Source organism: Pungitius pungitius, chromosome 15 (genome assembly GCF_949316345.1).
Source record: "Pungitius pungitius chromosome 15, fPunPun2.1, whole genome shotgun sequence".
NCBI classification, from domain to species: Eukaryota; Metazoa; Chordata; class Actinopteri; order Perciformes; family Gasterosteidae; genus Pungitius; species Pungitius pungitius.
Window position 1 is genome coordinate 3,309,431 of NC_084914.1, and position 116,039 is coordinate 3,425,469.

The following is a 116,039-nucleotide window of genomic DNA, read 5'->3' on the forward strand; positions in this document are numbered from 1 at the left end:
AAAAACCAAAAGAGAAGATAACGCCGCTCTCAATGGCCGCTGGTAGCAAGTCGACGCGTGGATTTCTCCTTAATCCGCGCCATGACATTTCCCTCCTTCTGCGTTGATGGAGCTGAAGTGAGGCGTGTTCTGCGGTACTACTCACTGGCAGTACAAGGGCAGATCCTAGAGGTCCATCGTGCCATTTACTACCAATTCCGCCTTTGTACTCGTTCTTCCGCTTGGTCCTGTCTCCAATACCAGGATTTCCACAGTTGGTTTAAAAACATTCAGAAACCAAAATCCTTCATATTTTACACCTTCCTATTTTATCGTCATTCACAAATAAGCACGCGCCTCTTAACTTCTACGAAAACCAACATGATGGACTTTTTAAAATTTATTAATTTTTTATTAAAGTGACGCAATCGTTGTCGGCGTAGAAAGGGGCACCGCAGCAGGAGACGTGTCGGCAGTGGACATCTTACAGAGAGCGGCGGCAGATGTCGCCCACGCAGGCCCTTGTGCCCCCCCCCCCCCCCCACGGGCCAAAGAAAAACCAACTCTCCTTCAGAAATCGTGAGGTGTTCCAGAGAAACCTCTGGCTTTCTTCCGCGACTCCGTGAGGAGAAAAAAGGAAACACAGAACGGGCCCCAGTTGGACCTCGTCCACGCCTCACAGATGTATTTATGTAAGGCTTTATTTGGGCACACGATCTACAACTAGTAAATACTTACTGAGCTACTCTATAAACACCAGCATTCCGCGTTAACAGCGATTCATATTGACACGCCGCGTAAACGGCACAGCTGGCAGTATTGACTGACATCTCTGACTCCATAACGGTTTCTAATCCATATTCACCGACTGGGCTTTGAAATATAATGAGCACATTGTGGAGTCTGCCACTTGCCAGAAGTAGCCGCGGCATCCCCCCCCCCCCCTCCCCGACACAGATGGCCCACAGTGACAACGGTAAGCCCAGTTCCTCAAATAAAATTTAAAAAAACACACACACACACGCGCCCGCGAGGACACACACACACACACACACTTCCCACCTCTGAACGATTACAGCTCATTAAAAGAAAACTCTTTCGACTCGGCACGTCGCTGCGCGTTTTAATGAATGATTAATCAATCAGGGGTGATATTTTCCATCTTGAGTCATGAATGAATCCCCCCCCCCCCTCCCTCCTCCCCTAACCTCCCCCAAAAATGTATCATACACGACTTGTGCAGTGTCATGACAGCGGCGGGTGTAAAGATGCATCATCATCACTCTGTGCTTGTGACCTCGCTCTCTCCTCGCCGATGAGGGTCCCGTCACTGCGGCCCTTTTTTATGTGTGTGTGTGTGTGTCCGTCTGTGTCGTCCCTGTCGCTATCAGAGACACACAATGTCCCTTTTGTGCGTGGTGAGTTCTTTCCTTTCTTGAAATCCCAAGCACCCCTCTTGAGAAGCAGTGGATTTGGGTGAGTGCCCTTGCTCTCTTGGGAGGATGGAAGTCAGAGTGGCGCCCCCCCCCCACCCCCCCGTCCTAAAAACAAGGTCATTGGACAAGATCAAGATTCCATTACGGCAGGTAAAAAGAAAAAGAAATCTTCTAAAGGGAATAAACACAAAGTTGGAAAATCACAACAACAAAAATGATGACAAGGATAACATGAATGACGTAGACAATCAGAACTGCTTTTGCAAATAAAAGCCAAAGGAAAACTATTCCCGGGACACGGTGTTGTTAATGAAACACTCCTTCACGTTGATAAACAGAACCGGCATCCGAGTACGGATACGTCCGTGCAGCTGTCCCCACACCGCAGTGGACTTTCTTCTATCTACCATGCGCTCAAGTATTCATCCCACTCAAACAAAAACCCGTACACAAAGCCAGCCAAAGCCTCATTAAAACAACACAGTTAATATTTGTTTGTTCTTCTGAATAAATATGAACGTGCACGCTATTTCTAACAATTAATTATGCAGCAAGGACATGATATCCAACGCCCTGCACGAGCCCGTCTCAGGGGTCAGTCATGCACACACAGTGCAGGTAAGAGCAACACTCGATGTGCATTAACAGCTTTTCTTCTTCTTCTTCTTCTTCGTGTCCTTGTTTCCTCCCTCCAGGGCAACGTGTGACTCAGCAGCATGAAGAATGGATGAAGTTTAGCCTGATATGTCAGAGGGTCGCTGCTGTGCTACAATCCTCAATTCATATGGATTAGCTAACGGCTAGAAGAGGAGGAGAAAAAAAATCTGATCTTCAACATCCTTTCTGCTGCATTGTTAATGTCACTGCATGATGAGATGGACAGTTATTTTTTAATGATTAATGAGGGAATATTAAATAGAATAAATCAGGATTTTGTGGCTTAAAAAGGTTTCCACATTCCACAAGGTTATTATATATGGCTGCACCGTACACCGGTGTGAGATCTTCCTACATAGCAGTGTTACGCCATTAAAACTGACTTTGCTCTTTTGGCAGGCGGCAGACGATATTTATGCACGTCATCACAAAGCGACTGGCGGTCGCAGCTGGACTTACGTGTGTTGATATTGAGTCATGGTTTTAACTTCACAATAACAATGAATAACCCACAAAACACTCCCTTTAACAGGGCAATACACCACGACACGACGGTTTGTGACTCATAAACAATTTGTAACACTAATAATTGTACATTTATAAAAATGACCCCGCCGAACTGCATGCTGGGTACAACTCAAAACAAGAAGCAACTACATGAAAACACGAAAAAGAGCGACACAGGAGCATCAACGAGATACCAGAGATGCACCAACACAACTTGCGCCCAAGAGAGGAGCTGTGTCTGTTTGGAGGGTTTTTAGAAAATCCGACGTAAGTTACGTTAGATCAGAAAACAAAAAATGTATTGCAAAGTCTGTCGAACCTCTGGTGGCAACACTAGCAGCCACAACAAGCTAACACGCTAACTAGCTAACAAGCTAACGAGCCCAGCGAGGCGAACAGCTGTTCGGGGAGCCGCGGTCGTTTTTGGGGTCCATAAATGAATGTTTTTACTTGAAAAAGCAATACCGTGTATACCGGGATATACCGGGATACCGTCAGAATGTTTCTTAATACCGTGATATGGATTTTTGGCCATACCGTCCAGCACTAATACACAATATACTGTAAACGTTTTCAACTTTATTCTTTTTATGATGCATACATTAATCAATGATTATTATTTAGAATTATATATTTGCTCCTCCTTGTAGTTAGTGTAAATCAATCTCTTGTTCAGTGGGCCTGACAAGATCCAAAAACGACACAATACGATGCATCACGGGACGCGGCCACATAGAGAGTCCAGTGGCTGGTCGCTCACAAGAAAACAATTAGCATTCTTGGTGAGGAAAAAAACTTGAATCCGAATTGCTGAAACATCTGACGAAATGACTGCTCTGAGCTCTACCAGCGGCTTCCTGCGATTATCCCCGGAATAAAGTCGCTGTCCGAGCGATTTAAGAGCGTTTGATGGATCAGGTTTAAACGGTTGTCCGGTCGGATATTGATGAAGCAACGGTTATTTGCTGCAGCAGCCCCAGCCATCTAATCCCGGTGGATTTCAGAGTCCTTTAAAAAGCGTTATGGCAACGGCGGTTCATCCAGGTCACAGACCATCGACCTTTTTTTTTTGCTGCTGTGATTACGGGTCAAAGCGGGCCGACTGGCCCTCGACCCTCTGACGGTCCCACGCTTCACAGCGGTAGTATTCTATCAGTGGAGTGCTGGTTGTTTTCAGGACCTCCCCGTGCCCAATGTACCAAAGCTGCCATGTTTTCGTGCTTCGTGTGAACTGCACCTGGTGGCAGGTGGGAGCCTAATGGGGGGGCGAAGCAGCATCATTCCCCCCCCTCCCCACTGGGGCCCCTGAAACAGATGCTGCTTGTTCAAGCTACTGGGAATATTAACGAATCCTCTTCAAAAGTGAATCTACTTGTCAACCACTTAGCACTTGTGTTTGTTATTTACATTTCCTGTAATACTTACAGTTTATCATCAAATAAACGCCTGTCTAGTTTAGATCAGCCTCAGTTCTGTATTAACCGGCGTGGTTTTTCTTAATTAAAACCTTTAATACCCATCAGGGGCACATCAAAAGAGTCCGAAGGACTTTGCATCACCATTTAAAGGTCTTATTATTCAACAAAACAACAGGGAAAGCATAGTAATAATGGCTATTCATTTTGTAAAGGGATGTGATTTATATTCACTCTTTCTTCAGCATTTCCAGCTAAATGCATGAGCCACCGGTTCCTTAGCAACAGACTCTGAAATGATGCAAGATTGAGGAGGAACAGCTCTGCAGTTCCACGGTGCAGGTGAACGCAAGTCGGCCTGTTGCAGCTCTTCAAAGCCTCTTGGCGCTACAGCGATTAAGGCGACTGCGGTTCTTTAAGAAGGGGGGGGGGGGCACCAGAGTGTGCATCAAAGCTTATGCAGTGGGGTTATTTCATTTTTTTTTGTGGGGACATCAAAACCTCTTGAGCCCACGGATGTTCTCTTAGAAAAATCAATTTAACAACATTCTCCAGACACTCGTCGTCAAAGGTGACCCCGAGCAGGTTAACAATGGTGCTTAAAAGATTCATCAATGAACGGTAACGGGGACTCTGCCTGATATTTCTGCTGCTGCTGCTTTGTTGCTCAGCACGTTTGCTTTTGGGGTTAAACATTTCCCAGTGTAACACTTCGTATGAGCCTGCGGGTGTGTGCGCAATGCAACCACTACAACACTTCCTGTTGTTTGGTATTCCCAGGAATACCTGGCCAAATACAGACAATACAGATATCTTCCCTCTCACGCATCTCATTCATTATGCAGCGCTCCAGAAGCAGAAAGCTCCCTTGTGACCTTTGTCCTAATGGAACGGTGAGGGAAATGTCCCACAAAGACACCTTTCTGCTCCGAGGGAAGCTGCAGGAGACGTTAATGCAGTCCATATGTCCCGTTTTGAGAACAATCAGGTACAGTGACCTGAAGATACAATCCTGGTTAACTAATACTAACTATATACCTGGGGGAGGGCATTCCGAGAAAGAAAATTCTGTATTAAATTCCTATCCTAACTGTAATCCTAAATAAATGCATTAAAAATAATTTGGGAATAGCACAGGCCATTGACGTTATCTGAAGTGCATCTGTGAGATAAAAGGCTCCAGTGTAAGATGCGGACTACAAACACGCCTTCATTGAAAAGATTACGCAACAATCCCAAAAAGGCACCACAGAGATCTACGGAGATCATTTTCACCGACCCGATCGGTCCCAAAAGTATGGAAAATGCGAGACATTTTCTGGAAATATTAAAAGTCGCAGTAACTCAGCCGCTGAGTGGACACACACATGTGGACACACACATGTGGACACACACAACCACCGTTCTAGGACCTTCACTGCTGATTCTGACAACTGGTTTTAGAGCCACTTTCATCCCTCTGTCATCCCTAGTCAGCTGATAACACCTGGACTCGATTTCCTGGGGGGGGGGGGGGGGGCACGCATGCGCGGGCCGGCGTCCGCCGTGACGTCTGCGTCGCCGATTGTCCATTAGTGTCACGCAACACGTGACTGAGCGGGTGACCTGGATCTGCCACAGGGGGGTTTGTGAAGACAAGTGACCCCTTTTAGGAAATGTCATACAAGCGACAGAAGCAACTGTGGTTACACTACAAAGGCAGGGAGCTGCTTTTATTGACACTGCAGTGTGTGTGTGTGTGGGGGGGGGGGGGGGCGGACTCGACCACGCCCCCAACCCCGACCTCAAAGTGTGATTGTTGACACTGTGCGACTATAACAATGTGTACGTTTATGGAAGGAAAAGGGATACCCCCCCCCTTACATCCCCCAAAATAGACCCCCACACACCCCTCCCCACCCCCCCACCCCTTCAATGAATGGGCAGCAGCAAAGAGCCCAGCGTGAGTCCCTAACCCCTACTCACCTTCAATGGAGATCACGTGCTCTCGGATCTGGTTCTGCAGGGCCAGGTCGTCGATGCGCTCGATCAGGTCGTAGATGGCGTAAATGTTCGGGTGGACGGACTCGAACCGGTGGATCTCCGCCCGGATGGCGGCCGAGTTGGACAAAACAAACTGCGAGCCCGCGGAGCCGGGCTGGGCAGCCTGGCCCGAGACGGTGCCCGAACCGAACTGGCCGGCGCCTGAGCTCGCGGACGATCCGGATCCGAACTGGGACGGGATGGACTGGGGCACCGGGACGGGGACCTGCGCCGGCACCGTGCCTGGGGTGGGCATGGCTGGCTGCGACTGCTGCGAGAGACCGGACCCCGGGACGCTCGACTGGAAATTCATCTCCGTTTCCTTTCTCTCTCTCTCTCCCTTTTTTGGGAGGGGAGCGGGGGAGGGAGGGGGGGGGGGCGACTAAGACTTCTTTTTCTCACAACGGCAAACCAGATAAGCGGGAGTAGAATTCGGGATTCAAAGCGACGCGAACAAAAGAAGTCCGCGCGAACTGATGGTGCTGCAAAAAATTTTTTTTTTAAAAAGCCCACCGATCGGCGCAGACGCGTTTCAGGAGCTGATCGCCGAACGCAACAAAACGAGCCTCTCCCTCACATCCCCGAAACTTGACTCTGATTCATCTTCCGTTATTGGCCAGATCTGTCCGCGGCCCTTCTCTCTCTCTCTCTCTCTCTCTCTCTCTCTCTTTTTCTCTCCCCCCCCCCTGCCCGCCCGCCCGCCCCCTCTGTCTCTCTGGGAGGCTCACGAACCCGCAATGCCGACCGACTTCGGACACTCCTGAATGGGCCGGGCCCGCCGCCGCTGGTCCGAGCCGGGTTTTTTTATTTTTTCGTTCCTCGGCTGCTGCGTGGTAAGGAGACAATGAGGCTTCGCGGCGCGGCGCCCTGGTGCCTCCGATGCGTCCCTTTTTCTCTGCCGGAATGAAACGCGCTCAGTCCTCTCCGGTCCAAGTGGTCCCTGCCCAGCGCCCTCCTCCGCATGCTGAAACGTCACCCTACACGTAATTGTACTTGAGATGGGGGAGGGTGTGATTGGATTGGGCGGAAGGGGGTAGGAGGGGCGGGGGGGGGGGGGGGGGGGGATCGCAACGTGCACATTATTATAATAACCTACCTGACAGTTATGCAACCGCAAAGAAAAATAATATATATTTTTAAAAAAAAGAACAAAAAAAAAAAAACAGGCTATTGCAAGAAACACAAGTAGAAACACGCAGCAGTTTCATTTGGAGCATCACCAGTTGTCTTCGATTAAAAACAAAAGCCACAAGCAGTTCTACCACAATTGGGCCCTTTCTCCTGTACACGCACGCGCGCGTGGATGCGCAGACACGCGCGGCATTGTCTTTTGTGGGATTGCTTTGCAGCAGTGGCACACATACGTTCGAATTTGTGGATGTCGTATTCAAATAAGTGTTATTATATTTTTTCTAGAGCTTCTGCAGGGTCGTCTCTTTAACACACACGCGCACGCACACACACACACGCGCGTCATGATAAACACAGGTTCCCATTCATTAAAGCGTGAAGGCAGTGATCCAGGTACCTGGATGTCACATTCGACGCATCATCAAATATCTCTGCACGTTTATTAAGAAGGCCCCTCATATTAATATACAAATGTGACGACACAGAGCCACCTGCTGGTCTGAATGCGCATTACAACAACAGCTGCTCGGGGAGACTGGCCCAATCAGTCAAAGTTTAGATGCCAGAGCTGGACACAAAACGCCAAAATGTAATCGTGTGTCCGTGATATTGCGTACTCTCAGTTTTGATTCGAAAAAAAGAAAAGAAAAAACTATACCGAGATGCAAAAGTTTTATACGATAAAAGTGTTTTAAATAAAAATCAGCGGATAAAAAAGTATTACAGTCCCTGAGCCCTTCAGGCGTTCTGAGGCTCATTTCTCAAATATTAATATTACAGAGTGCAATAACCAAGTTTTATTCTTCTTCTTTCCAGTATTTGAAAACACAGTTTTAATCTCGAGGTTAAGGTTGTGTTTTTTTATTTTTTTATTCACACATTTTTGTTCCGTATTAAAACGTGTCAGCCGTTTCCAATGCCGGTTCAATGGTTGTCCCGGTATGAAGTCTGTTTTCTTTCCTTTGAACGTTTATCTTCTTGCTTTTTCATCAAATTCATTATGCAACCAATCCGTTGTGAAAGTGGAGACGAGAATACACATCTCTAAACAGCTGGAAAATATTACACAATACACTTTATTCTTTGGTGAAACGGAGCCTCACAAACAATATATTCGCTAACGAGGACAACCATGCTTTGTTAAAGATTGTAAACATTATGTGTGTTTTTCTCAATTTGAATGACCCATGTTATTTTTTTTTTGTGATTCTGTCTATTTCTCTTACCTGTCTCTCTCTCTTTCTCTTACTCTTCCTTAGATTTACATAGTAAAGCGTCTCTGGCTACCCAGAGGAGCGCTGTATTAAACGAGAGCATTAGGTTTTATCGCGCGCCTCTGCATGTGACGTAGGGAGATCCAGTCACATGACCAGAGGTCACCGTCGCGGAGCTGCTCCTCTCTCTGCTTCCCATCAAAAGGAGTCAGCGTCACGTCGATGCTACAGTGAAGCCCCTCTGCAACGTGCTGCACGCCTCTTGCTGCGCGCATCATCTTCAGCCTTCTGCCTCCATCTGTTGACCAAATATGGAACTCCCCCCCCCCCCCCCCCCCCCCCCCACTACCACACTAATCCTGTTGCGCTCCATTGCGCGGCCTGTCGGTGATCCCTAAAGATGAATAGAAAGCAGCGGGAGGCCACCAGTTGAATTTGGTGGATCTCAAAATAACTTGCAAGTACTTGTGGTTTTTCGGATTATCTTGCAGCCTTTTGGCCTTTCCGTCAGAGTTTCATGGATTATGCTGTTAATTCTCAGTGACTATTGGCACATGGTGATGTTGGCAGTGCTCTCGTGCGTTACGTAATGAGGGATGGGACACAAGTCGCGCCTGCGGGGCCTCGCCCTCTTTTGGTGGCGAACGGCGGAGCTAACGTCTTGTGACAGTAACTACCAGTCGGAGAAATGGAGGATATCTGACATTTATTCCGTGAGAGTTGAGCTTCCTGAGCAGCTTCTTCATGTTCAATTCAGAAGCAAAAGCAAAGAATGAAGACTGTGTGTGAAAAATCGTTTTTTTTTTCTTCATGTTTTTTTGTAAAGTCATTATCTGAAATTGGTTACGTTAGAGTTTAAGTCGGTCTCACTGAACTAAAAAATGACCATGGTTATCCGAGCATTATATCTCCCCGCTGACTCATTAAATAAATGATTCCGAATGATCTGCGAGAGCTTCAGCGAGCCGCCCCGGGACACCGGAGTTCTCCTTGAATAACCAAGCAGTCGAGTTTCATCGGCACCCAGTGAGACAAAATGAGGCAGAGCCGGCGTTTATGAAACCTCTGTGAATTATTGATTCTCATTTGAGCTTGCTGAGGATTACATTACACGTCATTCCTCCATTTCCAGCTGCTCGCACCCTCCCCCCTCCCCGCCTTCCCCCCCACACCCAAACCCTTGTGGCCAAAACCCACGTGTGGGTCTGTACAAAGGCCTCACCAAACACCCCACAGAGGAAGACTTCACGGAGCCAGTGTCAAACGGAGAGAAAAAAACCCCTTAAGAAACGTCCCAAGATGCACTGCTGTTTGTCAGAGGGGGGGTGGGGGGGGGGGGGGGAAGCCCTACAGTTGCATAAAATACAGCGATTGCATCAAAGAAGGAGCTACAAAGACGGTCTTAACAAACGCTCGGCAGACTTCCCATACTTCCAACTCCGAGCTTAGTCATCCTTATAATTCAAGTGTTCAATTCAATGCACCTGGGGGAGGGGGGGGGGGGGTGGGGGGGGGGGGGGGATGACACAACTGAGTTTGTTGCACGGGGACAATAGATTATTATTATTGATTGTGAGTCAAACGCCGCTCCCCGTGGGAAACACCACGCGCTGACTTCCTCATCTTTCGTGCCGTGGCTGCGTTGGGTCCCCGTCTTCTCCTGACGGCAAATGTCTCTCGTTCCATTTGAAGTTTTTAAAAAAACTCTCTCACTGCCACGTGCAGTTTCATTTAATGAGAAAATAATTAAACAATTAAGTATGCCGCGGTGAGTTTTTGTAATTGGATGTATGGATGAAACCGGAAGTTTAAACACAGGATTAACAAACTAAAGTGTCACCCCATTTACTTTTGTACTTATTTATACAGCGTAGTACACGCGTGGCTGGATTTCTCTTTATTGAAACTACGTCCTGGGGATGGAAATTCTGTATTTATATTCTTATGTGGTGATTTAAGGCTGGATGAACAAAACCCTAAATATGCTTTGGGTACCTTACTTCCTGTAGGTCTTTCCCACAGTGTTTAAAATAAATATTTAAAAGCAATTACATATTATTAACAGTATGACCCTGTCAAATATTCATTTGCATAATAAGCTACAAGAATGTGTTTATTTCTCAGGGAAAGCTCTAACACGGTCACCCTTCCCATACACTTCCATCTTTATTTTCAGTAAAGACAAAAAGTCCCTTTTTCAGGTCAGTTTGCATCCGTCTTGTGTTTTGAAACTCGACTCTAAAAGATCAACAATGAGCTGAGAGGACATTTCACAGACTGTAGGACTGCGTGACAAAAAGAGTCGCTTATCTAAAACGGCAAATAAAGACAACGCATTCAGTGGCAGCACATTTACAAAAGCACTTTCCGTTCTCCTGCTGTGTCTCGTACAGATGCACAAATCTGCTTGTTGCAATGTCGTTAATGCGTTGTTAACTTACTTCTTTTTGGTGTTTGGGTTTCTGTAAACCCATTTACCGTGTCATACACTTTATTTGGTGTTATAACAATGCCTTATGTTAATTTTGGTGTTTAGTCACCCTCATCACGCACTGTTTGGGAGCCCTAAATCAACCCAGTACAGGACATGATTTCTTAATTTGCTCCTCTCAACTTTCTGTTAAAACAAAAAATGACCATAAACGAAGAGACAAGATTGTGACATAAATGTTTGTGAATTTAGATTTGGGATTTTAGAGTTTGCCAAACACGAACTATGCCCTCTCAATAAAAGGTTGTTCTGCACACAGGTGGTGGAGAGGCATTTGTTTTAATCATCCTCCTCACGTGGAAGAGATTTGTTCTTTTGAACACATTTTATACGTATTTAGAATGTGGAGAGATGATTCCCCACAAGAACACATTAAATTCAGCACTCACGACGTTGGGGATTTATGACATAAATCATTAATTCATTCACGACCCTCGAGACATTTGGAGACTTATTTATCTAATTGGTCTAATTTGGGTCAAAATTTTCTGGTTCTCTAAATGTCTTTTTCTCTACGTTATAGATTAACAAAAGCCACAAAACAAAAAAACTGTTTCTGTAACATAGAATGGATGTCTTTCTTTGAATATTTAATTTATATTTAACAGTTATTCAATTTCTTCCGCTTTTGTGATCTAAATCAACAACCAAAAGGCCCAGTAAAGAATGCACAAGACAATGAAACGCTTTAGTTAAATAAAATACCACCAGAGCGAGAGACAACCCCTAAACTCTCTCATCTCTGCACCATCCACACACTGCAGACTTGCATTAACCACACCCCTTCTCATGTTGCAGCAAAACACCGCACATCATTTTTTCTGTTATTTTCCCAGAATACACCTGGAAAAGTACAGTGACGAACGAATATACGAATGGGAAGTTCAGTACTTTTTTAGGAGCTGAAGCTTTTGAACCTATTAAACGGTTATACAATTTTATTTTGTTAATTAACTTTCAGCGTGTATGCATCATCAACAACTAAAATAATTGAGAAAATAATAATTTATAAATAAAAACACATCACATCTGCAGTATAGATTTTGACCTACACCATCTCTAAATGTAATACTTTACAAAGATTGTTAATGAGGACTTGATTTAAAACTGGAAGTTGCGTTAAGCATCCAAAAGAATAAGTGAATAAATAAAGGAACATCTTTAAAAATAAATGAATATACGCATCAACTAATGTTTACATGTAGCCTTAATGAAGGCAAAGAATAATGTAGGACAGTTAAGTTGAACAATTCCTTTGTGGTTAAATGTGCATTTAAATGAAAATGAAGAAATGAAGAAATGTAGTTGAAAAGACCATTTAGATAAGTTAATCATCCTAGTTTTCCCTTTTGAACATTACCTACTAAACTGTGACATTCTTGAATTAAACATCAGCATATGAATCAAGCTCAAACGCTCGATAATTTAACTTAAACTTGAATAAAAATAGTACTTTATATCAGCCTTGCTTGCAAAACGACTGCTAAATTGGCTCTCACTTGAATCCAGTTGACTGGATCGTTCACGGACCGCACACCAGCAGATGACAACAACAAAACAGACTGAGAGGGTGCTGTTAGCGTAGTTAGCTAACGTTACCTGAGATAAGCAACTAGTTGCTTTGTCCGCGTGTGACACCTTCACGGCTGGTGTTTGCTGAATTCGAAATTCCTGTTTGCAGCAATATGATTGATCAGTGCAACCAGCTAAGGTTCTCTGTTAGTATAGTCTAGACTAACGTTAGCTAAGTCGCTCCCTCAGCTAACGTTAGCTCTATGTATGCCAAGCTAAAACTGGTTAGCTAACGTTAGCTAGCTTGTTTGCTAGCTTGTTAGCTAGCCTAGTCGAGGTGGAGACCCAGAACAGTGAGATGCGAGCCAAGTAAGGTAAGGCCAGCCAAATCGTTTATTGAATTAATTAAACGTGGAACGTCACCCGTATGGCAACACGAGTCCGAACAGGGGCTGTGGGGCTTTTGTTGATAACATAATTACATTTGCCAAATCCATCGACGTTTGGAATATGTGCCCTGCGCTAGCCGGACAGCTGTGTTAGCTAATGGTCAGTTAGCGCAGGCAGCGGGTTGTTGTTGTTGAACAGTTGGCTTGCTCGCAGCCGCTAATGGCCACTGTAACTATGACTAAGTCGAGGCCTCGAGCTTCGTGGCAACGGCTGAGTGTCAGTGTTCCCAGTTCGTTAAGCCTCCACAGTTGAAAGAACCCGAGATGAGTCGAGGCCCGCAAACAGCCACACTGTTATTAATGGCAACGAGCTAGCCACCAACCTCAAAGCCTGTGTTTAGTAAACACCAGCAGTTAGCAGTCAGAGCTACTCGTTTTGTTACTATTAGACCTTTAACTGGCATTTTGTTGGATTAGCATCCCGGTGCGACGTTTTTACGGATCGGCGTCAACAAATGCGAACTGTCCACTTCTTTAGGGAGTTCTGAAAGTCTCCCTTTGTCTTGCATCAGACCGACATTTAAGGTGACTGTGACCAAGACGAGGTGACTCAGTTCGTAGATATTTATACAGTAGACAGAGAATTTGCAGGTGTCTTCCATGATTGCTTACAACATGTTGACCTTTTGTTAAAGCCTACCACAAGACTCTAATAATAATACTCTCAGACAAGATTATACATAGATACATCATAGGTGTTCATCTAGTAGCCTCTTGTGTGTTGTGCTTTGACTAAATTGCTGTTTGCCGTCTCACCAGAACTTAATCCTAGAAAAGGGAACTCAATAACTCAATCAATATATCTCATGTAAATGTTTGTGTTTTTTTTCCCCACAGTGTGGCCTTGCAGACAGGCACACACAAAGAACGCTGGGAGATTCAACATGAAGTTGTATGTGTTCCAGGTCAACAATGGCAGCACATTGACATTTGATACTGATCTTGCTGTCCAGACGTAAGAAGCTGTCATTTTAACAGTATCTTTGAAAAATAGTGGTCAGAATATCTTGGTTCTTGTGATCTAAATACATTCTTCCTTTGTTTCAGTGTACTGGAGCTTAAACATGCCATCCAGGCCAAATATAAGATTGCAATTCAACATCAAGTCCTTGTTGTTAATGGAGGGGAATGTATGGCTGCAGAGAGGCGCGTCTGCAGCTACAGTGCTGGCACTGTAAGTTTTTAATCCATCAATGTGCTTTTCATGTGGCTTCAAAGTATTAGGGGTTGTATTAGTGACAAACATTACTCTTGTTTTACCGTTGACTTCTAGGAAACCAACCCGATATTCCTGTTCAACAAAGAGATGATCCTGTGTGACCGGGATCCAACGATCCCCAAAACCACCTTCTCTATTGAGAGTGAGATTCAGGTTAAAGTAGAGGAGTCTCTACTGATGCCTGCTGTCTTTCACACTGTTGCCTCTCGAACACAACTTGCTCTGGTACTTACTCACTTATCTATGTTTTTATTTTTTAAAGTGACCTCTCGTTGCACCACCTTTTTTTTAGATAAATGCATGGAATCATTGCATCCTAATTTATGTGATTTTTTTTTTTTTTGCCGCTATAGGAAATGTTTGAAGTTGCCACAAAACTTTGCTCTTTCTGTGAACGATTGGTTCATGATGAACACCTGCAACACCAAGGCTGGGCTGCCATAATGGCTAATCTGGACGACTGCACTCTCTCTTATCAAAAATTGCTTATGAAATTTGATTCTTCATATGTAACCTATCAGCACGACTTGGAGGAAATTAAAGTTAAACTCTCAAAGTAAGTTTTTGGACATAGACCAAGCTATATTATGCTTTCCTAATGCTATCCAATAGTTTTTGAACGTTAACTAAAAATGCTGGTTTCTAAGTAATTACTGCATATTGCCTTTGTTGACGTGGTAACTACTGCCACTTATTTAACCAAAGTCTTAGCTCAATAAAATTAATCTCTGTTACGTTGTATTCCTGCTCAACGGAAATGAGCTGAAGGCGGTAATGACGTAATGTCTCATGATTGCAGGCTAGGAACATCGGTTTCTGTAATGGCCAGGATTCCTCTGCTGGAATGTTTGACGAGACACTGTTACAAAGAGAGCATGGAGAAGTCAAGCTCAACCCCAGGAAAGGATTCAGATGAGACGGAAGAAGAAAAGTCCACAGACTCTGTGCTCTGCGCTGCTGATGCACAGAGGCCCTCCAAGTCCTCAGCATCCTTCCCTGCTTCGGGGACGACCACATCTGAACCATCTGGCAACCAGGAAACCAATGAAATGACTGACAGTGGTGGGCTGAGAGCTGCACTACTGGATGATGATGATGATGATAATGATGAGGAGGAGGAGGATGATGCTCCGGAGTTCACCAACCCATCCTGCTTCAATGTCACACTTTTGGACTGGATCAATGTGCAAGACCGGCCCAACGATGTGGAATCGGTTGTGAGGAAATGCTTTGACTCCATCAATAGGGTGAGACACAGATGATGTTTGAATAGACAATGTCAAAATGGTGTTCTGAATGTGCAGTCATAAGATCACACTTCTTCACTGAAATTGTGCTTCTTTCAGCTCGACCCTCGGATCATTCAACCCTTCCTGACAGATTGTCGTGACACAATTGCTAAGCTAGATAATCAAAACATGAAAGCCATCAAGGGACTTGAGGACAGGTTGTATGCTCTAGACCAAATGATTGCCAGCTGTAAGAAGTTGGTGAATGAGCAGAAAGAACTTGCTCAGGTATGTAGGAGTGAGTCTGTAGGAGACGAACACCATAAAATGACCGTCTCTATCTTTAATGACGTGCTCACGTACTGTCTCTTGCAGGGATTTCTGGCCAATCAGAAGCGGGCGGAAAACCTGAAGGATACATCTGTCCTGCCGGATTTGTGTCTGAGTCACACCAACCAGCTGATGATCATGCTGAACAACCACAGGAAGCTGTTGGACATCAAAAAGAAGTGCACCACTGCCAAACAAGAACTTGCAAACAACCTTCAAGTCAGACTTAAGTAAAACTGAAAACCACTTCTTCCTCAATTGTTTTTTTTTTTTTTTTTTTACGACATGTGAAATAGCTCTCTGCTTTCTCGCACATCATTTTGGGATGCTGGTTTTAAACATGGGGGGGGAAAAACTCCCCAAAATCATGCCTGCACCTCCTAACGTTGCTTATGATTCTGCATTAGATGGTGCTGCTACGTGATGCTTCATGCAGACCAGGACGGGGAGAAGCTTCAGGCTCTCCTCAGACTTCTGACGGAGCTAATAGAAAGAGTGAGGGTGGTGGAGGCCCTCAGCAGCGTGCCACGGATGTACTGCTTGGCTGTGGTGGAGGTTGTGAGGCGAAAGATGTTCATGCGCCACTACAGAGAGGTAGGTGCTTCACGCCCTCATTGCACAGGGAGCAGTCTTTCGGACCCAGTGATTCAGAGAGGCGGGCTCTCTGTTTTTCATATGTTTTGTAGTTGCAGTGGTCTTCACTCTGATGACACGGTACACATAAGCAAGAATAAAAGAATATGTGCCCGAGTCGCTGCACTCTGTATTGCACCGTAAGAGTGAACTGATATAAAGCCAATAATAGAATAGATTTTGCTCATATTTGTCGTCTACTATTGGGCCTACTGTTTATTCTCTGTAGTCGAAGCAACAGGAAGACGCCCCCGTTGCATCAAAAGTGGATGGTGATTATTACTCTGGTGTAAAATCTTTCAAATCATTCTTTTCAGTGGGCTTATGCACTTGTGAAGGACGGGAAAGGACTGTACGAGGCGGAGAAGTTCAAAAGGGAATCCTTTGGGAAACTCTTCAGTGAGTATCTTTTCAGCTGATTTGAGCTGTCACTATAGAGCACAAAGTGATGTTGAGATTACACACAGATCCCAGACAGGTTCAGAGTTTTGATCTTTTTTTTTACTCATTTCCTTTCAGGGAAGTCTTTCCTCAGAAATCGTTTGTTCAAAGGACTCGATTCATGGCCTCCAACCTCCTTTTGTGTAAGTCACAATTCAACTGCACCATGACCAAGTTTGCACTAACGTGTATTATATTTCAACTGTATTTTAAGGGGTCTCTTCTTTTGATCTCTCAAATATTATTTGCAGACACGAAAGCCCAGAAGGTTTGATGACGAACTTCCAGACATCTCACTTGATGACCTGCAGTACTTGAAGTCTTGTTGTCCTGTCGAGGTGCAGCCTTTCCTTATGTGAGTCACTCTTCTCAGTTATTGAAATGGTTTTAGATATCACCACCCCAATTGTCGTGACTCTTTCAGATGTCTGGCCTGGATTTTTTTCGGCCCTAAATGTTATTTCTTTTTTTCCCGCAGGGTTCCCACAATGTGCGACTTAACGCCCTTAAATCGCCACGTGGAGACGCTTCACAAGCTGGTCCAAGCTGCACGGAGCGTGGATGAGATGTCTCAAACTATTACCGACCTGCTAAATGAACAAAGGGTATTGAGTCCTCTTTCATTTCATGTTAATAAGTCGGTACAAATGCCAGCAAGCTGATTACTGATGGAACATAAATACAATGAAAGATTCTCTCATGTATTGGTTTGGAAAAGCATTTTCCCTTCTCTGCCCTCATCTGTTCTGTCGTTGCAGACCTCCTTCAGTCAGAGATCAACGGTGTTGACTCCAGAGTCTGAAAGCATAACAGGGACCATGACATCAAGGTCCTCCAAAACCCCGCCTTCTCTTAGCCTGCAGAGCCCCAACACCCAGCCACTACACGTTCCCGTCCCTGCTCCGCTGGAGGACCTGTCCCCGGACAGCATAGACGCACAAACATTTGACTTTGAAACCATTGGCCACCCGAACATGGATCCGGTGCTGCACCAGGGCTCCCTGGACCTGGATTCTCTAGCAGAGAGCCCCGAATCTGACTTCATGTCCGCTGTCAACGAGTTTGTGATCGAGGAGAACTTGGCCTCTCCGAACCCCATCAGCGAACCCATTAGCCCCGAGATGATGGTGGAGTCGCTGTATTCCTCCGTCATCAACGCTATTGACAACAAGCGCATGCAGGACACCACGATACTTGAGAGGGAGAACTCGAGGATCACTGTGCTAAAACAAGTGATTGACAAGTACCAATCCGCCGCGGAGGAGTCCCACTCCAACTTCAGAAGTGTGAAGGATGATCTCCATCACTTGAGGGGGATGGTTTTAAAAGAACAGCATGACTTTGGCTTTGTTTTGAGAAATTTGACCACGGAGGTGAGCAACATTGTGGGCAACATCTGCCAGATGCAGAAATCGGAGCTGACGGCGCAGCATCAGAGTGAGCTTCTCTCCCTTCGGCAACCGCTGGAGAAGCAGGTTCAGACACTAACGGAGGAAAGCCAAGTAAACCAGAACATCGTCAAAGATGTCCAGCACGCAATGCTGGAGCTGGAGGGGCTCATGGAGCGCAAAGAGAAAGAACTTACTCAGCTCGAGAACGAGAAAGAGCGACGGGCCCAAACGGAAAGGGACCAGGTGGAAAGGATCAAAAACCTGGAGCAGGTGATCGACGAACAAACCCACGAGATCAAGGCGCTCTCGCTTTCGAGGGACTCCCTGACCAGCCAGCTGGAGAATCTGCACTTTGAGATTGAATGTGGCCAGCAGAAGATCCGGCAGGAGTTGGAGCTTGTGGAGCAGTCCCACTTGATGGAGATGGAGGAAAAGCTCAAGCAGGAACACGCAGCGACCCTGGAGACCCTCAACCAGGGTAACCAGAGGGCCGTGGAACATCTGGCCGCCGAAAATAGCGCAAAGTTAAGCGAGGCCGCCGAACGCCACGCCACCGCGCTTAAAGCGAAGGAAAGCCAAATCATGGACACGGAGGCTCGTATTGCTGAGCTTGCGGAACTCCGCTGCAAAGTAGAGGTGGAGTTAGCCCTCAAAGAGTCCGAGGTAGAGGAGATGAGGCTCCTGCTTGAGGAGGCCCAGATGCAGCAGGCCGAGGCCGTGGAGTCCCTCAGCCAAGAGCTGGCGGACGTTAAAAAACAGCTCGATGTGAAAAACGAGGAGTGCGAAGTGGACCTGGCAGAGCTGAGGAGTCTCATGAGGATCGAGAAGGACAACTGCATCTCCGAGCTGGTGGACACACACGAGGAGGAGGCCATTTCCCTGCGGAACCAGCTCGCCTCCCTGCAGTGGCTGGCCCAGAATGCCGATAAGAACCACGCCGACCAGCAGCAGAAACTCCAGCGGGCCTTCGACCAGCAAGTGGCTGCTCTAAACGACGAAAAAGAGAAGCAGCTCCGGACCTCCCAGGAGCTGGAGACAGAATTGAGGACTGTTATCAGCCAATTGCAGGCAGACAAAGACCTGCTCTCCCATAAAGTGGAGCAGGACCGACAAGCGGCCGAGAGAGACTCGGAAGACGAAGCGGCCTCTAAGGTTGCGTCGGCAGACGCTTTCAAAGAGTTGGAGCAGCAGAAGGAGGACACGGAGAAGAGGCTGTTGGACAGAATACAGCAACTTGAGGATGAGCTTCATGGGAGACAATCCTCTAAAAGGTGAATGTTTGATCACAATGAAAGGCCCATTACAAATCTAGCTCAGGCTAGTTTTTTGTGTTTAGGGTCCTGATCCCGAATGACAGAAATAGAATCTGTTCACATTCAAACAAAACTAATTGGTTTCCGTCTTGTGGCCTTGTTTTGTCCACGTTGTGCAATACTTTCGATCCGTGTGCCTATCAGTAATGAAGGGCTGCCGCTGCATGCCGAGGGGCGTGCCGACGCCGGGGCACCTCTGTCTCTGGACTCGGCACTGCAGGAGCGGCTGCAGCAGGAGAGGGCCAGCCTGCAGTCCCAGATGGACCTCCTGGAGACAAGGAAGAACGAGGAGATGCAGAACCTCAAGACGTCGCTAATCGCAGAGCAGCAGGTTGGTAGGGTGTTAACAGAAGGTCGCTGGCATAATTACTGACACACCACCGCTAATGATGGCAGTTTAATATGTGGACTGCTTAAAAACGAGTGTGGGTGCTCCACTGAGGACTCACTTTGCAGCTTCCATTCCGTCTCGAGTCAAGCCCGTAGACATCAACAGATCGATCTTTCATTCATTGGACCGGCACTTGATCTTTCCCGAGGGACTGCAGAATTTTTTTATTTTTGAATTGTTCTCCTCCACTTTCAGTCATGTGTTTTCCGCCTGTTGCACAACCCATCATAGTTTAAGCAAACACGACTTGCGTTTTGCACGAAATATTTCGTAATAATAATAATCAAGCTGAACTTACTCTAATTTGAAACATCAGTTAAGCTCACTTAACTGCACTCCCATTGTGTTAGTTTGTCACTCAGCAGAACAAATGATGACGGGATCAGACACGGAACAATACAAAGACAAAGGAAAAATGTAAAATCAACTGAACAATTGCAACTCCCTTGGCTGCAAGCCGATCTGCATTGTTGGACCCTAGTAATTAAAATGCATTCTCTCTCATCATTGGTGATTTGCAAAATGATTCCCAAAATGGTTGTTAACCTTTTTTAAAATGCAAAAGTTTTTTGTTTTGTTTTTCTTCATTCTTTTGTGTGTGTGTGGTCCGTCTAGACTAATTTCAACACGGTTCTGACCCGAGAGAAGCTGAAGAAAGAGCGCATCATCAACGAGCTGACAGAGAAGTGGCGGGAAGTTACCCAGCAGCAGGAGAAGGACAAAGGTGAGGACTGTCCACGAAATATCATAAAGATCTATTTCAAATAAGCCCCGATACACAAGCTAGTTGTTCCCTTAATGTCTTCTGTAGCTGACTTGGAATACAATAGTTCTAACAGCCCCTGTGTTACTCGATAGATCAACATGACTCTCCTTATTTGTCTCAACGCGTTGCAGCTCTGATCGAGACTCTCTCTGAGGACCGAGCCATCGTCATGCAGGAGAAGAAACACTTGGAAGAGGAGCTGAACCGCCTGCGCGGCGCCGCCCTGATCTCGTCCGCCTTCTTCGCTCCGAACCCCTCGGCTCCGGAGGCCCCGGATGCCGGAGCAGCGGCAGCGGCTGCGGCGCTGCCTTTGGCCGGGCCTTTTGCCTCCGATGCCGGGCCTGAAACCGACCGACTGGCCTCCGTGGCGGCCATTCGAGAGGACGAACAGGTGGACTCGGCGGTGGAAGCCAGCCTGGTGCCTGTTCAGTAAGCAGCTTTATGTCCAATGGATATTACGTTTATATATAATGTTATGGTCGTGATCTCTCTTAAACCGGACCTCTTATGTATGAACTAAGGTTGATACAGTCCGAGTTACTGGTCACAAATAATATGTGACAAGAAACTCTTCCCCCAAACCAAAAGAAACAGTTTCAGAGGGGAAATTCTGAGAAACTCACAATCTCCTATTTATTTTAGGTTTGTATATTTATTGTGCGGAATGAATTCTACGAATAATCTTTGGACTTTGGATTTGAGTACACACACACACACACACACACACTCTATGCAAATACACAAAGCTTCAATCTCCATCAAATCGAATCAGTGAACACCACTGAATAAAAACAAAGGGTTCTCGTCTTCAGACCAGTGGTCATTTTGCTCAACATACCAACCGTGAAACCTAATTTGAAAATGTCACCAGAGAAATACTTTGAGGTTAAGAATGTCATTTTCCTGCATCGTAACAATGTGGTTTTTTACAGAAAATGAGTTTATTAAGAGCAAACCGATTCATTGGCAGCTATCACGTTGGACTATTTCCTCCTTAGGATATGAGCTTGCAACTTTCTTTATTACTCTCTTTATCAGCACAATATTATGTTGATTATAACAATGCATTTTTTAAATGCAGTTTATCCAGAGCAAACTTGCAACCGTACCAAGCGTTTTGTTAAGATTAAATTGGTTTGGTTGCCAGCGAACTGACGGAAAGGCACTTGTTGATATTAAAGAAGAATTTAAAAGGACATTGGGTAAAATATCCCTACAACGGATGGACTGAAAGGACATTTGACAAGGAAGGAAGCAAAGAAAGAAAAATGGAGGGAAAGACGCAATGAAGGAAAGAAGGATGGCAGGCAGGCAGGCTATGATCAGACAGTGTAAGTTTTCTACTTATATCTATTCAGATAAATAACTATTAACTAATCTAAAGACTAACAATGAGAATGAATTCATATGTGGATCAATTTTCATTTTTTCCACAATACCTAGTCTTTTTCTCTACATTTGGCCGAGGAAGGCGGTCAACGACTTGATGTTTTCTCTTTCTCTCTCTCTCTCTCGTAGTGAGAACATCCTGATGTCGGAGGAGAAGCAGCGGATACTCCTCCTCGAGAGGGTAAATACAAACACAATCCAAACAAAAGGAAAAAAAGGTGCTGTGTTATGGATGTCGCTGATTTGTTTAATGCACGTTTCAGACTTTACACATGAAGGAAGAAGAAAACAAGCGCCTCAGTCAAAGACTGGTGAGTTATTTAATATTGCTATGTCACACTCGCTCCACTGGGGGGCAGTAGCATCAAAGCGTAAAATCCTGACCCAGGAGGCCAAAGACCTCAGCGAGGGGAAAGGGATTTTTAAGGAAGAGTGACATTAGAATGACAAGAGGGATGGATTTAAACAAAAACAAAAAAACTTGTATTCTAATAAAGTGACAATTATGTTTTTTTTTTTTTTTTTTTTCAGATAAAGCCTGAATTTGCATGAGATCCAATTGAAATGAGTTTAATGCAGTAGTAAATAGGCTAGGGATGCTAATGTTATTCACGAAGCCTGCTCCTTGTAAAAGCCCTGTGAGCACCTCGCTGTTACACGTGTAACGTTCCCCTAATCCTCTTCTTTGCAGATGTCTCAGAGCATGTCGTCCGTGTCGTCACGGCATTCAGACAAAATCGCCATCAGAGAGTAAGTGCATGGTTAAAACAACAACAACAACAACAACAACAGCGCATGTCCACGCTGTATTTGTTACCGGCGATTTTTGTTTTTCGAGATCAAACTCTTACCATCAAGACACGAAGCGCAATCACCCACATTATTGTACCACTACAGTAATTTGTTGTCTTTATACGTTATTACCTGAAAGAAGTCTTTTTGGTTCTCCTAATGCTTTTGTGTCTTTATTTTCCAGTTTCCAGGTAGGCGATTTGGTTCTAATCATCCTGGATGAAAGGCATGACAATTACGTGCTGTTCACAGTCGGTCCCACCCTCTACTTCCTGCACTCAGAGTCTCTCTCTGCACTGGACCTCAAACCAGGTCAGCCACTCCACTTTGGACATCTGTATTTTCTTTATTTACTGATGAAATAATTGTGCACAAGTCAGTTTTTCTTTTATATTTATTTATATGTTTATTTGTGGTCCTCCCAGAGTCGCTTTTGCTTAACAGGTGGCTTTTGTTTTGTTGTTTAGCTTCAGGGACGTCGAGACGGCCGTGGGTACTCGGAAAGGTGATGGAGAAGGAATATTGCCAGGCAAAAAAGGTACTGAATTCAATCCCCAAACATGTACTCTTAATGAATATGTAAGAACCAGTTGGCTTAAATAACAGAAATGTATTTATTTGAAATCTTATTTAGTATTTTGTGACAATTTCTACTGGATGCAATTTTTTTTAATGTGTAGATCGGTGTCAGTGAAGCTGTTTTGAACCATCTTGTCTCACAAAGACTTTGTTTCCTTGTCTCCTTTACTTCCCCAGGCACAGAACAGGTTCAAGGTTCCTTTAGGAACCAAGTTCTACAGAGTGAAAGCTGTTCCATGGAACAGAAAAGTATAATAGCCAAGTAATGAGCTAAAAATGTATATTTATATTGCTTAATTTTTGAACAGGAGCTTCACATAATAACTCATAACTTGAAAATCAAAAGACCTTAAATATTTAAAGAATTTAAGATAGTCATGATGCTATTTTTGGTTTCAGTTCAATAACCCACCTGCTACCACATTTTAGTTTCCTTTTAAACCCATCGATGTTATTGTGGACCAATTGCTATTAACTCTATTAGGGCACTGCTCTAAACAATGCGGCACTATGCCACCTGACCTGTGTGTAAAATTAAACCAAATTTGGATGTTAAATATTGGTTCGCATTATCAGCATTTGTCCTTTTTGTGGAAAATACTGTGTCATTATCAACATAACAACTACAAATATACATTTATTATAAATGTTTATGGAGGAATGTTCACGGCATGCATATTGATATATTTTCTTTGATTTACTTATCCAGATAAATGTTGTAGTTGGAAACGTAGTTAATGCTGTTTGTTACTCACAAAGCAGTGTGGCCCTGCGTCAATACTGAGGTGTACACTATGGCTGACTTCTGGAAACGGTCGTCTTTGCAATCCTTGAAATGCACTTTCAAAAACAATGCTTTTGTCGATTCCAAAAGGGAAGTTTAATCGAGCAAGTATCGGCACAAACTTCTCACTATCATAGATCATTGATATGTAGAAAGAAATACGTTGACTGTTTCATTAATGGACGACATTGTACATTATCCATCAAATCACACATGTAACAAAAAATGACTGTATTGTAAAAGATAGAGTTTTGAAACAATAAAGGATTGATCCCAAACACACTCTGCTGTTTCTTTTTTAGGCCAATTATTGTTGTTCCATATTTGAGAATTAAATATAATGATAAAAAAATATACATGATTCTGTATGAAGGGGTGAAAAATGTCATGGAAAAAAAAAAGCCTTTACTGCTTATTTCACATCCTCCTGACATTTCTGCATTAATTAACGAGGAACCAATTTATCAAAACTTGTTTTTATGAAACAAAACAAACACATTTGTAGCTTTTAGGACGCATACAATAAAAAACATTTTAAAAAAGCGTTTTAATGATGCTTTAAAAATGTTCTTGGGGACTCCCGGAGTCGATGCGGTATTGCACAGTATAGCCTGTTCATTTGATTTAATGTTTTCTGCTTTTGTGGAAACATTAATGTTGGCATGCTGCAGCAGGAAACAGACTTCAAAAAGGCTTCAAATCGGGGCCCAAGAACGATGCGGCCCTCATGGAGAAGGAAGCCCACCAACATCACTTTCCCAGTTCACAGCGGGGAGCATAGCAGCTCTCTGCCGAGCACTCTCTACCATGTGGGTCTAGGGGTGTTTTAACAATGTTTAGCTCTATTTTCTCCATTTAGCATAAGCCCGTTGTCACATTTGGACGCCTCCTTCGTAAATTGATGGTGTGATTCCTACAATTTCGGGGACAGGCCTGAATGACAAAATATGCAACACAACATTCGATACCGAGGTGGCTGGCAAGCACCAACCATGTGCACTGGACAGGCTCTTAGTGTAAATGTTTACAACCCCCCACTGAGCTCAGTGCTGCTGGGAGTCACTCTCATCAGGCTGAATGGGATTTAACACGGCCATGTGTAGCCTGCAGCTAGTTCCACCAAAAAAAAAAAAAACCCCGGCCTTTTACTCGCAAACAAACTTATTTCTGTGGCACTCGACCGCGTTTCTTCAGCAGCAGAAAAGTGGCCGAACTGCATGAGCAGCAACTTGCCATCAGGCCTAAATCTCATTGTTATAATTATTTTTACTAAATATCTTGCCAAAATGTAATGACCTAATTTAACAAGAAAAGTGACAATAATGAAAACCTCCCTAATTTTTCAGTTTGAAGTTGTTGTTTTTTTATGAATTAGATGTAGCACTAAAAGCCAGATGGCAAAGTGTTTTCAAGGAAATACGAAGAATTCCAACAGAAATCAGTAAGCCACAAACATTTAGATTGCTATCAATATACATGTTACACATATATGTCAAACACACATTAATTAAGTTAAACCATCTATGGCGTGCAAATGCACACATGGAAACATGTTTCTTAAATCAGCTTTTGATTAAAGATTTCCGAGTTAATTTAATTGAGTGGACTTGTTCTGTAAGTCTGTAACAGCAGAGTTTTAAAACCTGTTCTAATTTGACTAAACTACATTAAATGACACATTACATAGATGCCCTCCTCATGTAGAGTTGATGGTGCTGCGGACTTTAAGATGACATGCCTTCTTGACACCAAAGTTTTTTTTTTTTTTACTTAATAGTAAAGTCACATGACACAGATACATTCAAATGAATGTCTTCTATCGCTACCATGCAAACAGTTCAAAGGTAACCCGAACTTGCCTATGTAAAAAGAGCATTAATTCATCACAAACGTATTCCAATAATTGTATATTAGGACAGGTATCTCAATGCCGCTTTCAAATGCCATCAGCATGAATTCCAAAGACGCCTTATAATGGCTTTTCTTTGCATGTCAACACAGGCTGGAGGCACCAAATTAAGGTTTAGATGGGTAAATGTGAAATCTCACAACGATGTCAGGGACAACTCACAAAGGCTGTCATACATCCTCAGATCTTGCCCTTTGTCACCGATATCTTCTGTATTTGAAGATAATACACAAGTTCTATTTGATTTTCCAATATCTCTGACACTAGATAGACGGAGCTGCAAATAAACAAGCATTATTTGTCGGGTAAATATATGCATGAACTTCGAATGCTGGATAAATGAAAATAAATGGGAAAAGCCTTAACATAACATTTATATTTTCGAAATCTAAATGGAACGAGTGTGCAGAAGAAGAGCCAAGAGGCATTAAGGCAGAAACTGCAAACCAAGGAGTAAATCGACTTAATGCCATCACATTTCCACCCTATTCATGCCTAAGAAAAGGGTTATGCGAAGAGATTAGGTTATATATCTGCTGTCAGCGACTGAGGAGACCAAGAAGAGAACTTCACCTAAACAGAACGACGATCAAACAGGCGTGCTTTAACAGACATGCTTCATAATCTCATCCGTTATTGTCTCCTCTGTGCCTTGACTACAGGTTCAGAAGGAAAATCTTAGACAGGGGCAGATTAAACGTGTGATGAAATGTCTGAGAAATATGTGCGAACGCGCAATATAAGGATGGTTGATTTTCTACCCACATGACGAGCATAATCACTATTAGTAACACATATCCACATAAATATGATAATTCAAATTTTAAACACATTTATTGGGTTCATATTGGAAATCATCACCATCTGATGGCATAGTTTTATGGATAATTACCGCCAAAGAGATAATGCAGCATATGAAAGGAAGGCTTTGAGGCTTCTCCACTCACTGGGAGGAGAGTGCGTAGGTTTAGTTGTGCATCTGAGCCGTACCCAAAAGGCAAATATGGGCAAAGTTGGGTGACAGGCATCCAGGCGTGGGGTTAACAAGATTGCATCTGCCGAGGCAGGAAGTGGAGGATGTAACTGAACTACGTATTAAAAAAAAAAAAAAGGAAAATTATTTTCACATTAACTTCAATTCCATCCGTAATCCCACTCCAAATATAGATGGAACTATTGCATTTCCAGTGGAATATAATTATTCAAATACCCTATAGTGCAAATCCCATTAATATAGTGCATGACTGTTTTTGATTTTCCACCAGAGAACAAAACGGATAAGAATCCAGTAAACATTCAAAATCTGTTGTCTTGTTTCCGCTAATGCAGCTTACTGACAAGTAAACAATCAATACAAATAGTTCTGAAGTGTCTGAAAATAGACGGGCGATTTAAAACTGTAACTAACAGCCGTGCAGTTTTTCCAGCTGCAGTGCAGTGTTGAGGAAATGACACCAGCTTTGATGGGTTGTATAGCTTTTGAGATGAGCCTCTTTATGCCGCTTGCAGTTCCATTATGGCTTTGTTCGAAAGCTTGTTTACCTGCTGATAACATACACTGGTGGATTCAGGAGCACCGATCCAAAATCTGCTGCCAAAGTCACTCAAGTCTCATTGTGCTGCGGGAGGGAGAAGAATTAAATGTTTATGCGGAGGGGAATGCGAATGCTAAATGTGAAATCAAACTATGGGACCAATAAGGGATCAGGATAACTTTGCCAGGTTTTATTTTTAGCCCCGGTTGCAATGCTAGCTCTGTGAGACATTCTTCATTTTAGCCCCTGTGCATCTGTGTTGCTGAGGTTCTACTGAGTGAGAGAAAAAAAATGTTAGACTGTAGATTATCATTCTTTTTCAAATGGGTCGAGCAGAACCCATCCGATTCAATCGTGCTGCATATTAGTTTAATTAAACTGTGAGGACCTGCCCCGCCTGAGAAAAAAAAAATAATACCTGGTCACGGTGCCGTTTGTATCTGATCGCATTTGATATCAAATAACCAGCAGATCAAAAAAAAAAAAAAAAAAAGCTCATCAAAATGTCACCGCCGTACATCGCTTGGATATTTTTTTTTGGATTCCGCTGTTAGAAAAGCTGCGGCCCCGGGGTCAAAGGAACGGCCCCTTGGTTTGCATATTAAAGCGGATTTGGTGGACCTCCGTTAGCCGCGCATCCCCACGCAGGCAGGTCTCCAGGGGGCCAGCAGGGCCCCACAGACGGGCGGCTATGGGGGCCAGGTGACCCTGTCTCCGAGGTTAGCAGGAAACACTAAAGAGGGATGGGCAGGGAGCTGAGGAGCCACTGAGTGCGAGTGTGCGAGGCTGGTGATGGCAGCTGTCAATGGTTTGGAAGGAGAAGCAGACAGATTGTGCGTTCTGTTGGTGCAGCCAGTTCGCCACCTGGCAGGCTTTTCCTTGTTAGAACTTCTTGCTGTTTCTGTTCTCATCAGAGAAATGTTTTTCCTCTCATCCTCCGTGTTCAGGGGGAAGTTAAATTTGTCAAAATGTTTAAAGATGTTTGGTGAAATGAGTTTAAAGTGAGCGCAGTCCGACGTGATTTTTATTCAATCGAAGTAAAATAATAATTGATTAAAGGCTGTATATATTTGTGAAAACCTTACTTTGGCTGATGGATTACGTGCTAAAAAAAATAATAATACAGAAATAGAAAATTCAGAAGGTCTACATTGTGAGTTCTGACCTTGTGCGACATTATTTAACTCTGTTTGTAAGAAAAAGGGGGATGTTTTAAGGGGTTGGATTTACTTGTGAAAAAATAATCTGTAACTTTCAAATCCCATCATAGCCGTAAATACTGCTCCGTGTTGTTCACTTGTCAAGAAGAAATGCAAACATAAACCATGAACAGCTTAAAAGTACATTTAAAAATCAAATTTGGCAGTCAGTCCTTGTTCCAACAGGATTAAAAAAAAGTCTTTCATTTGATATAAATATATGCAAAGAGAGTGGTGTGGTGATCTGGGTGCCAGAGGTGGTGCTTTACTCGGGATATTCTGGCTTGGCCCTGTAAGGGACATAAATTAACATGAATTAACACATGCATGCAATAAGAAAATAATTAATTCAAGTTATCCGTCACCTCTTCCATTCCAGGAATCTGATTGACAAGATAAAGTAATGTGCAAACTGCTTTTCAAAGCTAACAGCCTGGAGCACCCCTCCTATTAGTTAGTCATTCCCTCAGTATCACACCCGGAATCTGTCATTTCACAATTTTCTCCTATAATGCATATGTGCCGCTCTCACCACTCCACTACAGCAACTGCCATCTAACAAGTTGACACAGAGAACGATACAATTCACGTCCAGTATTCAGTTCCATATACCGCGAGCATCTGAGGCAGACGGGTCAAGAATATGGTACATTCTGTTCTCTCTCAAAATCGCTAGATGATGCTACCATGATATCCTTCAGAACACATAAGATTAGTGGGGTTTTTTGTTGTGATTTGAAAGATTTACCAGGTGTAAAACATCCATGTCTGTATTGATGTAACGGTGCAATATTTCAAACCTGTTTATTTTTTCTAAATCGTCCCGGAATTGAGTGAGTTTTCAGTTTAAACCAGAGAGTGTCTTTGGATGCGTTTTTCTTTCTTACAAAACTTGGCAAAAAACTAGTTGACACGTAGTGACTCAACACTGACGCACTAAATGTGCATTCACATGTAGCATGCACGCAGTATTCACAGCAAGGTTGCGACTCAAGGGCATGAACGAGAACGCTCGACTGTTTAAAACAGTTACATTGCTCAGGAAACATTTAGCAAATGTGGTGCCAATGACTGAAATGGAGACAGCATTTGCCAATAAAATGTATCTCGCAAATTTTGACAAATATGCAGTTTTAATGTATGGGAAACCCGGCAGGGTTTTTTTTTATTCAACATCATGACATTTAAAAAGTGAGTCGTTAGTCATTTGATGAGCCAATCAAGACCACCTGTGCTCTATAACGTTCAAATAAGCAGGTTGAAGCATTGTCTGCTATGTTAGCTTGTATAGCCTGTTTGCAATGAAGGAGAACAGCATATATTTAGTTATTTAATAGCATTCTCAACTAATTAAATATATAACAATGTTCTAGAATAATATGAAATGACGAGACATTTCATTGTATTCTTGAACAGGCTGAGTAGGAAGGAAAGAAGTAGGAATGCTAGCTTAGCCTGGTGCTAAAGTGTATCCTAGCTGGCAGTGTTTCTTTTTGTTACCTGCATTAATTCAACAAAAACACAAAAACCCTACTGCTTAATTTGACAAATGTTGTACTGTTTGGTTAAAACAGTTAACACAGGAGATGACTACGTTTAGTTCAAGTTTAAAATGAAGCTAGTTAGCTAGCTAATGTGTTAAGGAACCTTGACCCTGGAACGTAGGTTCTACGTAGCATCACAATTTATGTTTGTCGAAACATTTTTTAACCAATTCTTTTCCTCAATTGTACTTACGTTTTAATATCTACAAATTGAATGTTTAAAATACCGTATTTTTTTGTTCAAGATTGGTTGGTATTGGCTTATTTACGCACACATCATATTTTGTTTTACAGGAGAAACTTTTGACAATAGAATTTGTGATAACCGCGGATGTCAACCAGAACGCTTTGGAAGCGTATCACCCCGCTCTCGAAATGAAGTTTCCCGGGACGTAACCGGACATCAAATTCACCGACGGGTTTGGGAATCACGGCTAAATTTTTCACAGAGAGAGAAAATAAAAGAGCATCCGACCGGAGGACAGCGCGCACAAAAGTAGTTCTGTTGCCCGTGAGCGCGGTGTCAGCCGGTCCCCGTCCCCGCGGGCCCTCACCAGCGCTGTGTGCAGGCCCGACGGGACACCGACTGCAGCTCGGGGGACATGGCCTCGTTTGTTCACCGTCCCCCCTCTCTGAAAAGAGTTATGCTGTCTGTTTTTGAATGGACAGCGTTTCTCTTTGTGCGCTGGATCAAAACAGAGGGCAAAGTTAGTCAGCAAGTTGCATTGCTTCTGCATTCTGATTCTTCAAGCCTCTTTTGTATGAAGTTTAGCACAATGTTTTACACTGTGACTGACCTGAATGGCACGCTGGAGGTAGGAACGCTTTTCCCAACTACGAAATAGAACAGGGCTAGAATGTAATTCTGCGATCAAACGTTCCTCATTCGTGTTTCTGCCGTACGAGGCCAACTCGTGCGGGGTCAAAAGCTATAATACACAAAATGACCGAGCAAGGGTTGCTGAAATATTTATATGCTTTTATCTGATCTATTTCCTAACCGCAAGCTATTTGCCTGCGAATCCCTGGCACTTTTGATATTACCTGAAGGCAAATGGTATATAGATTTATACAAGTTATTTACAACAACAGCCAAGCCATTCCTCTGGAAACTAGGCTGCAGATCAAAGGATTGTTTTGATCTCTACTTAGCATATTTGTTTAACCTAGCCAGTGATTCTGAAAAGTGCACAAGCTTTTCGGTGATATGCAGAGCACCCTTTATCCGTCTTTTTCTTCTGTTAGCTCTGGATTTAAGTACTTTCTGTATTTAGGAGACAACTGGATTTGCCAGCTTTTGAAATTTAGTTGCCCACTGCTAGCAGTCTTGGCACTCAGAAATAGATAACTAGGTATGTTCCACTGCTAATCCTGATCGGCCTTGTAATAGTATTTGCGGACGGTACAGCACTCAATTAGGGCATAATGTGCTATTTTTATTTCCTTTGAGTTGGATTAAATGTGAAAACGTGTTGTTGTTGTTTTTTTCAGTTGCCGTCAACCGTTTTACTGTGGGGGCACTTTGCAAAGTATTGTTTTATACTGTTTCAATCGGTGCTGCTCTCTGCATGCAGGACTGCAAAATGTCAGGAGGAAAACAATGTCCAAACGCTCTCTAAAAAAGATGCCAGGGCAATCAGGAATTTTTTTTTCTGGAATGCTTAAGAGAATGCATATGCACACAATGCCCTAATTCTCTCTTACTTTGGGTTTGCAAAAGATGAGCCCAGGTTTATTGAGAGCCAAAAAAGGGGGCAGATGGCTCACAAGAGGGATAAACCTGGGAAGTCATGCTGTAAATGTGTTTTACAGAAAACAATGAAAGGAGCGGACAAAGCGATTGTGGCAAAGTCCTTTGGAAAATGGGAAAGCGGCTCTCCAAGGTCCAGGACCGTGGAGAAGCCGGATGAGCCGTCCGAGGAGAGTGAGGAGGAGACCCTGTCCAACTGCACCTGTGCAGCCCCCCGACTCGGCAAGAAACCAGTCGGTAAAAGCACCCTATTTTCTTATTTCATGTCCATCCGCGCCGCCGTGTCTCTCCGCTTGTTTATTTAATTTTTTTCTTGTGGCAATTTTTAATTATTACCGCGGTGACTATCATTCTTTCTTTTTTCTTTTTTTTTCTTCCTCTCTCCTGCGTTTGACTCTCTGGCCCTGCCATATCCGGTGAACAAACAAACCACATTGTTGGGCAGGAGAATTCCTTTTGAGGCAAAGTGTGTCTCCGATGATACGGCGCTGCCAGAAAAAAAGACAAAGCGAAAAAATAGCAAACACAAAAACAGTCACAGGTGCATGGGAAAAAGAGAGAAGCGAGTGAATGGTCACCGCGGTCCCCAGGAGGTCTTTCAGTGTTAGCCAGTGTGGTGGGTGGACTTCTGACAAGGACGTTGGTCAGCAGCCAGGTGGAGTGTGTAACTGAGAATGCCTCTGTTTATTCCTTTCACATGCTAATGCGGCGGCTCCTGTGTGACTTAAATGCGGCAAAACTTTTTCTTGGGAGTTAACATTTTCGTTGTTTCGGTAGCTTTTCTCTTGCAGCGCGGCGGCGGGATCATTCAAAGGCTCCTCGCTCCCTTCGTCGCGCGCTTGGGACCGTGCCCACGGATAGAGATGCGTTAACCCTCGCCGTTTGTAAAGGAAGATTCTACACTGGTGGAATAATTTATTCTTTACAAACAGGCAGGAATCATTTGTGCTGTTGGGTTTATAAATACGAGACGTGTACATTACATTCAAAGCATATACATGGACATCACCTTGGATTCCTGGGGGTGGTGGTTTATGGGCAGTAAAGCGACACGCTACAACAAACATATCTCTCATCTATCATTTAATCTATTCTGCCTATGTTGGCTCTTATCTTATTTGCAGCTCATTACATGTAGTGTCGTGTAAAATGTCGTCTATGGTGTTTCGTAGATTTTTATCTAGGCTTCTGGTAATGGAAGACCACACACGGGCCCAAGTCCTGAGCAAATGCACCCCTATGTGGCCAAAGTAAGAACAGTGGGGTAATCAGATGAAACAAGCCACGCGGTCCTCACAGTGTAATTGCCTCTCTTTTCTACAGCACTATCTGACTTGTTAGTATAATGGGCTATCAATATTGCACCAGGCATGCTCGAAAAACATATCTTTCATTAGTTTGTGAGCCCGTCTAATGTCTAATCCAAGAGCACAACAGAGCAATATGGCCTCACACTATGGGTCTCTCCATACCTTGCAGCGTGCGGTCTGTAAATAGCTTAAAAGGCAGTGCATCTGCCATCTGCACTTCTAGGAACTCTTCTGCATAACCATTAAAACAAGCTGTCTCAGAGGACAGCATTCGTATTTCAGCCTCAACCCTGAATTACTGTGTGTTCATTATAATTATAAGGGAGGAGTGTTGCCAGGCTAGCCCGCAGAATGCCAGGTGCACACTTCCATAATCTACCATTTTAAACAACTCAGAGCATTAGCAGCAGTATCTACATGCTATTCAGCCATTAGTTCACTTTGGCTTTCATGCTCAAACTCACATCAGTCATCCGAGCATTTTGTTTGCTGCAACAGACATGCCGGAAAGAAAGTGCAATACTTTATAGTGTTCCATTTTCCCTAAGCCTGCTTAGGTTATGTGACTGAGCCATGCCGCTGTGTGAAATTTTATCCCGATACTGGCACTGTATCCTTGTGAGGGAGTCTTGTAAAATAGGTTTACTTAGCGCCTTTGCTGCCATTTTCCGAAGATAGCAAATGCACAGACACTGTCCATGATCGGATTAACTGTTGAACAAAATGATGTAACTCTTTGTCTTTCTTGTGTGGCACAGGTTTCTCTGCTTAAGTGTAGTGGTCATCCACAGGAGAATGGAAACACTCGAACATCCAGTCACATCATTATAATCCATATATTATAAATACAGCAGATGACAGCCGTGGTTAGTCATCCTTTGTCACGTGAATGTGACATGTGACTACCCAGAGTGAATTGCTAAATTCACTAGATTTCACAGATCCTGCCTCAAACTGCAACCACCAACCAAGTGCTCATTTGTAAGGCATTTCTTTTTTAACTTTGGCCTGATGTTCGTCTCCACTGTCGCGGCGCAGGATTTAAATTGCATGTGATAAGTGTGAAAGATTCCATTAAGCATCCACATGCGGCATGAAGCACGCCATGCCAAGTGCACAGAGAACAAGAATGTGCACTTAAGGACATATAGCTATACATCCAAAGTCACGAGGTGTGTCAAGACAAAATGTTAATTACACAATTTATGACAGGAATCGGTTGAAATATCTCCGTGGATATTGCTTATTTACATTTTAATTACTACTATTACTTATTCTTATTTTTTGGATGTGACCATAGCAAGCCCATTCCTCCCCTGCACTAGAAAGGAGCAAAATGACTGTTTTCCACTGGAGGTTTAGATGCTTGTTTATCACTTTTAAATACCATCATCTTTGCTGAAATCCCCTCTCAAAAGAACCTTTCACTTGCTGGAATAAATTCAAATTAAAATTTAAATCCCTCTTTGCATTTCTTCAGCCCTTTTTAAAATAGCTGCCTCCTTTTAGAAAGCTGTTTATGTAGTGATCTGTTCATAATCCAGTTTGTTTCTCAACAGCGAAAAACACAGAAATCGTATTATCACTATCTTGGAGAGATGATGCGAGAAATCAGGAAGTGTAAATGTCTGGATCTGTGCAAGTTTTCAAAGTTGTAAAGCTGAAGGATGTGGAAAAAGCCTTTGAATAAAGTAGTCTGTGACACTACAATTTGACTTGCAAATACACAGAAATATAAAGTACATTGTGACAATGACTCAAAAACATCTCACCAACCTTTAGCAAAGCCAGTGTGGGGAAATAAACAAATACACACCATTCTGTCGCGTTGCAGGCGACGTCGCCTGGCCGTAGATGGATGTCTCACCCGGAGGGGGGGGGGGGGGGGGGTATTAACCCTTCGGGACGGCGGCCAACGGGTCGTGCATATCTCACACCAACGTCTCTTTTTAATCGGAGGAGGTGCTCACCTTCTAATATGCTCAGAGAAACAATGTCCAATCAGAAATCTAACAAACGCAAAACAACAACAACAAAAAAACTTACATTTACATGCAATGCCTTTTGATAACAATCCATTTCAGATGTCAAATGACCCAGAAGAGGCCACAGGGAAATTTAATTTGCTCAAGCTAGATTGGATTTATTGTTTGGAAATAAATTATAATTGTGTCTGCGGAAAGTTAACCAAGATCAAAACAAAAGGAAATCAATGACCCACCCCCATTAATCACTCAAAGCCAGCTACTTGTGCTGAAGAAACTAACTTCATAATCAATTTCTTTGTTTTGCTCCGAAGACATTTGCATTTTAGTTCATGTCAGCAAGCTTCTTGTGTCTGGTGCAATCAAACATTGCAAGCCATCCACATTAATGGAGGTTTTTTTCCTATTTATTCAAGTGCATATCTCTGAATACTCAAGATGATTTTAGCGCATTATGCAAACTACCCAACAAATATTTTAAAGCCGGGAGGGTGTGTGTGTGTGTGTGTGTGTGTGTGTGGGGGGGGGGGGGGGGGTGGGGGGGGAGGTCCTGTTGAGTGGCAGACTTAACTTTCCTGTTGCCTCTCACGCGGTGTCATGGAGAAAGAAAAAGAACGAAAGCGTTTGCTACATCATCTCACATAATGCTCTTTTAATGACAAACCAACCAATGTGCACGCCTTCGGGTTCCTGCTCTGCAGCACCCACGGGACCCGTGGGGGCCTAGACAGAGAGGCCTCCCGTCACTTGTGTCTAGACATGCTATTACGGCCACCGAGGTCATTATCAAAGCACGCGTTTTACACACCTGTTACCATTGTTTGGATGCTCGTTTCTGGCTCAACATCCAAGCTCTTATCTGGCCGAGTGTGGGCGTGCCTGCTTTATTGTCCGCCCTGCCTGAGTAGAAAAGATGGGCCGGGGACCCCCCCGGGGACGCGCGGATCTGGACCTAACCTCTCAATGACACGACACAATGAGCCCACGGCGTGTGAACTACAAAAGCCAGAAATCAGCTGACCGGTCATGCGTTGACTTCTTGGGTGCTCTCGTGTGAGGGCCGTAAACGCCAGGAAGCAGCAGTGACCACTAATGGCTTTCAGTTCGGACATGCAGCAACATCAAGAGACTAGATTCAATTCAATCAATATTTGTTTGGATCCCCCTGATGTGCAAGACTGAACCTTTAATTCCATGTGCACAGTTTACAGCTTTCATTAACTGTGATTTATCTTTTAACCACTGAATTTCGGGCAGTTTGCCGAGTTCACGCGGAAGGACCTGGTACTGACCTCTAATGACCGAGGCTTTTCATTGGTGGACCATTTTCACCTGCTTTTGTACCTACAACAATCAAATCTTGTTTAAAATGTGACATTTAATCAAAAGTTTTTCTGGAACCGCTGGAAACTTTTATACCATTCATTCTGTTATACAGAAATCTCCGTGTTTGGTCATCTCTCACATCTCGTTGAACTGTGTCTTTGGCCACTTAAGTAATTCTATTAGTTTTTGAGGACAACCAAAGAATTTTATACCCCATGAGAGAAACATTCAGTGAAATCTGGACTAAAGACTCAAATATAACAGAGCCCGGGCTCCGCAAGGCGTCAGTTCAAGGCAGAGAAAGAAGACATCCTATATTTGTCCATAAAACCTTTTGAAATGTCATTGAAGTGTCTTCAAAGGACACTGAATGAACATATTGTAAGGTTGCCCACAGTCACACACAAATCGCCCCAAAGGGGATTGCTGGGAAGTAATCTAATCATTTCTTTTAACTGAGACACAGTGACATGCAGTGTAGATAATGATCCCCATGAAAAATGTACTGTATTTTCAAAAGAATATTCCCTGTCTGCTGACATTAACATAAAGATAGTTCTACATCCTGGAGCCATATCAACAACATGTACTTATGTTTGGTTCCTCCTATTTGCATATGCAAATGTTATTTTTTTTAAAACATTGTAATTCAGTCCTTTTATGTGACTTTGTGTGATGAACAAGCGGCATCAAGTGGTTGCACAATAAGGGTTCAGTACCACCAAGAAGCGTTGGTGTCGTTTCAGGACCGGGCTTAAAGCGCCAGAGCTGAAATTAACCACAGTTTAATATAGATGTTTTTTTTCTTTTTTACACATGCATCACATTCAATGGCACAGTGTGAACATGCATTGTTTTTTGGGTGTTCGGGCTGCCATCCCAAATTAACCGCTTTGCTTTGTCGAAATCACCGGGGCGGGGTGAGGGAGGAAGAGGGGTTTCGGGGGGGTCTGTTGAAGTTTCGCTGCTGACATTCTGATCTCGCAGTGCATTAGAAGAATTCAGTTAGACGTGTTTGTGTAGGTTTCACAGGAGGAAGGTATAGTGCTCAAAACAACGGGGTGCTGCCACCCTTCACTTTGCTTACGTCATTTGCGGCAGAATGCAAAAAGCTTTTAGACACAGATGTGACCCATTGTAATACCTTTTCTAAATGCAATCAAACACTTTCTACAAATATGAGCAGGACTTTTTAAACGTGAACCCTTGTTTGACATGTAATTTTGTCCAACCCACTCCTCTTTCATTTCTCCATCAGCTCTCTCCAGCTATGCCCACATTTCCAGTTGATGAAATAGCTTGACAAAACACTAGTTTGTGTTTGATGCCGGCTCTGAACGAGGTCTCTCCCCCCCCCCCCACCCCCACCCCTCTCTCTCTCACTAACACTCTTTTTTTTATTTATTTTTTTTAAAACAGATGTTAGGGCCAAAATAAAATGTTGCATTTTGTGACGGCGGTGCAGCGTAGTCCTCCTCAATATGCTGCTGATTGCTTTACACGAGTTTGATTCTTTTCAGTTTTTCCTTCAGGACACGAAAAACAATCGTCCCTCGAAAACAAGCGTGTCGTGTCCTCGCAGGGGCGAGATTTGTCCGCAATACGCGAACAAAGAGCACGTTATTTGATGAGATGCGCAGATAGAGGATTCCTTACGTCCATACGTTTGTGCGATTATCAGCCACAAACGGGGTGGGGGGGGGGGGGGGGGGGGGAGGGGGGGAGAAAAGAGGGGAAAGCGGGGCAGGTCGAGTCTCTTTTGTACGTCTCTCTCACAGTGTACCACGAATTGGCTCTCGAAGACAGTCAGGAATTAGACTTTCAAATGAGGCATTAAACAAGGTGATGATCAACTGCCAAACCTTAAGTAATGATTTTCTCCCTCCTCAAGTCCCCAGCCTTGCATAACCGGGACGCACCAATCGCAGAAAAAAGAGCCGATGATACATTATTATCACATATTGTGTTCACACGTCGGTCCCCGGGGGACGGGGGGGCTACGGAGAGGCATCTTTGGGTGGCCCCCTACCATCAGCTGGGGAAGAGCTACGCTTGGATCTCGAGGGGGCGGGGGGGGCCCCTCTTGGGTATCACTTATTTTAAACCCTGAGCCGCACCATCCCCTCCGCCACCGCCCCCCCCCCCCCCCCTTCTGCCCCCACCACCACCACCACCACTACCACCCCGCCGCCCCCTACCCTCTCGCCCCAGGCTCCACCCAGAAGTGTGGTTGCCTTTGTCATTGTAATCTGGCCCTGTTTGCTAAACGCTTCCACTGTTTACTCTCTGCTGCGGGGGCTTGTATGAACAGGAGTCAGCAGGACGCAGGGGTGACATCACTTTGGCTGGAGGGGGGGGGGGGGGGGGGGGGGTGGAGTGTGGGGGGAGGGGCGGGCGGGGTTGTTTGAAAAGCTGCATGTGAGATTTCTCGGGGCCCCTTTCTTCTTTCATTCTTCCCCCCACCGTCTCTATCCGGGCCTGTCGAACGCATGAGCTAACTCAGGAGGCTAACATGGCCTTCGGGGAGGAATTACACCTAATTACTTGAATAACTGCTAGGCAGCAGCCTTCCGCAGTCACCCCGAATCATTTCCAGGTCTCTGCCTTTCACTGATAGCCAGACGTCTTGTCACAGAGAAGCCCGGACAAAGCTTTTACATTCAAATGGTCCGGGAGAAATGAAACAGACTGACAGGTACGAACATAAAAAAAAAAAAAGAATTAAAAAAAAAAAGAAACAAGGGGGGGGGGGGGGGAGAAATCAAATTAACAGACAAGGATTTCATATCATCTATTTTTGTTGTTGCCGTAGCGATAAAGTCGCAGACATTGAAACTGGTCTGTTGAGCCATTGTTATCATCCCTGGCCATCTGCTGCTGAGGAGTGACATTCCCTCTCATTTGCATGATGAGTGATGTATGAGGAGCTGGGGAGGGCATATGCCCCCCCCCCCCCCCTCCCCCGGTCTTATGACAAAGCAAGAGAAAGTTTTTCTTGTTTTTCTCTGAATGGGGATCGATATTCGAACGAATAAAGCTGGAGGACGCAGCCAAAGGAAAAAAAAGAAAGGAATACATCACCTGTGAGTGCGTGCACGTGTTTTTTTTTTTTTCTCTTTTTCTCCCGCATGTACGTTGCGTCTCCGCTCAGCGCGCACAAATCTGTGTTGTCTGTGCGAAGTGCACGAGCGGAGGCTAGTGCGCGCATCTGCCTTCTTGTGTGCCTGTTTGTGTGTTGTTTTTTTTTTGCGGATGTGGGAGTAGAGCGAGGAGGAGGCGGAGGGAGGGAGGGAGGGAGGAGAGTGAGGAGGGGAGGAGGCGGAGGGAGGGAGGGAGGGAGGAGAGTGAGGAGGGGAGGAGGGGGGGGTTGGTGGCTGTTGATGTGCAAATGTGCATCATGTTGAAGGGCTGTGAATGGGGAGGTGTGACGTAAAAAGGGACCCGAACGCAGGTGCTTATCTCGAGGCTGTCAAAGGCACAGTATGTCATATTCCTGGGGACTACCTTTCAAAGCCACAGCACCGGCTCGGCTATCAAGAGACTGGGAGGAAATCAAACTTTTGGGATCACAGAACTAGGTGGGTGTCAAAGTTCTTTTTCTTTTCTTTTTTTCTTTTTGAATTTAAGATGCTGTCAGTTTTGGTCAGCGTTTTGTCATCCCTGATACTCTGTGTGTGTTTTTTTTTTTTGGCTCGCTGTTAAAACGCTGTAATGTGAACCACTTGCTTTAGATTTAGGCTGAGATTTACTCAGCTTGCTAAAACTTGTGTTCAGTGGGTTTTACGAGATTATGTGAAATAGCACTGTGCTTTCAAAACTGTGTGCAACATATTGCACTGGCGGTGAACATTGTTTGCTGGATACAAATCGGGTGTTCTTAAATTCTTAGCCGGGGGAGCGAAGCGCGGCTTCTGTCCAGGTTTCAGACAGTTTGAGAGGAGATTAAATGGCTCAAAACTGTGTTTTGAGAGGCATGACCTATTTTTGATCAGCCAGATAGCACGAGATACGGTCCACCTAGATTAAAGTCCCAGCGTTTGTGCGGAGAATAAAGCTTGTCTTAGACGAGCACATGTTGGTATTGTGTGCGCAGACAAAGCATCGTCGGGTCGCCTCTGGCTTTGACAGTGACAGCTGTACACACAAGACCGCTGAGCCGAATGCACTTAAACGCCGGCTCCGCGTTCCAATAACGCCGCTGCTGTTTTTTTTACATTTTTTTTTATTGCGACCTGTTCTGGCGGCCGGCTGCGATTTGGAATTGATGTTGTGTGCTCATCCGCTTTTGTGTTGAACTTTGTGGGGTCTTGGATTTGTGCTGATTCGTCGGGAGGACCCCAAAGCAGGTCGTCCTGATCCCCTGTCACTGTTTCCACCGTGGCTTTCGGGGTGGAGGGTAAAAAAAAATAAATCAAAACGCTAATGCTAAATGTGGTCTGAGAGTGAGGCGGTCTACAGGTGAATGATTGGGTTTTAGAGGGTGAACCTTTGAGGGACCCAGAGGGACCGAAGCACTCGACGGTCTCCAGAGCGACTGTTGATTCAGGAGGACGGAGGCTGGTTACAAAAGTTCATCATTTACTAGTAACTAGGCTCAGACTCTGCTTTATGACCTAACTTTATGTTGATGACTGTTAAACAAGGTGTGATTTTGCTTTTCAAGCAGGAGCTGACATTCAGCCAAAGTTTACAGTCCTGATATTATCACAACTTATTATTTTCAACACGTGAAAGTAAATAATATAGAAAGTAAGAGAATATAAATGTTTACGTATATATTCCCCATGTCTTTCACTTTATACTCATTATACACTGTGATAAACGTGTTAAATCTTTTTTTTTTTGTGTGTTTACAATAAATCTAAACGCGGCCTGTCAGACCCCCCCCCCCCCCCTTTTCAAATCACGACTCCATCAGCTCCGTCTCAAGCAGCGACGCGTCACTGTGTCCCATCTCGATGGTCCCTGGGAAAAGTTTGGCGGGTCACAGACGCCGGGAGCTGCGAGCGGGGTTTTTTAATTACCGAGGCCGCACAGGCCACAGCCGGGGGGGGGGGGGGGGGTATAGGGGTGTGTGTGTGTGTTGGAGGGGGGGCGGGGGGGGGAGGGGGGTGCGTGCTCTGGCAGTGATAAGTCCGAGGCGTCGTTCCTCCCTGCCTCAGAGCACCGGGTGACGCCGGGTTGCTACACAACGAAACCTGCGCTCGCCTCCAGGAGCTGTCCATGGTGCCCACCAGAAACTTTCCTCTGAAGGAGGAACGTCCTTCTGTTTTCGTCGATTTAGCAAAGAGACAGAAGTGATTGTGTCTCTGAAGGCTTCTGACCCCCCCAACCCCCATCAGCCCCATCACCCCCCCCCCCCCCCCCCCCCTGTAGCTGGTTTTAATTACGACTAAACTGCCGACGGTGGCTCACGATGTGAAAGACAAACTCGAATGAAAAAGCCCAGGACTCATCAGTATATTGCTTATCGGGTTACCTGTTTTGTTTTTTTATGTTTTTTTTGCCCTACTCAAACTTCAGTTAGTTAATCCAGGGAAATGAATTATGTGGGTTTAATTCAAAAAGGTCTCAGAAACGATCCATCTGCTGTAGAGCAGCTGGTGCAAGGATAAATGTAATTAATTACTTAACTTTTAACAGTATTCCAGAGAAACAGTGCTGTTTTAGTGTCCTCCTGGGAACAAAAATGTAAAGCAATAATGTGATATATATTTCAAATGGATTTCTCTCTTTTTAGGTCTTAGAAACATGTTTTAAATAATCTTCCCATGTAGCCTCTAATTTTGTTTGAATTGTAAAACTATACACACATTTTCCAGAATTTGTTACATTCAAAATATATACTAGAATATTACTAGAAATATTGTATACCTTCAATGTGACTTCTGTTATAACTGAGATATTATAATGTATACTAAGTATGTAGAATTAAATGTCATCCTCCTGGACTGATCATAACCAGTCAATCTATAAATAGACATTTAAATGATTATAATATAAATTGGTTCAATAATTTAATTTATATTTGCTAGCTTGGTTCTACTTTCTACTTTATCATCCAAAAAATATGAACAAGGCTAAAACAGGTGGGATTTTGCTGAAAACAAAATATAACATAACACAAAAAAACAACATTTCAGTGAATATTACATTTCTTTGACTATGAAATGCTCCCGGTTAATATTACATGGGATTTTATTCCGCCTTTTCCTCTGTTAAAAATACATTTTTCAGAATTTACCTTGATTGTAACGTACCTCATTGGCTGTGGTTTTGTTTGTTGGCCTAACTATAAAGGATCTGCTCATACCCTTGTGGGTTGGGAAGAATTAGGATTTATGAATTTATTTCCTCTGTTGTATTGTTTAAACAGCTTTGGTTTAGTTTTGATCCCTTCCTCTTGCCTTTGAGGCTGTTCCACGGTGTCAGCTGTTGACTGATAGTAAGAGAACTGCCTCACAGTGTGAATGAAAGAAAACTAGCGGTTGGTAAACACTGATAAGGGATAAATAGAAAGCGGTCAGGCAGAGATAGTTCTGTGGGAGCCCAGATTGTGTGCGGTCTGTTAAAATGAGATTCTGAGCCTGTCCTTTTTATTCTTCCCCCCCCCCCCCCCCCCCCTCCCCCCTCTCCCCTGTGCGCCGTTTGTCTGGAAAATCTCCAGTGACCCGGCTCGGCAGTCCCAGGCTGCAGTATTCTTTTCTTTTTTTCTTTTTTTTTTGTATTTGTTTTGTTTCCTAACAAGGGTCAAGTTGGCCAATAGACACGTCCCTGATGCTTATAGACAGCTGTCATGACTTCAAGTGCTCACAATAGTTACATTTTTACATGAATTCGGGGGAACTGCAGCGAGAGATGTGTTAGCAAAGGATTCTGAAAGCAGTTTTATTCGCTGTTGTTGTGTAATTTAGCTCCTTTAAGAGGTTGAGTAGGAGCAGCCTTTCTTATATTACCCATTACATATGAGTGTCATCATCAAGTCAAAGTGTATACATCACCATGCTATATTAATTACAGTCACATAATTAGACATTTACACTCTCTTCACTCTGGACCCTGAGGAATATAAATCTCATTTCTCAATTAGAATGACTCTAAATTACTGTTTCATTCAATTGTTTTTCGGAGCAGTCTGTCCCACCCATTGATTTTCTCTTGTGTTTTTTTTTTTTTTTGTTGCTTCTGGGGTGAATCTATCTTTTATGTGATTAAAAAGACCTTCAGAGGTCTTACCTTGAGGATCACCATGTGGTGTATTTACACAGAAAATAATTCAGCCCATTGTAGCCCGGCAGCTAATGAGATTGGTTGTTAAGTGAATGACACAAAGGCAAAAAAAAAAAGAAAAAAAAGAAAAAAGCTTAGCGTTTTTGGATGAATATCATTGTGTCCCTGCACACACACACACACACGCACACACACACACACACACACACACACACATACTCTCTCGGCAGAGGGACTCTGGACTACCCGGTACCCCACCTCGATGTCCTTCTGCTCCGTCTCCTCCCACGGTGTCACCATGAGATGCAAAACAAAGGCGAGAAGGGTCTCGGTAAGTCGAGCCGGCGCTTCTGCCCCGTCGGACATGTTGACACGGGGCGCGTTTGGATGCGGGAGACAAGTGATGCTGTTTGTGTCTGCGCGAGGCTGCGCTGCGCTGTGTGTGAGCCTCGGGGGCTCGGATGAGTAGAGCCATCGAAAAAGGAGGGGGGGGGGGGGGGGGGGTCGCTTCCCCTAGAAAAGACGATCAGCGCTTCTTCACCTTCTCCATCCGCCGCTGAAACTTTTATCTCCATCTCTCTCTCTCTCTCTCTCTCTCTCTCTCTCTCTCCGCGAAGCCACTTGAACTTCTTGATTGTGTGAAAACGGTGTTTTGTGTGCGCCTGCATTTGGTTAATGGTGTAAAAGGGTTACTGTTGTCGATCTTTGGCTAAAACGCTCGACTACGTGTTCTCCAAGGATTTATCTTTAAAGAAAAAGCAATGAAAGGCATAACAGAGAGAGAGAGAGAGAGAGAGAGAGAGAGAGAGAGAGAGGCACGACAGCACAAGAGAGGCTCTTGTTAAGCACATTGAACCGATGCCTGAGCTCCTCGGGATGCTCACTCCGAGAGTCGGTCGCTGTTGTTCCCGACACAAAAACATGCACATTGTGCGCACAGATACGTTGCACCTTCCCCTTTCTTTTTTTTTTTTTTAAATCTCGGCACTGGTAACAGACCTTTAAGTGCATTAGCTTATCATGCTCCGCTGTCGGGGCTGGAAACTGGGTTAAAGTCCATCGCGAATATTAAACCCTGGACTTAAGTCAAATTTACATTTTGTTAAAGATTACTCCTTTTATTGATGCATATAATCATATTCATGGACCATCTGCTGATTTGGCAAGCACGGATCAAACTCACAAAACAGCCCTGCTAACCTTTTAAGTACAAAATAGTCTGGCTTAACTCCGCTAGCCCAGAAGTGTGCAGCTTTCTGTGTGTGTGTGTGTGTGTGAGAGAGGGAGAGTGTGAGAGATATTATGGATATTGGATAATACTTAATTTAGATCCTCCCGGCTGCTCATGCCATATTCTATTTTATCGGGATCACTTTGGTGGCCGATCAGGGCTCGTGTTTGAACAACTGAGCAAATAACCACTCGTCTGACAATGAGCCGGAGCGATGTCTCGGTACCAGGAAAAACCCGATTGAAAGCCTCCAACGCGTCACGCGGCCTTCTGAGTTTTATGCCCGTCGCCCGTGGTTACCTGGATTTCACAGCGCTTCCCACCTGGTCTCGGGAAGAAAAAAAAAAGAGGCTCCGCCAGGGTGGGGCCTCGCAACTCTGAGGGCGCAAAAAAAAAAAAAAACGCCGCGGCGAGGCTCCTGCAGTTCATCCTGACAGCCGATGGCGGCGATGGCGGCGATGGCGGCGATGGTGGCGATGGCGGCGGCGAGGAGGAACATCACCACCGGGCGCCCTTGTCGCGTGGAATACTTATGTTCGACTCATTCCAAACAAAGCTTACGCAGATTGAGAATTCATATGCCAGAGGTAAATCCGAGTTAACACGGATTTATACTGGCACCAGTTAAAGGACTAGAGTTTGTAATCCAGGTGGCCGAGGGATTTCACCATACAGTGGCAAAAAATCACTTAAAACTCTCCCCAACATCCTAAGCCTCCGAGCTCAGTTAAGCAGACAGATTGTTCGGAATTGATGACGGCACAACTATATCAGAGCCGGACTCTCTGTTTGTCTTGCACATGCGTGTGCGTGTGTGTGTGTGTGTGTGTGTGTCTGCGTTTGTGTGCGCATATGTGAACGTGTCTGCTTCCTATATACACTCTCAATTAGCACTAAATGGGCTCTTCAGAACGAGACCTTGACAGATTGGTCCTCTTTTGCTTGCAACATGGTAGGGGAGAGGTGTATTGGGAATTCCGCCTTTCTATCTGCATTAACATCAGTAGCTTGAAGGGAAACGCAAGCAGCCTTCCTCTCAGAGGCCTCTGACTGATACGCAAAGTGATCAAAATGGCTCGAACATCCAAATGAGCTTTTGGAATGATCGCCTTATCCAGTACATCAAAGATAACGGAAGGAAGAACAAAGGTGCGCCTTGCTATATGTGCATGTGTTACAGCGTGTGTGTGTGTGCGTGTGCGCGCGTGGAGGACAGAGGAGCACAGATAGAGTGGACTTGTTTAATGACAGGAACAGCTGACTCATTTAGAGGGAGCAGTGAAAGGTAATTAACCCTGGGAAAACTACAGCTGCCGTGCGAGCTGTTCACTTCAGCGCAATCTGATTAGGAATCACGGCTCGAGTCCCTGACTCCTTTTCAGACGCTGTGTGTTCGAGGTAAACTTTTGCTTCTGGGCCCCCCCGGAGAGCCCCGTGGCACTGGAGTCCTGCCTTTTGTGACGGTGGGGGGGTAGGGGGGGGGGGGGTTGTGGTAAGGGTGGGGGAGGGAGGGAGGGAGGGAGAGAGGGGGGGGGGGGATTAGCTGGAACGGTTACTACGTTTCTCCAAATTGCAGACCACCTGGTAGCATTTATGCAACCTCCTCCATGAAAGGGCCTCCTTGGGCAGGAACAATGAGCAGGGATTACTCCGCTCATTGTTACACCGGGGCTGGAACTTCTTTCTCCCCAAACACCTGTCCCCCCTAAATTAGACAGGTTTGAAAAGAAACACGTTCATGACAGAATTCACAGAGTGGTTTGGCCGACTGGAGAGCTGCCAGCGGACGGGTTTCATTATTTCTATTATTATTATCCCATGCGCACGGTAATAATTCAATTTGCCCGGATATTTTTGGTGATGCCGATTGGATCGAATTCACAAACAAAAGCAGCACATCATCCGGGCGCCTTTCATGCGACTCGCGAACCAAAAAGCACCAGAAATTTGGTCAAAAAAACAGAAATTGGCTCTTTGATGCCCGGAAGAAACAAATCTGGACTCGGGCGCCTTTCTGCGTGTCTACCGTCTCCAGACGAACTCAATTTAGAGGGAGGGCTCCGAGGGTGACTTTGGAAAGCGATTACAAGATTCCTAAATCACCGCGGCGAAGGTGTCACCATCTGACTCTTTTATGGGACTCTTGCTAACTGCGTCCAATAACAAGTTTCCCCTGTAGTTATGCCATCGCAACAAATCATTGAAGCGATAGCGGCTAGCCAGGCTCCTAATTGTCTGTTAAGGATTCTGTGAGCTGTGTTCTTTTATTGAAGCATCTCTGTCTCGGAGAAGTGATAAGATGCCAATACGCTCCTCTATAAAAGTACTCTTTGGCAAAAGGCACAAACACTTTGCTTGGCCGTCGGGGGAGCTGTGAGGCTGTTATATCTGAAATCGCAGTTGACTTCAAGATTTTTGAATCCAGGAACCTCCATCAGACGGAGGATTGCTCCCGAAATTTGCCGGCAGAATCCTTTTTTATTCTACCGATTAAGCATTTTTTTATTCTTTCATTTGAAAGGTCATGTATTTGTAAAAAAAAAAAAAAGAAGAAGATATTTTTCATTTTTATAGAATTTTAGATTCTACTAAACAAACCCATCTTAATATTCAAGTATCAAACAAGGTTCATTTATAAAAGACTGTTCCCTTTATTTAATTGAATAAATATACATTTTTCCAGTAAAGACAGCTCGTTTTCTCTCGTTTCTCAAATTCACTAAGGGCTAATCGATAAATAAACATTGTGAAATGAATAAAAGAAGATTTTATGCCAAGTTTTGGAAATAAATTAGACATCCTAGACCTCTTTTGTCTCCTCCCCCCTCCCGAAATATATCTCAGCCATTATTCTAATGTCCAGCTGGTATTTAGGCGCGGGGCGGCGTCTGATGGCTCCCTGGCCACCTCGCAAAAAAAAAAAAAAGAGACAAAAAAAGGAAAAAGTTGTTTATCTAAATGCCCCCTGAACAGAAGTTGATTTTAATCTCCGAGCGGCGCTTCATTTTCTCACCGCGAGCCCATTTGCATCTCTATGGAAGAAGAATAAGGCCCCAATCCAATCGCTCTCCAATGCGCTCTGTGGTTCTACCTGCTTTCCACAGAAGGGGTGCGAGCAGCTCACCTTTAGTCCCCCCCCCCCCCCCCACAAATGATCCTATATCCTCAGACGTTCATTACAAGCACGTATGAAAGTTTGAAAAAAAAGAAAAAGAAAAGGAAAGGTGCTGCCTCCACGCCGTTTGCTCTTTATTATACACAAACAGAAAACACTTAGCGTGTAAAAATTAATGTGAAAATTATTCCCGGGGTAAACTATAAACACAGAAGTTACCCCGCACATTTACCCTTTTATTTTTTTTCCTCCTTCCCCTAGATCAGAGTGTAATTGCCAGTAATCAGGTCTGTTTGCTGCTGATAAAACCACTCTGAATGCGAGGAACCCTCTTTGTGTGATGACTCAATTATGCCAGAAGTGGCTCATCAAACCTGGCCCATCAGCTGCTTTAATAAATAAGGAGGAAAACTTGCTGCAGGCGCATTATAATTCCATTCATTCCATAATTAAATCCATTCCAGTTTTAACCCCTTCACTCAGTGTGCTTCTGGAAGAGGAAACAAAAACAAGGAGAGGAAGAGGGGGAGGAGGTGGGGGGGGGTGACCTTGCACAGAGCACCCATCCGCTCCCTGTAATTCACAATGATACTGTTGGGTAAAAGGTTAAGAGAAAGGAGGCTGGTGGAGGAAAAGGACGGGAATCAAGGAAGATGCGCCTCCTTTTATTTTTTCTTTATGTATGCATTGTTTGCACAAACCGCCTTGGACAGTAATTACATTAAAAGAGTAATCTAATCATAACAGTTGGTTGGTTGAGTGTGCAGCACTGACATTTTGAAATCTTATTTTGTGTAATCTCATTTCCCTCCATCATCTCGCCTGTACCCCTCTATCTAAAGGAAATGTAAATAATGCAATTAATTTTATGGTCTCCAGAAATCTTGCCCTGCGACTGTGGCCCCCGCATTATTGGTTCCAGGACGCGAGGTATCAGCCCCAGTGAGTTTTTTTTTTTAATTTTTTTTTTTTACTCCATCACAATAATGTCGGCGTTAATTACATGAGAGCGTCCCAAGTGCGCGGATAAGCTGGGAACAAGGGGACACAAAGACTCAAGGTCAGTGATGAATATCCACGGCAGCTGCACGGTATTAATAAGGCATTATATGAAAATAATAATAATAGCATCACTTATAACAACAGCAACAAAAAAAGAAAAAAAGGAAAAGGGTGCTTCGAGTGATGTCAGGAGGCTGTTTCACAGAGACTTCCTCTCAGCTCGCATCCAGCCGCTCTGATAATGGTGCGAGGCGATGGTTATTCATGACTGCCGGACTGGGAAGGTCCCTCTCTTTTCCTACCCCCCCCACCCTCCCCCCTCTGGGGTGGGAACGCCGGCAGATGGGGTTAGGGGGGAACGGGCTGGGCTCAAGGACAGCCAGCAGCCAGATTAACACATACAACATCTCGTGGACCCTCAGCATCAGGCCGCCTCCCTCCGTTCCCCCCTGAGAAATCTGCCCTAGACGCGAAGGACGAGGCTCTCTGGGAAGCTCTATTTGCTGTTGGACTCGTCGGGGCGTGTGTGTGCGTGTGTGTGTGTGTGTGTGTGTGTGTGTGTGATGAGGACGAGGGGAGGAGGGGGATAAATATGATTCAGCAGATGACGAACCAGCTCAAATAGTAGAGAGTCTTTTTTCATATGCTAATGAAGCACGAGTGAATAACCCTCACTCCCCCCCCCCCCCCCTCCTCTTCTTTTTTTTCCTCCCCACTTTTGTTTTTTCCCGGGGAAGCGCTCTGTGAGCTATAATTAAGAAGATGTTGATTTTTTTTCCTTCTTTTTTTTCTGCTCCAAAGCTAAGAGAAATAAATAATTCTATAATAAGATCTGTGAAGTGAAGAGGCTTAATGTACTCATTGTGTTCACCCTTGTTTTCCCTCTTGGATGTTTTGTATTAATTAGAAGCAGGCAATTTGATCTCTGCCAGGCAATCAATTTGCATCGCGTTTTCCTTATTCCATGTAAAGTATTTTACACCCTTTTCACATCCGTGTCTCCGGGTTACAAAAATGTAAACACCTTTTCATCAACTTGTATCCGGCCGGTGGGGTTTTTTTTTTTTTTGTGTGTTGCAGATAATGAATTACATGATCACCTTCTGAGAGACTACGAGTGGGAAAGCATCGACCGGCGGGCACAGTGCGCAGCTGCAATCTCACCCTACGGAGCGCTCGGAAAACTACAATCAAAGGTAAACGATCACATGGGGAAAAGAGGCGAAATGTGACCCACCACGTCAGTGGAGTGTCGCTGCTCCTTCGGACTCGTGTTGCTGACTCGGGTCCGGTTGTGTCATTTTTTTTTTGTTTTTGTACCCGATAAAACCTCCCTTTGAAAGGCGCGCTTTAAAGGTTGGAGGCATCGTCTACGAGGTCTTTAAAAGCACCGATAAGGTCAAATGCAGCAGCAGTTAAACCTTAAACGCACTCGCAGGCCGTATTTCTGTGGTGATCCCAGCGAACGATTGCTTTCTCTACAACGACTTTGTCAACAGTTTGCAACTACAGCAAAGTGTAAAGCCAGAGGAGCCCGAACGATGGCTGAGGAAACAACATTGAGATACAAACACGCATTGTTTTGGGGGGTTTTTTAGGCATGAAAATGAAAAACTGCACAAAAATCATTACTTCTCCGCAAAAAAACCCCCTTTATTCTTCTTTAGATCTGAATTTACACTCAATGAATAGGTCATTATACAAGTTATTGATATTATGATATTTAACAGTAACTGTTTATGATTCTATAGTGTTTCAAAACATTTATAACTTCCACTATAGAAACATATTTTAGTAATATAAGTGAAAATGTTATTCAATTTACACACTGTTTTCCTTTTATTGTCGCGGTAGGCGTTATTTGTTATAAATACAAAGGCTGAAAACAGGAGGCTAAAGTAAATTCTTCATTACGTTAATCTACACCAAATACAACAGTGTGTAAATAAAATCGCTTCGCCCAAAATAACTTTCATACCATGATTATTAAAGGGCCTTTTGTAAAAGGCCTCGTGGGTTATTGTGAGGTGAATATCAAATAGGAGCTCTCATTTGACCCTGAATGCGTCTATTTGTCCCGCTTCTGTAAAGACACAACGTCACGTGTCCGTCCACGCCGTTGCCATGACGGCACTTCCTGTCCCCCGTCTTCCCTTGTTTGTTGTCACTTCTCTCGTCACGGGGGGAGGTTCAAGTGCCGCAGCCCCTGCTTTTGTCAAAACAACGCCGCTGGGTTTACGTCATAATTATATTATTCAATTTGAAAGCAGCTCCAACCAATAACGTGTGTGAGATGAGGGACTGGACACAAAATATGTTGGGCACTGGTCGTAGTAGTTGTGTTTCATTTGGTTTGACCATAACGAGGGGTTTCCTTAAAATATATATGCAAATGTATATAAAAATGAAAGCATATATTACTATCATAAAATATACCTTAATAAATTCAGAGGGATAAAAGAAACACGTTGGTGTTTACTGATGAAATCAGATTAGAACATTTGCAGGAGAAACTTCTAAAATGTCAACAACCCCCCCGCCCCCCTAGCACCTTATTAATGAAGCCGCGTGAGTCAGTGGTGATATTTCGGTTTGCTGATAACATCATTTGAACTTTGATTAATGTCCGTGTCAATCTCAGGTTTCAGGACATAACAGCAACGTTTTGCCTCCAAAACAACAAATTCATAGAAAATGTTGAAAACCCGTCTGTGTGGAAAAAGTGTTGCAAACTAATGAGGCACATTGGGGCTTTTTTTTTTTTTTTACAGAATGTAATCTATAGTGTTTGGGAGTTGTTTGTCTCAATAGGCTGTCGTAATCAAAAGTAATGAACCTATTATGAGCAGGACCTCTGAGGGCCCGGCGTGGCATTAAGAGTGTGGCACATAAAAGGTTTATTAAAGGAAATTAAGGTCCATCACTGCCACACCTGCTCCCCTATTATAAATGTATGACAGGTCAGTGCCTTCAATCACAACAGCAAACGAGAGAGAGGAGTCATGTTTCCCATTACCAGGGAAAAGTAACAGCATATCCTGTGACTCACAGATTTCACTGGCCTGTGACCACTATACGCCACCATCAGCCTGGAATAATTATGTTTAATAGGTTTTATTTGGGACCCACAAGCAACAGCCAGCGAGAGTGGATGGATTTTAGCAACTATATCTGTCCAAACACACACACACACACACACACACGGAGGTGCTGTCTGCACTTTAATGTCATTATTTAGTGTCATTACATTCGTACTCACCTTTGAAACTTTTTTTTTTTTTTTTTTAAAGAGCTGGAGTTAATGTGTTTGCATATTGCTTGTGTTTTTAGGAGCTCTGTGTGATGTTGACTGAAAGCTCAAAAATAAACGAAACTCCATGAAGCCTCTATGAAGTAAATACAAATGAAACCCATTAAAATGTTTAGCGGCTCATGTGTCCGCTGCGTGTTTTCATTTCACAGATGGATTCCGAAGGTGAGGAGCGAACCCTGAGAACGTGTAACGGCAACACAGGTGAGAGCAGCTTTTAACCAAACACACACACACACACACACACACACACGCACGTTCCACTTATCGCCGTGGTTAAGGGGGATCGGTTCAACAATCCAACTTTACAACCATCAATTTCATGCATTATCTTACCGGTCTGAAGAGCTCTGCACCGCAGTTTCATTATTCAGAGGGGAATAACTTCATTAACATTGGAACACTGGCTCAAATTAGTTAAGGAGGGTTTATATATAGACATAGTTATATACACAGGGTGATTGAAAACCTCTGGACTGGATGTGTCACGACGCGAGTGTTCAGGGCCTCTGAGGCCCGCCTGGGGAGGGGGGGGGGGGGGGGGGCCCACTGGAAAAAGAAAAAATAAATAAATAAATGGATCGAGCCTTTTCGGACCACTTCTGTACCCGGCGGGGCATTGTGTAAAGACGACCCGGGGGTTAAAGGCGGCGCAGAGCGGCGCCGGCCCAGGTGGCATCATTCCCTTAAATCATTAGCCACAAAACAAACATTTACAGAGAATTGTAAAACTTTCATTAGCCAAATCGCTCCAAAGTACGGAGAGAGTCGGCCCGGCGCTTTGATGGAGAATCCGTCGACAGATGCTGCGCCGCTGTAGTGGAAGTGTAAACATGGTGTTTTATCTCTTCTTCTCTGGCTTTTGTGTCACAGGGCCGACCGACCGCATCGCCGAGGCTCACAGGTGAAACTTTACCACCAGAATTTTCTCCTCTTCATGCCGAAAAGGAGCCACTTTCTCTCCCAGATGAATAAATGTCACCTATTAAGACGTTTAACGGCCTTCTTTTTCCGTTGACCCCCCTCCCCCTCCTCCAGCCCGTACGGGTCCATGGCGAGGAAGAGGAGCGCCCAGGAAGGGGTGCAGGGCGCCCCCGTCAACAAGAGAAAGTCCCTGCTGATGAAGCCCCGCCACTACAGCCCCAGCGAGGCATGTGAAGAGGAGAGCGAGGACCTGGCACCGCCGCAGGACAAAGAGGAGCCGAGGAACACTGACACTCCAGCAGGTAAACAGATGTCCTGTTGTTTTGTCTGTTTTGATGAACAATTGACGCTGAATTTTAAAATCCCATCTGTTGCATTCATATTTGCCTCCCTCCGCCGCCGCCAGCCAGCCAGCCCGCCAGCAGCCAGCAGCCATTGTGCGGTGGAAGTGAAAGACGGCCCCGCATTAGTTGCGTCTCACGTCCACAAATTGAAGTTTTGACAGCTGATCTGCCGTGATATTTTTTTGGCGTGGCTTCGCCCTCTTTTGATGAGGCCAGATTTCAGAACCCTCTCATCTGTCCTTTTTTTTTTTTTTTTTCAAAAGCCAGTCCAGAAGCCATTGAATCCATAGAATGAACCGGTGAATGGGTGGGGGGGGGGGGTGCACCAGTTCACTTTGATTTAAATTAAACTTCCTCTGTTCGTTTAAACCAAATTAGCGCTGAACTTTCCCATTGTGAAGAGCAAATGAGGCGCCGGCGCCGCTTGGCGTGTGTGTTTTAATGTTTAACCGTTATTCTTTTTACTCAACCACAACAAAAAGAAGAAGAAGAACAACAAAAAAAAAACATTTAATCAACACCAGTTAAAACATTTTTCGTGCCGCTCCGCCTTTCAGCGAGCGAAATGTTTTCTTTTTTCCTAATGAATTGAATTTTGTGCATTTTGGCAACAATGTTTGAGGTGTACGTGTGCATTCTCACCCACTATAATCTGCACTGATTTGGTATATTTTTAACGATGTAACTAAGCAACAAACGTAATTGTCCCTTTCAAAAGCTTTTGTTAGGCCCTCTAACACAGTCTAATACATAATTAGGCATAATGTCTACAGCTCATTATAGTACACATGTGTGTAGTTAAATGGACCAGGAGAGTAGCTCACTGAATTGTGTGGATTCATTGGAAATGGAATGTATTTGTTTCCTCGGTTCATATTACGTTACAATTATCCAAGTCATTCACTGTGCATCATCAGCTTTTCCCTTTGTTGTGGATTCTGGATACCTTTTTTCTTTTCATCATCCCGAGTTGATTGACAGCTGTATATTTCCCTTATTTGAACCCGATATCCAGCATTAAGACAAAATGCCGCCAGAATAAACAGAGAGAGACTAAGAGTGTCAAACAGACACGCGTATTGATAAACAATGTCAGAACATATTTTGCTGTTATTGTCAGATTTGGGGGGCCATTTTCTGCTAAAAAAAAAAAAAAAAAAAAAAAAAGCAAAATTTGGACAAGCGGACTGGAGGCGGGAAGATTTTTCCTTTTTTTTTTTTTTTTTTGCTGCTTTGGGAAGCTGGTCGTATCTGCATTTTAACAAAAAGGGAGAGAAATAAGCCTCTCGTTTGGTCGAGCCACACTGCGTTCAACTCCAGCCAACTGCAGGCCTGCTGCAGAGTGCTGGTAATGGCTGTTCTGGAGTACAAACTGTTCACCTGTTCCAACACACAAACCACCGCGGGGATCCAAGTTTTTTTTTTCCTCCGTCTCTTTCCTTTTTTTTTTTTCACCGCACTTCTGCGTCTCTGCGCTAGTTTGTGTGTGTGTGTGTGTGTGTGTGTGCGTGTCGGGGCGTTGAGTCCATCTGGATGAAAAACAAAACCCTCGTTGCTCGACTCGTAAAATGTAAATACGCGTAACTGGCTTTCATTTTGAACAGGAATTGTCTTTATGTACACCTCTTTTTTTAAATATTCTTTCAACGGGGGGGGGGGGGGGGGGGGGCAACCGATGTCCCAGAAGGCATCGAGTCATCAACTCCCACTGCATTCATGAAAAAAAAGAATAGTTTGTCTTTTTATCACCAGGCCTACACGATTTGTTAAAGCTCTTTTGGAGAGGATTAAGTTGTCGTGCTTCTCCCACTAATAATAATAATAATAATAATGCCTCTGTATCATCTGATTTCCCACAATCCATCAATCCATCCATCTTCCCAATCTATCGAATATCTGCTGTCGGGCCACTTAAGAGGATCTGGATTCACTGTCCTGCACCCAAAGTGAAAAAAAAAACCCAAAGAGCCTTAATCGAGCATAAGTTTCAATGCTTTTGGAGGATCATGGGAGATTTTGTCGAATCAATCCAGATGATAGCTTCCCATTGTTAATCACTGACCGTGACTTAACGTAATCAGTGGTGTTGATAAAGTGTTGTTTCAGATGCACTTAGCGTCCCCCTAAACCCTCTTTGTCCGGTTTTTACATTCGCACAGATTTCTGGATTTATGCTAAAAAGCGAAAGGTCAGAGGCAAATTATATTATTGAGAGCACTCAGTCAAATAAGCTGGAGAGAAGAGATTATATGAAATTACTAATTAGTGAGACATTTAAGAAGAAATGCATTTGTATTTCATTAATCTGCAATAATGCTGCTAAATGTATCGCATGCATGGTTCCTTAAAAGCTCAAAAGTCAGGAATGGAAGGATTTCTCATAGTTCATATTATAAGCTGTAATTTTCTTCAATTCAACTCATGTACTAATTATTTTCTTTATTTTAATGATCTGTCATGGGTTTTAAATCATTGCCAAATCTAACTGAGAAAGATGCCCACTTCCTGTAGCTACTAGTTATATCTGTAGTCTATAAAAATGTTTTTTTTTGCAAACTAAAGTTACATTGACTCTTAAGTACCTTGAAAATCCCGATTTTCATTTCATATTAAAGCTGCAGGTTTTTCAAAGCTTCTCATCACAATTTTCTTAAGTCAAATTAGAGATATTGATTCCGGTGAAATGATCCGATCACGTGTATTTATCCGTGAATTTTGCATCACCCGGCAACGGCGCACTTTGCTGCTGGGCCTCCGTTGTTGAAGCAGAAATCCTTGTCGGCTTCTGAGGTGTAAAGTTGGCTTCTCCTGAACCGAATTCCGCCGCTCAGACAGCAGCCGCTGACAAGAGATTTCTCGATTTTATCTCCCAGTTTCCCGCGTCTGTGTTTTCAGGAATCCTCTTCCTCTTCATCCTCTTCACTTTCCTGCTCCACATCTCTAGAAACAACAATTATGGGTTTTGAGAATCTGTTTTCTCGCGCAGCACTTAAAACTACGCATGCTTAATGAAAATAAACCTGATGTTCCCTGTCCAGTGCCTCCTTAAATCCAAATGTAATCTTGTCCTAAATCTACATTGGGTTGTTGACTCCAAATCGGCGACCCAAGAAACCAATTGTGTTTCTCATCTGCAGGTTTCATGTTCAACTTGCAGACAGAAGGGTCACACGTGTTTTCCTCTAAATATACTTGAGGAATTGCTTGGAAACCTCTTACAACCTTATGATTATTCCACTGCAACATGTGTTCTTTTTTAAATCCTCTCGGTTTATTTAAAACAACATGTTTTTCTCAATGTGACATTTTTCTAGAAAAGTAACACAGGATCTTAAAACCTTCAAAGGATTTAGAGAAGATTATCGTGGAGACACAGTTCTTGTCGAGTGTGAGGCCACAAAACAACACGTTTGGACCCATGAAATGATGAATAAATACAAACCTTGTTGTTTCAGACGGGAGCCTGTGTGCAATCAATGGAGCCGCCTACAGAAACGGCTACAAGTCCAGCGACTCCGTGGGATGGTCGGAGGTCACATCCGACGCGGCCGAGCCTCCGATGGACGACGGCGACGAGGAGGAGGAGGAGCTGCTCAGCGACGAAAGGGAGGAGCAGGGGCCGGACGCGGCGAGCGGCGCCTCGGCGTCGCCGCGCAGCCCGTACCGAGGCGCCGGGGAGGCCGCGTGGGAGCCGCTGCACCTGCCCGCCGACTTGGACGGCTCCCGCTGCAGCCCCGCCCCCCCCGCCGCCGCCGGCGGCGCCTCAGAGGACCTCTCGAGCAGGAGCGGCCGCGTGAAGGCGGAGCCCCGCTCTCACCCGGGCGGCGTCCTCCTGAGGTGCGGGCCGCCGGCCGCGGAGGAGGACAGCGAGGGGGAGGCGGAGGCCGAGGGGCGCCCCCAGCTGGACGGGTGGGCCCTGGGCCTCCACGACAGGGGCCTGGACAGCATGGGCCGGGGGAGGGTGAACTTCAGCCTGCTGGAGCAGGCCATCGCTCTGCAGACGGAGCAGAGGCAGGTGCTGCACCACGCCTACAGGGAGATGGACCGCTTCCTCATGGAGCAGATGAGCAACGAGAGGAGGCACCACAGGATGATGGACATGGACGGCAGACTCAGCTACCACGGAGGGGGAAAAGGTAACGGCGCGGCACGGTGGGGGGGGGGGCGGGGGGGAACCATTCCGGTTCCGGAGGAGTCAGACGGAGCACTTGTGATTTGGATGATTGGGCGCTCAGAAAAACAAAACAAAAAACGCTAAAAGGAATAAAAGAAGCAAATGAAAGGGAGCGGAAATCAGAGGGAGGAAATCCTCTTAAGTACTAAAACATTTTGGCAACAAGTGAAGTAATAAATAAACAGACCAAAATAAAGAAGAATACAATTTTCCGATTGGAATTGCGACTACTTAGAATATTGGATTTTGATAGGAATCAACTGGATATTTAACCATGACCATAAGTCTTAAATCCTCCTAAAGTACCTCTTATGTTTCCCTCTGATTCTTAAAATCACTGCAGCTAAATGTGTAATCCCAGATGTAATCTTTCGATGGATGGGCATTAAGAAGTGAATGTTGAACTGCAGCCTTAACTAAAACGGCAGATTAATAGATGCATTTTGTGAGTGAAAAAAAAAAAAAGTGTGCTTTGCATGATGTTTCAATCTGTTGACATACGAAGTGCATCATGTGTCCCTGTCACTTGTTTCTACAGATCTTGAAAGAACGCACCTAAAAAGACGGGAGTGATTTCGCTACATTTCCACTCATCGTCGAAATCTTTTGTCCGCAGATTCCCCCCGCACAGACAAAAAGGACATAAAGTGTCCGACCCCTGGCTGCGATGGCACCGGTCATGTGACCGGCCTGTACCCGCACCACCGCAGCTTGTCCGGGTGTCCTCACAAAGTCAGAGTCCCCCCGGAGAGTAAGTCCCACAAGTGATGACTCAGTCAATCGGTCCCAGTCATGAAAATCCTCTTCACTGAGAGACCTGCTTGTACATTTAGTTCCATTCAAAAGATGTGAACGAAACTTTTAAAATACATTTAGGATTAAGGATTTCTTTTTTTCCCTCTTACTCTTAATGCGCTGTAATGTGTGAATATTGAATTTTCTTTTGCCTACCCCTCGCATTGCCGATTGTCAAGTCATTTCAATATAACTCAACAAACATTCAACATTAAACAAGCAATGTTACAAAAGGAACAGAAAAAGTAATTAACTTTTCCAAAAAAAAAGCGCGTGCTCTTAAACCGGAGGCCGTATTTGCAAATCAAAGGGCCAACGCGGCATTCAAAAATAAATAGACAACTCCGGCTAACTAATTGGAGAACGTGTGGAGAAAAGAAGTTCCTGAGGATACAGAGCGGACCTTTAACGACGCGTTTGTTTTGAAGAATATAATCGGCCGCCTTGTTGCGCTCCTCTTTGCACTAAGCTATTTACATTTCAGCCACGTTACAGCGTCCCTCACAAAGCCTTTCGTCCCCCCCCCCCCCCCCCCTCCCGTTTCTGTAGGATCTGTACTCCATAGACTCTAATGTACCATCCATTTACATAAATCCTCACTTAAAAGCCCAAATGCTGCGTATATATATTGTATATTTGTATTCAGCATGGCGTAATCTCCCCCCCCCAGCTTGATTATGTCTTCCACCCCAAATGTCTTTTTCTTATCTCTCTGTCCTCGCCCCCCCCCCCCCCACTCCCCCCACCCCCCTTCAGTCCTGGCCATGCACGAGAACGTCCTCAAGTGCCCCACACCCGGCTGCACAGGAAGGGGCCATGTCAACAGCAACCGTAGCACCCACCGGAGGTACGATCCGCAGCGGAAAGCCATTAGAGAACCTGTTCACGGGCGAGTCGCGGTATTAGGCTAATGTGTTTGATTTACCCCCCCCACCCCCCATTACCACAGTCTCTCAGGCTGCCCCATCGCCGCCGCCGTGAAAATCTCCAAGCCCCAGGAGGAGAGCCCGAAATGCAGACAAACGCCTGACTGCTCACCCAGGTACGCCGCCAGGTGGTGATCACGTGCAACGCCGGGTAAAAGCCCAAACTGAGGTTCCGCGAAAAAAAAGTGGATCAACACAATTATTGTTGTGTGTATGTGTGTGTGTGTGTGTGGGGTGTTGGTTTTTTTTTTTCATTCACTGATCCCAGCAGAACGTCTATTTTGAGCTTTCCAAGCAGACATAAGCAACGGTTGCTGGTGCTGTGAGTTCCCCTCTATTAGAGATGATAAAAGAGCAGAACTCTTTGTTCCCTGTGGATATATCATGGGCAGCGTGCCCACTCCTACTATATTAATTAGTCTGGCAACCTGGCCCGTGGATCTACAACACACATCAGATCCCAGACTATGTACAAAAGCACTGGCACCCCCCGATTGGTTCAAAACAACGTCTTTACTCAACTGCTAATACGAGCTTATTGGGCCCACTTGTGATTTCACAACAAAATGAAGTCTCTACCCCCCCCCCCACCCTTCCCTCTCCCAATTTGTCTCCTGGCAGAGCCATCGGCTTGATGAAGAAGTTTGAGATGAACCAGTTGAACTACCGGCTCTCTCATCCAGTAGCGGCCCTGAAGACGAGCCTCACAAAGGACATGGACAAGTACAGCCGGATCCGCTTCGACTACGCCAGCTTCGACGCCCAGGTCTTCGGCAAACAGCCTCTGATGGGCACCAACCAGGACCAGGAGATGACACATTACCCCGACTGTGAGTGAAGATTTGAATAGACGTTTTCTGTCACATGTTTGATGCCTGGAGCCTCCCCCCCCGGGTTTCCACGTTAGCGATCGACCTGCGGCGTGACCTCCTCGCCTGACCATGACACTCATGACTAATCATTCGTCCCCCAGCGCCTCAGCGGTACCACGCCTTTCTCGGCGCCCCAGGCGGCGGCGGCTTGCCCGCCTCGGGTCAGCGCAGCCCGCCGAGTCACTTCAGGAAAGAAGACGGCCTCCAGGCCGCCGCCGCCACCGCCGCCATCCTCAACCTCTCCACCCGCTACCGGAAGAGCATGGAGGCCGTCGCCGGCCGGCCCCTGGCAACCTCCACAAAGGTAGTCCAACGAGTCCGCCGGGGGAAGGCATTTAATGTGGTCATTTTAAAGGAAGTCTGATTTGTGTGTGTGTGTGTGTGTGTGTGTGGGGGGGGGGCCGGGGGGGGGAGGAAGCATCAAAAGGCAGGACTTGGCGCCGGGAGCTCGGGCAGAAGCACAAGGAGTTTTGTCCCTCGTATAAAGCTTCAATGTACACAAGTGAATACTTTTATAATCACATCAAAGAGGGGAAAACCAGTCAGCCGTCTTTACCAATTACGCCGTTTGTCCATTTATAATTTTTTTTGTAATAAAACCCATGTGGTACTGCGTTTAGTTTTGACATCAGCTGGCGCGTGAAAACCCCCGAAACCGTTTGTCTGAAGCGGCCTCTTCGCCCGCTGCAGATGGCGGCGGATATTCCCGCTCGACGCCGTGATCCAGGACAGGCCGCGTGTCTGCACCAGATAGCATTCAAAAGCATTGTTTGGTTTCGGTTTTTTTTTTCCTTAAAAAAAGGCGGATTAAGCGCGAATCAGCCAAAGGAGTCGTCGTGGTCGTCGTCTGAGAAGTTAAAAATCCTCCTGGAAGTGTCCAAAATCTCTTCTGCTGTCGCTAAATCTCCAAAGCGAGCCGTGGCGTTCTCGGTGATTAATACCCCCCCCCCACCACCCTCCCCCCGGCGCCTTCTCGCGGGTTGCATCCATGGATGATTCAAGGTTTCCACACCTACACCAGCACACAGATTCTTGGTCTCCCAGCTTGTTGAGCTGAGAACGTGGCCCGGTACCAGGTACCAGCCCACTGAATGAATAAAACAGCGTTGCTAAGTTAATCATCTGTTCTCATTTGCAGCTTCGTTGTCTTGGAGAGACGCACAAAATAAAGAACAGCTTTCAAGTCTGGAAAAAAAAAGAAAAAAAAAAGAAAAAGAAGAGGGGCCCCCATTTAGAGTCTTATTATGTCGTCGGGTAACTTATCTGCATATGTATGTTATGGGTTGAGATGTAACGCGCACAAAGAGCAGCCTCTGGAGTGTGAACGCAGGCTGGATTTCACTTATTTCAAAAATGCGACGCGCTTCTAAAACCGGCGGAAGAAAAAGAGATGAATCCAGAGTTTACATTTTTAGTTCTTAATAAATCCTGAAGGCTCCGGCACACGCGCGGCGCTTATTTTTTGATGACGTGCACACATCGTCAACTGGACGGATGATTTGAGTGGACAGCAGAGTCCCACGTTCATGCAAATCATCCCCTTTAATTAATTTGAAAAGCTCACCCCACCCCCCCACCCCCCGCCTTTTGTTGCAAAGTAAAATAAATAATGATGTATAGGCTTTAATGGAACATACGCGTTGAATAATTGGTTTTGTTTATGGAAACGGATTTCCACATTTAACGAGGCAAAACTTTTAATACCGCGGAAACGGCCATAAGTCATCGCAGCGCTTCAGCAGGAAAAAGAAAAAAAACACGACAAACACATCTGTCAGGAGGGAAACTTATGCCACATTAAGCCTTTTTAATTTTTGCTGTAATAATGATGACCTAAAACCAACAAACCTCCCCCACCCCCTGTTCCACCCCCCCCCCCCCCCCAGCTGCCATCATGGTTGTGTGTCCTAGAAAACCGATGACACAGCTGTCACAGAAAAAAAAAAAAAACTACACACCAGTGATTATTTTTTTTTTGTGTTCAGCAGAATTAACGCTGGCTTAGTTCGGTACTTTGTCTGGTGTGAGATAACCCCTGTATGTATTATGATGTATTATTTAAACACGCTTGTTTGTCTCGAGTCACTTTTAAATGTTCGCCGTAAATTTACGCTCCCTTTCAGTGTAATTAGAAAAAAATCGCCTCTATCTTTCACACCCTGATTCATTTGTTTTTTTCCCGCCCTGCCCTCTGCCCCCCCGATGGTGTTCATCCCCTGTACAACGTCTGCCCCCCCCCCCCCCCCCTCCCTCAGGACGCCGCGCCCATAGAGGTGGACGAAAACGGCACCCTGGACCTGAGCATGAAGAAGAGCAAGGACAGCGGCAAAGCCCCCCTGGACGACTCGCCGTCCCTCGCCGCCGAGGCCGCCAAGGCAGGCGGCGTGCTCGTGGGCCCCGCCTTCTACCAGCCGCTGTGCGAGAGGGACGGCTGGGACGGCCCCCTCCCTCTCCACTTCAGCAAAGCTCACGCGGCGCCGGACGCAGAGGTACCGACGCACGCTCGACTCAACCACAGAGTTCTTTTGTTTTTTTTTACAGGAATTTACCGTTATTTTTACCATTTACTTTAAAAACAAGAATATCAAAAGCAACAAGAATCTTTTCCCGTCAGATCATTGAATATATAAATCATTTTCGACATTTACACTGGTCTCCACATTCAGGTACCTGAACCAATCTATATTTATTCAACATTTTCTTTACTTCACATCTTTTGGTTATGAAAAGAAATAAGCACATGTGACCTGCTTTTAGACATCATCGCAAACATCTGGTGACTGTGGAGAAAAACTCCAAACGTCAGGTCCATACCTCATAAACACTGGGCGGATTAGGGCGGCCTTTAAATGGATGTATGGTTTACTAGAGTGTAAGCATCCTGAAGCATAATCGCTCCCTTGCCCCCCCCCCCCCTTGGGGCCTTGTGTTCTAAGAGTATTACACACTGCTTTTCATTAATTATTCACTTTTAGGTCATTGTCGATCAGGTCACTTTTAACATCTCAGACACTAAAGGCCGCATTTTCTTTTTCTTTTTCATTTTTTGTCTCCCTTTTTCCTCCCCTTTTTTTTTCCTCTGCCTGGCCAGGAGGATTACGACCACATGTCTGTTCTGGAGGAGCAACACTATCAAGTGGACGGCAGCGTGATGAGCCCCAAAGCCAAGCTGCTGCTACGGGACGCAAAGAAAGAGCTTCTGAGGTGCGTCGCGTCGCACGGCCTGAACCGCTCTGCCCGGCGCCGCTTTTCCTGGCTGGCAGATGGTCGGCCTTTAACGACGCGCCGTAACTCAGCGCCGAGTGGGCCGCCGCCGCGGCGTGTGCAGAAATATGTGTGTTTGAAAGGGGGGGTGTCCTCCCCTGGTGTGACAAAAAAAGAAAAAAAAAGAAAGTAGGATCCTGTAGTTTTCAGTGACGCCGTTAATTCTTCTACTAAACCTCTACTACACTGTTTGAGGCCCTCGAGTAAATAACGTGTGTTTTACACTTTGTGTTCCCCTGCAGCTGTCCCACCCCGGGCTGTGACGGCAGCGGCCACGTGACGGGCAATTATGCATCACATCGGAGGTACCCACCCCCCCCCCCTCCCCCCCCCAAAAAATATAATAATGATGTCCTCGTTAGCAGCTGATTTAAAGACAATGGAAACAAGGCTCATTGTTTGATTACGCCTGCAGAGTTTAGACGCCAAACCGGGTGTCACTTTCTCAAAAACATGCTGACGTGAGAAGAGAGCGGGAGGTGGACTTGTGTTCTCCAAAAAAGCTTTTGCATGAGAATGCTTTGGAGACATTGTATTAAGATGATTTAATTCAGCTGTGATCAAAGAGTGCATTAAAGTTGACTGTTAGCTCTTTATCCTCTGCAGTGTGTCTGGATGTCCCCTGGCTGACAAAACACTCAAATCGCTGATGGCAGCCAACTCTCAGGAACTAAAGTACGTGTTATTGTGACTAAAGGCTTTTGCACGTTAAACCAGGCAGCTTTTTTAAAAATTTTTAGGAGGAGGCAAGAGGGGGGGGGGGTCAGCTTGGGTCAATGCTTTCCTTTTCCTTTACTTTTCCCCCTGCTACTTGCACACTGAGCATAATTTAGATGTACTCCGCATGGAGCGCGCTGGCTGCTCGCTGTTTAAAAAAAAAAAAAAAAAGCAACCTGGTGTCTCTTGCGTCTCTCAACCTTGCAGGTGCCCAACACCTGGCTGTGATGGATCGGGACACGTGACTGGGAACTACGCCTCGCACAGAAGGTAGCCCGAGAAAAGCCCGCCGTCCACCGAGCATGAAACGCATTTAGTCAGATGCATGACATTCAGGCAGATGGTGAAAGTCTCACTTTGTGCCGCGAAACATGCTGCACTTCCCCCCCCCAAAAGTCTTGTTTTGATTGATTGTTTTCTGGCTGCCTGCTTCTCCAGCGTTTAGACGTTTATTTGTGTACAGATTTATACATTTACAGGACCTCGTAGCGGCCTGCAGCTACTTTTTTTTTTTTAAACTCTCAAATAGATTTCCCATGTTAACCCCTACTGTCGCCGATCATTTTTAGCTTGTCAGGATGTCCACGAGCCAGAAAGGGAGGTTTGAAGCTCACACCAGACAAGGATGACAAAGATGAGCAAGAGCTTAAGTAAGAGATTTTTTTTCCCCTCATCCCATGCTGTCATTTTTTTTTTTTTGTTTAAATACATAAATAGATAATAAAAAAAAACATTTGGGAAATGCGTCATGCCTTTGTGCCCGGGGCATTATACCTGGAGGCCATTAAGTTAAACAAAGAAAATAATACTTCTCCTGTCGAAACATTAGTGAATTATTTTCTGAGGATTAACAGCGTGTTTTTGTGGGATTTTTTTTTCAGGGTTTTGTATTTTTCCCATTTTCTGAATAGACTATCTGGCTTATTACTCTGCACTGAGTGCTTTCTTCATAATTATAGAATATTAAGAAAACGTTGAATTGCCTGCTTTGATGGCATTGCACTCGCTCGCAGCTTAATCATTGTCTGTGAAAGTGTTATTAGAAAAAAAAAAAAAATAATGTAATTGATTTGCAGTTTAAATCCAAAGTCAGATATATGAGCTTTTGTTTACTTATACATCTGGACACTGATTTTTTTTTTTTCTTTTTAATTACTAATGCAAGGGCATGAGCTTAGGAATTAGACTGGAATAGATCTCATACACATTAAGAGAGAAAGGGAGAGAAAGGGGGAGGGTTGCAAATGTCCCTAGATTATTGTAAACAGCGGGCCATATGGCACGCCTCCATTGTCCCGATGCCTTGCATCGAGCTGCCTACCTGTAGTAGATGTAAGTAATGGCGCCCGTGTTGTTTTGTCCTCTAAGTGCTGTCGAGTAACGAAATGCTGAAACGGGGCTTTTTGCGGCAGCACTCTAAAGCATGCGTGCCATTTGTATCATCTCAGGTGACCTTTCACCTTTATCAATAAGGGAAAGGGTTCACCACCTCCAAATTACATTCTTTCGCATGAGGGGATACGTGACAATTATCTGTAATTCATGTCACTCCATTACTGACCTGCAGGGAGAAAAAAAAAAAAAAAAAACAGGCCTGGAAATGCAACTGACAAACTCTTAATGATATTCAGCGTGACTCTTGCTTTTGTTTTCGAGTGCAAACATCAGCGACCTCGGAACACAGCGTCCGTTTCCAACTCAAGTTTCAGTGGATTAGCAACTTTAAGCTAATGCGATTATTTTTAGGGACTTTAATCAGCGTTTGACTGGATTAATCAACTTAATGGTTAACAAATCTTCCGGTCTAGTTGTCGAGAAAAAAACAACGGAGGTTTCAGTTTGATCTAATGACGCGTTTGTTTGCCTTTGCTTAGTGAAAACGTTACTGAGTGCAGGTCGGTCACATTTCTTACCCCCCCCCCCTCCCCCCCACCCCCCCACCCCAGAGTCAGCGGCATTTACAACGTGTTCGTGTCTCTCTGCTAGGTGTCCGGTGATGGGATGCGACGGACAGGGCCACACGTCGGGAAAATACACGTCCCATCGCAGCGCCGGCAGCTGCCCGCTGGCGGCCCGGAGGCAGAAGGAGTCGTCCGTCGGCGGGCTGCCCTTCGCCTGGAAGGCCAACAAACAGGAGCTGCCCCACTGCCCCCTCCCCGGCTGCAACGGCCTCGGACACGCCAACAACGTGTTTGCCACTCACAGAAGGTGAGGTCCCTGCCACCTCCTCCTTTTTTTCCCCTGACAATGTAGCGTTCTCGTCCCTCATCATCACCGTCTCCTCTCTTTCTCTCTCTCTCTGTGACCCCCCCACGCAGCCTGTCGGGGTGCCCGCTGAACGCACAGAGCATCAAGAAGAAGCACTCGGAGGAAGAGATGATGACCATCAAGCTGAAGACCAGCAGCGGTGAGCCTGCCTGCTTTGACGCGTTTAGCCGCGTTTAGCCACGTTTAGCCGCCCTTTGCCAGGTTTTGCCACGTTTAGCCGCGTTTAGCCACGTTTTGCCGCCCTTTGCCAGGTTTTGCCACGTTTAGCCACGTTTAGCCACGTTTTGCCGCGTTTAGCCACGTTTTGCCACGCCTTGCCGCGTTTAGTCGCGTTTAGCCACGTTTTGCCGCCCTTTGCCAGGTTTAGCCAGGTTTAGCCACGTTTAGCCACGTTTAGCCACGTTTAGCCGCGTTTAGCCACGTTTTGCCGCGCTTTTCCACGTTTAGCCGCGTTTAGCCACGTTTTGCCGCGCTTTTCCACGTTTAGCCGCGTTTAGCCACGTTTTGCCACGTTTTGCCACGTTTAGCCGCGTTTTGAGCAGGATTCATTGGACGTTATGCTCCCTCCCGCCCAGGTGTCGAAAACAAGGAAGATATTCAACATTTGGACCATGAAATTCAGGAGCTGAATGAATCCAACATGAAAATAGAAGCGGACATGATGCAGCTTCAAACGCAGGTAAATATCTCCTCTGACGAGTTTCACTTTGCAAAAAAAAGACGTCTTCGCTCGCCGCCATGTGAAAGAATGACTTATATCGTCTCCCGGCGGCTTTGGTTTTTTTGTACCCGAAAGCAGATCTCGTCTATGGAATGCAACCTGCGGACGATCGAAGAGGAGAACAAGATGATCGAGCAGCACAACGACAGCCTCCTGAAGGAGCTCGCACGCCTTAGCCAAGCGCTCATCAACAGCCTGACGGACATCCAGCTGCCTCAAATGGTACGTCACCTCTCACCCCGTCCCGGACCAAATATCCCCCTTTTCTGCAAATCGTCCTCCTCTGCTGTGCTGTTTTCACTAATACTCAAACATGTTTTGTTTCTCCCCCCCACACCCCCCCCCCCCTGCAGGGACCCATCAGCGAGCATAATTTTGAAGCCTATGTGAACACGTTAACTGATATGTACAACAACTCGGAGCACGAATACTCTCCGGAGTGCAAGGCCCTCCTGGATAACATCAAGCAGGCCATTAAGGGCATCCATGTTTGAGCTGCGGTTCCTTTGACTCGGGGTAATGGCACTAGATGGCTCTATTTTCCCGGAGTGAGCGTAGGCTCGGCTGCATGTACAAGGCGAGGCTTCTGGAAAATGCGTCTCCCAGTGAGCGCACTGCACTGAGAAGAATGACCAGCCGGATTTGTAATGCTTTCACTGTTTCTGCGTTCACTTGATATGTTTATCTTGGTGAGATTTTTACCCCTCTTGCACTTAATTATTTTGTATGGTTTGCTTGATTTTAATCTGTATCTGTTCATGTCATTCTTATATTATCACTATTTATTATTATTATTATATCTGTTCATCAGTGTATTTATTTCCTTGATTTTATTTATTTCTTGAATTGTAAATGCTTCATAATTAAGGAATCTGTTTGACTTTCTGCACATTGTAAATTTGCATAGAAGCACATTCCAATTTCATGGCATACTTTCGCCATCTAGTGTTGAAAAACGTATATTATTATTATTATTATTAAAGCATAAGTTGGATCTCCCTTCAAAGTAAAAAAAACTACCAAAACGACTAAGAATCAATATTTTTAAGCATTGCTTTTGCTTTCTTTATTGGAAACTGAATGTATGGTGAGACAAAGTGAACACTGAGATGAAAAAAAAAATGCAATGCAACTGTACTGTACCTTTTCCTTCTTAACCCAATAACAACAGAATGCAACCAGGAAGTGACACTGAGCAAAAAAAAGCAACATCATTCGGTGAACTGAATGTCCAGATTCTGCTTTGCGTAGAAGGAGAGTGCGACACAAATCAAAAATCCACTTTGTCGAGATGTCTTTTTTTAAAATATAGATATTAAACTGCCTTCTGTGCACACACTTTGAAGTGTGCATATAGTATGTGCCTAAATGTATATGAATCCATAAAAGTATACGAGTACTATGTTTTGTGGTAGGACAGTATTATGTGGATGGTGTCTAATTTATTATACAGTACAATTATTTTCATAGGAGGAAACGTTCCTGGTGACTGTTTAAACGCCGTCGTCTCAGTAGCCGTAATCTCAGAGGCCGGTTTTGGAAAAATCACAAGTGAGATTGAAAAATCTGGTGTTTATTTGACCTTTTGCTAGCACGGTGAGAGGGGAAATGAAATAAAAGAGTAGAATAGAAATATCAGCAACATCCATTCCCGTTTTATCTTAAACTGCTTACGAGCCTTAAGATCCCAACCCGTCGCACAGTTTGAGTTTTATTGAAACGCTTGGGGCAGATTTGAAGAGTAGCTTTTTAAAAAAAAAAAAAAAAAAGAGCTGTCCGCCACCACAACTTGCATTTTGGTTTCAATCATTTAAAAGAAAAAAGGAAAAAGTAACGACAACGTAGACAAATGGTAGTTGTTGGCATCAATTGCACTTTTGTATCTAATTATTTTGTATTTTTAGTTCAACGTACAGCCGTTAACTGACAAAAGAGGGAAACGTGACGCTGTTGCAGCATCACTGGTCCATACAGTGTGAGTCTCATTAAGTTAATCCCACAGGACAAAACATTTGAGCAATACATTTTTCATTTTTGCAAAAATAAGTCAGACAATTTGTAGAGAAAAAGACGTAACAGCAAAACAGCCAAATTACAGAAAATGAGATCCCGTTTTTAATCCAAAAACTCAATGATTTAAAGAATTTTGAACTTGAAAAAAGATGGAATCAAACTCTTTAAACCTAGCAATCCTTTATTTATTTAATATATTTAATTCGTATACCACACATTGTTTGCTCAGGAAGTTTTGTGAATAATAATTATTTTTCCCGTTAGTATTTGATGTTTTGTAATGTGAAATGCTTTTTTTTGTGGAACAATATTAGTATGATATGAAATTGTATTGTATTTTCTTTTCTTTTAAATTAAATTAAATTAAATTAAATTAAACTAAACGGTAATGCTTTTTTTCAGTTGAAGTAGTTTGTAAATTGAAAACTTCCTATTACTTTTACTATTTCATAATAAACAGATATGCGCTGTGTTGTACAGTTTGTGTATGGTAGAAATAAACTTTTCAAATGGTCGTGTGGTTCCTCAAAGCTCTCCAAGTCCAAAGTGATGTCTGACATTTTCTTATGCATCGGCACCGCCGTGTGGTGATTACTCGATACTACAAATACTACTACTACTACTACTACAACTACAAGATGCAAACAACTACTTTAAAATACAAGGATTAAGATGCTGATGATGTATCCGTAACAACCCCGTGCAGGTCATCCCCCTTCCGCCTCACCTTCCCCTACACCGCGCCAAAAACACCCCAAAAAAATCAAAGCACGCACTACAATCACTAGTTTGTTCAATGTAAAGCTGCAACAAACGATTATTGACGTTATCAATTCATTATCCAATCATTTTTCCAATTAATGAAGTTATTTTTGGTTGATTAAGTGTTAAGTCACCACTTCATGCCGTGTTCTCATTACTCATTGTAGTCCAAATCACAAATACATGTTTTGTTTACTACGAAATATCACAAGAAAATTAGTAAATATTAAACAATTCCAACTAAATGCAATCAGTGATCAGCATCGTTGCATTTCTATCTAAGATACTGTCATTTAAAGGGGAAACGAGTAAGTTTGACAAGTAACAAAATAGACTCAACACATGAAAAGCACCCTGAGACACAAACTCATAAATATCAATAGAGATCTCAGTGTAGCTCCAATGAAAAATATAAATCAACAAATAACAAACTGTCTAGACATGACATCCCTGAAAACTGGACCAATTAAAAGAAACGATGACAATGAAACTACCAGCAGAGTAGCTCGGTAATTCTGAGTGTATCTTCAAATATAATCATGAATGTAATAAAAAGAAAACGAGCGTTTGTGTGTGTGTGTATGTGAGAGAGAGAGAGAGAATAGGCGGTTATGTTTGTAACATTATAGACTGCTAAATTTAATGCATGTCTCAAAACCAACTGCTTGTGTAGGCGGCTCGGAAAATCACTGCAGAGTGACTTAAAGGAGGAAGAGTGCAAGAAAAATGGCTTCCTACTGTGCATCAGCGTGGCAAAACTAACAAAAAAAACTTCTAGAGCAATTAGTTTGAGCCCAAAAAAAAGACCTCAATGTGTTGTGTCAAAAACTATAGTGGGAAAAAAAGTAAAAGAATATTAGGTTCAAATAAAGTTTGGAAAGTAAAGTAAAAAACAGTAGGTCAAAAAATTGTGAAAATATCTTCGGTCGAAATCTTGGAAAAAGTCAAGAAATATGTTGAATAATATTTTGAAAAAAAGTTAAAATATGTTTTGATGCAAAATGTCATGGATAAAAAAAAAAGTTGTAAAAAGTCTTTTAAAAAACAGTTCAAATAAATTAGATCAAATCGATCACGGTAAAAAAGTTTTAAAAAATTGTCAAAAAAAGTTTTGAAAAAAAAAGAAAACAAATATTAGGTTGAAAAAAAGGTCATACAATATGTAAATACTGTCATTGAAAAAAAGTAAAAAAAAATATTTTCAACAAAAAAAAGTATGGAAAACATAATGAGGTACCTGACGATATTGTTACGTCCCTAAACGGTCTAGGGGTGGAGGACGCAAACAATGTAAAATAATAAACCCGGGAGGTCTTAACAGACAAGTATTTAATGGAAAAGACTCGACAAAAAGCAAACGAAAACAATCTTCAAAAGGAAGACGAGCTTGGCTTCTTGGGTCTCCAACGGGTCTGCAACTGGTCACTGACGAATCCACCACCTCTCTGCTCACTCTGGCCACCACTGCCACAACCACACCAAACTCTGGCTTGGCACCGCCATATATCCTTTGATGATCAGCTGATCAGCTGCAGCTGCAGGAGTGAAGTCACCATCGCACCTGAGGAGAATCACACTCACACACACACACCACACAGCTCAAAACAAAACACGGCACGTAACATTGACCATAAACATATTGTCAAATAATATTTTGGAAAAAAAGGTAGTGAGTATATTTTGGAGAAAAAAAGTAAAAAATAAGTTGGTCTAAAAATGTTTTGAAAAAAGTTATACAGTACATAGCTGAAAAAATAAGATCAAGTGAAAACAAATCATCTTAAATTGCACCGCAAACTCACAACTATATGAATATTTGCATAGGTATCATATTTGCTTTATTGCTCCAACTCGACACCACCACAGTAACCACGTTGAGTCGTGCCCCGGGGGGCCCGGCTCCCTGTGATGTGTGCACAGCAGGTGGTGTGAGCAGACTGTGAGAGCGGCGGGTGCACACATCGAGACAAAAAGCTCCACGGCGACACACTCTGACCCCGGGCCAACCCTGCTGGTCAACAACCGCCGGTCTGCATTCGTCTGATCAAACGTGATATTCCACGAAAGCCTTAGCGGTGAGGAAACTGAGGGTGATGTCCTTGTACTGCAATGACTTGGGGAGAAAATTACAATATAACGTGACACAAGCATCACACAATCTTATATCTTTCTTTGTAATATATCTTTGGATGAAAAATGCATACGATTACAACAAAATAAACATCATCTGAAATAATGCTGAAATCATTACACTTAGAGTGGAGAAGCTGATCTGGATCAGTCATTCCGCTCATGGCTCTGAGTGGCCCGACTAGAGATCCTGACATGTGAGCAGGTCCAGGATTCAGTTACTCTGGAAAACAGTCGACCACATCGTTGTCACGCAGCTCAAGACGTCTTTGTGTCACACAGCGAAACCTCCAAAGGGGGGAGTCAACAGACACTGCAACCTCCCAAAAGGATGATCACATTCCTTATGATGAAATAGTGTTAAATACAAACTATTTTATAGTGTATAATAATTTAATAGAATATTTTTTAATATTTTTATTTTTTAATTTAATAGAATAATTTATATATTAAAAAGTCTGGCTTGGAGAGACTTGACTCCTAATTTTCTGTATAAAATAAAATAGTTAATAACAAACTCCATGGGCAGATGTTGAGGCTGCAGCAGTTATTAAACATGATAATTGTGTCTGGGTTTGATGCCAATTTTCCACCCCACATGTACATAACTTTTTTTTAACTGCTCATCTTGCTAATACTTAATGAAAAAAAAGCCATCCATGATGATGATTCCCACAATTCCGAAAAGGGCTCAAATCAGATGCAAGCTAAATTTAAACCTTTCCTCCAGAGATCTGTGAGGTTCAGAGGTGGATAAAACATTCCAGGATCTCTCGGATGTTGAAGGAAAGGATCATGAACAGGCTTGTCGTCGGAATATATGATTCCTGACCTGTACTCTGTGTGCTTTTAGTCAACCGTTGTCTACTGATAAAAAAAGATCTGGTTTTGTACCATTAGCTTGTTGCAGCAGCACAAGGCCAGATTTAATAGAGCAAGTTGCATTTCAAAATAAAATGTAACAAAAGTAAAAAACTAACTTTACAAGACACTTAAAGACTACAGAAAAAAGTGACGGTGTTGAGTAGTTAGTAGCAGAAAAGTCCGAAAGAGGGGAGAAAAGCAACATAAACTGCACACAGTATAGCCAGATGTTTCTTTTACAGTTGCAATTGTAAAGAGACATTGACATTATAAAAAACAAGGTAAACTTTATATCTTATCACATATGTCAAATTATATATATGCCTGACTGATTGATTGACTGATTATTCAAAGTTACGGTTGTCATTTCTCCCTGTATTAAAATCTATCCGACTGGACCCCAACAGAAAATGTAAACAAAGCCCCCCCCCCCCCCCCCGCTGGTTGGATGTGGATCGAGCGTCAGCGGGAGCAACAGTGCCTCCCTCCTTCGGCAACACGCGGGCCACGTGACCCGTGTTTACATCCTCTCCTCGCGCGGAGACTCGGCGGCTCGCCGCGAAACAACTTAGCTCGACCCGAAGTGACGCCAGTTCACCTTGGCGCGGTTCGGCCCGGGTCCAGTCCAGGCTCTTCCTTTGAAACAAACACAACACACACACACACAACAACAAACAAAAAAAACGGGGGTCTGCTAAACGTCTGAGAGTCAGACTGCTCGGAGGATCCACTCAATGCGACACGGCATCGTGAGTATTTCTTTTGAGTTTAGCTGTGTTATTTATATTAACACTAACTGCCGTGTTTGTGTCCGTGTCCGCCGGCCCGTTCGTACCGCTGACGTGTGTGCCATTCGTGTAGGCGTCCATTAAACTTGTGTGTGTGTGTGTGTGTGTTTTGCTGGCCCGGATAAAGACTCGAGCTTACCTAACCCGCTTTGTCTCCGTGGTGGTGATGGCGCACTCGGGCCCACGGGCAGCTAGCGTTAGCCGAGGGCTCCCATCGGCGTGAACTCGCCACCATCTTGGCTTTAAACTCGCGCCTTCACCAACGGTTGTTTTTGTAATGCGTGTCGTCTTTTTGTGTGTGTGTGTGTTTGTGTGTGTCTGTGTGAGACTTCTCGGTCCCAAACGGTCGCTCACACCGAGCGGAACTAAACTCAGAGGAATCAAGGGGTTTGTTTTTGTGTTTGTTTTTTTGTTTGTTTGTGCCACGGCAGTCACTAGAGCACACGGGGGACGTCGCTTTAAACGAACCGGTTTGGCTGTTCGACTGCTTAAAGATTGAGGTCATTCACACCTCCGAGAGGCAGACTGCGGTCTATGGTCGACAAGTGGGAGCAACGGCGGAGTGGGTGCAAGAAATCACACTCCGTGCTTTAGTGTGTGTGGGGGGGGGGGGTCTGTTTGTCTCTGTGTGTGTGTCTGTGTGTGTGTGTCTGCTGGTGCAACGCACGCTGGACTCAGCATTGTCACATTTGTGGGGTTTTGGACACGGATGTTCAAGAAAAGGGTCTCGGTCACTAACGCTCGGCGGGGAGGAAAGCGCTGTTGTTGTTTTGCTTCGTCGTCACACGCAGTGCGAAGAAAGTGTCCCGGCAGCTGATTGGCCGACGGGCCGCCTGTCTGTGTGGCAACTGCGGCACGTGACCAGGCAGCGAGCCGATTGGCTGCATCGGGTGTCAGTCGAGGGGTTCATCGAAGCGTCTGTAAATACCATAATATACAATAACCAATTGTTTTGTGTGTGAAGCAATGTTGCTGCTCCGAGTCCTAAATAATGCACAAAGTACCACAATTCTAATTTAATGAATTACTCCAATATATTTATACATTTTTCCCATCTACTTTACAAAACCTGCAGATTTTCCATTAATTGTTAAATAACGCCGTCTTTATAAAAGGTGGCAAAGGATTTCTCCCCTTCTTACTGCCGATATCTCTTGATAACTTCTAATTGATTTAAAACTAAATGTATGACTTCTGCACATTTCCCATTCATCCCCTACTACTATCTCAACACTAGATGGCACTCATCCAGTGACTTACAATCAAGCAGCTGGCTTGATAACAAGTTGACCTCTGAAATCTTCAAAATTCTTTTAAAAAAGAAAGAAAAACATGACTTAAGAGATTTAACTATTTTTGTCACTTGAGTTATACCACTATTGGCTTAAGCGGCCACAACAGACGCCTCAACCGTCGCGTTCTGCAGCAGTTTGTGACTAATTGACTCGCATGAATAAAGATGGAGGCAAATACACACATTCCCAGTCCGTCTGATCACACCATAACATCTTTACTGCTAACCCAGGGATGGAGTCCGGGGAATAGCCGCATTGATCTTAACTTAATCAAAAGTAATGATTCACTGCTTTTCAGTTTTTCATGGCAGTTTCTCACATTCCAGTCTTCCAAGTACTAGTACTAAAGGAAGAGGTCCCTATGAGGAGTGACTCATTGGACTCTGTGGCATCTTGTGGGGACGACTGTCTTTATCTGATACCAACTAACATTGCCCAAAACGTTCTGACAGGAAAGGAAGACGTACTCCTGGGGGGGGGGGGTTTCAAAGAATTCAAATTTAATATTTAAACAAACTCGACACTGAATTTCTGAATTTAGTCTAAAGAGGTTGGCAGGTTATTCAAATTCAAAAGGATGAGACTTCTGAGGACTGTTAACGTATTCAGCAAACATCACCGTGATCAGGTTTTGAGGTAAATGATGTCAACGTTGGACATTTTCATTGCGAGAAACAAGGTCATTAAGTGACCAACATCGTTATGATTTACCTTCTGCGTGCCCAGCACGGAAGATTTAATGGGATGTGGTTCATTAGTTTTTCAGGTCAGGAAATGAAATATTTGACCTGTTGGCGGCACTAGAATTAGAGTAGCGTCCTCAAAAGGTAATATACATTACATGAGTGATGTTCTGAATTACAACGCCGTGTTTTAAATCAGGTGTTTTTTCTTCTCACTCAGCGGGGGGAGGAACAACACGCTCCTTTGCACCGATGAATACTCCGACTTCAATAACATATTCAACTCGGGTGCCTTTTGTAGCGAAACAAATGAGCACTTTGAAATTAGCATTTTGCAAAGCACATTTGTTCACAGGTTGTATTAATAATACGTTTGACATTGCGGATAAATCTGTTGGTGAATTTATTTTCCACAGAGACATTCTCTTATTAATTACATCGTAATTTGGAGATGCTCGTATCCTTTGCTTCAGTGAATACGCGAGAAAGCGGTGCGGAAAACAACTTTGCGCCCACGCTGTGGCTTCTAATTCGGCCCTCGTCACGTTACCGCCAGTGCAAATTTACTTTGCGTTATTTTCCCCTAATGAGAATAATGCCACTGTGGCCTTCGTTGCTGAGGCGTCTGCACGTCCAGTTCAAAACGCTGGTAGCGAGGATCGCAGCTTGTTCCCTCTCAGCGGTGTGTTCACGCCGCTCTGCAGCCCCCGGGTGCCATTCGGTGGCTCGCTACAGCACCGGCGCTGATCTGGTGTTGCAGGAGGACCCGTTACTGACGCCCCCCCCCACCCCCCCCCCCCCCCCCCCGCGGGGCTCGGCGACTCGTTCCCTGGATCCCAGCAGCCCGACGTGGCGCCACACGGTTCGACCAGTGGTTTCCTGTTTGCACAGATGCTTGTACAATACCTCCCTTGACGCATTTCCTGGATTTTCTTGTGCGGGCTACTCAAAAGGAGAGTGCATTACAGAGTGGGCCGAAGGGTATTAAAAAAAATTTAAAAAATGGTGCAATACACAGCTGTGCAATTGGCTGCTGAACGAATCCGTGGTGATTTTCCCCAACGAGAAAGAGCCAATGTAAAATGACCTTTAGCAGGCCTCTCACTACAAAGTCACCTCTGAATTCATCCTTATTAGCTGAGTCACACGTGGAGATGCTGAGGAGGCTCTTGGCATTTCAATAATTTGTTAAACTAATCATTCCGGCTTTAAATAAACAAAAGAAAAAAAAAAAGCCGTACAGCACATTACACTGTGCACGTAGCATGACTAACAGCTATGTGTCTGCTGCAAAATCACAGGTTACAAATGACATTAATGAGGGCTTTGGTCCATGAAGCCCTGCGAGCCAGCAGAGGAAGAATATATAGTTCATCATGTTGAATGAGAGTAAACAGCTTCTATACGGAGAGTGTGTCTGGAGGTGATCTCAGGAGTTAATGGTGTGAAAATAGTCATTTGAAGGTTCACTTTATAAAGCCACAAATTATATTATCCAATTAAAATACCTCGCTGTATTATTGGATTCTTTTCAAACGTTGACTTTTGCCAGATCTAATTAATATTCAAATAGATGCAGCTTTTATACACACGGTATAATTGTCTTTTTTGGTGAATTAATTTGGATGACCACTGATTTATGTAAATTCCATTCATTCTTCGGGTCTTGTCTCTTTCGGTTGTTTCTCGGCAGAGAAAAAAAAAAAAAAAAAAAAAACCCACTATCGTGAGAGAAGATTGTCAAATCTCTCCTTTCATCTTCATCCGACTCCTGCGCAGAGGCTGCATCCCACTGGCGGCGCGGGCGCCCTGACGTGTTTATGTAATCTCTTCTCAGGTCACTCGCCTGCCTTGACATGACCGGCGTGTGAACCCCCGGCGCCCCGAGGAGCCACCGCGGCAGCCACGTTCAGGTCAGGCGCCCCGTGGCCCCATGCCACGCTGAGGTTCGGGATCGCTCACCCCGGGAAGTGCGAGTTTCGGCCCTTTTGTGTTTCTCTTCCTCTTTTCGCCATGGGGGGAGCCGTGAGCGCCGGGGAGGACAACGACGACCTCATTGACAATCTGAAGGAGGCGCAGTACATCCGGACGGAGAAAGTGGAGCAGGCCTTTCGGGCCATAGACCGCGGTGACTACTACCTGGACGGCTACCGGGACAGTGCCTACAAAGACTTGGCGTGGAAGCACGGCAACATACACCTGTCCGCTCCGTGCATTTACTCCGAGGTGATGGAGGCCCTCAAACTGCAGCCTGGGCTTTCTTTCCTCAACCTGGGCAGCGGGACTGGCTACCTCAGCACAATGGTTGGCCTTATCATAGGTAAGCAGTGCGCTTTCCACGTGTCACCGTAAGTCCAAGTTGAACAAATGTACTACAAAGGTACGCCTGCAAATCAGTGCATCAGCTATAGCAGGACCGTAGAGACCATGGAGATGAAGTCACAGTCATTTGTAATTGATTTTAATGAAAATGTTGTTCCTGTTGTGTGTTCTTTTCTTCTTTTTTTTTTTTTCAAGGGCCCTTTGGTGTGAGCCATGGAGTGGAGCTCCATAAGGACGTGGTTGAATATGCCAGAGAGAAACTGGATGATTTCATAAAGAACAGCGACAGCTTTGATAAGTAAGTACATCTTATTTAAGGCAAATGTGTCTTTTCTTTTTGGGTTGTCCTGTGTTTCATTGTAATTGGCTCCACCCCTCTGTGTCCCTCTTTGTTTGCCTAGCTTAGCAATTAGCCCGCTTGTCCCGATGTAACGTGCTCTCACTACGAGCGCTTCTCCTGCTCACTCACTGTGGTTTATTTGATGTTTGTGATTTTACATTATTATCTTGGCCATTTGAACAAAAACATTGTGGGGCAGTTAGACCTGCCAGTTCGTCTCTTGTCTTGGAAATGAATCCCATTTTCATGTCTTTCTCTCCATCTAATCTGCATGATTTGGTCGCAGCAGCAGCAGCAATGTGATGATCCTGAAAGAAATTTTAAAAAAAACCCATTGATGAACAATTTGTTTTTATGTATTTCATCCACTGGTTGTCATTATTTTTTCACAGGTTTGAGTTCTGCGAACCCGTCTTTGTGGTGGGAAATTGCCTTGAGATCTCAACAGACAGTCACCAGTACGATCGCATCTACTGCGGCGCGGGCGTGCAGAAGGACCATGAAAATTACATGAAAGTGCTGCTCAAAATCGGAGGCATTCTGGTGATGCCCATAGAAGACCAGGTAAGTGCTCGCGAGCCTCCGGAACGATACCGAAGCGACACAAACTGATCGCTATTCAAAAAGCTAACACACGATGGGGGGGGGGAAACAGGTAAAATAGCTTTAACCTACAAGACTGGTTATGCAACGTTCACATGCATTATTGAGGCACAACTGCCCCTGGATTCGAGCAGCCGTGTGAGGAGCTCGCAGTGGGCTGTATAAATACATGTTTTATTTAAGTGTGGACAGACTGTGGGGACTATAGGGAAGTTGGTGGAGAATACAGTTGAACTTTTTCCACCCAGGAGGGTAAAGATCACGACAGATTCAAGGATGTTGGACACAGCTGGACTAAGATTAGAGACTTTATGTCGCTAGTAAATTAAGACTTGAGTTTAGAGAAGGCGATTTACTCATGAGGGATGAAATGAGATGTGATGCTGTTTTTAAATAATGTACTTGGCCTTAATAAGGACAAAAACAGCCTGCACAGGCTTACGAATCACGATGGGGGGAAATAATCAGCATATTGTGAGAAATCTTTTTTTGGGGTTCTCACCAGCATGAAAGCAAACCCGAACCCGTATCTGCTCGTACCACGTCGTCCACTCTAATGCAAATCCATTTAAAAAGATATTTTTTTTTTGTTGAGTCCTTTCATCTGCACCAAGCGTCCGCTGTAACCACCTCTGTAAAAGAACAAACATTACCTCCCCCCCCCCCCCCCCTCCCCTCCTCCGATTGGACCGCTATGAACTGAGATTCAAAGACATGGCAGGGTACTCGTGTAACCAGGCATCAAGACATTTTATTCCCCCACTCGATATTATTTAATGGATCGCATCACTTAGAGGTGATCTCCAACCTGCTCTATATTAATGTTAATGGTGGTGGGGGCCTCTCGCTTCGCGCAAAGGGGATCTAAATGCATATGGTCGGGGATTAGTGTCAGCCTCGGGTCATTTATGACCCTTAATGAGCTTTATTGGCCAAGTAGGTACATTCACATTGCTCCGAGTGTATGCAGCACGGTTCGGATGAAGGAAACTAAATGAGGTAAAGAACAGACGGGACTAATGTGCAGTTATTGACACGTGTCATATTGACACATGTCATTGAACAATCAAATTGAATTGAATGTGAAAACATGTCCAAACTTTTGACTAGTACTGCATATAAAAAACGACCCACAATGACAATTTTTTTTTTGTTACAGCAGTGGGTAAAAGGAGTAAAGTTCATCTTTGATTTCACAGTGTTTGGGTGCATCTGCCAACCATGACCAACACGTGCCATTTGGAATAAGATCGTTAGTGTGAATGTTGTTCAACAAGCAAACATGTTTCTGTAGAGGCGCAAAGCGACTCTTTTCTTGGAATCTCCTCTATTCGGGTGGCAAAAAAAGTAATTTTGAAAGAAACTGTGCTTCTTGCTCCCTGGTGTCACAGAACATTTTATATTTTATAAGTGTCAAGTTCAGGTTTTGCCTCTTTATGAAGCTGACCCAGATAACCAGGACTGGCCAGTGCACATGGGACAGCAAAAACATCCTGGCGGTGTCCTTTGCCCCCTTGGCCCAGCAGAGCGTAGCTGATGGAGAGAAGCCCGACGCTGTCCAGCTGCGTAAGTTCCCCAGCCGCACAAAAGAATAAGAAACAACAACAAAAAAAAAAAAAAGCAAACTCCTTGTGTTTTTATGATGACCCAACTGGTCTCCAAGTGTGACGCAGGCAATATTTCATAGTCAGACAGTGACATTGACAGTGACGTGACGAGACCATTCCGACAGCAATGTCTCCCCTTGACGCGTGAAGCTCTCCCCCACCCCCCCCCCCCCCACTGTCGTCTCCGTATTTTTTTTTTTTTTCTCTCTCCGTTTTTTTCGCCCTTTAGCCCCTGTGACCGTGCGCGGCCTTCAGGACCTGTCTCGGATCTACATACGGCGCACGCTGAGGAGCCTGGCCAAGGAGGAGGCGCTGGGGAAGGACGTGGCGCAGAGGCTCCCCCAGAAGCGCAAGCGCAGGCGCTGCCGCCGCCGCCGCCGCATCAGCACCTACGTGTTCGTGGGCAACCAGCTCATCCCCCAAATGGTGGAGAGCGAGGAGGAGGAGCAGCAGCAGCAGCAGCACGCCGAGGAAGAGCGCAAGGAAGTGGCGGCGGCGGCGGCGGCGGAGGAGGAGGAAGAAAGAGACCTTGGCGACATTGAAATCCTCAAGCAAGTGAACATGTTGAGAGACCAAATAATGTCTTTACCGCTGCCCGAGTCGCTGAAAGCATATCTGCTGTATTACAGGGAGAAATGATGCGTTTCCCTCGACCTTTTCAGTACAAATGTAGCTTTATTTCCATTAAGTCGTGACGGCGAAACTATACCGAAAGAGACGTGTTGGATAATAATGTTTTTGATTGTCACGGATTGTATGAATTTGTATATGGAGAAAGAAAGATAATGTAAAAAGTATACTAAATGGACCGAAACCCCATTTAGAGATTCAGATTTTATCACTATGTCAGGATTTCTGCAGAAATATGCAGATTAAAAATTGTATATGAAAAAAAAAAAAAAAAAGTCCTTATTATATTTGTCAGAAGATGATTATGTTACGATGAGCTTTTTCTAGAAGCTTTAAATTACCGTCAGTGTCTCCTGATTTTATTGATCACCAGAAGAGCACACGACACTGAAAGCGACACAAGGCCACATCCTCCCCTTTTTTTGAATATCTTGCCTAATCATGAATGGGCCACTTGTGTCGTTGGTGTTAAGATTTAGTTTTTCGGTCCAAGTGTTTTGTACCTTCCTGTTACGAGAGATCGTCGAAAAGACTTGATTGATTCATCGTTTTTTTTCTACCGGGCACCTTTTGATGTAAAGTCTTTTCTATCGGGCGTCTTTGTGTTTCCTCACTTTGCATATGAATTACGAGACACACTCCTTGATATGAAGCAGCATCGTAGGCCCTTTTCGTCTCCACGGTTACCCCATTGGTGATGCAAATCATATAATTAATCATATCAGAGGTTGTGAATAATAAACCGACTGGTGTTTTTAGCTTTGTTTTAGAAATGGACTTGGGAGGGGATGGTCAATAATGCATGGATTCACTGTAAATGGGCGGGGTGTTCCTAACTTTTACTTCACACCCGATGATTGGTCACATTGGTCAGGTGACGTCCCAAGTGATCCTGACTGGGAACAATTCGATTGAAGATATGAAATCAAGTACACGGCCTTGAGACAAATGTCAAATTTCTGAACACGACTTATGAGTTCATTTTGTTTCTCATCGTTTTGATTTCCGAGCCTTTTGTGTCCCGGACCGTAGACGCGTCCCACGAAGCACCTTAGTCTGCGCTCCCCAAGAGAAGACTCGACATCACTGTTTCACACGACTGGACTCGTGATGTAAGTCCTGTTCATTCACAGAACTATTTGCTTGCAGAAGTTGCCTGAAAGCGGTGGCTTCTTAGTGCCAACGTGCCCCCCCCCCCCCCCCCCCCCCGTCACTCGTTGGGACCGTCTGTGAGTCTCCTGGCACAGGAAATGGACCCAAACAAAAGGTAACTTTCCCACAACAACAAAAAAAAAAACATTCCACGAGGAAAGAAGGAAAAATAACAACGCATCGCTGATGGATGTCACTCTTTTTCTTCACGCTTTACGCTCCACGGACTTTGGAGGTTTTTTTGGTTCATCTTTGAATGCGTCGTGTAGTATTTCCAAAAGCTGAGTGGAATGTCGTTCATAGGAATTCTATTCAATATACAAGTGACGTGTATGTATTGTTATCATAGGATTCTGCATACGGTTTCATTTGGTTTGTTGTAGCGCCTGTATTGCTGTACTGTGTGTTGACACTGGGAACTCCTGTAGGTCCAAACTCCACTGCTGTCTGTTGACTAGAGAAGACGTATTAGTGCTTTACGATATTCATTTTGTTACCGGTTGTAATGAAACCTAGTTTAGTTTGAAAACAGGAGTGATTATTCTGTTGCTAGTGTGTGAAGAGGTAATTATCTTCTGTACGGTTGTCTTTTTCCATTCATGCACGTAAGCAATAATGGAATAATTTCCCCCATCTTATAATTACCAACGACAGCACAGTCCCACTTGATCTGACGCGCTTCAGAACTAAAGCGTCCATCAGACGGCACATCGGAGGACTGAAAGCAGGCGACCTCCGACCTCGACTCTCAGCTCCTGCAACCAAAAGTTAACGGGACTCGTTGAATCTCGGGCGAGATTAGACCAGGAAAATGGCGCCCTGTGTAAAAAAAAAAAAAAAGCCTTAACCAATTCAGTGCTTTTCTATGGAGTTTAGTTGCCGAGAGCCGCTGTTCATCAGACACAGGTTGGGTTTCTCTCTTCTTTTTTTTGAAAACGTGTTGTTTTGCGTGAATGTTCGGCACAAAAATAAAAAGGTCACCATCACGTCACGCGTCTTCTGATCATTGGAACTGCTCTTTTTTTGGGGTCGTGTTTGTTTGATAAAACTCTTCTTCCAGAGAGAGTGACTGAGGTCGTCAAGGATACAATGAGACTTCATTACCAGCAGGTATGAAGTGGAATAAAAGTGACAACCTGATTGATTTAGCTAACCAATTAGAAATGTAGAAATATATCATAAAATATTATATGTAATGAAATTCATAAGGAAAACATGTCAGTTACTTTATCCTCTATATTGGAACATATTTACGTGCATTTAAATGTTTTGCAGGAAACCCCCTCAATTGTATTTAACCACACTTCATTTTACCATAATTATGGGATATATCTTTAAAGTGCCACTGACATACACATTTGAGTAAATGAAGTTCTATTTCAAGTATTTTAATAGTGTATATATATTTGTTGAATACCACTGCTTTAATGTCATTAAAATAAATAGTTTGAATCTTTGCACTTATTCCACTTTCCAAGACAGTTGTATGAAAGAGTGAAATGAACCATAAGTGAAATTAAAACCCACCACAAATGAGCCATCATATAAAATGTCTTATTTATTCACTTATCACACGGAATATTTGTTAATAAAACATCTGCAAAAAAAAAGGAAATAAAACAAACCTCACTCTCTAAGATCCTGCCATATAAAGGTAAGCAACTGAGATTATTTTCAAAGCACAAAAGCGTCACTCAAGAGTTTCTTTGCATAGAATGCATCACCGTTATTATTGTGTCAGCGGCGCACTTCCCTGACCCCGTTCATATCCCCCCCCCCCCCCCCCAGTGCTTCTGTTTCACAGTCTGCTTTGCAAATGGAAGGTAAGAGCGTGACTAATTGACCTGAACTCTGTTGTGTGAGTGTGACGGGTTAGTTGCTGCATTGATAAACACTTTCAATACAGAGAGAAGTTTAAAGGAGCATCTCAAACCTTTTTCGAGCCCCCCCCCCGACGCTACACATCTCTCGTTTTCTCTTAGTTCTCAACCGAAAAAAAATGATATATTATAATATATCATATTTACAAGCGCAGGGGGGGGGGGGGGGGGGGGTCGTCTGTGGTGCACATCAAATTAACAAATGCCATAATCCCTCGACGTAATCCCTCAAGTAATCGCCATTATTTATAATTCTTTAGTTCATTTGAATGTCAGAGTTTATTTACATAATCAAGTTTCGGGGGAGAAAATGCTGTAAACATCATCAAAAGGACTTTCATACATCACTCAGCCAAGGGTTGTGTTGTCTGATTGTAGTTGTGTGGTCCGTCGTTTTTTGCATCCGTACAAAAAAAACCGACTCTTTCACACAGCCTTCGGGGGGGGGGGGGGTCAGTTTGTGGGTTTAACGTCACGCACAGAGAAAAGCAAACAAGGAAACTCTAAACATCTAAAAAAAACGCTCGTTTCACTGAACCGGCACACGATCCGAATTCAGGTTCAGCTTTCAGTGGATATTAAAGTCTACTGCTAATTCAAGTATAAACGTAGGTTGAATTCTTCACCTCCGGAACAAACAAACCGAAGAACAGAAGGCATAATCGCGTCGGTGATTTAACCTTAAAAGGACTTAAAAAAGAACGTCTGAGGATCAAATTTCACCTAAAAACACACCAGAATCGCAACATCTCGAGTCCTCGTTGTGTGTCACCTTCAAAGCGGAGGTTCTTCTTTTAAGTTCCGCGTGTTCCACGATGTCAAGTACATCCCGCCCCCCGCCCTCGAAGAGGCCCATTCAGGCCCCCGCCACAAAGGGGGGGGGGGGGGGGGGGTCGCTGTTCAGGCGCCTGTCAGGTGGCGTATTTCAGCTTCGGTGTCTGTGAATTGCACGAGATGCTGCAGAGGGAAGGGAAGCCGGCCGTGGTCGCGTTGCCTTGGCTCTCCACGAAAATCGGGTCCAGGCAGGCGACTTTGGCGGCGAAGAAGGCGTGGATACAATGGAGCACGGCGAAGAGGTTCGAGAACTCCAGCTCCTGGAAGCAAGAAAGAATGAAAGAAAGAAAGGCCTTGTTGAATAAGCGTTTGCTCGAGACGGAGCGGCAACGTTTCCCTTCAAAGGCCGTTTACCTTCGCTTCAATGGATTTGGAGTCTTGATTTTGGAATAAAAACTTGATCTTGCTTTTCCCGTCGTCGGATGACCCTTTGAGTTGAGAGAACTTGTACCTCCACAGGACCGCCTGAGGAGTGGGACGCGACAAAAAAGGTGAGAAGGTTCCCACTCCCACTCAGCACAACCCGCACGGGGTTTGCTGACGCGCCGCTTCGCGAATTAAGCACGGACCCAGCGAGAAACGGAGCGGATACGAGATTCATTTACACACAGGGAATATTTAACAAATCCGTAGAGACTTCACCGACCGAGAAGCAGCGACTCAATTAGTGCTGAAGCGAATACACAAAAGGCTGCCCCCAGCGGGCCGGGAGACGGCTTCCAGACCGGACTCCTCGGGAGCAACGGCAGGTCACCTGGACGCGCACGTGCAAGCAAGCAGTCTCCCGCCGACGCAATTGCGGCGCTAATCAGATTAATGGCGGCAGAGAGGACTAATGCTTAACGTGTCACACACACACACACACACACACACACACACACAGCGAGTGTCTCGTATATGAAGTGGAGAGAAAAAAAAAGAGAGAATCTTTCAAAATGAGAGCAGATGTTCGCGAAACATCAAAGAGTGTCACCTCGTCGACTCTGACGAGGTGACACCATCTCCATCAGATCCCGCTTGGATTCATGTCTTGTGTTTACTTGAAGTAGATGTTGTGCGATGTTATATTTCGACACTTCACACGGAGGTGTCGTCCTCTATGCCCCCCCCCCCCCCTGCAGATACTTCTTAGGACTCCACATCTAATTATTATTGATGAACTGCTACAGATTAAATGAGCAAACAGCGTAAATGGATTAGTTTGTTCTGAGCAGCTACATCGGACCCTAAAGTATTAAACATTAATGGAGCCGTAAGAATTTGATTTGAAATCTGATCAACAAAAGTCATGGAGCCAAATTCTGGTCTTCTACTGTTTTCTATTCAGTGGCGGCAAACGTCGATATGTTCCTCTAATGAGAAGTTCCACTTCAAAGACGTCAGGACATGTATCACATTACTCATTCCTCTCATTCTATTCTTATTCCTCTAAATCTATTCTTATTCATCTTATTCTAGTCAAACCTTTGCCTGGTTTTCCAGCTTCTTCTACTGGAGTAAAAGCTCTGAATACTTCTTCCAACGCGGCAATGATAGAATTTAAAGCACGGGAGTTTATTATTTCTATTATTTGTATCATATCGATACAAAAAAAGTTTTCGCTTGATACCTTTTCATGACCTTTGACCTCTACCGAGTGGCTTTGTGAAAAACCATCGTTAATCAAAAACATTGGGTTTAATTAATCGACAGGTTGGATTACTAATCAAAAACTTTTAACCCATTTAAGCACTTTATACCGTGCCGGGTCAATAAAAACCAACAGAACCGAGCTCTCCGCTTCTGATTGGGACTAATTCTAAGGCGCTCTTTCAAGTTTGCCAACAGCAGCTTTTAATCCCAAAGTAATCCCAGCCGCCGCTTTGTCTGCGCTCGCAGTTTACACGCGTGTGCATTTCTCTCCGTGAACGACGCGCTGCCAACACTGATATCGTCCTTGGGGTGAGGGGGGGGGGGGGGGGGGAAGACTTTGTCTTATTCCCCGCTGCAGGAACCGGGGCCAGAAAAGCCTGCAGAACAATATGGTGGCGCTCCCGTCCAGCCGCCAACACAGAATGCGCTTCGCAACCGCCGGGATGCACGCGGTGCAGAATAAGTAAGCAGCACTGAAACAGAAACAAGAGAGGGGGGGGGGGGGGGGGAGTGCGCCGCGCTCACCTTTGAAGCGGCATCGAAGCACACGAAGCCGGCGCTGAAGTCAACGGTGAGTCCCATGAGGTGGCTCTCCATGATGCAGGCGTACGTCTTGCACTGCGGGGGAACAAGGGCGAACGAGGTCGTGACCCCACGCAAAGGTCGCAAAGGCAAAAAGGCCCCCAGCGCCTACCTGTATCCTCTCCACCTCCAGGAAGGTGGCCATCTGAAAAGCCTTTTCCCAGACCAGCAGCTCGCACTCCAGCTCCACGCCGAAGAACAGGTCCTCGCCGCTCTCCGTCTGCACGCTGAAGCAGTGCCTCCTCTTGTCCAGCAGGTCGGCGTCCTGCGGAGGAGACGGGACGGCTCACCGGGGTCGACCGGGCACAGACGGGTTACAGACGGGCACAGCGAGCGGCGCCGAGGGGACCGTTTATTTACTCTGAGGCTCTTCTAATTAAGTACGAGCTGAACCAGGTACATCGTTACCACGAGGGTTCCCTTTGAGCGGCTTTAATGGACCCTAAACGGAAGGTGAACGTCAGTCCGATTGAGTCTAAATGAAGGAAAATTTGCGATGAATCGCAGATGAATCCCTCACAGTCGGTGACCTCCGACCCTGCATTCCGTTCCCCGCAGGTCGATTCTCTGGATGCTCAGCAAAGGGCCGCCTTACCTTCAGAATCTTGCACATGATTTCGTACACAGTGAAGCTTTTCTCCGCTCGGGTCCAGTCCCACGTCGTCACCTGAAATCAACAATGGCTCAATTAAAAACAACAACAAAGACCAAGGAAACGCCCACCACCCGTCTTGCTATTCCAAAAAAAAAAAATGTTTTGATATATTTCTTCGGTTAAAAAAACGCAGACTCGTCATTTCGGGCGAACTGCCAGGTGGAAGCTCGACAGCTTGTGTCAATCAAATATTTCTCAAATTGAATGGATCTTTGTCTTGTGCGTTCCACTCGGATCGTCAGCATGTTGCATTCGTGCGAGTCGAGCATCTCCAGCACCATCCACGGCTGATCCTTCTTGTCACAATCACTTAAGCGGCTGGTAGAATGTAAACAGATTTAACGATGATCCTCGATCAAGACGACGATCAACGCGGACGCGAGATGAATCGAGCTGCTTTCCTGCTTCTCCAGCAGAGAAGAACGCTGTCGAGAGAGAGAGAGAGAGAGAGAGAGAGAGAACTTACGGGAGGTGCCGCGAACTTGAAGAGGGAGGAGCCCCGCAGGGCGAGGAACTTTGGTGAATACATTCGGTCCTGGACGGAGTCCTGCTCCTTCTCGTCCACCCAGCCCATGTAGACGATCTGCGGCACGGGGCAAAACAAGAGGGCTTACAGCGTGGGTTAGAGGTCAGAGTTTAGGGGTGGAGGATGATGGGGTGGGTCCCAGTTCTTTTGTTAAGGGGGTCTGTACATGGAGATTCATCGAGGTGATCAAACATCTGACAAATCGATTCGGGATTGAGGAGAACAAAACAGGAGATGAAGAGCGAGAATGTAAAGCAGATGTTCTGAGACAAGGTTTCAATAATCAAGTGTGTCTCAACATCGGTCCTCATTAAATTCTTTGTGACAGTTCTTTCCCCCGAAAGAAAAAAAAAAAAAAAAAGCGGAAAGAAAGATTCGGGAGAAGAAACTCACAACTTTATTTCTTTTTGAGGATTGTCGAGTGAATTCACATGTTTTTGTGCAGCAAAAAGCAAAAATAATGAAGTGACACAAAAAGAGAGACTGTCAGCTGACTGAGGCCTCTCCACTGGCCTTCTGATCATCTCTCATTGGACTAGTTCTGCTGATGCAGAATAAAGCTGATCATTGTACGAGGCCAGGATGAAATGCACAGATCGCTCTACCTGCTGCCTGGAGGGACGTCTTACCTGCTGGTTAACTGGAAAATTTCGGTTAATCTTCTTCACCTGTTAAATTAAACATGAACGTCAGTAACTCATTAAAACGGCAACAAATCAGACAATCATTGCCGGCACAATATCAAATAGTTGTGGGACGATCCGCAATGTGCCGGAGAAGAAATAAACTATGAATCGCGGGATGCTAACGTGCTAACCAGCTACAGCTTACTTCATTTATTCAATGCATGCCAATTACAAAACGAGATAGACAGTCATTTCCACAAGGACCCAACGCTCATCGAAAGAAGAAAGAAAGGGAATCCATTAAAAAAAAAAAAAATCCATTCTCTCCGTGATAATAAAAGCGTGGAAGAGCCAGCGATGCTTTAAATTAAAAACATTCTGCTCAGATCACAGGTATCACTAAACCTGTTCCACGGCTCTTTGTTTGCAGAACGACGCCGCTTTAAAGCCGCCCGGGGGTTGGGCACCCGCCCCCCCCTCCCACGGAGGCCAACGAACAGCCGCTCGGTGCGAGATGTTTCATCAGTGGAGGAACCAGAGGGGAAAAAAAAAAAAAAAGGTAACTGTGGAGGTGTCAGACGTCCGGGGGCTTGTTCACGTTCAGCCGTTTGGTTGTTGTGACACACGGGGGGGAGGGGGGGGGGACGGGACAGACAGTGTGAGACCGGCGTGATTCATGCGCTCTGTAATAGACATAGTCATAGTCTATTATGCTCATGATTTGCTAAATCATTATATATTATAGGAGACATGTGATGATGGCCTTGATAATTAAATTTCGTGTTTTTTTGTACAGCGAACTTTTCCTATTTAACAAGTGGGGCCCAATCATTCTATTATTTTAAAAACATTTTTTATATATTTTAACTTTCAAAAACAGGTGAATATTTGCTAAAACCAGCCCCTTTACAAGGTCTCTAGTTTTACACTTTATTGTTGCTTTTAAGGAATTTGTGTGACTCTGGCTGATCCTCATCTTGATAAAAGAGCGATATCTTTGTGCATCAGTGAAACAAAAACCAGAAACAAACCCATCACCTAATATTCAAAAGATACATTCAAAATGTGGAATGATAAAAAATATTAGCACGTTAGCATTTAGCACGTTAGCATTTAGCTCAAAGCAACGACAACCAATCTCCTCCTTCACCAACATCATCGCTGGTTTCACAGGTTTCTTCCCAACCAGACACGTTTCTTTGTTTTCCCTCAATGTCCAACATCCGTCCGAGTTGCTGGATGTTGCAGAGCAGGAGAAAAGCACTCTCCGATGTCGGGGGCCCATTCTGGCAGTGAGGGATCAGTGTAATGTTCAGCACGTCCTCCACTTCATCCACTCCAATTAACCAGGACTCCATTATCCCCGGGAGACTCTCTCTCTCACACACACACACACACACACGCACACGCACACACACACACACGCGCGCGCACACACGCGCACACACACACACACACACACAAAGCCAGTGGACACGCCATCGTCACCAATCCCCCGTTTCCCCTGCTGCCCACTTCACGTCGGATTCGTCGGCGCCGAACGGCTTGCGTGATGAACAACGTGAGGTCACGCACCGAGGACGTGTTCATAAATGTGTCAAAATCAGACACCTCTTGTCGGTTTCTGAATGATTCACAGCACACAATGGAGCTCATTTGTATTTGAACCCCCCCCCCCTATCCTCACCCATCCGGAAACACGCTTCTTTCCTCTTCCTCCCGACAACATGTTCGCAACAAGAGAGAAAGACGCCAAAAGTGGCGTCAGGCCTTTGTTCCTGGCCGCCTCCTGCTATCACTATCGTTTAACGTGTAATGTTGAATTATAGATATTAAGTGCATGGCTTTGGCTGCCGGGGGAGGAAGAGTGAAGTTGCAGGGGCCACCTGGGCGGGTGGGGGGGGGGGGCGTGATTGTGTGCCTCACTCACAAGAGTCGCAAAAGGGACTCTTAAGACGATCCACAAAGTGGAAACTCTCCTCTGCGACGGAGCTGATTGCGTCATCGGCGCCGTGGTCGTCACTCACGTTGTGCTTGGTGAGACTGGAAATGTTGCTGGCCAGCGCCTGAAGCCAGTCCAGGCAGTCCTCCGCTGTGAGGAACTGCAACACGCCGCTGCAGACTCCGTCCACGGCTATCACCTGGAAAGCATTTTTCCTGCAAAGGATGAAACAACACAAAAAAACGAAAAAGATTCCGGGGAGGGATTGTAACTTGTTGTCGAAGGTCGGATTGTGCAATCGGAGATACTCTTTTTCGTCTGATTGAGAAAGCGCTTCCAGCACTCACTTGCGATGCTACATTTCCATCAGCATTACGTTTCGTTTTGAGGTGCCAAAGCAGTTATTCCACAAACAATCTCAATCACAAAAAGCCATTGTTTTACAAGTCCTATAAAACCGGCCATAGCCGCTCGCTTTGGCCTCTGGAGCCGACGCGGTGTTCACTGTGAACACTGCGTTGGACATCTTGTTCCCTTTTTGGGTCGATACAGCAAACAGCTAATTTACACATCCGGTCGGTTGGGGTCGTGTTTCTGTCCCATCGAATGTGAGTCAAATGTTAAAACCGACTCCTTTTGCACATTTCATTGCATGTTGTGATTTTTGCTGCTTCTGACACTTCATCATGAGTTCAGCAAACACTTTTTGGGTAAAGTCTGATACGCTAAAAGATCTTAAGCTGATCTTCATTTCCGCAATCATTGCCCACTACACGTGAAATCAAGATAAAAAGGTGTCATACCTAAAGGTACCTAAAGGTATGACAGTTTTCAGTTGAAACCGTATGTAAAAGTCAAGCCTCCGACTACTCAACACTGCAGACTATATTGTGTTCATCTGATTGCGAAAGAGGGGAACAGAACTCGCAGAAACGACACACATGGATGGCAGTCTGCTTCTCTTCCCCCCCCCCCCCCGGGGAGGAAGACGAGGCCCGAGTCCCCCCCCCGCAAGCTCACCTGCAGACGTCAGAGCCCGGGTCGTACTGCGACAGGCGCGAGTGCAGCAGCGGGATGAGGCGCAGGTCCACCCAGCGCTTCTCCCAGCGGAGGCCCGGGGACGCGGGCCACGACGAGCAGGACAGCGTGTCCTGTGGGAAGGAGGTGGGGAGGAGGGGTGGGGGGGGGGGGGTTGTGAGGTACAAGTCTACCGGCTGACTGACGGTTGCATGGAAACAGCTTCCTGCCGCTGGCTGCGTGGTTACAGAGTGACGTGGGAGAGGGGAAGAGGTGAAGCTAATGAAAAAAGTACCGTGTTGTTAGGGTGGTAGTTCAAGTGCAGGCCGCTGTCGCACAGGGGAGAGGAGGTCCCACTACTCTGGTCGCTGGGGACGCCTGGATGCACAACACGGACAAAAAAAAAACAACGAAGAAACCAACAATAAACGCCACGAAGAGCCGGGCAACGGCGCGATGGGCCTCGCGGCCTCCGGCCGCAGCGGCACACGGGGCACCGACACAGGTGCGTGGCTCCGTTCTCCCCTCTAGCGTCGGCTCGCGTTCCTCGCGTTCCGGGACGGGAGGGACGCGTGAAAGGACGCACAGTGGAAGCCTTCGCGTCCGATGGCGAGGCCGAAGCTTTGCCTCGCAAGAGCCGTCAACTGCCCCACAATGGGCAATGTAATTTCTTTCAGTTTAATCTTTATCTCCCCCCCCCTCTCTGGCTTTCTGGCTCCCTGTCTTCAGCCAAAGTGAAGCACCTGATTTAATATGATACCCTCTTAAAGTGGCTCTTCATTACGGTGTATTTTCACCAGGACCACCACACCTAATAAGACATTAAATATCATCCATAAATACACGTGGTTAATTATTTTTGCAGCGCGGCGTTGGTTCATTAGAGGCCTCTGCCGTGATTAAAGAGTGCGTGTGGAGGATTCTTACATGTGCAATCTTCACACAGGGGCAGTTTCAGAAAGGCTGGAGTCTTCTTCAGGAAAGAGACGGTGAGAGTCACTTCTTCACCGGCATTTCTCAAAACCTGCACCTGGAAAGGTAAAATTACGGTGGATGTCTGTTTTTTTTTTTTTGCAGAAGAAGCTGATAATGAAACACGTTGCGCTGGAAAGCCAAGATAAGAGATTTACACAGACTTACACACACATGTCTCGCAGTTACATTAAAAAAATAAAAATAAGCATGAAACAGAAACAATTGGCTTTACATGTCAAGAAGATACAGATCCTTCAGTGAGACGAGATAAGCTGCTGAGGAAGCCGTTGCATAACAAAAGATATGAGATGACAGCTTACCACTTCCTCGTGGCGATAACTTCTAACGTTTATTCCGTTTATCTGGAAATAACAGCAACAGGGTCACATGAAATAATACTGCTGGCATCAAATCACTGTAACTCCACCCTCAAAAATGATTAACGAGCAGAGCGTAACAACTGCTGTGCCGTCGCCATGAATACCGAGAGGAATTGTCTCTTTTTTTGGGGGGGGGGGGGGGGGGGGGGGGGTGTAATAAATGAGAGATTTGGCATGCAAGGTTTAGGATGTGGCTTTGTGGCCATGTGACACGTGGATTCTGTGCGTGGGAGCAGGATGAGGTGCACAAACAAAGAGCTTTGGCACTTTACCTGAAGGATGCCGTCTCCGATGAAAAGAAGCCCAGTGAGTTCAGCTGCAAGTTTAAAAAAATAAAAAAAAAGATTCTCTTTAGTGAGAACAGACCAGGGGACCGAAATGGATCGTAGATCTTTTCCCAAAACAACCAAATACCTTTTTGTTCTTTCGATATCTTTGATATCACAACGGGTATTTTATGCTCCGCTCCACCCTGAGGACGAATGACACCACATCGAATCACAAAAGAACCACAAACACTCGAAAGCAACTCAATCTTTTAGCAAAAAATCCTGAACCCACTATTTCAATTTTGACAAGAAAACGATCAATGACACTCGTTCGGACTTAATTTAAAAGCCGTCGGCACGAGGCGCACTGATCCGATGGGATCTAAATTACCTTGATGCTCAGGCCGAAGCCTCCGATCGTCTGCCTCCTGATCGTCACAGTGCGCTCCTGCAACAGAGCAATGAGTTCATCGTAATGACAGCAGATGGAGAAGGATAAAAAAAGTAGAAGAAATAAAGTTGTACACCTGGGTTCAAGGTACATTCATTGTTAAACGTGTTTTTTTTGCACCCATTCTCAATAGATGGACGTATGCCGCCATGACTGTTGGCTGTAATTTGCGTGGCTGTACAATAAAGCAGAGTAATGAAGGCTTTCTTGTAAACGTGTCAGTGTGAATTGGTCACCGGGGCTGAGAATGTCTGTGTCACCGCTACGCGTCTCCTCGCTTCACTCTAATTAGTCATCATGTTTCAGAGGACGCCGCCGCCACCGCCGCCGCCGCTTCCCTCATTTACCTTTGAGGCTTCGTGCCGCAACATTACTGAATTAATTATTCCTTTTCCAGTGAGGTAATGGCCTCGGTGAATCTTTTTCAAAGAGCGTATTTATTAATGAGAAGGCAGCAGTGGTTTAATTATCACGCGGCACTCCGTACACCGTCATCCAGCAGGTCAATCACTATTAAATAGCTGCGTCTGATTCGTCAGCAATAGATCATCTGATCTCAGTATCTTCGTGCTTCACCTTCACGCACTGTGGCTCTGTGCTTCCTGCTGGATCCACCCGTCACGACACGAAGCACATGAAACATCGACAGCTCACACAATCCTAATCCACGCTCGTTGTAGTAATACAGACTTTTCCCAAAATGAAGTGCCCCCCGTCGCAGAAAACTTAGTCAAGGCTTGACGTCACTAAAGATGGGGACACATTGATCGACGTTTTCAAAGGACGGAAACACAGAGAGACACAGAGACTCCTTCCGGCGTGTGAGGCGAGTGAAGTGGGTGAGTCGTGTGAGGCGTGTGAGGCGCGTGAGGCACATGAGGTGCGTGAGATGCGTGAGGCGCGTGAGGCACATGAGGTGCGTGAGACGCGTGAGGCGCGTGAGGCACATGAGGCGCGTGAGGCGCGTGAGGCACATGAGGTGCGTGAGACGCGTGAGGCACATGAGACGCGTGAGGCGCGTGAGGCACATGAGGTGCGTGAGGCGCGTGAGGCACATGAGGTGCGTGAGGTGCGTGAGGTGCGTGAGGCGCGTGAGGCACATGAGGTGCGTGAGGCACATGAGGTGCGTGAGGCGCGTGAGGCACATGAGGTGCGTGAGGTGCGTGAGGCACATGAGGTGCGTGAGGTGCGTGAGGCACATGAGGTGCGTGAGGTGCGTGAGGCACATGAGGTGCGTGAGGTGCGTGAGGCACATGAGGTGCGTGAGGCGCGTGAGGCACATGAGGTGCGTGAGGCGCGTGAGGCACATGAGGTGCGTGAGGCGAGTGAGGCGCGTGAGGCACATGAGGTGCGTGAGGCGCGTGAGGCACATGAGGTGCGTGAGGCACATGAGGTGCGTGAGGCACATGAGGTGCGTGAGGCGCGTGAGGCACGTGAGGTGCGTGAGGTGCGTGAGGTGCGTGAGGTGCGTGAGGCACATGAGGTGCGTGAGGCACATGAGGTGCGTGAGGCACATGAGGTGCGTGAGGCACATGAGGTGCGTGAGGTGCGTGAGCCACATGAGGTGCGTGAGGCGCGTGAGGCACATGAGGTGCGTGAGGCGCGTGAGGCATATGAGGTGCGTGAGGTGCGTGAGGCGCGTGAGGCACATGAGGTGCGTGAGGCGCGTGAGGCACATGAGGCGCGTGAGGCACATGAGGCGCGTGAGGCACATGAGGAGCGTGAGGCATATGAGGAGCGTGAGGCACATGAGGCGCGTGAGGTGCGTGAGGCGCGTGAGGCACATGAGGCACATGATTAATTCAGTTCGTAATTCAGTGATTACGAGGCGCACCGGGCTACTTACACTGGAATAAAAAGGCTCTCCCGACACGCAGATGACATCTTGTTCCTGAATGGTCAGAATGTCTTTGGCCAAGTGCAGTCGAATATTAAACGGCTCCTCATCACCTTCTTGCATCAAGTAAATCCCCGTCTTTGTCTGCGAACAGTCAGAAAGATGCAAATACTCAGCGTCCCTCAGTAACTAAATCAACTGGCCATGAAATGAAACACTGCTGGGGATACTTGCTGCAGAATGCACACGGACTTCGGGGTATGGAGCTTTGGGGAAGTCTGTTATTTCATTTTATACAATTCTCCTTGTTAGTGCTAATGTTGGAAATAATAAACGCATTCAGCACTGTGACTAATCAACACACACACACACACAAGCACAAGACAGCGGCGGATTTGGACACAAACGCGTAACGCCGATGAGGATGATGGAAAATTAAGAAACCTGTGAAACTAAGCGGCCGGAACCAAGCTGGCCCTCAACGGATTTCCCCCCCTGCGTCACACGGGCTTCCAATAATGATCCATTTGAAAGGTGCTAATCCGCATGCATCTGCATTCTGTGCATATCCCTGTGAATATCCCCCCCCCCTCTCCCCCCACTAATTGTGGGCGCCTGTCTTGTCCTTGACTTAAAAAAAAAAAGAAGGGGGTTTAATATGAAGGTAGATTTGTGTCTTTATTATGCAAACAACATGCAAAATTTCTTGCATTGCAAGCAAAAAAAATATATAAACTGAGAATTAATTATTTGTTAGTTTTGCTTATGAAACTATTGTTTTTGCTCTCAAAACAAAAACTTTTGCTCTCGAAAAAAAAAAAAACGTTGGTCTCGAATCAAAAAGTGTTGATTTTGTACGTAGTGGGCGGGGCTTACGCCGCTTAATGAAGCAGGAGTTTCTATTGGTGGATCGACTGGGCGCTCGGCGTCTTGGCGACCCCCCCCCTGCACCCCCTTGATTAGGAACGTGTAAGAAAACGAGGCGCGGCCTGGAAAAAGCAACCAGGGGCACGTTAATTTAACGTTATTTGAAGTAAATGTCAACAGGAGGGCAGCCGTTGACCCCCATCTGTGGCCTCGTTGGTATCCTCATCTGTCACTTGCCCCCCCCGACGTGATCCAGATCACCATCCCTCATCCGACGCGCCGCGCAACAGAGACGCAACGAGGTGGCGGCTTTCTAAAAAAAAAGAGGAGCTGAAACGCTGGTCAATGAAGCGACGCCGGCCTCAGTTTGGCAAACAGACAGGAAAAAGGAAACATTGTTTCGAGAAAAGATCAGTCAAACATGGAACATCATAAAATCCTGATGAATAAATGTCCTCCTTATGGAGCAGCTGCCTGAAAGCCTGTTTGTTTGTACGTGTTTAGTTTGATTAAGTTGTTTGTGCAGGTGGACACATCGAGAGGGGGGGGTCTTTGAGGCTGCGTATACATGCGCAGGGGCCTCCGATTTATGCGCCGCCGCGCCGCATGCTTCCAGCGACGTCGTTTCTGGGCCCTTGAAGACGCCACGGGCGTTTCTGTAATCAGTCAATTTGCTGTCAAGATTATGAATGGATTGAATCCCACCAACCTCTTCATTTGAAGTCTTGAAATCCATGTGCTTCTACGCAGTGAGGGACGCTGCAACGGTGAATGAGCAAGATTGAGTTAGTCCCCAGGTGAGAAATGCTTAATGACACTTTTTTTTTTTTTTTGAAAAGCAAAAAAAACGTACAGCGGATTTAAACCTGCGTTGCAACAGGAGCCTCATTTTGCTTAAAGTTCTGCCTTTCTCCAACATGCCCCTTCTAACTCGAGCCGATCGAGCAATCACCCCCCCCCCCCTCCCCCCCCGGGGAGAATACTGGAGAACATTAAGCGAAGATAAATAATTCATCAGCAAAAGGTGAGAGCCCAAGTTTCCTAATAAACGTCTCGACTTGGAATCCGCTCCCAGAAAGGAGCAACCTGACGCCTTACTCAGTGGGAGGGGGGGGTGGGGGGGGTGGACGACTCGCCTCAGTAGAAGGGCCCCCCAGTGCTCCGTGCGGTGAGATCTAGCCGGTCCCCGAGCTGAGGCGCGGCCGGGGGGCCTCCCCGGATCATGGCGCGTGGCACTCTGGGGGGGGCGGAGGAGGCGGCGGCGCTGTCAGCTCTCCTTGGGGGGCGGCGCGGAAGGCTGCGGGGGGGGGGGGGGGGGGAGAGAGACAGGAAGCGGGTGCAAGTTAAAAGGTGTCGTCGTGACGACGAGGCCCTCATTTAAAGCCTTGGGGATGAACGATGGGGATTATTGATTGAATTCAACTGAAGCTTCGCTCCCCGAAGAGGCGCCTGGCGTGCCACAAACGCGTTGGGGGGGGGTGGGGGGGTTAAAGCCTGAAGCAGCGCACCCCGTCGTTCACCGCGGCGATGAGCGTGGATTCCGCGTTGCGCCGACGCCAGAACGCAATTAACTCGCATTCTTCCAGTCCTTTGTATGGCTCCTCGTTGGCCTTTCGCTCGCTTCACCGCGGGGGGGGGGGGGGGGGGGGCGGTAAACTGTCAACTAACAAGTACTTTGAGCAATAACACAGGGATTCTAGTTTAAAAGAGACTTTATTGTGCTTCTAGATAATGCGATACCAAATGAATATATTTCCAATTTTCTTGTAATGCTTGTAGATATAGTGATAGTATTTCTATATTTTAATTAGTTTGGTTTATATCCATTGGTGCTTGGAGTCGCATGAGGAGGTTTTATCTGATTTACTATTATTACTATTATTATTATTATTACGGCTGCCTTGCTGCTCGTGTTCACCACAAAGTGAACACGTTAACGAGCATCTCATGCTGCACACACAGTATTCTGCTCATGATTAGGACCACAGTTCAATGGATCTTCTCCCCAACATGAAGGTGTTTGTGTTAGAGAGGTGTGGTGGCGGGCGTGGTTTCAGCTCGGCTGCAGGTGGGAGATGGGGGGAGTGGCTCGGGGAACGGTGCCAGGTGGAAACAATGACAATCAGCTGGGGATAATTGTGTGTGCTCTCCCCTATTTGAGCAGTGAGGCTGGAGCGAGCGAGAGAATGGGAGATCGAGCGAGCGGGAAGCCGGCGTGTTTTACCAAGCAGAATTAAAACAATAAAAAGCATTGGAACCCACCATCCTGGTGTCGAGTGCCGTTTGTCCGGAGCCGCGCAGTCACACACGTTACAGTGGCGCCCAACTCGGCAAGATGACGAACGAGGGACAGCAGGCGATGCCGGCCCAAACTGTGCTGACACTGGGCCAGATGATTGGAGAGCTGGCGGCGATCCAGCGGGACCAAGCCGAGGCGAACCGGCAGTTCCTGGGGGCGCTCCAGGCCCAGGTGGGGAGGCAGGCCCAGGCGCTGGAGCTATTGGCGGCGCGGTCGGGACCCGCGCTACCACCACCGAGCCCGGCTGCAATGGCGAGCCTGACCCTCCACCGCATGACGGCGGAGGACGACGCCCAGTCCTTCTTGGAGGCCTTCGAGGTGACGGCCGAGGCGTGCGGCTGGCCGGCGGAAGAGTGGCCGGTCAGGCTGATGCCCCTCCTGACCGGGGAGGCGCAGACGGCGGCCATGGGGCTCCCCCCGGCGTCCTGGAGAGACTACGCGGCCGTACGGAAGGCTGTGGTGGACAGGCTGGGGCTGCTGCCCGAGGACCACCGGCGGCGATTCCGGGGGGCCAGGCTGGGGCCGAAGGACAGGCCGTTCGCCTACGGGCAGCGGCTCCGGGACGCCGCCGCCAGGTGGCTCCGGCCGACGGGGGTGGAAACGGCGGCAGAGGTCCTGGAAGCGGTGACGCTGGAGCAGTTCGTGGAGGGGCTCCCGGCCCGGACGGCGGCGTGGGTCCGGTACCACCGGCCACCGACGCTGGAGGCGGCCACCATCCTGGCCGAGGACCACATGGCGGTGCACCGCAGCGGGCAGGGCGGCCGGGAGGGCGCGCCGCCGGCGACGCAACCAGCAGCAGCGCCAACCGGAGGGAGCCCGCAGCGGACCGCGGGGCGGCCCACACCGGCCCCACGTCGGGCGCCGACAGCCGTACACCGGGACCCCCCGACCGCAGCAAACTCTGGCACCCTTCCTGACCCACCGGGAGATTCTCAGACGCCAGGGCAGGAGTGCTGGAAGTGCGGGCGGCCCGGCCACCTGCGGAGGGAGTGCCCGCTGATGGAGGTGGGGCAGGTGATCCGGGTCGCCGGCGCTCCATCACCCTCCCCCGGCCCGGGAGCGACGTACCGCGTTCCGGTAAGAATCCAGGGGGGTACACGCCAGGCGATGGTGGATTCGGGCTGTTCGCAGTCCATGATACACCAGAACCTGGTTCGGCCAGGGGCATTGGTAGAAGCGTCGCGGGTGAAAATTAGGTGTGTGCACGGGGACATTCACGAGTATCCCATAGTGTCCGTCGAACTTAGGTTCAAGGGAAAAAAATATAGAATAAAGGTCGCGGTTAGCTCCCACCTGACGCACCCCGTAATTTTGGGAACGGATTGGGAGGGATTTAACACGCTAATGGGAGAGGCTGCGGGGGTGCGTTCACGGCCGGCAGGGACATGCGGTATTTGTGCTGTGCTCAGCGGTGACGCGAGGTCGTCCGACGCCGCCGGGGGAGAGGGGGAACCGGCGGCGCCTCCGCTGGAGACGCCGGCGGTTCCCGAGTTCCGCTCCATGGAAGATTTTCCACTCGAGCAGTCTCGTGACGATACTCTACGCTCAGCCTACGACCAAGTGATAAGAATTGATGGTCATTTGGTGCGCCCTGACGCAGCACAGTCGTACCCGCACTTCTCATTGATTAGGGACAGACTGTATAGAGTGAGTCGTGACACTCGAACGGGGCAGGAAAACACCCAGTTGCTGGTGCCGAAAAGCCGCCGGGAAATGATTTTCCAGGCGGCTCACTATAATCCGATGGCGGGTCACATGGGATACGGGAAAACACTAGACCGGATAATGGCCCGATTTTATTGGCCAGGCATCCGGGCGGATGCGCGCCGCTGGTGTGCGTCCTGCCCGGAGTGTCAATTGGTTAATTCACCAGCCATACCGCGTGCCCCGCTGCGGCCGCTACCGTTGGTGGAGGTCCCGTTCGAGCGCATCGGCATGGACCTCATCGGGCCATTTCACCGGAGCGCACGCGGATACCGCTTTGTGTTAGTCCTCATGGATTACGCAACCCGGTATCCGGAGGCAGTGCCATTGCGCAATATCTCTGCAAAGAGCGTCGCGCAGGCTCTGTTTCAGGTCATCTCCCGGGTTGGAATCCCGAAAGAGATTCTAACAGACCAGGGCACCTCGTTCATGTCGCGCACACTGGGAGAACTTTACGGGTTACTGGGCATTAAGTCCGTCCGCACGAGCGTGTACCACCCCCAAACAGACGGGTTGGTAGAGCGGATGAATAGGACGCTAAAGTCCATGATTCGTAAATTTATTAGCGACGATGAACGTAATTGGGACAAATGGCTTGACCCTCTGTTGTTTGCAGTCCGGGAGGTCCCCCAGGCCTCCACGGGATTTTCTCCCTTTGAGCTTCTGTTTGGCAGGTCACCAAGAGGGGTGCTGGACCTTATTAAAGAAAGCTGGGAGGAAGGTCCAAGCCCCGGGAAAAACGAGATCCAGTACGTCCTGGACCTGCGAGCAAAGCTCCACACACTGGGTAGGATGTCACGGGAGAATTTGCTCCAGGCCCAGGAACGACAACAGCGGCTGTACAACAGAGGAGCCAGGCTGCGAGAATTCACACCGGGAGAAAAGGTACTTGTATTACTTCCTTCTTCCAACTCAAAACTCCTGGCTAAGTGGCAAGGGCCCTTCGAGGTCACACGCCGGGTGGGGGAGGTTGATTATGAGGTGGTGCGGTCTGACAGGGGCGGTGCTACACAAATATACCACCTCAACCTCCTGAAAGCCTGGAGGGAGGCGGAGTCTGTTTCTCTGATTTCCACAGTATCGGAAAGAGAGGACCTGGGGCCGGAGGTGCCAAAAGCGGTCAATCCCACCCCGCTCCCGTGTGAGGGTCGTCTCTCTGAGGACCAGAGGGCAGACATTGCCCAGTTGCAAAAGCGGTTTGCTGATGTGTTCTCCCCCCGGCCAGGCCGGACGGACCTGATAATGCACCAAATCGAGACTCCCCCGGGGGTGACGGTAAGGTCACGTCCCTATAGACTACCCGAACACAAAAGAAAAGTGGTTCGGGAGGAATTAGCGGCTATGTTGGAGATGGGGATAATAGAAGAGTCCAACAGTGCCTGGTGCAGCCCCATCGTTCTGGTGGCCAAGAAGGATGGGACTGTGCGGTTCTGCGTGGACTACCGCAAGGTGAATGACGTGTCACGATTCGACGCCTACCCAATGCCCCGGGTCGACGAACTCCTGGACCGGCTGGGCACTGCACGTTTCTTTACGACCCTGGATTTGACTAAGGGCTACTGGCAGATTCCCCTGTCGTCAGAGTCCAAAGAGAAAACAGCGTTCTCCACTCCGTATGGTTTGTACCAATTCACCATGCTTCCCTTCGGCTTGTTTGGTGCCCCGGCCACGTTTCAGCGGCTCATGGACAGGGTGCTGCGTCCGCACGCCGCATATGCAGCCGCCTACCTGGATGATGTCATTATCCACAGCACCACCTGGGCGGAGCATGTGCGGCGGGTGGACGCGGTGCTGGAGTCGCTGAGGCGGGCCGGGCTCACCGCCAACCCGGGGAAGTGTGCAGTTGGACGGAGGGAGGTACGGTATCTGGGGTACCACTTGGGGGGTGGGCAGGTACGTCCTCAGGTGGACAAGACGGCAGCTATTGCGGCCTGCCCGCGTCCCAAGACGAAAAAGGAGGTGAGGCGGTTTTTGGGGCTGGCAGGTTACTACAGACGGTTCATCGCCGGGTTTGCGGACCTCACCAGCCCCTTGACCGACCTGACCCGGAAAGGTGCGTCAGATCCGGTCCAGTGGTCGGAGCAGTGCCAGCGGGCGTTTGAGAAGGTAAAACAGACTCTCTGTGGGGAGCCGCTCCTCCACACACCTAACTTTTCTCTCCCGTTTGTTCTGCAGACCGACGCGTCGGACAGAGGGCTGGGGGCCGTTTTGTCCCAGGAGGTCGAGGGGGTCGACCGCCCGGTGGTCTACATCAGCCGGAAACTGTCGGAGAGGGAGGCCAGGTACAGCACGGTGGAGAAGGAGTGCCTGGCCATCCGGTGGGCGCCCTGCGCTACTACCTCCTGGGACGCTCATTCACCCTCTGTTCGGACCACGCCCCGCTCCAATGGCTCCACCGCATGAAGGATACTAACGCCCGGATCACTCGGTGGTATCTGGCCATGCAGCCGTTAGGCCGGGGACGCAGATGGTCGTGGCGGACTTCCTCTCCCGCCCTCTGGAGGGAGGGGGGGGGGAGTGGGCTAGGCCGGACGGCTCCCCGGCCTAAGTCGGGCGGTGGGGGTATGTGGTGGCGGGCGTGGTTTCAGCTCGGCTGCAGGTGGGAGATGGGGGGAGTGGCTCGGGGAACGGTGCCAGGTGGAAACAATGACAATCAGCTGGGGATAATTGTGTGTGCTCTCCCCTATTTGAGCAGTGAGGCTGGAGCGAGCGAGAGAATGGGAGATCGAGCGAGCGGGAAGCCGGCGTGTTTTACCAAGCAGAATTAAAACAATAAAAAGCATTGGAACCCACCATCCTGGTGTCGAGTGCCGTTTGTCCGGAGCCGCGCAGTCACACATCATGATCATGTCGGGGGGGGGGGGGGGGGGGGCTGTATTCTCGTGGTGCTGTGGATACAGGAGGCCATAGCGATAATACTCGTGGTCCCTCTTTAGTCCAGACCCGACCGGGCAGCGACGTCCCGTTGGCTCACTGGATGACCGTGGCGACGTTGCATGGATCAAAAATCTCACCCGTCAATCAACGTATTGGCAAAACGCGCCGCAGACGACAAATCCATGAATAAAAACAATCGCATGAATGATGCGCGTGGAGCCGCTCGTCGCATTTTCTATTGATCCCAAATGACTTCGCAGTGAATGTGAACGCCGCGTTTCGTTGGGAGTTTTATCGACTTTAGAAATTCAATCTGGGGAACCAGACGGGCTCCTTTCAGCCCCTCGGTCCGGCCAGCTGGGGAGACGGGCCGGGCCGCCGTGACGGATGGACGAGGAATCTGCTCTTAAGAGGGACATCCTCGCGTGGTTCAGCCCCCCCCCCCCCCCCTCCCTCCCTCAACTGACTTCTTCCACAAATGAAATAAACCGGGCCTTTTGTCCCTTGTTGGGTCGAGTCAGCATGTACCACCACGCCATCAGATCTTTCCCCTCCTACCAATTTGCAGGACGATGTTTTCTCTTTCTTTCTTTCTTTCTTTTTCTTTCTAATAACGCTTTTGTCTCCGACTCAGTGGCGAACGGAGCAGAGGCGACGTGACATCTGCGCGTCTCTTCGACCCGAGGGCGGCTGTGGCCCCCGGCGGGGGTCGATGTGAAGGTGGAGGCAGGGTGCTGCAGGGGAACCCGGGTTTTTATCACTGGAAGACGGGGTTCTCACAACGCGACCTTTGACCCCGACAGCAGCGGGCATCCTGTTACCCAAACGTTGTGTGGTCGACGTCTCCGAGCCTCTGTTGGTTTAAATCTTTACAAATCAACTTATTATTATTATTTCCAGTAATAAGTGACGGTTCTGTGTGTAAAATGTCAGTAAATACCAAAGCCCAGAGTGCAGTGTGCAGACTGTTTGCTTTCTTTGACCCACACTACAAAATTCCATTGATCGCCTCGCAATAAAAACCAGCATAAAAAAGGACCTGAAAGCAGAGAATTTTATGGGCATTTTTTGTAGATCTCTGTGGGACTTTCTGTCAACGGTCGGCCTCAAAAGAAAATGAATTCTTTCATAATAGATTCATTTTTTTTCTCCTTTTAATGTTTGGTAAAAAAAAATTCAGAAAATGAACCAAAAAAATAAAGCGCCCAAAGGAGGAAACTTCCACCGTGGTGTTTTGGAACAATGTTTGGTTCTGGCCTCAGCCTAATTGGAAGCACAGAACCTTTTTTTTTTTACTTGGGTCTGAAGAACCTTCAGTGAACTCGAGGAGAGTTCCACCCCCCCCCCGTCCCCCCGTGTTTTTAGGGCGGAGGGGGGAGCCTCCAGATATTAGACGGGGGGCGGGCATCATAAATCAGTGAGAGTCTTTTCGTTAAACTGATTTGGGGGAGCTAACCCTAAACCCTAAACCCTAACCCTCGGGTTATCAGGATGTAGAGCTGTGAGACCCTGTCCATGCTGGGTGTCCTTTTGTCCTGAACACGTGGTTCCTGTGCGACAAGTGGAACGGCCGAGTCAAGCACGTCATCTTCCACGAGGGGGGGGGTTAATCAGGCCCGTCAAGTAACCTTTTATTGTTCCACACCGAGGGACGCATCTGCTCATTTGCTTAATATAAGTTAAGGAAATACAGAACCGTCTCTCGATTGCTCCGGGAAATTACTTGTGGATTCAAAGTGCCCTGACGTGAGACTAATGAAAGGATCTGAAATAATCTGAGTGGAGATAAAAGCATCAATTAGAAACTAATGAAAATCATATGTTTACTTTATTTCAGAGAGGATTTTTTAAAGACTCCCTTAAGGTGATTCACAGGGGGGGCAAAATCTGATGTATTCAAATATGACAACATATCCGACCGTTTGCATTATTACTGAATCATTTAGTCTAATAAATAGGAAACAAGAGTCTTCAAAAGAGGCGAATTCAATTGGGAGGTAAAAACTGAAACAAACCCCAAAACACTCAGCAAACCCCCAAATCTGAGAAGCCGAAGTCAGAAAAAAACAAAAAACAGATTCCATTCATGCTTGGTTTAAATGGCTTAAAAGGAACAGTTCACCCCAGAACCAGGTGTTGTTCTCTTACCAGATGTGCTACTCATCCGCCCTGACTGCTGCAGTGTGACTCGGACGCTTTTGAAGACATCGGCCTTGCGATGCTTTCACAACTGTCAAGCAAACACAAACTGTCACACTCTGGGGGGAGGGGGGGGTCTGCCTTCGTGAAAAGAAGAACAAAATAGACGTGTGAAACGGGTTAATTGCTGCTGTGGGCTTGTGTTGCTACTCGCAGGTTGAATGAAATGTCAAATGTTGCAAAGAAAACACACAATAAGGCGAAGGCTCGCCGAGGCGGCACCGACTCGCCGCCTTAATCCGACGTGACCCAATAACGTCCCTGTTTACACGCCGTAAAAGAGACAGGGAGGGAGGGAGGGATCCGGTTGCCGCAGCTACAGACAACACCTCGGAGGGCTGTTTTGTGTGTACTCGGGTGGGGGGGGGGGGAGAGTGGTGGGAGGTGGGGGGGGGGGGTATGGCAGTTATCACTTTCGTGTGGCTTTTAGCGCGCTGGTTCGTGTTGCAGTGCTGGAACTCTTAATCAGATGCTCTGGTATATGAGGCGCATATAAATGAGAGTTGTGTCTTCTGACCCCCCCCCCCCTACCCCCCTCCCTCCCCAACCCCGCCGCGGGTATTCGGTTGTGCACTCGCTTCATTAGCCGTCAGCCCGCGTCCAAGGCGGCCTAATGGGTTTCTCTCGTTGCATGACAGGCCGCGACTTCGCGGGCACAGACTCCAGTGTTTTATTTCAGATTTTTTTCCGCCCTGTCTGAGAAAGAGAGAAAGAGAGAGAGAGAGAGAGAGAGATTGATACTGTTTCTGTAATCTGTGCCGGCTCGTACATCACAACGCCGGGGAGAAAAATAAACAAGGGGGCATATGGCTTCTCCGGAGAGAGAGAGTGTCGCACATCTGGAGCAGTTTGCACGGATGGTCGAGCAGACAGTCACTATTAAAGCCCCCCCCACGGCGGAAACATCAGGTGTGACGCGTTTTCCTGGGTGCTGCTGCTGGTGATGATGAAGACGTCCCGGCCTCGCGGTGACTTACTGCGGGCTCGCTCTCCGCTTTAGACGGAGCAACCCGCTGCAGGGGAAATATCCGCGGTGTTCTCGAAGGACCTGCTTTTCTAATGAACGCACCTGCAACCTCACGCTTTCCCGTCCCTTCTTCTTCTCATGATCATCTAAAAGCACAGGGCTCCTTTCTGCCATTCATCCAAACAGTGAACAAAGCCCCATGACACAAAGAACATGAAGTCGTGCTTCACTCACAGGTCAAGTGCAATCCTTGAATGTTACATATCAAGCTGCCGGGGGGGGGGGGGGGGGGGAGTCTTACAACGTTGTACACGTTGTTAACAGTCCCAGCGTACATCATGGGACAAGCGATCCCACCTGTACGTCTCGAGGACGTTTTGACCCTTGAACCGCCAGGTGGGACTTGGCTGCAGGAGGAGCAGCAGCAGATTATTGACTGATTAAGTGCGGGAGATGCTGTGCTGTGCAGACCCTGTTTCCGGATCACGATCGATGCCGGCGGGCTTTAGATCGTGATTGTGTCAAATGAAACTTTGTGATAGTGTCCTCTCCCCTCCTCCCCCCACCGCCAACCCCTCCAGCCTGCGACACATCACGGGGTGGAACTCAAACAGGTCGTTCCCACGCCTCTCTCTCTCTCTCTCTCTCACCAGACATATTGACCGGACGTGGCTGACACCATTTCAATCAGGCCGGATTTTCCGCCAGTGTCACCTGGCAGAAGCGCTCCTTGATTTAGGACACAAGCAGAAGTAGGAGGGAGGGGGGGGGGGCGTGGGGGGGCAGATGCGAGGTGTGTTGGAAGCGAGACCTTGGGCGCAACCAAACGGATTGCTCCTGACCTACGACCAGCGAATGGACCAGGACTCCACCGATGGGAGGTCTTCATGCTCTCCATCTCAGTGGGCTCGCGGATGCAGACTGCACGGATTGTCTGTCTCCGTGCAGCCCTTGATGGGGGGGGGGGGGGGGGGGGAAGCAAGCGGGTGTGTATAGTGCGCCCTGCCGCGCCGGTTTACAGTTGAAGAACATCGATTTTGTGGGAGACCAGGGGAATTTGGGAAGATTTCGGCGGGGGCTAATGGAACCCAACAGGACCAGCGGCAAAAGCAGCAAGGTTTTTTGTCACATGATGGATGTGTCAACCTGGCTTCTCTTTCCGAGAAGAAGCCGCCGAGGAACCGTGTGTGAATAGTGGCGCTTGATAAACGAAAAGGAAGAAAAAAGTCGGATTGTCGGCACCCGGCGCATTTAGAGATTACTTTAATGCTGCCGAATAGCACCAGGGGGGGGGGGTGAAAGGAGGTCTGCTGCCACTGCACCGGCTGCAGGAGCTGCGGGTGCTGCTCGTACCTGCTCTTTCTGCAAGCCCCACACATCTCCTGCAAAGCCTGTACGATCACCATCATCATAAGAGGGTGTTTCATCACGAGGCCCATTAGAAGTGAAGTGTTCGCGCACAGTGCATCCCACAGAATGACACTGATCAAAAAAAGGACGGGATGCTTCATCATGCGCCGGATCACATCGGGAGGGGGGGGTGGGGGGGTCCATAAATCTCGGTGCGCAGCGTTGAGGTGGATTACACCGCAAATAAAAAGTACATTGTGGACGGATTGAAGACTCGTTTCGGGGGTGTTTGGCGTCATAATTAACGTTCGTCGTACACCAACCCGAGACACTGCAAATGTAACCCCCCCCCCCCTCCAAAATAAAAAAAGGTCTGTGAGGCTTACCTGATTTTCTTGTAACAGGTGGGGACGTCTTATTAGATCCCTTTGGTTTCCAATCCTTCATGTGACGGGCTTTTTTTTTTTTTTTTTTCCTTCTTATTTTAATATATGCAACGGTGGCTAAAACATCTCGGCGAAATCACAACGTATCCCCCGTGGCAGCGTCGCCCACTCGGCATCCTGGAGCTCTGCAGCCTCCTCGATGTGCGAGGAAAAACACGCACGGCGCATAAAACAACATTTGTCCGTATTTCCTGGGCAGCGGCGCGGTTTCAGGGATTCCTCTCCGTCGACATCTGTGGCACCGGTTTCACAGCTCAGTGTCTATCTCTCTCTCTCTACCAATCTCTACCCCCCCCTCTCTCTCTCTCTCTCTCTCTCTCTCTCTCTTCCTCGCGTGCGTCGAGCTGCCAAAATGACTGAGGCTGAGAAGTCACATGCGGCGTGGTTTTAACGCGCGCGTCAATCGACTTGGTTTTACCCAAAGCAGGCGCGCAACTCTGGTTCCGTAAACATTACATGGCTCTACTCTTTTTTTTTTCTCTCTCCCAGTATTGCAGGTATCATACATGTATCACACGTAGATACACGTGTCTCCCTACAAACTGACACATGCGTGAATGAGGAGGAAAGATTTAAAATGTATTTATATTTGTTGCAACGCGACGTGTCGGACTTCACGTTTAAGGCGCGTGGACGCGTGTCACCACGTCACTCAACGCAATTTCACTAAAAAGAGAAAAGCAGGCGTGTATTTTCCGAAATAAAGGGCCTTTGCACAGTCAGACACTCATGAATGACTCAGTTTGTGTTGTGAATGAACACACACACACACACACAATGTGCACGTGCAGCCACTGTTGTGTGTCCCTCAGGGACCCTGCGTGAGCAGCTGTCCCGGTTGACCAGGTGCACCTCAGTCATCGCTGTCGTCGCCGTCGTGGCTCCAGCTGAGGAGTCCGAGTCCCTCGCATGATGCAAGCTGACTCCTCACGATGTGTCACGCTCCCACGCCGACCTGGACAACAACACGACACGGACGACTCCAACGATCGAGAAAAAAAAATAAAAAATAAAAAAAACGAGGAGCAGGTGCATGCATTTCGGTTCCGGTTTTCTGCAACGGTCCTTCGGCTGCGTTTCACGTGCTTTCTTTTCACCTTCGGCACGAGCTGCAGCTTCCCTTGGCGGGTTCACACCGTTGCGAAGCAGTGTGCAATCAATTGGTGATCGCCAACCACAACATAACCTTGCACTCTGGGCCTCTTTACTCATGTGTCCGCCTGCAGCAAAGGATTGTGGGAAAGAATAGCCTGGAAAGCCGTTTGCCTCGCACGCTGTAAAATCAGACGTGGTGAGTTTGACGTGGCATGCTAAGGCTTAGGACACACGTCATCTTCATCAAGCAAAGCCTATTATAATATGACTTTGGGACTAATCAAGCCAAAAGTAGCATTTTGCAGTATTTAAGCCAGGATCGTTTTCTGGCTTTTCTGACCCTCGGCCCTCAGCGAGAGGGTCAAAGTACAAGGTCAAATGTTAGCCGCAGGGCCCCTGCAGGGTGTGGTATGGACGGGTGTATGTGTTTTGGAACAGGATGCAGGTCTCTTATTCTGAAGGGGTTGCTATAACAACTCTTAAACTGCAGCTCCAGAGCCATTTCTCTGCAATTTCATGATACACACACGTTTTGTTCAGCACAACAATCCTCTCATATGAACGCCTCTTTTGTGCTTTTACAGGCGTGGACGCAAAAGAAAGAAGTATGAAGCTGACGTCAGGCTTTAAATCCCCCCGACATAACACTGTTTCACTTTTTAGCTTATTTTAAAACAAGCAAAAGCTTCAAGTATTTACAACAGGAATATGTACTTTTACTCTTTTGTGTTGTGTTAAACACAATGTGAATGCGATTACATTTTTTTTTCTTCTTAACTTTGAGATCAGGACACAATGAGGTGTGAAGTTAAAGTCTTAATTGGATTTAACGGGCCTTCCTGCAGCAACTATTGAAGCAAAAGGTCAGCTTGTGGAAGGCATTAACCCGTCTGATCTGCTGCACACTCAAAGTTCAGCTGTTGTGAAATACATACAAACACGTACACATACACTCACATATGTAAGTTGGCTAAAAGTAATCAGAAGACCACTCAGGGGCGGTGGGGGCTGAATGCTACAGACACTCAAAGCCAGATAGACTGGATTACATTAAATGAAAATAATGAGGGATGGGAAGGCAATTACGAAATAATAAATTAAGAAAACGTGTGTCTCAGTCCAGTTGTTCATCAGTCATCACTTTAATTGGGAAGTTAACAGTTAATTTCAGGAGATCATGAATGATATGCTAAAAACACGATCCCCCCCAAAATCTCCTTTAAACAAATGTTCCTCTGTATGTAAATAAAAATTAGAACCACATGTGGATGAAGATGTCCAAACCTGCACGGGGAAGCAGAAAAAGCTGCTTGACCACAACCAAAAAAAAAAAACACCACCACATTTGAATCAAGCTCATTCGTGCTGGTGTTTCACCATCCGTGGATCCACAGCCTTCGCTCCTCCAGAAACAGGCCACGTGGTTTGCGTGGCTGTCGGCAGAGCGGCGTGCACGCGCGCTCCGGATGCTCCGAATGCAGCGGGCAGAGCTGCAGGAAGGCTCGCCTTTTTTTTCTTCCCCTCCTGGCCGCGCTTCCGGGCTCGGTTTGCCCGGTGATGCTGATGTCACCGCGTTGTCTCTCGCGGTGCACGATGTTTTCTGCTGGATCGCCACCAGAAGCACCGACACACACACACACACACGTTCCCACGCGCCGCGCAGCCCGCCGAACGTGTGTGTGTGTGTGTCGGTGTGGCCGCGAGTCGTTCATCGTGCCAGATAACCTTTCCCTTTGTGAATCCAAGCGGGCACAAAAAGGGGGGTGGGGGGGGTTGAATATTCCTGATCTGCAATTATCTTTTCCAGATAAGATAAGCGGTTCACAATTAAGGCTTAAGGCTCGGGCCCAGACATGCTCTTCATATCTGCTGACCCAGCCGATCAAACTGCTCCAGGAGCCGCTTTTTGGACCCCTCGCCTTTGTGTGTGTGTGTGTGTGTGTGTTTCTTTTCTCTTCTCCTGCTGCTTTTGTCACCTTTTTAGATGCCAAACTCCTGCTGCCCCCCTGTCAGAAGAACTAAGTCGAACACAAGGGGGCGTAGGCTGCTAAGTCTGCCTCCCCCCTCGGGCCAGCTCAGCGGCACCAGGGTAAAATTTGATCAGAACATCATGTCCGACCTTGAGAGGGAACTGCTCTCAGATTTACATTTCAAGGAGGGCTCCCTTATTGCGTTATTGGGGAGGAAATGCGAAGCTTTCTCCACACACACACACACACACACACACACACACACACACAGCTGCATTAGGAAGGGCCGCCCTCCCGTAAGGCCTCAGAATGACAATGTGGACGTTAGTCCACTCGTCGGCTTGATCACGAAGGCCACGTGATAGGCCCGCTCAATGGACTGAACAGGCTCGTTCGCATTTCACATCTCGACAACAGCGTGTACCACGAGGCGGAAGGCTCACGGACCGAATGTTTGGCTACACGCTGGCGAGGACAACGCCAGCCGATTGCCACTGCAGCGCGGCGTCATCAAAAGGCCACATTCGCGTCGGTTCGCACACCTTCTGAGGAACGCGAGCCAGCGTGCGCTCGCCATTGTCGACGCGGACGACGTCAACGCTGCACATCACGACATCTGGAAATTTTCCTATGTCCTGATGCCATTCCACTTAAACACAAGCATGTTTATTGATTATTTTCACACACAGAGAGAGAGAGAGAAAGATGTTCTTGATGTGCTGGTGTTGGTGGTTGTTTATCCAATTCAAATGAAATAAATCTGCCATGATAATCAGCACCCAAAGGGTTTGTAAAACAATACTCATCAGTAGCACCCTGCACACTGTGTGCAGTGATTACATTTGCAATGGCATTTTAAATGAACGACCCTGACTGGCTGCACTCACTCTTCTCTTATTGTTTTCTTTTTAAAGAATAAAGGGCAAGAAGAAAAAAAAAATACATATGTATATATATATATAAATATATATATCTATATTTATGGGGGTGATGAACTCTGCTTGCAACAGGTATGTAATACACTTGTATGCTTGCACAAAGCACCTGTCTAGCAGTAACCCAGCCCCCTAGGGGAGGGTGGAGGAGGGGGCGTGAGGGGGGGTCATGTGCTCCTGTGGGCCAACATGTTTTTTTTTTTTTTTTTTAGCTGCGTGGTAAAAGGCGCATGTGAATAGGTCCGAGGGGGCCCCGTGCATGCGGATGGGAGCGCGTGGCTCCTCCCATGCACCTGATGGGGGAGTATTTACGGCTCCATACAGCTACTCGCCGCACTGTTCCCAAAGAGCGCAGCGCGCACCATGACTCTCCTCTGGACTTAAAGGATAAGGAGCTCCGTCTTCTTCACACCGAGACTCGCCTCTGTCTTTTCCGCGAAGAAACCAAAAAAAGTTGGCAAAAGTTGCCCACTCGTTTTTTGTCTTTTTTTTTTTTCTTTCCAAGATGCCACGCTCGTTTCTGGTCAAGAAACACATAAACTCCGCAAAGAAGCCCAATTATAGCGAACTGGAGAGCCCGACAGGTAAAGTGTCTTCACCCACTTGTTTGTATGTTTCTGACACTTTAGAAAAGTTTTCAAACTTTTTTTTTTTTTTTTAAAAGAAGCCCTGCTCCTCACTCCTCGAGCGATGGACCACTCACGTCTCCTTCCCTCTGTCCTCCAGTGTTCTTCACGCCGCACATCTACAGGGGCATCCCCCTGCCCGTCATCCCCCAGCCGGAGACCCTGAGCCCGGCGGCGTACAGCCCCATCACCGTGTGGACCACCAGCAGCCTGCCGCTGTCCCCGCTCCCCAGCGACCTCTCCCCCATCTCCGGCTACCCGTCGTCGCTCTCCGACGCCTCGTCCAAGGACCACAGCGGCTCCGAGAGCCCGCGGAGCGATGAGGACGAGCGGATGCTGCCCAAGCTGACGGACCCTCACGGCGCGGAGGCGGAGAAGTTCCAGTGCGGCTTGTGCAGCAAGTCGTACTCCACCTACTCGGGGCTGCTGAAGCACAAGCAGCTGCACTGCGACGCCCAGACGAGGAAGTCCTTCAGCTGCAAATACTGCGAGAAGGAGTACGTGAGCCTGGGGGCCCTCAAGATGCACATCAGGACTCACACGTTGCCTTGCGTTTGCAAGATATGCGGGAAAGCTTTCTCCAGACCGTGGCTGCTCCAGGGACACATCAGGACGCACACCGGTGAGTGAGTGGGGGGGGACCAACCAGGGGAGGGGGGGTAACGGAGCCTCTAGTACGCGCACTCGCAGCTCATAACTGGGCTGACACGGCTCGGAATGGGATCACCTCCTGTGGGTTTTACTTCTGCTTGAGTGTGGAATAGAAAGGACATGGCTTTTTCTTGAGAGGGGGGGGGGAGAGAGAGAGAGAGGGAGGGGGGGGGGGGATGTCATGTTACAATCAAAACACTGTGTTGCAACCAGCCCTTTAAAATAATGGACCAAGAGGCCTCTGTGGGATTTTAATTCCCGTGTCTGTGAGCTATCTTTGACAGTGTGTGTGTGTGTGTGTGTGTGTGCCTTTTTTTTTCTTCTCCTCTTGACAGGAGAGAAGCCGTTCTCCTGCCCTCACTGCAACAGGGCCTTTGCGGACCGCTCCAATCTCAGGGCCCACCTGCAGACCCATTCGGATGTGAAAAAGTACCAATGCAAGAGCTGCTCCAAAACCTTCTCCAGGATGTCTCTTCTTCACAAGCATGAGGAATCTGGTTGTTGTGTAGCACACTGAACTGGGATACTTTCTTTTTTTTTTTTTCTCCCACCAAGCCCGGAGGAAAAAAAAAGAAAAAAACTCTTGTTGCTTCATTTATTTTTTTTTCCCCAGGAGAACTGTGAGGGGATCACAGCGAAGGGTGTTTGTTCCCGAGTATGCAGACTTCTTCCTTCTTTTTTTTTTTTTTGTTTGTTTTTTTTCGAGCGGTCCACATTTCATTTCAGAGTGAGAAATAGCTCTGAGCTCACGTGCTTCCTCTCGAGCTCCGTCGTGTCATGTACTTACCTACCTGTGCTATTCATGCACTTTCCCCCCCCTCCCCCCCGCCCTGCATGTCTAGAATGTTTTTAATGTGTCCTTACGATGTCATCTTCAGTGTTCTGTACGATTATCGATGGCTGTCATGCAGTCCCTCCACTTTTTTTTTTTCTTCTCACCAACGATACCAAACGGCGCATTATGAATGACAGTACACGTGTATAAGGAATACTGAAGCCATTGTTACTTAGGGAACAAGTGCAAACTTAAGTTTTTAGGGTGAAATATTATTACTTTTGCACAGTCATTAGAAACAAAAGTTTGCCAGCACTCAAATAGCAGAACAAACCTTCTCAAGTGCCTCAGCTTTTCTTGGCAATAATATGTATTATTCAACAGTTTCCTGTTATATTTTTATATATTGAATGTAAGCGTGACTGAGATGATTGTATATGTACAGTGAAAACTGTGACGCTGAATGACTTTTGATATTTTCATATTTTCATGACACTTTAAGAAATAAAGTTTCGTGACATTTTGTATAATTTTTTTTGTTGTTGGCATCTTTCAAGTTGCTCCCTTCTATTCCCCCCCCCCCCCACCTTTCACCATTCACCAGGACTCAGCAGCGTCCTTTGATCGTCGAGTGCCTTCGAACGGAACAACTTGCACAAAAAGTAAATGGTATTTAATCCAGCTTGCCACATCTCATGTTATGGAGATGCAAACACGAGGAGAGGTGACTCAGCTCCGAATCAGGCCTCAACCTGTTCCTTGTGAACCTGTCCAGACATCAAACAATCTTGAAATTTAACACATACTAGCTATATTGATCTGCACCCACTTGTTATACCCTTTGAGGGCCTATGACTTTCTTTACCTAAGCGTGTGTACAGTTTAAATAGGAGGGCGTCGTTCTTTTTTTGAAAGTCCTCAATGTAGCGGCTCGTAGCAAAAGAAAGTGTGTTCTTTTTTTT

The 116,039-nt window shown here is 46.3% G+C and overlaps 6 protein-coding genes across 13 annotated transcripts in view; 4 read left to right on the forward strand and 2 right to left on the reverse strand.

Moving 5' to 3' along the window:
- Positions 1-6,372, reverse strand: part of LOC119205201 (arf-GAP with GTPase, ANK repeat and PH domain-containing protein 3) — a 25,397-nt gene extending 19,025 nt beyond the window's left edge. Inside the window, 1 exon segment of the mRNA XM_062557980.1 lies at positions 5,960-6,372. Coding sequence (XP_062413964.1) covers positions 5,960-6,329 — 370 coding nt within the window. The 5' untranslated portion in view covers positions 6,330-6,372.
- Positions 6,373-12,386: 6,014 nt separating this feature from the next.
- On the forward strand, positions 12,387-24,352 carry rb1cc1 (RB1-inducible coiled-coil 1). Its single transcript, XM_037457354.2, has 23 exons — positions 12,387-12,738; positions 13,651-13,768; positions 13,861-13,987; positions 14,087-14,257; positions 14,386-14,588; positions 14,832-15,279; positions 15,379-15,549; positions 15,637-15,821; positions 15,999-16,185; positions 16,542-16,623; positions 16,744-16,808; positions 16,917-17,020; positions 17,144-17,270; positions 17,424-19,327; positions 19,514-19,700; positions 20,376-20,484; positions 20,658-20,955; positions 22,045-22,096; positions 22,179-22,226; positions 22,607-22,665; positions 22,892-23,019; positions 23,175-23,245; positions 23,464-24,352. The coding sequence occupies exons 2-23, from the start codon at positions 13,698-13,700 to the stop codon at positions 23,539-23,541; spliced, it is 4,875 nt and encodes a 1,624-aa protein (XP_037313251.2). The 5' UTR covers positions 12,387-12,738; positions 13,651-13,697; the 3' UTR covers positions 23,542-24,352.
- A 6,508-nt stretch (positions 24,353-30,860) lies between these two features.
- On the forward strand, positions 30,861-70,048 carry st18 (ST18 C2H2C-type zinc finger transcription factor). Of its 7 annotated transcripts, none has more exons than XM_062557627.1 (24): positions 30,861-31,072; positions 32,070-32,244; positions 49,084-49,146; positions 50,287-50,402; positions 52,669-52,720; positions 53,390-53,420; positions 53,555-53,742; positions 57,240-57,920; positions 58,575-58,709; positions 59,510-59,600; positions 59,703-59,795; positions 60,301-60,509; positions 60,653-60,855; positions 62,807-63,040; positions 63,643-63,755; positions 64,058-64,120; positions 64,422-64,490; positions 64,740-64,802; positions 65,102-65,182; positions 66,519-66,740; positions 66,851-66,939; positions 67,376-67,478; positions 67,586-67,743; positions 67,875-68,014. In XM_062557627.1, the coding sequence occupies exons 1-23, from the start codon at positions 30,902-30,904 to the stop codon at positions 67,695-67,697; spliced, it is 3,357 nt and encodes a 1,118-aa protein (XP_062413611.1). In that variant the 5' UTR covers positions 30,861-30,901; the 3' UTR covers positions 67,698-67,743; positions 67,875-68,014. The 7 variants fall into 7 exon arrangements, with proteins under 7 accessions (XP_062413611.1, XP_037313267.2, XP_037313269.2 ...); XM_037457370.2 differs by having other exon boundaries at positions 30,873-31,072; positions 67,376-67,479; positions 67,600-67,743; positions 67,875-70,048; XM_037457369.2 differs by having other exon boundaries at positions 30,880-31,072; positions 67,376-67,479; positions 67,597-67,743; positions 67,875-70,048.
- A 3,690-nt stretch (positions 70,049-73,738) lies between these two features.
- On the forward strand, positions 73,739-81,855 carry pcmtd1 (protein-L-isoaspartate (D-aspartate) O-methyltransferase domain containing 1). Its single transcript, XM_037457593.2, has 6 exons — positions 73,739-74,039; positions 77,894-78,376; positions 78,574-78,676; positions 79,111-79,282; positions 80,764-80,887; positions 81,158-81,855. The coding sequence occupies exons 2-6, from the start codon at positions 78,070-78,072 to the stop codon at positions 81,565-81,567; spliced, it is 1,116 nt and encodes a 371-aa protein (XP_037313490.2). The 5' UTR covers positions 73,739-74,039; positions 77,894-78,069; the 3' UTR covers positions 81,568-81,855.
- Positions 81,856-84,248: 2,393 nt separating this feature from the next.
- On the reverse strand, positions 84,249-109,585 carry sntg1 (syntrophin, gamma 1). Of its 2 annotated transcripts, XM_037457501.2 has the most exons (20): positions 108,966-109,585; positions 106,212-106,293; positions 98,320-98,480; positions 97,893-97,942; positions 96,326-96,460; positions 94,420-94,476; positions 94,174-94,231; positions 94,032-94,075; positions 93,700-93,741; positions 93,332-93,434; positions 92,700-92,782; positions 92,408-92,538; positions 91,473-91,602; positions 89,449-89,487; positions 88,760-88,876; positions 88,234-88,305; positions 87,751-87,903; positions 87,582-87,674; positions 85,779-85,889; positions 84,249-85,684 (listed from the first exon to the last, which is right to left on the reverse strand). In XM_037457501.2, the coding sequence occupies exons 4-20, from the start codon at positions 97,917-97,919 to the stop codon at positions 85,502-85,504; spliced, it is 1,578 nt and encodes a 525-aa protein (XP_037313398.2). In that variant the 5' UTR covers positions 97,920-97,942; positions 98,320-98,480; positions 106,212-106,293; positions 108,966-109,585; the 3' UTR covers positions 84,249-85,501. The 2 variants fall into 2 exon arrangements, with proteins under 2 accessions (XP_037313398.2, XP_037313399.2); XM_037457502.2 differs by lacking the exon at positions 106,212-106,293.
- Positions 109,586-113,244: 3,659 nt separating this feature from the next.
- snai2 (snail family zinc finger 2) lies at positions 113,245-115,561 on the forward strand. Its single transcript, XM_037457700.2, has 3 exons — positions 113,245-113,609; positions 113,752-114,273; positions 114,638-115,561. The coding sequence occupies exons 1-3, from the start codon at positions 113,531-113,533 to the stop codon at positions 114,817-114,819; spliced, it is 783 nt and encodes a 260-aa protein (XP_037313597.1). The 5' UTR covers positions 113,245-113,530; the 3' UTR covers positions 114,820-115,561.
- The last annotated feature ends 478 nt before the right edge of the window (positions 115,562-116,039 follow it).

Coding starts and splice junctions, on each gene's coding strand:
- snai2 (XM_037457700.2), top strand. CDS start 113,531: ATGCCACGCTCGTTTCTGGTCAAGAAACACATAAACTCCGCAAAGAAG. Junction 113,610..113,751: donor CGAACTGGAGAGCCCGACAG/GTAAAGTGTCTT, acceptor TCTGTCCTCCAG/TGTTCTTCACGCCGCACATC. Junction 114,274..114,637: donor ACACATCAGGACGCACACCG/GTGAGTGAGTGG, acceptor TCCTCTTGACAG/GAGAGAAGCCGTTCTCCTGC.
- rb1cc1 (XM_037457354.2), top strand. CDS start 13,698: ATGAAGTTGTATGTGTTCCAGGTCAACAATGGCAGCACATTGACATTT. Junction 14,589..14,831: donor ATTAAAGTTAAACTCTCAAA/GTAAGTTTTTGG, acceptor TCATGATTGCAG/GCTAGGAACATCGGTTTCTG. Junction 20,956..22,044: donor GCCAGCCTGGTGCCTGTTCA/GTAAGCAGCTTT, acceptor TCTCTCTCGTAG/TGAGAACATCCTGATGTCGG.
- st18 (XM_037457369.2), top strand. CDS start 30,902: ATGCTGTCTGTTTTTGAATGGACAGCGTTTCTCTTTGTGCGCTGGATC. Junction 59,601..59,702: donor AACCGTAGCACCCACCGGAG/GTACGATCCGCA, acceptor CCATTACCACAG/TCTCTCAGGCTGCCCCATCG. Junction 65,183..66,518: donor AAAGATGAGCAAGAGCTTAA/GTAAGAGATTTT, acceptor TCTCTCTGCTAG/GTGTCCGGTGATGGGATGCG.
- sntg1 (XM_037457502.2), bottom strand. CDS start 97,919: ATGGATTTCAAGACTTCAAATGAAGAG. Junction 94,076..94,173: donor GATATCGAAAGAACAAAAAG/GTATTTGGTTGT, acceptor TTAAACTTGCAG/CTGAACTCACTGGGCTTCTT. Junction 89,488..91,472: donor CCAGTCTCACCAAGCACAAC/GTGAGTGACGAC, acceptor TTAATTTAACAG/GTGAAGAAGATTAACCGAAA.
- pcmtd1 (XM_037457593.2), top strand. CDS start 78,070: ATGGGGGGAGCCGTGAGCGCCGGGGAGGACAACGACGACCTCATTGAC. Junction 79,283..80,763: donor TGATGCCCATAGAAGACCAG/GTAAGTGCTCGC, acceptor CTCTTTATGAAG/CTGACCCAGATAACCAGGAC. Junction 80,888..81,157: donor GCCCGACGCTGTCCAGCTGC/GTAAGTTCCCCA, acceptor TTCGCCCTTTAG/CCCCTGTGACCGTGCGCGGC.